The 144,179-nt window shown below is 43.2% G+C and overlaps 3 protein-coding genes and 1 long non-coding RNA gene across 8 annotated transcripts; 2 read left to right on the forward strand and 2 right to left on the reverse strand.

Annotated features, from left to right (window-relative positions):
* Positions 1-1,507: 1,507 nt before the first annotated feature.
* Positions 1,508-44,446, forward strand: SMAD9 (SMAD family member 9). 2 transcript variants are annotated; one of them, XM_083823821.1, is made up of 7 exons: positions 1,508-1,676; positions 15,902-16,510; positions 22,827-23,084; positions 25,909-26,019; positions 27,836-28,057; positions 32,482-32,738; positions 37,436-44,446. In XM_083823821.1, the coding sequence occupies exons 2-7, from the start codon at positions 16,099-16,101 to the stop codon at positions 37,577-37,579; spliced, it is 1,404 nt and encodes a 467-aa protein (XP_083679947.1). In that variant the 5' UTR covers positions 1,508-1,676; positions 15,902-16,098; the 3' UTR covers positions 37,580-44,446. The 2 variants fall into 2 exon arrangements, with proteins under 2 accessions (XP_083679947.1, XP_083679946.1); XM_083823820.1 differs by having other exon boundaries at positions 1,511-1,676; positions 25,909-26,046.
* Positions 44,447-48,376: 3,930 nt separating this feature from the next.
* RFXAP (regulatory factor X associated protein) lies at positions 48,377-56,911 on the reverse strand. 4 transcript variants are annotated; one of them, XM_083823835.1, is made up of 4 exons: positions 55,702-56,904; positions 53,115-53,222; positions 51,397-51,473; positions 48,377-50,080 (listed from the first exon to the last, which is right to left on the reverse strand). In XM_083823835.1, the coding sequence occupies exons 1-3, from the start codon at positions 56,410-56,412 to the stop codon at positions 51,414-51,416; spliced, it is 879 nt and encodes a 292-aa protein (XP_083679961.1). In that variant the 5' UTR covers positions 56,413-56,904; the 3' UTR covers positions 48,377-50,080; positions 51,397-51,413. The 4 variants fall into 4 exon arrangements, 3 of the variants coding, with proteins under 3 accessions (XP_083679961.1, XP_083679962.1, XP_083679960.1); XR_014579569.1 differs by having other exon boundaries at positions 50,018-50,080; positions 55,661-56,911; XM_083823836.1 differs by lacking the exon at positions 51,397-51,473 and having other exon boundaries at positions 55,661-56,890.
* A 121-nt stretch (positions 56,912-57,032) lies between these two features.
* Positions 57,033-60,462, forward strand: LOC310894127. Its single transcript, XR_014579589.1, has 3 exons — positions 57,033-58,686; positions 59,255-59,369; positions 59,466-60,462. It is a non-coding gene; the product is annotated as an uncharacterized lncRNA (long non-coding RNA).
* A 52,008-nt stretch (positions 60,463-112,470) lies between these two features.
* SERTM1 (serine rich and transmembrane domain containing 1) lies at positions 112,471-129,261 on the reverse strand. The gene is made up of 3 exons (XM_083828634.1): positions 129,164-129,261; positions 122,169-122,267; positions 112,471-114,865 (listed from the first exon to the last, which is right to left on the reverse strand). The coding sequence occupies exon 3, from the start codon at positions 114,678-114,680 to the stop codon at positions 114,357-114,359; it is 324 nt and encodes a 107-aa protein (XP_083684760.1). The 5' UTR covers positions 114,681-114,865; positions 122,169-122,267; positions 129,164-129,261; the 3' UTR covers positions 112,471-114,356.
* Positions 129,262-144,179: the final 14,918 nt, after the last annotated feature.

Consider the following 144,179-nt stretch of genomic DNA (forward strand, 5'->3'; position numbering starts at 1 on the left):
GGATGATATCTTTAATCATATTTATTGATTGACTTCAAAAGGCTCAGTGCAATTTAACTGGAACCCTCAATGCAATCAGAGGCAGGTTCAGCCAGAACCTATTCCTAGCATTGCCTAGAGCCTTAAATTCACAAGTACCTTTTGTCTCTGGTGTCCTCCTGTATAAGTGGCCGTAGTGACTGGACTTACCCGATATTTCTCTTTCAGCCTGTCCTTATTACAGCTAATCCAATATGCTGTCCAATACAGCTAATCTAGCATATGGTTAGAAATGGTTTGCTGTTCTCTGGCCAGTCCCATGAACCGACAGGACCATTCAAAGCCCCTGTGAAAGTATTACTAAATCCTATTTACAAAACGTTTTATTTCCTTGCATTGCTGTTAAAAGCTGAGTGGAAGTCCTATGTGACCGGCTCCCAAAACCACCGGTCGGATTTTCAGGACAGCAAATTCAAGGCACAGGCTGCTCGGCCAGCGGGACCCCAGCAGCTGTCTCCCATGGGTGAAAGCTGTGTGTGGGGAGATTTCTGCAGGACACAGCGCCTGGGTGACAGGAGAGGCTGAGGGGGGAGCCAGTGGCGTCCCCTGAGCCCAGGAGGGCCCGGACCCGGCCTCTGCCCCCAGCCCCACTCGGGACCCCCATGGCGGGGAGGTGAAATGGCGGCGCCTCAGGGCTGGGGCGGCTGCGGGTGCAGGACGGGCAGAGAAGGGATGGGTGGGGTGGGCTGGGCGAGGGGGCGAGCTGTGAGTGTGCGTGAGTGTGTGTGCATGTGTGAGCGTGCATATGATTGTGTGTGCGAGGCAGGGACAGGCTCATGTGTGCGTAAGGGGTGAGAGGTCTGTCGGGGCAGGGGACAGCAGCCCCATGGGGTGAGGGTTCAGTGTGGGCGGTGGGGGTGCGGAGGGCGAACTCTGTGCGTGTGCGTGAGGAGTGAGCGAGTGTGTGAGGAGTGGGGGGGGCGAGGAGTGGGTGCGTAAAGAGTGGGGGTGGGTGTGAGGAGTGAGTGAATGCGTGAGGAGTGTGTGTGTAAGGAGTGCATGTGTGCGAGGAGTGAATGTGTGAGGAGTGTGTGCGGGGGGGGAGTGTTTGAGGAGTGAGTGAGTGTGTGAGGAGTGTGTGTGAGGGGAGTGTTTGAGGAGTGAGTGAGCATGTGAGGAGTGTGTCTGAGGAGTGTGTGTGTGAGGAGCGTGTGTATGAGGAGTGAGTGTGTGAGGAGCGACTGAGTGAATGCATGAGGAGTGTGTGCGTGAGGAGAGTGGGTTTGAGGAGTGTGTGTGCGTGTCAGGAGTGAGCGTGTGAGGAGTTTGGGGGGCAGCACGTATGTGTGTGTGAGGAGCGGGTGAGTGAGCGCCTCAGCAGTTCGTGTACGCCTGTGTGTGCGCAGCCAATGTGTCTGTGAGCAGTGTATGTGTGTGTGTGCGCGCGGGGCGGGCGGCGGGGGGGGGGAGCGCAGGGGCGGGCCGGCGGCCGCGCTGCTGCTGGCGGCGCTCCAGCGCGGCGCACTAATACAGGCAGCCGGCTCCCGCCTGACTGACGCCGGCCGGGGCTGCTGCTGCCGCTGCCGCTGCGCCCTGGCCCCGCCACCGCCGCCGCCGCGCAGCTGCAGCCCCAGCCCCGCTCCCAGCCCCGCTCCCTCCCTGCGAGGCACCGAGACCCCAGCCCGAGCCGGCGGCAGGTAAGAGCCGGGGCTCCCCGCCGCGTCCCGGGGCGGGGGCCGCGCGGAGCCGTCCCCCCGAAGTTACCGGCGGCGGCGGCGGGGGGCAGCGGCCGGTGCCGGTGCCGGTGTCCCCGCGGCGCTGGGGGGCCGGGAGGGGGCCGGGGCGGCGGGGGCAGAGGCAGAGACAAGGCGACGCCAGGGCTGCGAGCGAAAAGGAGGAGGAAAAAAAAAAAAAAAAAGCGTTTTTATGGATGGCTGAGCGCTGACAAGCCTCCCCGCCGTTATGATTGCTTTCCTTCTGGTTTAAGAAGGTGGGGGGGGGGGGGGGGGGAGGGATGAAAAAAAAAAACAAAAACTAAAGCAAAGCAACAACACAAAAATCCCCACATGACACGTTTGGGAATAGTTTTCCTCTCAGAGGTTGCTCGCTGCTCAAGAAATGCCGCTCCTGGACACGCTCCCGAGCAGAATTTCGGGGATTTGGTTGTGTACCAAACGCCGTCCTGGGTTGCGGCTCCGCAGCCGACACGCTGGCTGGTGCTGGTTACCAAAACCCAGCAGCCCACCCCGTGGCAAAGCCAGCCCCATCCCAGCTGCATCCCCTTGCCCCCACAAAGCCAGCCCCATCCCAGCTCTATCTCCGTGCCCCCGCAGCTCTCAGCCTCCGGAGCTCAAAGTTTGGCTAATTTGCAACAATTCCGATATTGTGTGGCAACTGCGTTTTCCTCCTTTGATTTTATGGGTAAATTAATTTGATGCTAGCCAGGGCTGCTTTAAAGGACGGCTTAGTGGGAATAAAAATAAATGACACACGCTCGCATGCTCACAAACACACACACACACACACACACACACACACGCTGTTAATTACTCGCATTTTATAGATTAATGAGGAAAAAACTCAGCCCAGAACGGTCAACTTCTCAGTGAATGAACTCTCGCTGGGTAGCAGTAGGAAATGATGTGCACGTCTTTGGAATGTGTTCAAGTTTGGGGCTGTTTGGGAAGGACACTGCAGATAAGGCAAGTTTCGCTCCTTCGTACCTGCGACGTGTAGGAGCGAGGGGCTTTACCCGTGCGCCCGTCCCTGCGGTAGGAGCGACCTGCTCGTCTTCGGGAGCGTAAGCTCGAGAAAAGCGCCACAAAATTCTTCCCCTCAGCAACGGTAGGACAAATGTCATCACTCCAACAAGCCTCATCCGTTTTAATCCAGCCAGACAACTCCCTTCGTCCAGATTTGATAAGTACCGGTGTCTGGCTGGTGCGTGTTTGTTTCCTGCTAGGTTTTAAAACAGAGGCTGGGAGTGTATTTTTTTTTTCATATTTTAAATATTGAGTTAATTTGACATAGTGGCTAAGATAAACATGAATTTTATCAAGAAGTATACGTTGTGTTGCATTTACTGAGTTGTGCAGTAGTTTCCTTTCTTGTCTGTCCCTTGTGATGGAGTTAACAACCGTTTTCTACTTCACCATGTCACAGGCATATAAGCTGATAAACTGTAATTCTGCAGAAATGACTGAAATAGGGGTCGAGTGCATTTTACCACACATCCTGGGGGTAATCAGGATTCGTGTGTTGATAGGGGCTGGAGACAGACGCTTTTATCCACATGCAGCAACTGAAACGAACACGCACCGAGGTTTACTCTGAGCTGTCAGCCGCACAACTTTGCGAAGAAGTTGGGCACTAATATTTTATTAATGCACTTGTCCGAAGCTAAGAGGCACACGCGTGTATGCCAAACATCCACAGAAGGTGGAGAGGAGTGTAGAGGAATTGGGGAGCCGCTTGGGTCTGGAAGCTGCTTTCACACGAGCTGGTAGCAGTGCCCCGTGCTGCCTTCGGTGGGGATGGAACAAGGCCTAGCGCAGTAAAATAGGAGCAGAGAAGAGTCGGCGTAACGTATCACATAACATCTGGACAGTTAATCCTCCTTTCTCCCCTTTTATTCTTTTACAGACTTGGTGCATTTCACATTTGAATCCTTAGCTATCTGCTGTTATCAGCCCGGCAGATAGTGTGTCATCTAATCCTCTGCTGAATGCTAAAGTGCTGTAATTCTGATGGCCAGGCTAATCTGTCGCGATAAAGTTTTATTTTTCCATTGTTAAATTCAAAGGACAATGACTGCTAATTACAAGTGACCTCTAACCAAAACACTAGCTAGTGTTTTATCACCGGTGCTGATACTTGCTAGCAGTATTCCGGCATCAGCTGCACGAGGCACCCTGCTTCAAAGAAACCTAACAGAAGAATTCGGGGAGGCAAAAGGGGGGGAAATATATGTGCTCTAGGCAATTTGCTGCAAAAAAAACGTGGTGAAAGTGTACATAGATTCTATTTGCTGTGCAGCCTATCTGTTACAAATAATAATAATGACAGGGATGGGGAAGAAATAATTAAAAATTTCACTTAAAATATTTATGTTAGCAGCACAGCAAATACATACATACCGAAGGCTGTTATGGTAGACTGCGTGGTTTCCTGCTGCAGGCTGGTATAAAGAATCATTAGAGTTATTGTACATTAACAGCCGAAGACAGTAATAGCAATGACAATTTGAGAGAATCATTGCTTTCCTATTACTGTCTTTGAGGACGTTTGTTGTAAGAAACATTAGACTGAATACAGTGTAATAAAAGTAATTTTTCAAAAATATTCTTTATAACGTTGGAATGGTAATAGTGTGGGAATTTTGCAGCTAAAGAGGCGATTTGAAGAGTTTAGGGCTCCGTGTAGTCACTAGAGTAGCTGAAATCCTTGCTGAGCTTTTGCAGATGAGGGGATCTAATAGACTGCGGGATCGGAGCCCAGACCGAGATCCTGATGGGTACACGTACACGTTTACATCAGAGCAGGTGACACACTGTCTGCCCAAGGGTTTTTTTTGTGCAGATAGCTGTGATTTTTAAACGGATTTTTCTACAGGTCCACTTGCAGGTTTCTGCAAGAACTGTTGCAACATCCTAGACAGATGCACGGCAGAACAGTTTTCTGTGAGGTTCAGCTCCTCTGGACAAGGGCACAGCAAGGACACCGTGGAGGTGGACACAATTTCCTAGCTTACACGGTCGCCACTGTAAACACAGAAAGCAGAAAGGAAAAGAAAATCTGATAATTGACCCTGTGGTTTATCTTTATTTATTTATTTTTGAGGCAGCATGAAGCTCTAGGTGTGTTTCTCCCTGGGAGGAGAAATGCCGCGTCTTTCCGGCATCCTTCTCTCCAGAACTTGTTTCCTTCCCACTCTTCTTCATTGTCAGTCACACCACCATCCTTCCCTCTGCCAAACTCGGCATCATCCTTTGACTGCTGTGTTTCCTCACAAGTCTTGGTACTCCCAGATGTCTCCTGCCACTTTTTCTTCACGTTACTTCTTACATTCCCCCCTTCCTTTTGTTTGCAGCTGCCAAAGCATTAGTGCACACAGTGGCACCCTTCCAGCTCGATACTGCAACGTCCCGTTTCCCAACAAGCTCCCTTCTTCCACCTACGTTCTGTTCCCAGGCAGCACGACCCCTGCCAAAACCCCGTATCTTTTGTTTTCCTTTCCGAAACGTCTCCGCGCAGGCTCCCGTTCTGGAGTCTTTATATACTCCTGGTTTTTAGTTAGGCTTTGAAAAATCTCCCCGCTTGCAGGGTTCTCCAGGACTATTGGCCTCGGTCCTGCGGTCCACTGAAAGACGGGAAGGAGGAGGAAAGAAAATGAACAGATCCTTGGGTCATTACAGTTTGTTCTGCTTCAGGCTTCCTTTTGCCCTCATTACCTGGCTACAATAGGAGCAAGATTGGTCGCTGCTTGATAACTGTTACTCTGTTTGCTCTGCCCCGTATTGTACTCGGTCATGCAGCTGCGCTGTGAGGAGCGCGAGGCAGCGGGCTGGTGCTGGTGGTACCCTTTCCAGAAGGTGGTGTTTGCTCACAGCAAGGCTCCGTGTAATTAAGAACACTTTATAATGCAAATAACCGTGCTGCTGAGGTTGGTACACTTAAACAATGGTTAATCATTTTGCAGTTTCTTGCCATGCCTTCCCTTAGTGAAAAGTCTTTTTATTTATTTTTGGTAAAGCTTTCCTGTGGAGCGTTCCTCATCAGGAGAGGTCCGAGGGCTTTACAAGGCGGTCCCAGTCAGGATACCTACATGGCAGGTGCAGAAATCAGGGCACCCGAGGGAAAACCAGTTACAGGATGGGATCCCACATGCTGGGCTCAGAAGGGACCAAAGGCACCAGGAGCTCACGTGGCTTTTCAGGACTCCCTTCTGGTTACTTGCTGGCCTGGCCTATCCAAACCTACATGTCTCTGTCAAATGACTCCAGCTGCCAACGTGCAGTTTCTTAACCCACAGTGTGTGAGGTAGATAATTTATCTCTTTAATCGAGAGCTCCTGGATTGCTTCATGGAGGGTATGAAGCCTCCACAGGGACATCTAGAGTAGGGAAACTGAAATTCGTCCCTGCATGAAGCAGCACCCTGCTGCTTGTCCTGCAAGGCTTCTGCTGGGACCTGGGCTTCTTGGTGGGGACCTGCATGGGGTCTTGGGCAGAGCCGAGTGGTAGGAGGGGAGAGGAAGGGGAGAAACAGAGTTGGGATGTTCCCTGGGCTCCTGGGGTGAGTTTGCAGAAGAGATAGGTTTCTTCTGAAGGCTCGGGGCCCTCTTCCTGCCCTTTGCTTGGTACCCTGCGTTTTCTGGAGCTGGCCGTTACCACGGCATGTCATCTCGCGTCTTAAAGAGAATCCAGCCCTCATTTTGTGCTCCCAGGCCCTAACGCAGGCATGTGAAGGCTGTTTAATCTCATCAGCAAGCGTTCTGCTTTGCGGAGAAGCTGAGCACCCACATCTCCGGCTGAAGTCTCCGGGGCCGGCCAGCCGTCTCCTCCTTCTCCCCCCACAGGAGGGAACTAGGCAGACAAGCTCCTGCTCCTTTCGTTCCTGGTGCTGCCGTTGTGAAACAGCTCCCACGGAGAGTCCAAGCACATCCAGATACTCTTCATGGAAAACGCCCCGGTGCTGTCCCTTGCGAGCATCGGGCCCTTGTCCAAGGCAACCCCAGCCGGTGAATCAGATGAAATCCGCTAACGCCAGAGCCTACCTGTCCTCCACGCCTATTCTCAACAGTTTTAGGCCCGGTGGATGCTCCTCCCTTCCCCCCGCAGGGTTTCAGGAGCCGCCGAGGGCTCCATTAGCGCAGACGGCTGCGGATGTCGGTGCAGGAGGGCCCATACGTCAGTCTGAGCGCATTAGCAGCTTCCCACAGCGAGAGCCTTTTAGGAGAGACAGGTTTGCATGCGATACGGTTTGAAGGCAGTGAAATGCCTAGCGTGGTTCCCTGGAAAACTGCTAACGGGGGGAGTTTGCGTGCGTGACATTCCTCCCCCTACATGGAGGTGGCCGTGGGGAGGAAGGAGAGGTGGCCAGAGGTGCAGCTGCTCCCTCCTGGGCCCGCTGGAACTGCTTCCCTTTGAGCCGTTTATTGACCATCTGTGTGATCTATCGATCTGTATTTCACTCGCCAGGCTGAGCGGGGGATTCGGTGAAACCTGCAAGAGGTGCCCGCTGCGTTAGCACCGCGATGGAGTCAGTGACCCCCTGGGCAGCCCACCCGAGGTGTCGGGATGGAAGCTGCAGCCAGGGCTATGTCTGGGTCTGCTCTGTCAACGTGGGGCCGTAACAGGGCACAGATCACCCAGCCAGCTCGCAGTGTCACACGTTACCTTTGGCTCTGGGATGCTGGATACCTGGCGCAGCTAGGCAGCAGATCTCAAAAGCGCGAGATGCACTGGGAAGCAGGCACCGAAGTTTCATCGCCAGGATGAGACCTTGCAGATCTGCCGAAGGGAGCCAGCCTCCCTTCCTTTCCGTGTGTCCCAGCAGGAAATGAAGGTGTTAGGCACCTGAGCGCCACGGAGCTGGGCCTCAGATCTCCTGCTAGGCAGATGGCGAGTGCTACACAGAGAAAACAGTTGCCTTACCCATTTCCCGTGCACGTGCTGTAAATGTACAACTCGGGCTCAGAAAGCGCATTCCTCTCTAACAGCTCGAGACGCTAAACTTTCAGGATAGCCTCTCCATCAGACCTGAGTGCCAGATCCTAGGTGAAGCAGCTGTTCTTCAGAAGTATCCTTACTCACAGCATTCTTAACGTCTAACTCCAAGCAAACCCTTTCCCTAAAATGGGTGTTTGGGAATTTCTCCAAGAATGCCAGTGATTGATAACAAGGATTACAGGATCTGATTAGTGTGGATATAAACTTCAGGCCAGCAATGAAGCTGAAATTCTTTTCTAGTCCCCTTCTTCCTTTGTGAAGTGTTTGTTCTGGAGGCACTTGGCTGCGTGCTTTGTATTAGAGACGAGTCAGCGTTTATTTTAAAAGCAGGAACTCTATTTTTTGCGTATTTCCAACTGTTCCATTTTTAGAAACACCGATGGGTTTTGCTACAGTTTCACTGGGAATGGTGGGTATGTGAAGAATGCGGGACCGACTCTCTATAAAATGGGGATGACCAGAGCCACGAGGAGATGTGTTGGCTCCCCAAGGCAAGTTGATGCACCTCCCTGTCGTATCCCACTGCCTTCTCCCACTAATACGTCCTCAGAGCTTCCCCGCAGCATGTTTACTCCTTGGGGGTGTTAACTCAGGAGGGGAAGGCGGTTGGGAGATGGGCTCTTTGTCAGGGCTGCCGGTCTGTGCCCGAGCAAAGCAGCCCCAGGAAGGGATGAGGCAGGGGCTGGGTGATCAGTTCGTCTTCCTGCCCGCGGGGAGCAGGGCGTGGGGCAGAGCAGAGGATGTATCCCTCCGGGATTGCATCTCAGAGACTTCGGTGTGGCCCAGCCGGGGAACGCACTGTGGTTGGCTCCATATAAACATCACAGCCCCTGGTTTCCTTTAAAAATTAATGCCGAGGAAGGAAGCGCGGTCAAAGAGAGATCACAGTGATAAGTTGGTCCGGTTTCGTATTTTTGCACAGATTTTGGTTGTGGTAATTCTCTGTGGTGCCTCCAAATATTGTGGGAGATTTTCAAAGGTGCAAATTAGTGAGAATTTCCAGTCCTCTGCTTTCTCTGTTGTTTTTTTTTTCAGGTGAGCATGTTTATCCTGAGCAGCGGGATGCAGGTAGCACTGCCTGAGTTAGCCTAGGGCTCGAAACCAGCGTAACCGTGTTAGCGTAGTGCTGTGCCTGAACAGAGAGGCTCACGGGCTTGATCATTGTAGAGGGCTGCAGGGCTTCCCAGTCCCTTCTTCCTCCCCAAGGCCAGCACAGCTATTCCTGAAGAAAGTTGGGTAACTCAAAGAGGCTGTGGGGTCTCCTCCTTGGGGATCTCCAAAAGCCGCCTGGATGTGGCCCTGGGCAGCCTGCCCTGGGTGTCCCTGCTTGGGCAGGGGTGGCACCAGGGGCCTCCAGGGGGCCCTGCCAGCATCAGCCAGCCTGTGCTGCTGTGATCTGCTCGCACAGACGTCCAACAGCAGTAAGTATCCCAACACATAGCTCTCTACTGTTGCACATTCTCGTGTGGACATGAAATACGGATTGCTCCTATCCTACTTGCAGCAGCCTTTTGCACATTCGCGTGCTGTCACCACATCCATGTCCCTCCCTTCTTCCTCACTAGCGCAGCTTTGCTGACTCTGGTACCCAAAAGATGAACTCGTTCTGCATTCAGCCTGGGGCTGCACCATCTCAAAGATGCACTGGCTCAGAGTGGTCCCACTACGGAAATTAGTACATCCTTTCCCAGTTAGGCACCACGGACGTACCAAAAGCGAGCTGGGTACTTAGTTTTCTTTTGTGACTGAATTTATGCCTCAAACACAGCCACAAGTGTTTGCCCTATGGAAATTTATGTGGCTGTGTTAAGCTGTACAGCTCATGTGCCTTGAATCTGTCCTCCTTTATAGCAAACGAAGAGGTGTTACTCCTGTCGAGAGAAGCCGGACTGTGCTGAGGTAATATCTGAGTGGTTCCACAAGCTCAGAGAGATTATGTGGAAGTCACAGACATTTAGACACTGGCATCAGACGTTGTCCTCTTCTAATCCTGGAGGCACTGAATGCAGCGAGGGCTCCGCAGTGTGGAGGAGTAGCCAGAGAGGCTACGAAGCGCTGTGGGATTTGTCTTTGATATCGATGGCTTCGCTCAAAGTTCAGCGCAGAAAGGCTTTCAGACCAAAGTTGAAATAAACAAGAAAATGAGCTTCAGAAGTTTGCATTATTCATTTAAGCTTATAGGAATAAACAATGAGATGCTGCCAGGGCTGTGTGAAACATGGGTAAATTTGAGTCTCAAGTACTTTACCTCATATCATTGCAGCTGTTTTCAATTGGAGCACTTCAGGGTCAAACCAGGAAGAAATTTGGTTTCTTAATTAAAAGCAAAAAAAAAAAAAAAATTCCTTCTTTACATCCTATTTAATTAAAACCCTGGGTGTCAGGTTCTGTGGAAGAACTCGGTAACAATGTGATGAATAATTCATTCCCTGTGTTTTGTTGGGTGCAAAAGGCAGTGGTTTTGGATGGGTTCATAACAACACCCTCGTCTTTCTGGTCCCCATCCCAAGAAGGAGCCCGGGGGATCCCAAATTATGCCGTGGGTGCCACAAGTGGAACATGAGTCTTTTCAAGGTGATTTGCATCTGTCAGGAGTAACACGGGGCCGCTGTTCCTGAGCCGTGAGCTGCCTGCTGGAGCAGCAGCACGTGTGCGTGTGTGGCTCACGTATGCATTTCCGTGGCACTCTGCAGGGGTAAATGCATGCATAAAAACCTCCCCTGCCCTGCTCCGAGCAGCTGTGCCTGCGAAATCCTGTGCCAGTGCCAGGATTTCTGCCTCAGACTCAGGGTGTGTGAGCAGGCCCGGGGCAAGCTTGGTGAGGTTCCTCGCTCATTTGAGACCCAAAGTATTTGTAAACAGTCTTTTATTTCTTTATTTTAAAACCCTTTCCCCCCGCTGAGCTGTGGAAGATCCAGAGAGCAAACAGCAGTGACAACGTGAGCGAGGAAGATCTTTGCCAGCCTGCAGTCCTCCGTCCGCTGCAGTACGCTGGCTGCTCTCAGCTGGGCACTAAATTGATTTGAAACCAAATCAAGTCTCAATTACAGCAATATCAGCTCTGGGAGAACTCACGTCCTTTTCTCTTTCCTGGTAGGTAGAAGTAACTAGCTCAGTGCTAGGCAAAAATAACCGACCGCGTGCGTGTTCACAGCATTCCATCTTACATTGTTCGACTGAAATAATATTCTCCCGTCCAATTCTGTTGTGATTTAGTCACCGAGCTGCAGACTTCCAGCTATAATTGTCTCGCTGTTCCATTTTCCAGCCGCGTGCAATCTCCAAGAGCTGTGCAGCTTCTGTCTAGACGACCCTCTGAGAAATCTCCCTCTGTGGCCTGACTTAGCTGTTGCAGTGACACCGAGCCTGATGATGTCAGCCATTTTCGAGACTGATAGCCGTGCCTCTCGCGGCTCACTTAGCCGAGGCAGGGCAGAGCCTCGGAGTTTGATTCTGACACCAGATGCATGCCCACATCTGCACAGACGTGCACACAGATACGCTTTTGAGGATGGCTGGGCACCGTGCTGGTGTTGTGTTTTAAACCTGTTTTCACCAGCATCCCTGCAGCACTCCTCTTTGACTTCTTGCACAGAGCTTGAAGCGAAATTTAACGAGGACTGATCCAATTCCACCGCTACGCCCACTGAAATTAAATTAGCAGGGAACTTCAGCAGCACAGTGACCTGCGCAGATGTTCTGCCAGGGGATGATGCAAATCCTAGTGGCACAGTGGATCCTTTTTGCATGAAACCAAATCTAAATTTCCCCAAACCTTTCCAGAGTGGAGGTGTCGGCGTGCTGTCACATGAGATACAGAGGAGGTTCAATTTCCGTGAGCTCTGGAAGGAGCCCCTCTTACTGGCTTCAGCAGGACTCGGCTCGGGTCAGGGAACATCCAGTGATGTACAATGTGATGATCAAGTGTACACCACGGTGATGGTGCTTTGTCTGCTTCTCTCCGATCGTGGTGTGTCGGGCTCTTCAGCAGCACAGGGAAAGTTACTGTAGAGGAGTTCCTGGAGGAACACGTTTCTCCTGTTGACCTGAGGGCCTACAGGCTAGCTCTGCGCTGCCAGGTGAAAAATGTGCTTAGGAGCAGGAGGAAGTGTTCCAGTCCCCTCTGCTCCTGTCCATAGCAGTCATTCACATCTGAGGATGGACTCATCTCGCCCAGCGTTCGTTGTATGCAGTGCTGGGTTTTGCTGATCTTTTTCTGGGTGGAAATGGAGTGGAGAGCTCCGTGCCACGCACACACACGTATTTCTCACGTATGTATTCAGGGATTTCAGGGTGACTAGGTCAGATAGGAGTGTCAACAATTTGGACGTGTTTATGTGGCCATGTAAATTCTACCCCAAGGCTGTCTCCAAACCAGTAAATTAAACATGCCTGGTACTGTTCTTGGCCTTGAGGCCAACTGGGAGGGAGACACTTGCTTCCATGCACTAGGTGTCTCATCCTCCAAAACAGGGAGGCTCTATGCAGACTTCTTATTAGGAGTGAGCCCTGCTCCCTGCTAACTCCTGAATCGTGCACAAGAATTACGTGAGGGACTGCTACTCGGCACAGATCAAAGCCATTTCAGATACTGTGGTAACAATTTACACTGTACCTAATCAAATTCTCATGCTCAGAAACGTTCCCCAGCATTGTTTAATCTACTAGCTTAGATGTAGCTAAGGTGGGCACCCAGTATTTAGGGAGAACGGAACAGGTGAGCTGGGCTGAAACGTTTCCAGTCCCACCTTTTCCTCTTCCTGTAGACCACAAAAACAAAAAGGTTTGGTCCATGCTTACATGCTGTGTGTCTTCTGTCTCTCCCATAAAGCATGTTTTAAACCTTGGGCTAAACTCGGCAACGGAATAAAGACTTAGGGCATGGAAGACTGACCATGTTTGGTCTTGACTAGTCTCTTACCAGCCAGACAAAGCTTCCCATGTCTTCCAAGAAGAAGGAGTCGTGTTAGTTGTCCCCTGAATGATGTGTGACTCGTACGATAGTACATCATACTGCCGCTGAAGGAGATAGAGGCAACCAGACCAGAACTCCCATCGCGGTACGGCCAGGGCACGATACGTGTGGTGGGGGTGTGGGTCACAACTGTAACACTTCCCTACCCCTCTGTGTTCTCTAGTGGTGAGCATCAAGAAACAAGACGGGTCGTCAGCACGGCGAGTGTGTCCAACACAGCTTTAAAACCTTCCGGCATCGGAAGTTTCCAGTTGGGTGGGCAAGTTGCCTGTTAGAAAAGGCACGCAGTTTAAACAACTGCTGTCCTAAGAGATCATTAAAATGAAATTGCGAATTAACATCTCTATCTTTGCAGCCCTGGAGCGGAGTGGCTGCCTAGGTATTTCATAATGGGGCATCCAAGCCTAGCAACACATGGCTGCGTCGGCTGAATAATATGCAGTACTATGTAATTTAATAACATTAAACTAGGATGCTCTGATAATTCTATTATTTGAAAGCTGTTTAATGTGTTTAATGCCATTTATATTTTGTACGTCAGTTGGATTTGGGGCGAAAAAGATTTTAGAAGAAACTGGGGGGAAAACGATAGGAAATTGTGCAACGTACTTATCTGAGGCTGCATCACATGGACTGCAAAGCGCTGCTTTTGCTTTTATACACATACCCTTGGCGACTCTCCCACTAGCAACAATAGTGCTCAGACTCATACTGATGTCACTGTTGAGTTATTTAATTTGACCGAACGAGATTAATGTGTTTATTTAAAACCTTGGTCAAAATGGAAAAGAAAAGCTCGGGACAATACTTCTGCGTGAACACGTATGTTTTCCTCCCTGACGATTGCAGCGTTGCCTTAACGTTATCGGGGCAGCTGTTGACACACGCTAACGCCCGGGAGACCCCCGCAGATAAGAAGCGCCGGCCCTTTCCCCCTGCAGCAGAGCCTTCTGCACCAGCGCTGGTACCTCGGGCACTCATCCCAGCCTCTCCTCGCTTCCTCTTGCTGCTCTCAGGGCTGACCCGCAGCCATCCCAGCCCTGCTTTTATCTCCTCGTGTGAGGATGGGGTTTGGCAAAGGCAGCCACTGGCAGGCTCTCCGCAGGCTCCGGTGGGCAGCAAGGGACGAGCACCTGGGAGGAGCTGGGGCTCTGCAGGCTGAGCCTGATCTCACAAAAGCTGGGGCCTGCTGGCCCCAAAGTTCATCCGCAGTGTGTTTTACAAACAGCTTGAGGGTTTTTTCCTGGGATAAATCATTCTGAGCTCATTTCTTTCTCACTTGTTCCCTCTAAGTGTCTGGAATAAACTTCGGCTCTGATTCAGTGGCAATAGCAACGATCCAGTTAAACGCTTCACGTCGTAGGATTTTTACAAATACAGAGGGAGAAAGAAGTCGAGGATCTGAAATTTCTCTTTGCTGGGACAAGTTCGAGCAGTTCTGTGGGGTTGCTTATTGATTATTGAATGGTGCAAGTGACGTGCTAGTTGCCGTACTCTGGCAAGAGCCTCTCTCAGTGTCTAATGACAGTCAGACATATACACAGAATAAAAATAAGGAAATTGCATAACCCTGACCCTAATTCTGTGGTAGGCGCGTGAGGCAAGGTGGGTCTGCTCTCCCTTCCAGTTCTGTAGTCGTTCTGTCCATATTTTCACGCTACCTCCTGTCCCCTGCTGCTTGGGGTGTGAACCTCCTGGTGGAGCAGCAGCCACTGCTGGGGTTTGTGACATGCCAGGGAGGCACCTTCGTGTTTCCTCTCCCGTGGGCCAAGTGCTTCCATCTCCCCTGCTCTGTGGAAATCCACACAAGTTGGGAATTTGATCTCCTGCCCTCACCACTGCTGCTCTCACGGAATGCCCCCAGTTGGAAGGGACCCGCAAGGGCCATTGAGTCCAACTCCTGGCTCCACACAGGACCACCCCAAAATTAAACCACGTGTCTGAGAGCGTTGTCCACGTGCTCCTTGAACTCCAGAGCGTGCTGCGGGGTTGTGTGGTGCTGAGGGTGTCAGGAACCAGGCTTTGGGACTGGCCTCCTGACCAGTGTCCCCAGGCGCCCTTTGAACTCTTCCAACAGCTGTGAATTTAAGAACACCGCAGAATAACACGGTTTGGGAAGCCCTGCTGCTGCCACCACCAGGCAGCATCTCTCTGTCTCCTCGGTGGCTGCATGGGGGTGAGAAGGACCCGCTCTTCCCACGGAGCTGCTGCTCTGGGTGCATCCACTTAGCAGCTGCCTCCATCTCCCGTTTTAAGTGCTTTGTGCAGTCCTTTGGACTTGGTATGCACAGGGGGTCCGTGAACTATATTTAAGGCAGTAAATAGCTTGACATACAAGGACGTTTTCCCTCAGAGTTCCAGTCAGTGGAAATATGTCATTTTCAGCTAAAATTAGACTGGCTCCAGCTACATTAAGAAAAGGAGAAAAAAAAAAAGTAAAATAAAAACAAAGAAAAGCCCTCAAGAACTAAACTCTTTCTGTTGGACTTCGTCAGAGTAGCAGCTCCTAGCTGAAACAACCCAGGATCCATCCAGTACAGTCTGTGTCCAAAAGCCTGTGATTTTCATCCAAAAAACTTTGAATTATTGGAGACAGCCAAACAGACTGGCTGGGCAAACAAGGTTTTCTCTTGCAAAGTGAGACAATGTAAATAAGCTTAGAGAATAGTGATAGATCTTTCAAAGGCACTAAATGAAATCTGGGAGTAGCTGAATTTTAAAAGAATTTCACAGTTAATATTGTACAGCTCTTGACAAGCAGAGTGAGACTGGAGGGGCAGAGAAGGAGTTGAATACAGAAAAATATTCCACTCGTTGCTCCCATACAATCTGATATTACAGATTTAATTTTGTAGAAGATGCATGAGCTGAACCTACAGCTACCAGCATAGAAAAAAAAAAGCTACATTTTCTTTCACAATAAATACACCCCCAATGTGCAACAATTTGCCTATTGCATTAAAACTCTAACTACAAATGAAAGTGACTGGACACTTTCTGAGGCACAGCTCTAAAATGAGTGTGGAGGATAGTGGGGAGGAGGGACTTGGACCCAAAATAAGCAAAACCATACAAAAGCAAAGCAAACAAACAAAAAAGCAGAAAATGATTGAAAATTAAATGCACATTTTGAACCATTTCTCTTTCAAAATATTCTGTTGAAGGAACAATGAAAGGAGTGTGTGAAGCTTAACTCTGTGTTGTGTTGTTATTCCAGGCTTCATCAGCAGTTTCTTGATGTTTGGGAAGTTCTGAGACCCACCCTGTCGGACTACTTGTAACCAGCACCTGAGACTACAAAATCCTCTCTTGGAAGGAAGCGTCCATCTCAATATTGTAAGAACTCTGCAAGCCTTGCAAGGCAGGAGAGTGATTCGTGCTTCCGTTGACACTGGTGTGTGATCTCTGCTTCTTATGCACTCCAGCACCCCTATCAGTTCCTTGTTCTCCTTCACCAGCCCCGCAGTGAAAAGGCTGCTGGGCTGGAAACAAGGAGATGAAGAGGAAAAGTGGGCAGAAAAAGCTGTTGATTCCTTGGTGAAGAAATTAAAGAAGAAAAAGGGTGCCATGGAAGAACTGGAAAGGGCTCTAAGCTGCCCGGGTCAGCCCAGTAAATGTGTCACGATCCCACGTTCCTTGGATGGGCGGCTGCAGGTGTCTCACCGCAAGGGGCTGCCCCACGTCATATACTGCAGAGTGTGGCGCTGGCCTGATTTACAGTCTCACCATGAATTGAAACCACTGGAATGTTGCGAGTTCCCATTTGGCTCCAAACAGAAAGAAGTGTGCATTAACCCCTACCATTACCGGCGGGTGGAAACCCCAGGTAATTATATCACCTCCAAATGATTCACATCTCTCCATTAGCTCTTGTACTGGCAGGTCTGTACCCGGTGCATCCTAACGAGTCCTCCTTTGAGATCTGAAGAGGCAGACTCTGTTTGATGGTGAAGGACCCTGGCTCTTTCCCGGCCCGGGGGCATTGCAGTCATGCCCACCTGCGGTGAGGAGCTCCTGGCAGGGGTCTGCGTGTCCTTGGACCCCCGAAGGATCTTGTCCAGGGTGCTGAAAGTGAGGTTCCTTTTGTGGACGTGGGTGCTGGCCATCCTCTAATCCTCTCCCAATAGACCAGGGTCACTGCTGTGCCCATGGGCATGAAGGCTAGGCACCAGCCCGGTCTTACTACCTTGTATGAAAACCAAAAATTGTCTCATTGATCTGCAGGACAAATGTATAGCTCTCACTGGAAAGATTAGAGTTGCAGTAAGATGGCTTGTTTTGCCATGGATGTGAAACCAGCTCAGTTGACTCCTCTTAAAATGCCTGATGGTATGCCTTCAGTGGGATTTAATGACCTCAGTGGGTAGTTTATGTGGAATAAATCCCCCAAGTTCTCATAAAACTTTGATTTTTTTTTCCACCGATGATCCCGTTTACACTAGACTTGGTCAGCATTGAAAACTTCTGACCTCACTGAAGGGTCATTTAGTTGGGCTTTGTGTCAGTGAGACAGCTGTTACAAAATTGTAGTGTTCACTGCTGACTTCTGCAGGGATCTTAGAAAGCAGGGCTGGTAGAGATCTCGAGCGGTCAACCTTTTCCCCTCTCCCCCTACTCCCAAGACGAAGCTAATTGCCAGGTACATTCCTGACAGATGTTTTTCTAATTAGCTCTGAAAATCCCATGCGATAGAGGCTCCACAACCTCCCCAGGCAAAAGAATCTATTGCTTTGCTCTCCTTGCAGTTCAAAATGATTTCTAATGTCTAACCTAGCTCTCCCTTGCTGCCAAAAAATCGCAGTAATTCAATTTACTAATGGATACGGTTGGTAAGTGTATACTTATTATTCTGTGATTACTCTTTGTCTGGCATGAACTTTACTCTGAGGTGACATTAGGATCAGATAAGTGAACTGTGGGATGTTTCTTTTCACACAGATGAAATAAGGGAGAGACATTTGTTAACATTTGTTAAACAGGGGCTGTTCCCCTTCCTGATAGTCCACCCACTGCAGCAGAGCTGTCATTTTGAAGTTGTATCTGAGCTGCTGTAAACATTGTCACGACTAAAATTTTACAGCTGCAGGGAGTGGTGCACGTTGTCAACAGTTTTCAGTGGAAAGAGCTGATCTTCTGCCTTGCTAACGTAAACTCTTCAAGAAACTAAGAAAAGATGCTCATAAAATATCCCATGTTGTGTATCTTTCTCCTTGAAAGCTGCAGTCTCTAGTGCCTTCTCGTTTCTTCTGGTGTAACTCCAGCGTAGCTAATGGAGTCTCCTCAGCGCCGTGGCTGACAGCTCTGCACGGGGATGTTTTAAACCCCCGTCTTCTGATCTGGTCAGTGCTCACCGACAAGAAACAGTGCTGGGATGACCCAGCAGCTGCTAAAGGGCTTCCAAGGCTGAAACTCAGACGGTTTCAGCTGTGAATATGTCCCTACCATTTAGCCAGTGGAACAGACTGGCTGTGTCTGTACTAGTAAATGGAACACGGCCGGGCTGCAGGCCTGAGTGTTGCTGAAATGCCAGCACGCTCCCTGGCACAGCCTGACCCACACGAGACACTTTTGGGCACCTTTGATGTGACCACCTTGTTTAGGAGGGGAAAGAGAAACAGCTTATAGCACTGCCAGTGGCAGTAACGCAGCTCCGGGCCACTCAGAAAGCAGTGCTGCAAATGGGGGGATGAGGGAAGAGAAGAAATGAGCTTGGTGGGGAAGTCGAAGCAGTGAGATTACCACAAAAAAAGGCTGGCAGCGATCGATCTGTTTAAACAACAGTCCTATTTTTTCCTACAGGAAATCTTCTACATGTAGGCTGTTGGTGATCTTAGGCTTATGTGGGATTCTCTGAACCTCATCCCAGTGAGTTAAGGGACCTACCCATGAAACTATTCAGCAGCACATTTATTTACAACCCAGTAGCCAACGTTATTTCCATACCAGTGTCTGTCCTTTTGGTGCTCACTTTGATCACTGTAGTCTGCCTTGCCGAGTCAGCCCCTCTGTGGCCAGGTCCGTTACCTTTTATCCAGAATGAGTGAGTCGTGTCCAAGATGGGAGGGCCTCGTCCCTTTTCTAATGCCCTGGCAGATCCCTACACCGCTATTACCAGAGCATGTGTCCTCAGGCTGCCCAGCCACGTCACGGTCTGTGCTGACCGATGCTGCACAGGCTGTGTGACTTTTGTTGCTGCTGCAGGTGTTCTCAAGTGGATCTCCTCCTTGCAGGTCTGCTGACCACAGGTGCCGTCTAGAAAAGAAACAAAAAAGATTTCCTCCATTTGTGCAACAGCACAGTGCAGGTTGGGGTTAGGCCACCTAGCCTAAAGGAGATAGACGTGATGGTTAGACTCTGATTCCCCCTTGAAGAGCTTGTCAGGAGTCTGAATGTTTCATTTTCAGAAAATGTTTTCATTTTCTGCAGTTCTGGAAAAACATAAAGCCATCTAAACATTCACCTTATTTTTATATGAGATCATTCATGTGCATTGTGGCAGTAGGCAGCAGGAGCCTAAGTGAACTTAGACCAACTCCTTGCTTTCATCAGCCCCCTGTAGGTCTGCGGTCTGGTATCTTCCCAGTTAGAAGACCACCTGATGATCTTACTATGGGCCATGTGTCTGACATTTGTGAATGGTCCTGGGCATAGCAAACAGGTGGAACAAGTGGTTCTCACCAGAGGATGGGCCTCCAAAGGTAGTGGACTCTGCAGAGATGGGCTGACGTGTCAGAAAAAGCGCAGATGTGGTACCTGGAATTAAATAGTGAGGCAGACACTTTGCTTGCTAGCACCTGAGGTCACAGGCTCAATAACCACAGTCACAGCCAGGTTTCTAGCAAGAATTGTTGCAGCTGAGGAGAACAGGAGAGAAACTAGAGCAGGAAAGGCAGTGGTGGCAGGACTTGGGACATGTCTGTGTTTGCCTTCAGTTGAACAAAGGTTGTCAAAAGATTCTCTTTGGCCAGAGAAGCTGTGGATGCCCCATCCCTGGAGGTGTTCAAGGCCAGGCTGGATGGGGCTTTGGGCAACCTGGTCTGGTGGGACGTGCCCCTGCCCATGGCAGGGGTTTGGAACGGGGTGGTCTTTAATGTCAACTCCAACCCAAACCATTCTAAGGTGATTCTATGGTCTATGAACACTTAGGGATGCACAGAAGGAAGGATCCTAGCTCTTAATAGCAGGCAGAAGAAAAAGACCCTGCTGAGTGGCAAAATGCAGGTAACTTAGGAGGACAGGCTGGCCCTGCTGCACTCAGTCACTCAGTCTCGCGCCTCTGGTCACAGTTCCTTCAGAATGGCTGAGCCCTGGAGAGCGACCTCCGTTCCCAAAAGAACAAGGAGAACAAGGCCCTCAGGGGATTTTTTTTTAAGCCACAAACAAACAAAAAAGTCTCTGAATTCCTCACCACCACAGAGGCTTCAGCCCTCTGGGCAGCCACAGAGCAGTCAGTGGAAAGATTGAGTGAGGTGGCAAAAACTGTACAGCGGAGCAGAAATGAAGAGTGCCCTGGTCAGAGCTGGGAATGAGTTCAAGGGCTGAAAATTCCTCTTGCTGACTCACTCAGGGCGAGTCAATGGCTTTCCCTGGCAAGTGCTGTTCACACATCTCGATTCTCAGCCCTCATTTAGAAAAGGAGCTGCTCTGAGTTCTCACAGGGCTGGGGAAAGCTGCTCCCCCAGCAGCGGTACCCGCGTGGAGGTGCCAGCACTGCTCAGCACCTCTGCTGGCTGCGAAGGCATCACCGGAGTTCCCTGTTTGCCAGGGCTGCTGGTCCGAGCTGGCCAGGCAGCGGGGAACCTGGCAGGCATCGCACCAGTGTCGTGGAGCAGCAAGGGGAAGCTCCAGAAGCCGCAGCTCACAGCCCGGAGCTGCTCACAGCAGCAAGGGATGGCAGGGACTTCGCTGACCAAAACCACACCTGCAGTGGTGGCACTGCCCTTGTCCCCGTATAGAGCAGAGGAACCGAGTGCTAAAGGAGTTTATTTCTCTCTGAACACGTTCATGGGGGACTGGGTAACACATCTCAGATGTGAACTCCTGTTTGAATCCCACCTGGGAAGTCTGAGGAAATCCAAAAAGCTACAGAAGAGGTGAAGAAACAGAAATAGGACTTCAGAGGGTGGCAACAAAATATTCGTCCCACAGGTAGGGGCATGCCAGAGGCTGAAGGGAAGAAAGCAGGCTCCAGAAAACCATCCTTGTGCTGGCCAGAAGCTAATTAGAAAAGTTTGGGGCCAGAGAAGGGGCTACACATAGTCTCTGAACAGGAATCCCAGTGCCTGTGTTGCCAGGCAAGTAAGAAGTTATCTTTTATAGTGAACCTCTGTCATTGCTCCAGTTTTGTATACGTTTTTAGTGCTTCACTTCACAGGTGACAGGCAAATTCTCAAATGGCACATGCCCGTGGCTGGGCAGGAGCGTGGCTGAACCCTGGCCCAGCATCAGTGTGGTGCCCTGAGCAGGGATCTGAGCTGCTGCTGGGACCAGGCACGGCTCCTCCTGCCGAAACAGCCCCAGCTCATCTCCCAAGGAGGGTGTTCCTGCAGCCTCTTCTCATGCACATGTTTTGCATTATCTCTGTTTGCTTTATAGCAATTATTCCGCTCTGTCATTACACTGGATAAACGAGAGTTCGCTGTAATTAAAGGTGCTAGCTAACCTACCTAAAAAGAATCAGCCTTACCTAGACGGAGCTCTTGGGCCCAAACAATATGTTTAAACACGTTCAAACAATATATTTGTGTCAGCATTTATAACCAAGGGTGCCCGTTGCTGTTTGTTTCCGTAAGCTGGTAAGGATGGACGGAAAGATTACGTGATGCTGGGTTTTAGGCCAGAGGAACTCGACACCAGGTCAATCAATAGAAGCCTGCAGGATTGTTCCTGTTGTTGGGACAATTCATCCTTGTCACAATAACCCAAATTGCCTCCTTATCTTCTTTTCTTGCTTTTAGATCTTGGGGATTCATTCCCCCTGCCTGTGTTTAAGACCTTAACAAAGGCAATTAGGTGCTGAATGAGCGAGTGACTAAAAGAGAAGTCTCGTGGTACATGAAGTGCATGTTATAGGTTATAGGTGCTATTACCCCCTCCTGCAAGGACTACAGAAGGACCCAGTTAAAGCCCAAAGCTGAACTCCCATGTGCAGAAATATTTAGCAAGCTTCTTTGTGTTCCAGCCTCAGGGCTACATCTTGTAGGTAGGTCACCTAGTAGGGTTTGCAAAAGTGTTTTGGCTCCCGTTCTGCTCTTGCTCCTGATCTGTCAGAATCCAAAATCCGAAATCATTCAGGTGAACTTTGGCTTTCACAATGCAGCAATAATGTTACAGCACAAACAGTGTAAGATCCAAGTGAAGAGACTTAGTGAGGAGAGATGGTTTCTTCTATTAGACCAATTTTTACACAGATGAATTTGGCTTTCAGTTTTCTGACATGCATTTTTCACGTCCCAATTATCAATCACTGACATTTGTCTCCTCATGCTAGATCTTTTCTAACGATATTGCAAGAGGTAGATTAATATTACTGCGATATTTCAATTGCCATTTACATTTCGTTTTAAAGATCCCACTGTCTGGCTGGCAGCATTTTCAAGTACCTGAAAACCTTTTAAATCTAGTCTCCAGATTCTGGTCTGTGCTTTTTTTTTTTTTTTTTTTTTTTTTTTTTTTTGCCAATCTGGTGGTAAAATAATGCTGTGTATTGCAGAGCACTATTAATTGATACTAAACTTGGCTCTGATTTTGGCAAAATCTGATTATAATATTTAGCAACCCCCTGATACTGTCATCCCTTCAGGAAGGAAAATAATTTTGAGAGGGAGAAATGTGCTTGTTGCATTTCTGTAAGAAGGTTGTGTGCACATGCTATACATATGAAATTTATGGTACCTTGCTTAAGTCAGGAATGAGTCCATATTTTTCACATGGAAGTGTGGAAACTGGCTACAGATCTGGAATAAAAAGTCCAAAATAATGTTTTGATTCTTGTTTTTGGACAGGTTTGTTGCTGTTCAATGACTTGTATATAGACAGCAATATTTGGGTAGCATGGAATATGGCTCTTTTTGACTTACAAAGAGATACTCTCAAGAGTGCAGTTTAAATTGATTTTTTTCCGTTCTTGTTTTTATTTTCAGTCCTACCTCCTGTACTCGTTCCAAGACACAGCGAGTTTAACCCTCACCTCAGCCTCCTTGCCAAGTTTCGAAATACTTCTCTGCACAGCGAGCCTCTGATGCCACACAATGCCACCTACCCCGATTCTTTCCAGCATCCCCCGTGCACCCCTTTTCCATCGTCACCCAGCCACATGTTCTCCCAGTCGCCCAACAGCATCAGCTACCCCAACTCACCAGGAAGCTCTTCTGGACCAGGAAGTCCCTATCAGCTCACAGGTAAGAATGAGCTCGCAGACATCCCAATAGAGGCTGTTGAGGCTTTTGCCAGGGCCTGGGATCAGGAGCCAGTTCTTGGTGCTCTCTCCAGACTGTAGCTACAGATTGAAATGTTGGACAGGGTGGATTTGGAGTGGGATTTCTTGGGACTGTCTCTTAGTATTGTCTCCCTCCTTCTGTTGGAGGCTCAAGGAACTAAGAGCTGTAGTCATTCCACTCCTAGAAGTGCCTGAATGAACTTTCATGTTTACTGTAAGGGAAAAGTTCAAGAGAGGAGCGGGTGTGCCAGGCCATCCTTCTGTCCAGAGCTGCCCATCCAAGCTTCAATCCATGGAAGAGAGCGTTTGCAACACCTGAGTCAGGCACCTTTAATGGAGGAGGTCAGGATAGGGACCTTTAGAAACTCCAACAAGAGAGACAGAATAAAACGGGGAAATTGATACACAGCAATTATTTTTAATATATGATGATCCCACTGACTGCAAACTTCAGGAAGTTAAGGTGTTTAATAATCTGGTCCAACACTTGGTGAAGCTACCAGGCAAATACCCATGACTTTGAAACGTGTTTCATCAGCTCCACAGTTCCGAATTCAGCAGGGTTAAGTCACTCAGGTTGTGTTGTGAACTCCTTACTTGGTACTGCTCTAATCACCAAAAATCTAACAATTCTTTTACTGTTAAATATACAAAGGTGTCACACAACACAGCTGAGAGCTAGCTTTAATATCAAAGCATGGTTGAAATTCACTTTTGCACTTTGTTGTAACTCTGAAATAGTTTCAGCGATCTCAGCTTTTTCACAAGGATGAATTCAGGTCAGAACCTTGTAGATTAATGTTTTAAAGCGTCAACTACAAAGCATTTAAATTCATGTCCTTAATGATATGTCTGTTTTTATTTTAAGTGCAAGAAAGATGTTTATTTTCACAAGGTATTTGTAGTATTTTAACTTCCTTTTAAGCCGGACACTTTCAACATTTTTCCCTTCCCGGTACACTCAATGGATTTCTGTTCATTTCTTCTCTAGATCTGTAGTTTAGATTAACTCATACTTAGCAACATCCAAACACTTTAGCGAGTAGTAGGACTTGTTTGACTTCTCCCATCTTTTTCTTTCACCTCTCTGTAACCGAGCTGGATTTAATGGAGCTGGTTCTGACAGGTAAATCAGGACCATTGCAAAGTACATAATGACTGTGACTCGTGTGATTTAACTGAACTTGGGACCTGGCAAAGCTACTTAAAAATGTAAGTGGCTCAACCTGAGCTTCAGTATGTCACAGCACAGTGAATGCTGATAAACATAATTTGCCTGTGTAACGATCAGGGATGAGCTATGTAAGGCAAACTAGGACTAGATCAAGAACCTTGAGTGGGATGGATGACACCAAATATAGATGTCAACAATGCAAATTTCTGCATCTGATGCAATTGTTTATATGCTCTCTGTAGTCAACAGAGAAAAATAGGCACTCCTAGAACAAGATTCATTTCATCTTAAGGCGCATGTCTAACACAGCTGAGATGCACCATGTCTGGAAGTACCCGTTTTTCTTTAGTGAGTAAAGTTCATAGTGACTATCTTAGGCGTAGACATCAAAATACGTGGATAACCACATTATTTCTTTCTGTAACTTGTATTATCTTCCACGGTTTCTTGATTTTGTTTTATTGTCCTAGCTTGCTGCATTTTCTGTGGGAGGGTTATGCCCTCTGTATGTTAGGAATGTCATATTGTGTATGAGATTCCTAAATCATGAACGCTGCTTGAATAGAATTAATAACATTCCCATGCAATGTGTATTTAGAAGTTTCAGTGGTTATCCTACGAGACAGTCCACATTCATCCACTCTGGGTGAAGTTGCTGTGTTTTGAGGGCCAGCCACTAGACGCCATACACAAGAGGAAATTTCAGCCTGGAACTGGGTTAAACTCTGGACTTCTTTTAAAGATACCCTTAGCCCTGCAGGCTCATGTATCACTGTAACGTGCGCATAGGCCCATTGAGTTTCTGTTCACTTCATACTTTCAGAGTTTATGTAGTGAACATTGGTGTTTTATGATATGAAAAATAAGTCACTTTTTCTTTGGCTTCCTAAAGCCTCCTGCCTTTCTTGAGAGTCTCCACTACAGAGATCCGCCTTCCATTTTCCAGCTTACTGTGCCATAAAGGAAACAAGGCAGGGTCTGGGCAGGTTGTGAGTTGGTACTTTTCCTCCACATTTTTTCTTCATTTCCATTGCGCTTTGATGGGAGACTGAACAAATCAGAAGAGGGCTGTACTTCCCTTCTAGGACAGAAGTGAAAAGGACAAATCTGGAGGGAGTTTTGCCAACTCTCACTTTAGAAGGCTTTCCATAGGCCTTCTTTATAGTCTGTGAAGAAAGCGAGCTTTCTCCCAGAGGAGCAATTACAGTTAGCTTCTGCTCTTAAATCATCCTCTGCAAGGGTTTTACATTTAGGAGAGAAGTCTGGAACTGAAGGATCAAACTGCTTTACTTTCTTAGTTTAACAACTTGCGTTACCAGAGGACTTGGCAGGACAGTGCTCTGGGCCTGAGGCACTTTTGTGACTGTGCCTCCTTCTTTCAAGTGTACCGAGTCCAACACGACTGCCCTCCCTCACCATTCTTCCTGAATATGTTTTGGTCTTAATTTGGATACTGAGATCAGGTTCAGATCAGGGCTTTGTTTTGAATCCTTTCTAGCTAAACAGTGCTGAAGAAGTGGTAAGTATCCACCAGGAAATACTGGGGAGAATTGACCAAGGTATTGATTTCGCTGTCTTTTCTTTCTTTTCTTTCTTTCCTTCTTTCTAACAGTGGAAACTCCGCCCCCACCTTACCATGCAAGAGAAACTGCAGGAAACTTAAATGGGCGGTCAATGGATGCAATATCTGAAAGCCAGCTAGTGCTGTCTTTGCCCAATGGAGGTAAATCTGCCGATGGAGAAACTGAAAGTAAATAACTATTTGTATTATTCTTCAAAGAAAAATTGTTAAGCAAAAAAAATATTATTTGAACTAGAAGGTTCAGTGATCTGTAATATTAGGTTTCAGACAGTTTTGAGGGTAAGGCTATGTACTAGACATGTCCATTAGCTAGCAGAATAGGATGATCTAAGAATTCAGTGACTTATGAGCAGAGTTATGGAGTTTAGACCTTGCTTGCGTCCATGGATTACTACAATCAGAAAGCTGTTAATGAAGGCAAACGCTGTTATCTACAGTGTAAAGACAAAGATATCAAATCAAGGATGGAGAGGCAATACAACACAAAAGAGCGCTATCAGTATCTAAACTTTCTTTATCACCTTTAGTTCTGGTTTTCATGTACTTTAGTCTTCCATTTGGGAGCTTTCTTACTACCATCTTTGTGTTAATGTAACGTTACTGACTGGCTAGAATGGAAAAGGAGATATTCTAGTGAAGTACAAAGAGATTTTTACAGAAGGCCAAGCTCAATGTCCTCATATAAAACATTCTGTAGTGGGGAAGTGCATGGCTGGTTAGAGTAGAAGGGACTGGGATATTCCTCCCCCCTCTCAAAGCAACTTAATGACCTCTCCAGTGTGGTCTCTGCTACCTCCAGACTAGTAAGGCAGGTGATGCTGCTCCTCCACACTTCAAAGGCCACTGGCGCAGAGCAGCATGGGGGAATTGAGTTCCTTTGCTGTGTTTTCCTCTGGCTTCCTCCTGCTGCAAAAGAAAAATCACCATTGTCCTTGTAGTCCAGTATATTGTAGTCCTAAACAAATGTCCTTTACAGCATATGGACTGAACTCTGTGCACACACAAGCACATTAAGCAAGTAATGCCAGACTTCTGAAACACGAAGTAACACGTATGTATCAGAGAACCAGAAGAGAAGCAAGTTGAGGATGGTAGTGTTAATAACAGATGAGTACACAGAACGGCTGGATAATTACTAGTTATCAGACACCAATATTTTAAAGTAAATTGTCGAGATTTTAATCTCCTTACCGTAATTTGCCATCTCTGATCACTGCCATAGTGAATCTTAGTTGGAATTTTATTAGGGGTTGAGCACAAAGGTGCTCTGGGGGCAAGAGGTCTCACATGCCTGTGGGAGGCAGGCAGGATAAAGTTTCCCACTAATTCCTGCAGGACGAATGAGGCTCAGAGATTGTGTTACGGTATTGAGTCTTCGTCTCTGAGTTAGAAAACCTGGGCAGGGTTTAGATCCGAAAGAAATGACCTTGATGACATTTCCACTTACAGTCCCACATGGAAGCAGAAAGCCTCAAAGCATGCAAAAAATTTGGGGGGGAGTGATTGATTACTTCTGAACTTCAGCGTTTGGTACTAGACTGAAGGCTTGGCTCAGTTTTGACTTGCTTTGAGCCCATCTGTCATCCCTAGCTGCTGCTGGTGTGCAGAGCAGATGTATCCCTTACTATTTTCAGTGTAGAGATTGGGTCCCAGTTCAGCAAGGAATGTCAGCATGTGCTTAATTTAATGCATTAGAGTTATCACTTTTAAGAACAAGTGGGACTTCTCAGAGGCTTAGGGTTAAGCCGGTATACCAGCCCTTTGCACATTTGGAGCTTCAATCATAAAATTAAGAAGAAACAGAAGCTGCTGTTGAGATAAAGCCTGACATAAGTGACTGTTTAGAGGAAGAGCTGGGAGGATGAAAGGGGGGGGGCGAGGGAAAAGAAACAGAGAATGATTGTTTAAAAAAAATATTATTGAGACCTGAGCGGCTGATTAATTTTGTTTCCTACAGATTTTCGGCCTGTTTGCTATGAGGAACCCCAACACTGGTGCTCAGTTGCATACTATGAACTCAACAACAGGGTAGGGGAGACTTTCCAGGCTTCCTCTCGAAGTATCCTTATAGATGGATTTACAGATCCTTCAAATAACAAAAACAGGTTCTGCCTGGGACTGCTCTCAAACGTAAACCGCAATTCTACTATAGAAAACACCAGGAGACACATAGGAAAAGGTAAGAGGAAATCCCTTCTCCTTGGGAGTATTCAGAGCTTGAAAGAGCTATACATTGCATTAACAATCTGGCTGTGTTTGTCTTAAAACCAAAGCTGAGATTACTTCTGAAATAGAAGAAAAGCAGCTGATTCTTTTCTGACTGGATAACAATCAGCAGAGTAGCTCCTTACAAAAGCTATTTACTTGGCCAGCAAAGAGAAAAATGTTGTTTATAGTTGTATGTTCTAATTTAGCAGTATGTATTTTCATTTTATTTATTAGAGCTTCTGGCAACTGGGAATATTGCCATTGAAATGCCACTAAAAGGATAATTGCTGGTGCCTCAGGGCTGGTTCTCCTACCACCAAATAACAAAGGGAGATGGATGAAACACTTAGCAGTTGAGCTATTTAGCTGAAGAACTCTACAAGAGTTGCATTTGTAGCTTTTTCCCCGTAGCAACTTAAGAAAATCAGTCCAATCTGATTCCTTTCCTCATCAACTTCTCACTAGAAAAACCAAGTCATGGATTCTGCCTCCAGCAGTTCTTGTGTGCTCCTCTTCTGGTGTGTGCACATCTGGTGCACACCGGCTCATAAGCTACTGGTGGCATGTAGGATGAGACCTCACCTGGATACACATGGATCCACACACTCCAGCCCAGCTCGCTAGGGCTGTGTAGGGCCTGATATTCTCCCAGAATTTATTGTTGTTCGCGGCGGTGAGTCAGAAGCCCTGTGCTGGCCACTTCTCTGTGCAGATGAAGCTTTGCCTGTTCTGGTATATCCAGTCTAGACTCATTATCTTGCCAGCCCAGCCTCTCACCAGTAGCTGCCTGGGAATGGATTCCCTACTGGGCTAATTAACTCTAATTGTTCCACTCCTATTATCTTGTCAACCTCACCTCATTTCCCAGGCCTAGAGCAGTATTTTAATTGGCTCTTGATAGTCTAGTGTTGAATGACTGTGTACGAGGAAGGTCTGAGACAAATGTGACATAGTTTTAACAGACACCAGCGAACCTGAAGGCTGGTGCAGGAGACATTGTGCTTAGCTCTTGCACTTTGCTCCAGAAGGAAAAGAAGGACCCGTGCTGGAAATGTGCTGTGTGAAGCTAGTGTGATGTGTCTAGGACAAGTGTCACGTAGTAGTTTGTTGTGATGTGAGCAGTGGAAATGAGTTGCACGTCTAGTTCTAACTTACTCGGAAAACAAGGCAAAGCTTCTCTATCAGCATAAGCTGTCAAAGGGGTGTAGATCAAAGCTGAGCCCGGCCCTAAAAGAAGAACGACAAAAGATCCCGGTCAAAGCTGTCATTTGAGGATGTTACATCCTGTGAATGTCTGCCCCAAAAGAGGAAGAGATAGAACAGGAAGAATATGAGGTAAATGCTAATGGTCCTCATCCTTTCAAATCTGAAGATGTGTCTTCATTGATTAAAAGTCCTTTTAAGTCTTACGCTAGGAATCTGCCCAAGGGAAGGGAGCAGGCTGCCCAGAGAGAAGCTTAGTATATCTGAGATCCTTAATTTTAATGCTCTTCCCTGTTTATGCAAATCCTAAAAAAAACATGTTCAAGTGGAACAGAAGTGGCACCAGTACAGGCCTGCAGAAGAGCGCAGAGCAGCTCCAAAAGCCTGGAGTTCAAAGGCATGCTGGACAGATGAAAGCTACTGAAATGGATACAATTGTCACATGTTAACAGGGGAGAAAAAAGAGTGAGTAAACAAGATTAGCTCAGTAGGATAAGGATATGCGATTGAATTGTCATCTAGTGTATCAGCGTGAAACGGTTTCCTGGAAATACCACATCAAAGCTAAAAACAATCCAGAACACAATGCAACATCTACTAGCAATTGGACCTGTTTCAGCAGTCAGACTTCAAGGACAAAAAGGGGACTTCTGATCAGAGTGGCAAAAAGATGTGGATGCTTGGAGACTGCCGAACCTCCACTTTCTGCAGAGAGCAATGAAATCCTGCTAAAACGTATGGACCCTTGATTTGGCCTTCTACAAATACGCATTCAGCTGGATGCCTTCCTTCAGGGTGCTTGTCTCTAGTGAATGAATATCAGAAGAATGGAAATGCACACTGACATTTCAGTGCTGCTGTATTTAATGCTTTTAAAAAGTCCACAAGGAAAAAGAAAATTATAGCCTCTGCTTTCAGAAGTTACTTTTGTGTTTTTGTTATTGCAGTTTGGGTGATGCCTTTGAAAACATTATTTTTTTCTTTTTTGGAAGTTGGGTACTCAATATATTCTGAAAATCCAGCCTTTAAAGCTTTGCACCTAGAAGTGCAATCACCCTAGATCAAGAGTCACACCTGAAGATTTGAGATGTGGTGAACGTTTATGTCCTTGTTCTTCTCTCCTTACCCTTTGCTCTTGCTGTTTATTTCAGGAAGTTACACAGACTCCATCAGGGTCAGCTAGAACCTTTGTGTTTTCAGTATCTAATGACCTTCCCTTTCATCCCCCGTCCACAGGAGGGAAAGGAGCCACAGGTCACATAATAGCAGCCGCAGAGTGCGCCTCCCCGTAATACCTGGCGCAGTTGGACTGGAGCTGGTGACTGGCCTAGTGGAGTTGTAGTCTCGCCTGTGTTCTCAGTGCAATAGGAGCTTGTGCTGCGAGCCACACCTCCCTGTCACTCACATCTAATTTGAGATCTCGTGGGTGCATAGAAGTAAAAGTCAAGTGATGGCTTGAAGACAGACTAGGGTTCTTGTCTGAGTCACTCTGGAAGTCTATGGGAGAGCGTATTTTTCCCAGATCCCTTTCCCACTCAACCTGCTTTTCCCCAAGCCTTTCCCACTTCTCTTCAGAGGCTGTTTTTGTTTTCAGGATGTGCTGCTGCCCCTTGCCGTCATGACCACAGAATCAGGAACAGAGGCTGGGAACAAGTAACCAGTCTTTTTGTATGAAAGACAACAGGAATGAAGAAAATTATGTCTGAATTATTAAAAAGCATAGTTATCACTAGCTTTGCAGACAGTCCACTGAGGCTCTGAATGTGTGCATTTATATGTTAGAGTTTGAATGCCATACCTGGGAGTAGGGAGGATTTTATTATTTTTAGTGGTGGTTTTTATGAGAAGAAAGGACTGTGTTCTTCTACCACTCTGGGACATGGGAGGCATTCATCTCGTTTTCACAGGATGACTCGGTCCCCTTCAGGGTGTGGTTTCATGCTCACATTTAAGCAGTCTGTCCCCATGGCCGTGCTGGCACTGAAGAAGATCTCACTGCAAATAAATCTTTGTTGTTTCCTTTTGTTTGTTTTTAAGTTAGTTTTCATTGGGTTCAGTTCCCTGACCTGGGTGGCTGCCCAGTCCCCAAGCTTTGCTGCCAGCATGAAAGCAGGTGTAGGAAGAAGCAACAGGAACAGAGGGAGGGGGAGCCTTTTCAGCACCAGCACAGACTTCCATCAGTCTGAGCTGGCTGTGAACCTGTTTTCTGTGGTGGATGGAGTGAATTGACAGGTTGTGGTTCCTCTTATCATCTATCAGCTAAGGAAGGCATCTACACAATTAGCTTACACCGGATCTCTAACTTCAAGGTTGTCAAATTGGGCTAAGAAGAGTTCTTCCCCTGTTTGATGTCTATTTTCATGCAAGCAGACATCCAAGGGGGGGGACCGGAGTCCTTGAATGGATAGAAGTGCTTCCATCTTCATTTCCCCAAGGCATGGTAAAAGTTTGGGAGTTCGTGCTGGTAAGGCACTCAGGCACTGCGAAGTCCACCAGGAAATCAGTCAGTTTCTTGCTAAAGGTTGCTTTGAACAGGAAAGATCTGGTGAGTAAGTCAGGGACATGCAAATGTAAATATGTGGTTCTGATGTGGTGGATAAAATACAGAAAAGCTGTTTTTAAGTGCACACCATGCTGTGTTTGAGCTGCATGAGATAGGATCCGGTAGTAGTAGTACATAGCGTGCAATGAAGTGGGTCTTGGTCAGCGTGGCTGTGCTCAAACCAAATAGATTTGGATGTGTAATGCGTAACAGACTTGTCAGTTCTCTGACAGATCTGATCCATGCTTTGTGTATGGCTGACATATGTTTGACATTTTGTGTGTGTATACATATGTGCGTGTGTGTATCATAAAATTCTGTGCTGTTGGGTTAAAGAAGTAAGCCAATATTAACTGAGAAACAAAGCAAAATATACTAAGATTTTTTTTTCCTATACCAATACCTTGAAATAATATTTTTGACAATTTCCTCTTAATGCTGATGGCTCCATTGCACAGATACGTGGATATACACAAAGTTTACTGTCTTTTAAAAGCCATGGTGTAGGCACTGAGTGTCTGGAATGATACTGGGCTTGTATGTCCACACCAGTGAAATAGTTAAAAAAATTCACAGAAACAAACTAAATTACTGATATAACGTATTGTGAACAATGGAGGAATAATACCTGTCTTGTTTTCTTTTTCGAGGTGTTCATCTTTACTATGTCGGCGGGGAAGTTTATGCTGAATGTGTCAGTGACAGCAGTATTTTTGTGCAGAGCCGCAATTGTAACTATCAGCATGGCTTCCACCCAGCCACTGTCTGCAAGATCCCCAGCGGCTGCAGCCTTAAGATCTTCAACAACCAACTCTTCGCCCAGCTGCTTGCCCAATCAGTCAACCATGGCTTTGAAGTGGTATATGAGCTGACCAAGATGTGTACGATTCGAATGAGCTTTGTTAAAGTAAGGCTTTTTTGTTTTCTCTTGCCTTTCTGAAAAGGACAATCCCATCACTTGCTAGCTGTGGTGCAAAACTAGACCCTATCAAATCCTTCCCAAATAGGAATATGCACCTAAGCTGCAAATTGCATTCCAGACTGCCTGTTTTCTAATTTTGCCTTAAACTTGTCTTGTAGGTGGTTAAAATCAATACCTTGAAATGTCCTAGACTCCAAAAATAAAATTTCCATAGGCTCATGTGGAAAACAAGCAGAGACTGAACGGTGGTGTTCCTCCACCGATTGCATAAGGAGCTCAGCTTAAGGACTGCATAAGAACTCAGCAGCATGTAAATGTAGTACGTGTCTTAGGCAGTTTTGATTTGTCCCATTGTTACTGCTTTGCAATGGAGCTTGGTAGAGCCACAGATCTGAAAAAATGTCCTTATGTCTCCAGACCAATTTGTAGTCTCACCGTTACTATAAAGTTGTATATATAGAACTGTATACCTACATATATGTACATATAACTGTGTGTGTGTATATATATATGTGTGTGTGCAGTCAAGAAACACTAGCTCTTCCTTCAGCTCCCACTGAGCTGTTGGGAATTGTCAATGTTTGCTGCCTCTCTGATCCCTGGCTACAGGTTGTCTTAATTCCAGATGGCCAGCCAGCAACACTACCAGAGAGACTTCTCGCAAGCAGAATACAAAACCCAAAAGAACAACTGACCTCCCCCTGTTATTTAGCAGGGAACCACCAAAGCCATTACTGTTTCCATAAGAGAAGACATCAGTGTCTTTGAAATCTGAATTTTGCAATCTAACTTCTCTGTGTGCAACATATCAGCCTCTGTGGGAGTTTCTTAAGTCTCTGAATGGTCCTCTAAGTAGAATGAGATCTCTTGAGCCCTTTTAGCACTTAAGATTTACTTGGGTGCCTGTTGTGGCATCTAAACCCCAGAGAATGGTGAGTATTTCAAGACTGTTTACAGATGTGCTGGACTCGGACTTCCCATAGTGGTGCTGGGAAGAGCTGGCAGCAATGTTCAGCCTGCAACCTAGGGCAGTTGCATCATTAGAAGCAAGTCGGTCCTGTTAGATACCATAAGAAGTGGCTTGAGTGTGTCCGTTCGTCTTGCAGGTTTGGTTTTATACAAATGACTGAATCGAGCTGATTGAATTCACATCTAAGACACTACAAAACTGCTTGAGGCTAAAGCCCAGTCCCCCTGTATTCTGCAAAGCAGATGAGTAGAGTCCCAGGGAGCTTTCTGGCCCTGACTCTTTCCAGCCATCGCTGGGGACCCATCTGCTTAACTCTCTGAGAGCATTAAGGTGCCCTGTAAGTTCTCCCAAGAGTCCAAGCCAAAATCTCCGTTCTTGTGACCACGCTCTTGCTTTGTTCTTGGGAAGGAACTGACATCTTGTTCACACGCAAGCATTAGGGGAAAAAAAAAAAAAAAGGAAAGCAAGAAACCCAACAAACAACATTTTCTTTAATGGAAGACGTGAATGGGCATGTTGTTTGTAAAGGCAGTGTAGCCAGTTATGCAATATCTTCATTATCTCAGCAACTCAGGGGCAGTCTCTTTGATGTGTTATCTGCCTCCAAGCCCAGCATGGCAGCAGAAGTGGTGGCACTGATGCACTAAATAACACTGCCGCTGTATTATCACCTTGCTTTGTTGAAACAATAGCAGCCACTATAGTGCCTCAGGCACCAGAAGACCAGTGCAAGGAGTTATTTTGAACCTTTTCCCATGACCTTTGGAAAATGGCTATGCAAATGTCACCCAGACTCTTCCTGGCCTGTAAAAAAACCTTTCCTGTACTCAGTTTTCTGAAATTATTTCTTTCCCAAGGTGTGAGCCCTGGTGTGTTTAGTTCAGGGACAGAAACACTCTTGGGCAATGGGTATGCAGTGGGCAGAGGAGCATATTGTATGTCAAATCCCCAGGAAATGCCACACACCACGAGACCGTAGGTGCAGGGCAGTTCTGTGGCTTCTCCCCAGATGTGTGTCGAGGTGCTGCTGGGCAAGCTGAGCCAAAGGGCTCAGCCCTACACCACCAGTGCCTGAGCTACCTGCTGGGAGGCAGGGCTGGGCAGGGACCAAGTCGTGAGAAACTTGCCAGGACTGTATCACTCTCTGGAGGCAGGACACGGGACAGGGAAGTGAGGCTCCTGTCCTCTCTGCTACCCCTGGTGTGCCCATGGAGCAGCTGGGAGGAGCTCAGCCCTCAGGCACTTGTGAATGTATCATCAGCGAGAGAGGTAACAATTTCCATCCACACAGCCCTCCTGATAAACCTAGCAAAACCAGGTCGGCTGTTGTCGCTTCTCCACAGGTAAGACAGCTGAAGCACAAACCAGAGAGACGGAGACCTTCACCAAGCGAAGGACTGAAGCCAGTGCCCTCCCTCCCACATTCCTCCAGGTTTTGGGGCCGAGGGGCTGACCCAGCAAGGCTTGGTCATGCTTCCCAGTGCAAGGCAGCTCAGTGCAGCCCAGTGCAAGGCAGCTTAGTGCTTTGGGACGTGGCTGGACTCTGGCTTTTGCCCACGCAAGGTGGGAAGGGCTGGCAGGAGCAGCAGGCTTCCTCAGCCGATTCCCCCACGGTGAAAAGCTCACTTCTAGACTCCCCCTGTGGGTATCGTCATCCTCTTCCCGTCCTCCGTGCAAAACAACAACACAGCTTTGCAGGTTGTTCTCATTTTATTCCCATCTTAGGAGAGCTCCACCTCTGGGTTCACGTCAGCCCTGGGGCTGAAGGAGGCTCCCTGCACCTGGGGAGCCTGTGTGATCTGCTGTGATCTGCTGTGATCTGGGGGAGCACAGGGAGCCCTGCCCCCGGGCATTTCACCCTCTGGCAGCACAGGCAGCAGGGCTGGGGAAGGGGGCTGGAAGTGTTTGGGAGCTGCCAGCAGAGGGAGATGCCCGGCCACCTACACGGACTGCCAGACTCCTCACAATCAGGCAGGTTGCATTTGCAACCTGTAATTCCTATCCCTACAGATTTTCCGTCCTGTTCGTCGAGGGAGATGCATAAACTCCTCTGACACTTGCCTTTCTGGCCATGTTTTTTCCCGGCAGCTGAGGATTTAAGACTCTTAACAAAGTCAGAAGCCTGACAACACTCAAAGAGTGGCATTTTTTGCAAACATTTTCAGAACATTAATCTGAGTTGCCTATGAACACAGGCACTTCTAGCCTGATAAATGTTCTGCAGGGCAGAAAAATGCTCCCTGATTAAAAGTACTCATTGGGCTTTGGTGGGTCCATATCTTCATTTTCTGCTCTCTGCCCCTTTTCTCCATTAAGCACAAATGAATTTTATCCAGACCACTTATTATGGCATCTTGTTTTGGTGTTGGTCCTAGTTTTGCACGTGGGTGTCTAGAGAACTGGCTCCTAGCATCCTCAGTAGTTTGAGTTGTTCAGCACTCTACAATTTAGGTACCTTTGGTAAACGTAGGTGTTAATGTACCTCCATGTCCCTTTCTTATGACAAAAATATCACCCCCCCCCCGACTAGCATAACTATAGGGTTTGGCTTCCCTGATCAGTGGCCCACAACTACAGAGCCTCATCCTGCAGTGGGACTGCATTTTGCAGATTGCCCTGCGGAGATCTGAGCTCTGTTTTGTAAGGGAGGCCAGCAGTTAGCTGTGAGACCTCGGGCTCTTCCTTGGATCGCTCAGGTTTGTGTGAAATCACTGTGCGCAAGCGTCGTGTCTCCAGAGCTTTGGTATTGGGCTGAAGAGAGGAGAGCAGGAACTGCTGGGTCAGATGCTGAGCGTTATGACGTCTTTTCTGTAGTTCTGTGCTGATAAAAACATCTGGCTGGTCAAGTCCTGCGGCACTTTGTTGACCCCCTCACACTGTTCAGGGAATTTACACAGGTGGCTAAAATCAATCTGTCTAGCCAAAACCCTGGCAGAGTGGCTGCCTGCTTACCAAGCAGACACTGTGCCCACTTGAGGTGGGGACTTCTGGTTCTTTTTGCTCCCTGCTAGCACCCCATGCCCACCTTCTGACAGGAGCTCCGTGTCCCTTATCTCCCAGAAGGAGCTGGAGAAATTTCTGCAGGATTTCCCACAGCAGACAGCCAGGAATTCCCGACATGTTCAAGGATAGAAAACCTATAGAAAATGCCTATAAATGAGTTAAGTTTAAGGTAAAGGAGATAGGGCCAACCTTTCTGGAAGCTTCCAAAGGCTCAGACAAATACCTAGAGCTTTGAGAGTCTCAGACTGGTGGGATGCATCTCTGCTGATAAATGAGGCAGTGCCCGGGATCGTTACCAGTTCCTGCTAAAGTGTTATGACAGGGCCTGGTCTGCGTTTTGTCTGTGCCAGACAGCAGCCTGGCAGACTGGCGTGGGCACGTCTCTGGAGTGCGAGCAGCAGGGGCCATTCCCTACAGGCTGTCTGCAGGCAGCCGAGCTCAGAACCAGGCCAGTTTGTTGGTCTCAGCACCTGCAAGTGTCGCGAAGCACTTCTAATTCAATAGTATAAAGTTCCTGAGAACTGATGGTAATAACCTTAAAAAGGCAAAATTTTTAGATAAAATTATCCCTAGGACAAAGCATTATATCCTGGTGACTTGGGTGATGGGCTACCTGCAGTTGTCGTAGACTGACAGCATTGGATTTGTGATTTAACATTGTATATTTTTTCTTGAAGTCTCACTTTTTGGCCCTTTGATGCTTTTGTAGGGCTGGGGAGCAGAGTATCACCGCCAAGATGTTACAAGCACGCCCTGCTGGATTGAGATCCACCTGCATGGACCATTGCAATGGCTGGATAAGGTGCTGACACAGATGGGCTCACCTCATAACCCCATCTCCTCAGTCTCTTAGGAATCATCTCTAGAAGTCCCTTAGGATGGATGCTATTGCAGGCAGTGGCTTATAGGATTTCCGGTGAACAGAAGCTTCTATATGTAGATGTATGTAGATGTAAATATTCCTATACATAGTCTACTCTCCTATTTTTTTTTTCATGATATGTTTTGTGGTTTCTAGTTACTCTGATGCCAGTACAATAAGTTTAGAAATTCAGGTATAGCATATCTGTTCTCTAGTACAAAATAAGCCAAATTCCTGCAAAAGTGTCGAGCAGTTTCTGTGAGCATCTTCATTCCCCAGCCAAGCCAGTAAACGGTGCGAATTCTCATCACTTCCACGTGGATTCAGAAACCTGGCTGTAGCTGTTCCTAGTAGGTGAAATTCACCCCTCTGCAGGCAACCAAAGTCAGATCTCGGCACCATTTATATCCCTTGTACATCCTAATTTCAGGTCTAAAAGAGGACCTTAAGTGGTGCACAGGACTTATGCGTAGAGATGACTTTTTTTCCAGTGAATTGAAGGACTAAACAGCAATTCCAGTCTGTCTCCCTATGGCAAAGCACGATGGGACAGCAGATCCTCTGAGGAGCTGAGACCCCTGTCTCCCCTAGGATTTGGCAGGAGGAGAGAGCCCTCGGGATGCCTTCAGCTCTGGAGCCTTATCAGAGCATTCTGGACACACCTGAGTAGTCTGATACTCTTAACACAGTAGTGTATGGTACTGCTGCACTGAAAAGCAACAAGCTCCTAAGAAAAAAGAAAGAGAATTTGAAATATATGCCTAGAAGTTTAAAATCTAATTAACTTCCAGTACTTTTTTTGCAAAGTACATACATACTTGCATATGTATCCGGCATGTAAACTGAATCCTATCCATTATACAGTATTGATGTAGTTTGTTTTAAAGTTAGGACTAACTGTAGTTAGACTACTGTGCTGATATCAAGGGTACGTCTAAAAGGGACTTGAACTGTGATTCAGAAAAAGGAAATGAAGTGTGCATTGAAGAACTGAGTAATTCATCTTGGGATGGTCTCTGCATTGGGAACAGGAAGCCCCACGCTCACAAGATGCACTGAGGAGGAGGCGTGAGCCAGTCACATCTATTGCCTGTACTGTGCCCGTCCTCGGGAGCTGACCGAAACACTTGGGTTTGACAGAGGGGGCTTCCTTGTCAGTCACTTCGTACATCCCCACGGATGGTTCCTCATCTTAGATACAGGCTTCATCATCTGCAGCGGTTTTGCCTCGCCTGCAGGGAGTGGCGAGGCAGTGCAAGCCACGAACAAGCAAAGAGTGAGTCTAGGTGCAACCCTTTTTTTTTAAAAACTCCTTGTCTGTGGTCCTTCCGTAAGCAAGAAAAATTACTGTCCGTACTGTCACTCACAGAGACAGTCTTTCAAAATGCTGTTCACCTGGTGGCCTTTTCTGAGGAGGCAGGTGAAACCCTACTGCCTTTTGGCGGTCCCTGTTACCTTGCTGAAAGGGTACAGGATTAGCTCCTTCCAGGCCACTGATTTTTTTTAATTTTTTTTTCTGTAAGGGTCAAAATGATAATTTCTCAAATCCCACTCTTCCTTAGAACGTACTAGAAGTATATTGAGAAAAATGTTTTACAGAAAGTTTCTTTTCCTCTCACACGATACCTGGTGCTACACGTTTTACTGCATGATTAGAAGAGGATGCCTGAAATCTTCAGGTCCATCTCATATGCACACCAAATAACATTCATTGGAAAGACTTTCTGTGTCTTTTAGATGCTATGTAATACCTGTTATGAGGTGGTAATCATGAACAGAGCAGAAGAATGAGTGAAATAGAGGGGTTACTTCCTTTGAATGCACCATCAGCTGCCTCCAGCACTGGTAGAGCACAGAAGGATAAGTGATCGTTAAGACTGAGCAGTATTTGCAGGTTTTATAGAAAATTTGTAAATGTGAAGAACCCTATTCTGGCACCATTTGCCATCAGTAGTGTCATTGTGGAACAGGAAAAGCTTTACAGTGTCCTGCAGCAATGAAGTCCAGTAATAACATTACACAGAAACTCCAGGCATGCCATTTACTGCTTAACAGACTAGAGAAAGGCTTGGAAACAGACATTTTCCTCAGCTCCCTCTGTCTTCAATCTCCCTGATCCTTTATCCTAAATTCATCCTTGCCTTTTAGGCTGAAACCTCCTTCCCTCTCAATATATAGGGAAGCCTACGGGTTGCTTTTAGACATCTCCAGCACTGTCATCTTCCTCCCAGAGAGCAAAGGTGGCCTTGCTAAGGTGCGCCTGCTCTTGAACATCTCCAAAATCCAGTTTCCTGTTGATTCTGCAGAAGAAAAATTACGGTTAGTCAGTGAAGAGAAGCAGGTTTTTCTGAGGCATCATTCGTCTCATCATAAGGTGTTTCAGGTAGGCCAAATACACCACACCCTGAGCATGGTTTTGTGTGCCCACTGCGTGTAAGGGGAATGTATGGTCACTAGCTCCGACGTGGGCTGCTGCATTGGACATACCCAAAAGCAGGAGAGGTTGGCCCTTGGGGAGGTGAAACAACTTTCACAGCCTGGCAGTGATGCTTGCTTAGTGAGTGTCTGTGTTTTTAAATGGAAGTTGGTAAATTCAGAGCAGCTTTTCCTTTCCTGTATTTCAACTCTTTTCTCTAATCCCCATGCAGATAGCCTTTCTGGCTTCACTGCAACCCACACGTGCATCTCATTAAAGGCAGTCACCGTAATATTTCCCTTGCTCATAAGTAGAGCAACAGGGACTTCTGGAGTGTGGTTCTTCTGACCTATTTGAAATGTCTACATTAGGATGAGATGAATCATGTAACTCTGCTGAAAGTTGGATCAAAGCACTGATTCTGGGCAATCAAAGCCAACATCCACCTTGGAGCTATTAGCCTTTGGGCAAACTGTTATCACTTTGTGAATGATTTCTGATTTTGGTGGCCTCTAGAGGCTTAGTCCCAACCAGGCTAGCCCCACTGTACGAGCTGCTGTGCAAACAGAGCAGCTGACAGCTCCGTCCCGGGAGAAGGGAAGAGCTCATCATGAGGGAGAAGTAGTAGCAGTGGATGAGGCAAACAAGTAAATAGAAAGATCACTGCCAAATGCAGTGCTAAAAAGTAAGGCTACGATACCATTTATTTCCTTTCTGATCAAAGTCCTCTTGGAGTCTTCTCTTGTGTACAAACTGAGATCAATTAAAAATTCGGTTTTCTCATAATTTACAGCAAGGCAACTTTGTATCTCACTGTAATAAGATCCAAATATCTCCTTTTGGAAGGAGGTATTTTCTGGTGAAAGATCTTCATGAACCTATCAACCTATATTCAATTTAAAGCCTTTAAATGCACTCATTAATAGTTTTGAGATGGACTTCCTGAGAGATTTAAAACCACTTACGGGGAGACTGCTTAGTTGAAGGCAGCTTTTTTCAAATGTTTTTGCGAGCCATCAACAATCCAAACCCTCGTGAAGGTTTCTGTGGATAAGTACCATGCATCATCAGGCAGTGATGGGAGTTTGATCAGGCGGTGGCATAAAGCACATCCATCATGGTACCAGGCCACTAGTTTTCCTACTGAGTAGTCGAGAGATGACTGCTTAATTGCTGCCAATTCTCCAGCAGCACCAGTATTAATGTGCCATTTGCATCCAGAGGTGACCAAAGCAGCTACAGCACGCTGCATGAAGCCATTCAGTGCCACTGTTGCTGACTGCTCAGGCCCCTAACCTTGCCCCATAACAGATGATCGGGTACATTGGAGCAATGGCTGCAGCATTCAGAAGTGCAGCACTTGCTTTTTCTCCCCGTCAAACCCTTCCTTACAGACAACCCAGCTGGCTATGCGTGATGGTGTTTTCACCCAGAGCACATCCAGGCAGCCCCCGTGCTTTGAAGGCTACACCGAGTTGACTTTTCGCAAGGGCTCTGCAGTGTGCTTGCCGTTATTCCTGTAAAGCCACAAGCATCTTTACTCCTCATCAGTATCTCGTGTTTTGCTATGCTCAGTCTGTGTTAGCAACAAGAAGGGGAACTGTGGCCCCGAGTAACATCAGCAGGAGTCAAAGAAATTCCTTCCATGTCTCCAGCAAGTGCTGTGCCAAGCCTTTCAACACCCTGAGCAGCCTCTAAGTGGTCCCTGCCTTGAGCAGGGCATCGGAGTAGATGCCCTGCAGAGATCCCTTCCCGTTTACATTGCTCTGTGGTGCTGTGCAGACACCCAGTGCTAACGGGCTGCCACAGGCAGGAACTCTCTGCTAGCAGAAACAGTGTCAGGATGAAGCATGTTTATTTACCCTCAGCTATTTTTTCACGAGTTCATTGCAGGACAGGGTTGCTAGGTATTAATGTTCCCTCAGTATAAAATCTGCGCTGGAAACACCGCTCACTGTAAACATCATCTCCACTGCACAACTCTTAAAATGGAGCAAATCAGGCATTCGTGTCTAACTTTATCTCATCTGCCCTTGTTCCTCCTCACTTCTGACATACTTCTTAGCCGATAAGCTCTGCAAATCAGAAAGTCTCGGCAGTGACCGAGGAGTTGCACAAGCCACAGGCTGTGTACAGGCAGCTGAAGCAGGGACCGTCAGCATCTTGGCTGGATGGAAACAATTCGTAAAGAAGCTTGACAGAATGTAGTAGTCTTTGAAGGGGTCTCAATTATACAGCCAGTTTTCTTGGCTCATTGGAGACTTCTCTGGTGCAGCTATAGTTTTTGTCAATACTTGAACACTGCATAGTGCTCAACACAGGAAAGGAACACTGCAATTAATGTAATATTCACCTCTCCTCCTGACTCCCCATAACCTAACTTAGTGAAACCAGAAGCAGACACAATAAAAATTAATGTCATAGGGTGAAGTCGTTAAATATCATTTTCAGAGCTGAGAAGTGCTGCCCAGAGTATACGTTCATATCATCACAAACCTACTGAACACAGCACGTCCCGTGTGCTCTCCAAGCCGAAGGTGAGCTCATTGCTCTGGAGAAGCCAGAAGTTACTTGATCATCCAAACCCAAGCCCTTCTAGGCCAGCGTGCTTCCCTGAGAGCATATAAGGGTCACCATCCGTTGAAAATGAGACTGATGGTAGAGTTGGTCCCATCTTGCAGTAGGGAGGGAGATCATGTGAGGCTTTAGATCTGTGAACAAAACACTTCTCAACCTTGAGACTTCACTGCAGCCACTGAAAGAGGGCTGCTTCTTCTTGGTGCAGCTCTGGGAGTACCTTTCTGCAAGGCACGGGAAGCCTGAGAGGGCATTTAGTCTTTGTTCAGCAGAGAGAAATCGCTTAGTGTCTCTAGTGCAGACTCTTCTGCATGTGCACCAGCACAGGACTTTAGTTTGTACTGATCACCAACTCTCAGGAGCTCCAGAGTGGCCAGGAGTGACCAAGATCCTGTTCCCTGTTCACCCCAGGGCTTTCCAAACAGCTTGCCTGGGGGCGCCTTATGTTACATTGCCATATTGATGCCACATTTATCTGCCAAGGAGGCGAGATGTCTGAGAGCCCTGTCAGGCGTATGCTTCCACTTGTACCCAAGCCATGCTTGCAAACTTGGTGCCTGTACAGCTAATGAATCTAAGCTGCAGGCCACGTCTCTTATGCAAGGTAGACATAACCACTAAGTCCTCCAGAGTCAGCTACTCTTCCATTATAGCCAATGTGAACATTTGCAGCTATTTGTGAACGGTTTTTAGATCTCCAGTCATAGTGTTTTTATTATCCATGGATGCTGCTATTTTATATTCCGTGTTAGTCTTCAAATAATATTGCATATGAATAGCATAGGAAGAAATAGACCAACCAGTTAATAATTTTAAATACAGACCTCATCAGCAAAGAAAAGCTAGAAAAAAAGTTGGTAAAGTCTGACCCCTTGCACTTTCACTGTAGTGAGCACATCATCTGTTTCAAACTGATTTTTTGATGCTAAAGTGTGTGTTACATCTTACTAATTCACAGTTATGTCCATGAGATGCTTTGCAAACAGGAGAGCAAGGGAACAAACGTAACGACGAGCAGAGATAATGCACCTCTAGATACATTTTTTTCACTTATTCAAGTAATTGGAGTTCATTTTAATTATTTATAATACTAAGTACAAGTTAAATGTACCACAGTGTATTTTCTACAAGCAATTCAGTGTTAGCAATTTAATCCCTCATTTCAGTATCGCCTCTGCCATTCAAATTGGGCTGAGAAGTGGGACAAAAAAAAGTGAAGAAACGGGCCTTTTTGGGTGGATCAATGAAGCCATAATCTTGCAAGGATGTATGTAACCAAGGGGCCATAATGGTGGATTTGAGCAAGGTCTGTGTTCTTTGTGTTAAGTACTAGCTATCAGTCTGGTACAAAAAAAGGGAAACGTGAAACACACCAGGATTTAATGGTACCACTTCTGTCTGCAAACAATTCTGCCCTCTCTCTTTTCCATCGCAGTCAAGGCAAAACTTCTTCACCACTTGGAAGAAGAAAGTAAGTAGTATTCACAGTTAGTGATATTCTGTACAACAGTGTGGATCACTGTGTAAATAATGCTAGTTGGACTCTTGCCTCTTGAGAACAAGAAATCTGAGACATACTTTCAGGAGTCTGCGAGATCAGGGCAGCTCAGAGTCCTCTGATCGGCCCCAGAGTACTCTAACCCGTGCCCTGGCATATCAAGAATACAACTGCTAATCAAGTGGATGATTTCACCAGTATTCCTACTGCTGCGTCTGCTTTGAGGCATCCTGAAGTCAACATATTTAGCCTGATGTTTGAACAGTACACTTTTTAACACACTCCATTTTCTTTGGCTGGAACTATTCTATTGTAAAAGGGATTATTCACGTCTTGTGTTTTACTGTTAATAAAGTATTTCTGATTTAAGAACTCCTTCTCTCATTCCCTTTTTTTCCCCCCCTCTTTGAAAGAGATTGGCCTCAGTGAGCTGTAGATCCCAGTTTGATTACCAGTAACTTTTGAAAACAGAACTTTTAGAAAGCCTTTATTCATACAAGTATGTCTTATGAAAGAGGATCAGAATAGGATGCTAAACACTACAAAATAGATTGAAAATTAATATGGCATAAAATCTGCCTGTTACAGTAATAACATGTATACCTCATTAACTTTCCTGTGGTAGATGTGAAGATGCAAGGGGTTGGTTCTGCTTACTTTCAGATGAAGCCAGCCAGACCCTGGCAGGCAATTAATGAGTAGTAGTGATGCTGCCATATGACAGAAGCTCTAGCTGTGGACCAGTAGATCTGCATTACTTGAAAGACAGATTTGCAGTACTGCAGGTCACAAATCACTCAAGGAAAAAGGTGGGTAGAATAAGAATGTACTGTTCTTTGTTATAAAAGTCAGGATTTAATCCTCCTTAAATTCAGAATTTGGGTTCTGCAACAGAAGCGTGGGAGTTGGACAGGTAATGGTCTTGGAGCCACGCAGACACTGTTGGGGTCACACACCCCCTGAGAACCCCATCTGACACTACCTGAACAGGACAGCCCTGTTATCAGCACATCTCCTGATGTCTACACCAGGCTGTGAGGCACTGGTATCACATCACTGGAAGCACAGGACAGCTGAGATGCACATCTCTACGCAGATCTTCAGCAAGTTTCATTTGTTTTGAGGTAACTCATTCAGCACTGTCTTAACACTCCCTGTGTCCCTTTTCTGCCTTGTGCTGCCCCAATGTCTCCACACCAGCTTCAAGTTTGCCTTGAAGCTAACTTCAGAGTTCTTCAGAGAAATTTAGGTTAGTGCTTGAGAAGCAATTGAAATAGAAGCTCTTCTTAAATGAGTCAAAGGAACCTGCCCAATGAAAACTTTTCAATAAAACGCATTTCCTAGAATTAGCAGCTCTAAAGAATTGTTTCTAAAACAATTACATCTTTTTGCAAATAACCATGGGTCCAGAGCAAGATCTAGGGGCTGCCTGGTGGATTCACTGCTGAGCTGCTGGAGAGACCCGTCGCGTCTGCCTGTACGTTCCAGCGACCCCGTTCATCTCAAGCTGCTGCGGAGGAGGATTGAGAGAACCCATTTGTGCTGCACGAGCCTGGGTGAGTGCTATGTGACTATTTGGGTGCTGGTACATGCATTGTCTTTTGAGCTGTCTGGCCAGCCCACCCTAGTTTTGTGTGCGTGCGTCCATCTGTCTGTTAGAAATATGTGCTACCTCTCAGCTAGGGCTGAACCTGAGAACACAGACCAGAGGCAGACCCACATCTACCAGGCTGCAATAGGAAGGTCCCCCTGGGTCTCAAGACCTGCTGAATTTGGCTATCTTCTGAGAAATATGTGGTCTACCACAAAACTAGGAAATGTAAATGTGAGTAGTATGCAGTGCCTCTACCATTGCCCACAGGAAAACCCTAGGGGGATAAAAAAATAAATAAATGTGAGCCTTTGGTTAAATCTCCTTTGGAACCAATCCAGGGAAAGAAAATCCATGGGGTATCATTGCACCAAATCAACTAACATATTTGGTTAGTTTCCAGAAAGACATCAAAGTTTGATGTACATGGAGAATCCAACAATTGAGTTGCTTGTTCCAGAGGTAAATGATTCTCAAGTTTGCCTAGATGTGGTTGTTTCCGTCAGATCTATTGCCATAGTGATTTATAACTTACTTTAGATCTGAGAGCTGATAAAATAAAACAAGAATTCTGACATGCACATGTGCGCTATAGCAGATAACAGGTAGTTGATCCATATGAAGTGCTTGCAAAATGCACCTACACAGTTTACTACTGAGAAGATATTCAGGCATTGCACTGAGCTCTGATTTGCAGATGCTCGTACATCTCATAGTTTAAGAAAGGCATATGTGAAAGTTTCCTTGAGATACTGTCAGAAGCAACTATGAAATCAACACCAGATATTATCTCTGTAAATTGTAACGGATACAAGAACAAAATAATCATCTGAATATAAATCTCACCCTATAAAGTTATTAGTGTCAACATGACTATAGATTCAACTTTCACCTTTTGCATTTTCTCTTCCACTTAGTATTTCCGTTCCCGGTGAAAACATGGGCCTGCTGCTCAGTGGGCAGGACACCTAGTGAAAGGACACAGAAGAGGCCAAAGTACCTAGTACTTCTTGTCTCGGGGTTTTCTCTGGTAAGACTTGTCCTCTCCACTCCCAATTCCTCAAGCCTGCTAGCAATGTCCAAGAGTGAAGCAGTAACCAAAGGAGAGGAAGACACAGTTAGGGACTGCTTACGCCACTGAGGACACACACAAGTCCTTGAGACCAGATGGGATGCAATCACGGGTGCTACAGGAGCTGGCCAGTATCACTGCATGGCCTTACTCAACCATTTCTGAAAGGTCATGGTGGCCAGGGGAAGTTCCTTATCTTTAGAAAAAAGAAAAGATTACACCTGTCCTCAACAAGGGAAGGAAGAGAAATCTAGGAGACTACATGCTGCTCAGTCTCATCTCAATTCCTGGAAAAGTTATGGGGCAAATCCTCCTCTAAGCCATTTCTGAGCCCATAAAGGATGACAAAGTGTTGCGAGCAACCAGCAACAATCTACCACAGGCAAGTGACAGCTAACCAGCCTGGCTGCCTTCCACAATGCAACGCCTTGTTCCATGGACAAAAGAGGAGCAAACAATGTTTACTTTGACTTTTGCAAGGTCTTTGACTTGACATCCTGGAATATCCTTATACCCAAACTGGTGATGCATGGACTGTATAAATGGGTGCTGATGTGAGTTAAATTCACACATGATTTTTTGTTTAAAAACCTCCAGGGTCATCAAACAGCACCCAGAGAGGCTACAAAATTTTGGCCCTTGGACATGTTCAAAACTCAGCTGGAGACCCATTTCCAGAGGGCAGTTGAATACAGTCCACTGGAGGTCCCTTCCAACCTATATAATTCTACAGTGAGACTACCAGAAACTATACATTTTACAGTGGCTCATACCTTGCTGGTGAATTTTACCTTTCATTCCAGGGACTCGTATGTTTTACAAACCTAAAAACCTTACACCTCAGATGTCACTTCAAATCAGGCCATGAATATTTAGATGCAGAACAATTATGCTCTCTTCAGCAAAAGCCTGACATCAGTACAGCACATCTTCCTGTCTGCTAAAGGGAGCACATTATATAAAAATGCAAAGGGTGTGTTCTACTATTCTGTTAGTTATCATTTTTCCAGGTAGTTGTTTGTAAGAAATGCATCAGAGAAAAGATGTAAAGAGTAGAAGAAACAATTTGAGTACAACTAGACGAGAAAAATCGCAGGTAAGGACTCCAAATATTAAAAAGACTACACACAGAAATGGTATTTATAAAGTTGACAGCACACTGTCCCTGAAAAAATGCAGTAAGAGCTGTATACATGAAATATACATGAAATATACAGATATATAATAAAATGTATTATATGTAATAAGGAAGAACTAAAAAATGTTGAACAGATATGCTGAAGGGACACCATCAACTGAAGTTTCTGGAAGCATTTCATTATAATCAAACTCGTTCGTTTGATAAGAGCAAATGTTCTCAGAGCATATTTTTACTCTGAAGCATGTTCTACATGTCGACATCTTCCTTACAAAAGAAGAACTGAAACAAACTTCTTGAGAATTTAATAATAACAAATGTTATGTTAAAATAAGAACAGAAATGGGAAAGCTACAGAAGAAAAATAACTACTGCTGAAACCAGTAAAGGCCAGACCGGGTACCTAGAATTACTTCATTCTTTTAAAAACGTTTAATCAGAGCTGTTTGCTTTCATGAGCTGACCATCTGAAATAAAAACAAAATACTTCCTCCTCCAAGTTCAGCCCATTATATTTTTGCATGTATTCTGACATACTGAAAAAAGTAATTCCATTTTGCTTAAAGCAAAAGTAACTTTTTCTATGTCATAAGAGTCTGGGAAAACAGAGGTTTTAATGTCACTTACCTAGAGCTAGACATTTTAATATAGAAATAAACAACAAAGCAACACACAAACGGAACAGAACAAAAAATAGTTTTCTTTAAAAAAAAGAAAAAAACATAGATTTACTCACACACTTATTGGTCCAGAACTGTTGGTACAAATTTTTTAGATCTCTTTTTAAAAGAACAGCTTGCACAATACTAAATACAAGAAATCCCTACTGAACAATTTCTATACATACACAAAGCACAGCTTATAAAATGTGTAACACTAACAAACACTCCTGAACAGATATTATTCAGCAGATCACACTGCTGCAATATCAAAGTAGTACTTTAATAAGCATCTCCACCATTCAGACAACCTCTGTTAGGAAATGTGGTTTAATACAAAACTCTGATTTAAAGACAAAATTTGGGATTCAACATTTACATAATACAGCATTTGGATTTTTAACCAAATCAATTTTAAGTTCATCTGAATTGGCTGAAAACCTGAGAAGTCCAGCACTTGAGCTGATTAGATATCTGTTGTCTTGATCAAATAATTTTAACTATACTTTTTTGGAAGAGAAAGAATACAAAAAGGAAACAAATGCGTAATTGCATTTTACCTTTTGGATGCATTTGCTCTTAAAAGCCTTAAGCATTTGAGTTAAAAGCTTTAATCTTATTCACTCACAGATAAGAATATCGCTCATTTTTAAATAAGCCGTGATACGTGATTTCATGCTTAACAGGTTGGTCCTTAGAAATAACTACACAAAACAAGGTCCAACTCTCCACTGCACACTTTTAAGAAGATTTAGAGGTGGAACGTACTTTGCTGTTTCTCCGTTTTGGAGATTTTTAACACAAATTCCTTTAAACCTATTCCTTCAAACCTATTCAACTTGCAAATAACGAATATATGGCAGGAGGATCACTCAGTTTGGACTTTTCTGAGCCACTGGTGGACTTCTTGATGGCACATTGTCGTTAGTGCAAGATTCTACTGGACATAAGCTTCTTGTATCCCTGAGGAATTACTGTTAGGTCATGCCACTGGACTGGCTCAAAGGGGGCTTTTATTTCACAACTTCCATAGAAAGTAACTGACTTCCTTCAATGATTGTCATCAAAGAGTGACTTGTTTAACAGTAAACCTTTACATAGAAAAATGTTAATTTAGTGGAAGACTTTGGTAGGAAAAGGGTGTACAGCTCAGAATTACTGATATAAACAAATTTTCACTTAAAAAAAATCAAAAATTACGATGAAGTTTTAAAAAGAATCAAAAAATAGACTCCTCAGATTTGCTCACAAGTTTGCAGACACCCAAGCAGCTCAAAACCTCAAAAGTGCAAACAAGAGACAAATACAACACGTAACAGCAGCAACTTCTCTTTTCCTTTTAACATTGAGATTCTCTATATTTAAATAAAATATACGTCCTAATCCTCCTTCAGCACCAGACTCATTTGCAGGTCACTGATCTGTTCTGATTACCCAGGTGCTCCTTGAAACTGCTGCTGCCGTTGCTCCAAAGCCTGTTGACTTAACAGCTGCTGTTGTTTCTGTAGGAACTGTACGACCTCTGGACTTCTCAGCAGGGACTGCAAGAAAGAGAAAGGGGACTTTAAATAACTCAGATATTTTAAATTATCTACCACAGTGATAAATTACAAAGCATGCTCACAAAAAAACATCTCAAAACCATCTCAGGACATCAGCAGGTAACCACAACCAACATTAACGCACATTCTAAAAGAAAATTCAGAACCTAAGGAACAAGTGATATTGCCCAAACCATACAAAAACGCAACAGTAGTAATCTACAGACATTGAAAACAACATCAGCCTCTCAACTATGCCTCACTTTTGAGCCAATTTCCAAATTCCCTACTACGGACAGTAGTTCTGAGCTATAATAAATATAAATTAAATATTGTAATTCTGTAGCAAAGCTAAACTCCACTGAGCATTCCATAATTTTCCAACATTTCTCAAAAAAAGTAGTCCAGCCACAAGGAATGTATTAAAAAAAAAAAGAACACCTGCCTTCAGTCAGAAGACAAACAGTTTTGGATGCTCTTACATCTCATCACCTATCCTAGAATAGGAAAGCTAATTAGGAACAGATTAAATAAATACATCTGAAAACTTCCACTGCTCAGACAATGGAACCGCTTATCACTGAACATGAGATTTTAAGAATAAACTCCTTTTAAGGCAGATTAAATGAATGCGATTGAGTAGAAATTTGCTAAAATAGAAAGTGAAATGACAAAAAAAAAAGCCCAAGGATACAGACAGACATTTGCCAGCAGTATCATTTAAACTGGCCCAAACAGCCGCAGTCTGCCATCCAATTTGAACTGTTCATTCTCATTCCTGCAAGGTGGCAGCACAAGCATTTGCAAGGTCAAACGGCAAATGAGGTGGAAAATGGATCAAAAGTCAATGCAGAAAAAGTGTGATTTTCAGCTGAATTAATTCCCTAGACTGGTTGTTCATTGTGCACAGTCACTTCACTAAGGCAACCGAAGAGGTACTGCAACTCTGCAATTCAGATTCACACTGAAAAGTACCAGCAGCTTCCAGGAAAGGGTCAGAACTTTATGCTGTTAGGAGGCAATTCTGCAGAGATTATAACTGAAAAAAAAAGCAATCTTGCATACAACTTCAACCTAGAGCAGCACTGAATAGGTCAGACTACAAACAACAAGTTGTCTCACTGAACAGACGTGCAGCCTGCTTTTCCATAGCTTACATTTGCTCCCTCAAGTCACTTCACTGCACAGGGTACTTCTCAGTAAGGATTTCTTTACTTACTGCTGTTTTATGACATTTCGTCCTCCCTGACTACTACAGCCTCTGAAGCAAGAGGCCAGCTCCTCTTTCAACACCTTGTTGCTTCTCAGCCCCTCACCTCTGCTTTCTACCTCTTCATCCAGGGCGAGCTGCACATCCAGGCACACAGGGGCCGCCACAAAAGCCTCTCCTCTCCTGACAGAGATGAACACAACATGCAAGAAACTTAGGAACAAGCACAAGGGACTTTGCTCTTCCAAGGGATAAACCTGCAGGCAGCTACCACTGACACGCAGTAACTTTCACGTGCCCGACATAAGGGCAACATGAGCAGCCTCAAATGTGAGAGGTCACGAGTGTTTTTTCCGGGTCACTGCATGTCCTTTAGGCCTGGTGTTGTGCAGATACACGTAAGCAAAGAATAAATTCTAGACGGAATAATGCTGACCATCTGAAGCTGACCATCTGAGTCAGAGCTGAGAGAGAGAAGCAAGAAACATATCAAAGAGAATCTCAATCTCAGTTCCCCAGAATAACGTAAGGAAACCTGATTCTCAAAGAGCCTTGACACAACTTTGAGCACAAGCTCTCAATATTTATTTATTCCATGAGCTTCTGGTTGATATACCAGAAAAAAAAAATGTTTCATTAATAAAAAAAACTTTTAAATTTAATTAAAAGCCACATGAATATGAACAGACAGGAAAGGAAACAACAATTCATTAGGCAGGGCATGAAGAACAACATATAATTGGAAAAATAAAAGTTCATAGTTCAACTGAAGAGCTACAGACACCCCCCTGAGTTTTAGAAATAACCATCAGATAGGTCCTAATATTGAGAATTCGTCCAAGAAAATAAGTCTGTACAGCTGTATACTTAACACTTCTATGATGCTTCCTTAAAGACTTCAAATTTGAACCTGCTGGAATTCAAGAAGCATTTGGACAAGGCTCTCAGAAACATGGTCTGATTTTGGGGTGGTCCTTTGGGGACCCAGGAGTTCGACTTGATTATCCTTGTAGGTTCTTTCCAACTCTGGATATTCTGTGATTCTCTGAAACATCTGAACAAGTACTACCACACTTTAATAGCAATTGTTAAATTGCTTTGCATAGGTAACAGGGAGCAGCCAAACAGTTCAACTAGTTTCTGAAGAAAGGAGATTGCAAAAAAAAAAAAACCACCAAAAAACAACAACGAAGTAGAAAGAATTGCAATGAAGCACCCCAAGCAATGGTAAGGACTACATTATTGCTGTTCATTAGGCTCAATTATTGCAATACACTTACAGGAGCAACAGAAGCAATAAAAAACTTACAACATATGCTATTCATGCAGTCTACAAATACCACACATGGTACTGTTTCCATACAGTTTGTTTTACCAGCAAATACATATGCAATTTTAAGTGTGGTATCATAATAAGCCTATAACTTTTAAAACACACTATAATAATTAAAGCTTACAGAAGACCTGAAGCCCATGCACTGTTCTGTCTGAAGCTTTACAGAAAAGTCAGGCTAATATGTTTAAAATATCTCAGTTACATTTTAAGTACTATTTACCCTAATGAAACGACCATACATATTTAGTACTACCAAAATACTCAGCTTCAGTTAACATGGCAACCATCGATAAACTCCATCCCTTTTGTATACTTCATGCAGAAGCAGAGACACACACCTGAACTGCAGCATACTTCAAATCCGAAAACATGCACGTGCAGTGTATGATCACTGAGCTGATATTCACCTTTTGTACAGGCGACAGTTAAACACTGCTAAGCTGCCTTTATTTTTTTGAGTTCAAGACCTCCAAGAAAACAAAACTTACCAGCCTCTTTTTATTCAAGACTTGTTCTAGAAGAGTAGGTCTCGCTGGGCGATCTCCAATGGAGCCTGTTCTCTGTTTTGTAACAGAAACTGAACCTTCAACACAATCCTGTACATTAAAGAAAAAAAATAATAGAAAAGTGAGACTATAAAACCTGATATCATACACACTTTTTACCACAGAAGAGTCCTAAAAGAATCTGTTTGCATTATTAATCTGCAGAGGAAAATAACAGCACTAGAATGGGTATGTATTTATTCAAGAACTGGCCTGTTTTCCTTCCCACATTATTTTCCTTACTCCATCACTCACAGTGAATGCAACTCCAGCAATGCAGTTGAGTTAGCCTTCTAAATTGCAAACCTATCCAAGTCACTGTGGCCAGCTAATGTCTTGAATTTATTTGATTGTATTTCTTAAGAGTGAACTCACTCAAAACACCTCAGTCTCTAGTTTGCATAAGTGAATTATATTTAGCATTTGCAATCAGGTGGGAATGACAATATTCTTCCCTGCAAAACAAAACAGACCAGAATACTAGTATGAACTTGTCAAAGCCACAGGCAAGAGACAATAAGATCCGCGTGCTTTTTGTTTGTGTGTTTGTTCTGTTCCCTGTACAGTCACCATTCACGAATTAGGCTGTCTTCTAAACAATGTAGCTCTACGATCTTCTGTAAAGAAAACATTCGTGTTTCGGAAAACTTCAGTCATCATGCTAATCCTATGTTTATAAAATTCACATCTTACTGACACTCTGACTCAATTGTTTGCCCATGAGTTTGCCACTCACTCTGACTATTTGCAAAGACCCCAAAACACACGATCAGCACTGCAAAAAGGCACACCCAGTTTATCACTAACCATCCTGCTTTCTTCTGTAAGTTCAGGCCTTAATTTCTACTATTGTGTGTTGGTTTCAACATTACGGAAGTGGGAAAAGCAACTCTCTTTTCCAACATGCAGTCATCACTACTTCATGTTATAGATCAAAAAAACGCATCACTACATGAAATACTGCAACTGTACCGTAATGTCCCCTTTTCTGAGCTATGGCAAGTATTTGTGTAGCCACATCATGAACTGACTACACTGAATTATTATGAAATGAAGAGTGAGCAGAGGAAAGCACACCGGTACGTAAATCTAGAGTTCACCCACATCTTGAATGCAGCGTGCAGTTCCTGTCCTCTCATCTGAGATAGAAGTAGCTACTACAAGCAGAGAAGGTTCACAGAATGGCAACAAGCAACAAGGACAATAAAAGCGCAGAAACAAGCCTTTTCACTGCAGGAAGGAAACAACTTCAAGGCAAGCCTACCAAGTAACTGTCATGGACAATTACATGGGAATTGGTCACTCACTGCACCTTCTAGTGCAGAAACTAAGGGGCAAGCTGAGCCAGCAGCAGTCAGGTTCAAAACAAACAAGAAGATCATTCAACAGGTAGCAGACCTGAGGACACTGTCAAAATGTAACAGTGCCAACAGTTTAGGTGGGTTCAAGAGAAATTGGAAACAGACATCACCCAGAGTTGCAAAAATCCCCAGAAAACCCACGCTTATCTCAGCAAGCCCACTCGGCTGAAAAAGAAAGCAGCTGGGAGAATATTATCTAGCTTTTTCTTATTTCTACGGCACGCTTAGTGGTTACTATTATATTTTATGTGAATAAAAACAGAATCAAAATATTTTTGTTAGTTGCCCTGCAGTTACATCAGCTCCCTGCTCACAGTCACACAACTCCACAGATAGCTGTGCTGACAAAAAAAAGGCCGCTTGTAGCAGGAGTGTCTGTCTGTGCCAGGTAAGCAGCTTTTTTTTCTTCTGACAACCACTATTCCACACTTGTCCCCTCAGGCACAAACTAGCCAGCACCTTCAAAAGTAAAAACATTTTGGTCTCTTTTTAGCTCTAAACACAAAATCATAAATGTCCTCTAACTCATCAGTGCAAACAATCATCAGAAACAGCGCTGCCTCGATTGAATTACAAACCAACAACTAAAACTATCTAAAAAGTTGAATGTTAACATCAGCTCTAACCCTGGCAATCTCTATTCCCCCATCTAAGCAATACACACAAGTTTTTAGGAGCAAGTATGAAATATTAGTGTTCTAAATAGTTAAGTAAACGTCATTTATATAAAATATAAAAAAATAAAACTTATTTAAAATATAAATATAAAATAGCCATCTCAAAGAACATGCATGACCCATTTCCGCACACCATGTATTTATTCCCCAGTGGCTGCTGTTCCTGGGGTCCCCCACACTTCAACCGACGGGGCAGGAAGGCTGACAGCTGTCTCAGCCCTACACCTTCGCCTTTCCTCCTATGAAATAAACACACACAGCACTGCGAAGCAACGCTTCTGGGACCTTCTGTCGTTGTATGCTGCTGCTGCTACCCACTAAGAGGAGAAGAAATGGGGTTGCTCTTGTGCCCGAAGCAGAGCGAGCTCTGTGGCTGCTCGCAGCACCCCCCCGCCCCCCACCTCCGTGCATTAAAGACCCCACAACACCCAGACCCCCCGGCTATACTGACCAGCAGACACCCCCCGGAGCTCGCACACCCCCGAGCCTCACCTCAGCCCGCGGGCCGCCCCCCGCCCCGGCCCCGCCGCCTCCTCCTCCTCCTCCTCCTCCTCCGCCGCCGCCGCCCCCCAGGGCCTGGTCGCTCTTCTTGCGCTTGTACTTGTCCTTGTACATCTTGTTGCGGTGCCGCTTGCACATCCAGGGCTTGCGCTGCTTCGCCACCTGCGTGGTGGTCTCGCTGCAGCCCTGGTAGGTGCAGCTCTTGCAGTCGCCGCCCGCCGCCGCCGCCGCCGCCTCGCCGCTGGAGGAGGAGGAGGAGGCGGCCGCCGCCGCCGCTGCAGCCGCCTCCTCGTCGTCCAGCTTCTCCGGGCTGGCCGTGCTCTCGCCGCCCGCCGCCTCCTCCCCCGCCTCGGCTTCGCCGGGACCCAGCTCGTAGAACAACATGAGGCCGCCCGCACCGGCGGGCTGCTGCGGCGGGGCGGCGGAGCCCTGCAGCGGCAGCACCCCCCCTCCAGCCGCCGCCGCCGCCGCCGCCTCCTCCTCGCCGCCGCACGGCTGCATCACGAGCAGCGCCAGCTGCGGCGGCGAGGAGGAGGAGGAGGCGGAGGAGGAAGGGGGAGCGACGGCGGGGCTGGCTCGCAGGGCGCCGGTCACCGGGGAGCGAGGCCGCCGCTCGCAGCAGCCGCCGCCGCCGCCCCGCGGTCGCCGCGCAGGCGTGGCGGGGCCGCGCAGGCGCCTCAGTGGGCAGGCGGTGGGCGCCATCTTGGCGCGGGGTGGGGAAGGCGGCCTCTTGGGCTTCTTCTCGTTTGTGAGGGGGGGGGAAGAGTTCCCTCCTAGGCTCCTTGAGCGGCAGCGGGCCTGTCGTGTGGCACGCGTGGTGGTAGATGTCTGGCCCCATCCTGTCCTTACACGTATACCGTCCCTCTGCCATCCATGTATCCCTGCCACCAGTGAGAGTGGGACCCAAGGGTGCTGTTCTGCTTCCCCTCCCGCTCAGCCTCCTTATGGCTACCGGTCGATCTCACTTGTATTTTTCAGCTCTCTTCGGCTTGCCCTTCTGTTCATTGCTTTAGGTATTCACTGTCACTTTGGCTCACTTCAGTAGGACTCCTTCGATGTGTTTTACCTATTAAAGGGTTCATCTGAGCAGCTGTGTTCACCCAATTTGTCCAGTTACAAACACGTTCTTCCTAAGTAAACACCTTTATTCTGCCATGTAAATAAATCCAGTGTCTGTAATCTCAGCCATCTTTTAATTCCTCAATCCATTTTTTTTTCCCCCTGAAAAGTTCTTACATTTTATTCCAACAAAAAAGGACTTGTAACTGTTGTGCCTACCTTCAATTTTCCTTCTGCTTCATCCTTCTGTGTCACAGGCACTGAACTTTCCCAACTGCCACAGAGAGGTTACACTAACCTTCTCCGTGATCATCTGCTGTTTGCTCCCCCTTCATTTTTCTTACCTCCTTTCCCCATGAGTTCAACCTCTCTTGTTGTACAGGTAGGTTCATCCCGTATTAAAGAAACAGTGCTGACCCCGTTTGTTCTCTGGTAATTACCACAGATCCCCTTTCCTGTCACTGAGGTAAATGATTGTGCTGTTTACAGTTGGCAGCCGTTCACTTTCACCCTTGACCATGTCTAGTACAGTTCTCCCTCATTTATCAAAATAGCTAATGGCATGGTATAGTCCTAGACAATGAACTGAGTACTTTATCCTTGTCACCTTTGACCCACCACTCACCTTTAAAATTAGCAAAATAATTCCCAGCCTTACTGCTGTTTAAACTAAAATTACACACTATTTCTTTTTCGGCAGTGGAGACGCTCCCCCACATCTGCCCCTGTTTCTATTTCATCCCTGCTGCAGACACTCAGATAACTCACCAGAGCCTGTCTTTAGGACTTGCATCTGTGCTGGTAGTGAAGCATGTAAAAATTACGTGTAGTATTGTTATCCTGCCTCTTACCTCTTTAGACAGTGAGCTCCTTGGAGCAGGGGGTGCCAGTAAATGTTTTGAATTTTTCTCATTACAGTTCCACTGAAGTAATTTTCGTTGATTTCTTTCAATTGGAACACATCTTGAAGGAACGCCTACTTAAAATTCTCAGTGCCCCTGACATTAATTAAAATAAAATCAAAAGTAATAATGAATCCAAAGTAAAATCAAAAGTAATAATGAATCCAAAATAAAAGCATTTCTCTCTACCCACACTACCTCTACACATCCACACTATAAGTAATTAAAATGCAAATAAGAAACTGGAAGCTGATACCTTTCAAATTCCGGGAGGAAGACTTGTACCTTCCTCACCACTTCTCTGAAACCCCACTGGGACAGCTAGGTGTTGGCACAGGCCAGTAAGACCAGCAGATTTAAGCAGTTTGAGGCTAAAGGAGAAAATTATTTCCAGAATGAAGGTTTCCATGAAAATGCTCTTCTGAAAACTGCCTCTTTTTTGTTTTGATTCAGTTGGGTTCTGCCTCAGACACCCTGATAACACTTGGGGACCTCATTGGGTGTCTGAAAGCATACTTCAGTTCCTTAGTTCTCTTTTTCCTCATCTGAGGAGAAAAGAACAACAACAACAACAACAACAACAAATCTGAAAGCTGATAATACCTTACAAAAATATTAAGGGGATAATTAATCAGCAAACTGATTTGATATTTAATGAAGCTGTTACTGGACCACAGTGTAAGGTATTAGCCAATTCTCTTCACCACAGAACCTTGTCATCTGTTTGCCTGAGGGCATAGAAACAGAAACAGGAATTAAATTAGCGGCAGCTAACAAATGAAGCCCTTCTTTAAAAAGCTGCCATTGATGCTTTTTTTTTTTTTTTTCTGCCTGGTTTGCTCAGAAAAGAGAAACATCATGATGGAAAGCAAATAAAGCAAAGTGTAAGCTTCTGTGGGCTGCACTTGTGGCATTCCAGCTCTTGGGGAAGGAAGGTCATGTTTTGAGCGTTGTTTAACTCTGTACATCATTGCTGGCCAGCCAGGAGTGGCTGCATCATGTTTTGCCTTCCCAGGTATAATTAAAAGGAGATGCCATATGTGATTATTGAAATCTAATAAGTTCATTTGTCCTTTGGCTGACAGCTTGTTGTTTAAATAGATTCTGTAATTTTCTGTTGTCACGTTTGTGCTTGGGAAATAGTTCATTTTAATGTTCTAGCTTTCTGTGCCAGTTCTTAGTATGCGGTTCTTAATTGTCTCAGGAAGAAACATGTATTAAAAAAAAAAACACCAAAACACACAAACATACAATAGTACTAATGAGTATAGCTGCAGTAATATTTTCAAATTCTGGAAGTTATTTCTGCATGTTTCTATGAGTGATGTTATGAATTCAGCTCACTCAATGGCGACTTATGTATCTATCTATATTTTACACAGAAATGCATTTGCCTTTATCTTTAAGAGCACAGGCCATATTAAGAACTTCTGTGAGAAGTGGAACCATGACATTCATGCATCCAGTGTTGAGATATCCTTACAAAGAAAACATAATCTAAATGCAAATCATCTTGTAACCTTATTGCTTGGTTATAAAATGAAAAGGTCAAGTCAAGGAGAGCATTTGAATTTTTAAAACAGCTTTGAAAGGTACTTGAAAGATACAAGGGAATGAGGAGTTCTGGAGGAAGCTGAGAACTAACCATTTTTGAAAACATCTCTTTGGGAACACTTCATTTGATGAGGAAATCAAAATGTGAGTATATAGGTAAGAGAGATTATTCTTCTTTATTGTATCTCTTACTGCTTAGCAACTTCTCCATTTATTCCTCCTACTTGCTCTTGGGTTCAGGTCAAATTGCACAGTCATGGAAAGGTACAGAAACTCAGCAACATCAAAACAGCTTTTCCCTTAAAGGAAGACAAAGTGTGGAGTGATCATTACGCTTGCTGATACTAACTTCCAGACAACAATGAATGCTGAGCTCTTTCCATCAATAACAAAGGAAGTGTTGCTACTGTTAGCAGTTTGTTAAAACTTGTTTTTTAGATAAGTTTAAAAAGCTTTGATTCCGATTTTATCGAAGATTGTAAATATCCCTTTTCACACTGTTCAAGTGTCTCTGTTTCCCAACAGTATTAGGAAGTCAGAAGCATATCAGCCTGTATGAACTACAGATGAATTTATTTTTGCAAATGACAAAAATAAAAATAAATATATAAACAAACATAAATTTGACTTGAATTATGGATATATATTCTGTTTGGAATGTATGCATATATGATATAAAATGGCCATCAGAAATGTGTTTCTACAAGTCCATCTCATTTTGTGTGGTTACCTTTGTCCCATGACAGCAGATAAATCAGTTTGCTGAAAGTAAGCCTGTCTTTTAATTTATTTATTTTTAATTCAATGTCAATTAACCAATTTACAAATCACAGAATCACAGCATGGCTGAAATTGGAAGACACCCCTGGAGGCCCGTGGTGCCACCCCTGCCCAAGCAGGGACACCCAGAGCAGGCTGCCCAGGACCACGTCCAGGCGGCTTCTGGAGATCCCCAAGGAGGAGACCCCACAGCCTCTCTGGGCAGCCTGTGCCAGGGCTCCGTCACCCGCCCAGCGCAGAAGTGCTGCCTGGGGCTCAGAGGGAGCCTCCTGGGTGCCCGGCTGTGCCCATGGCCTCCTGTCCTGGCACTGGGCACCGCTGAGCAGAGCCTGGCTCCGTCCTCTCTGCACCCTCCCTTCAGGGATTTCGGGACACAGATGGGATCCCCCTGAGCCTCCTCTTCTCCAGGCTGAGCAGTCCCAGCTCTCCCAGCCTTTCCTCACAGAAGAGGTGCTCCAGTCCTGTGACCATCTTGGTGGCCCTCTGCTGGACTCTCTCCAGTCCCCCCAGGTCTCTTTGTATTGGGGGGGTGGGAGGGTGGAGGGGGAGGGAGAGAGGGCGGACAGGTGGGCAGAACTGTATGCAGTGCTCTCCAGGTGTAGCCTCACCAGTGCTGAGTAGAGGGGAAGGATCACCCCTCTTGACTTGCTGATGACACTTTGCTTAATGGAGCCAAGAATACCATTAGCTTTCTTAGTAGCAAGGCTACATTGCTGACTTGTGTTCAACTTGGTGTCTATCTAGGTCCTTTTCTGCAGAGCTGCTTTCCAGCTGGGTGACCCCCGGCATAAAAATCACATCCACCATATAATAAAAAACAAAATACTGCTGAATAAAGATGTGCAAGACAGGATTTAGAATATGTCATGGATCGCTTATTGGACATTTATTAGCCCCTACGATCTCAATAGCTTTAATTACTAGAACATTTCTTAATTGCAGAACAGTGTTTCTTTGATGATGTTTTCAGTTGCTGAAGTAGACTTTATCTGGAGGTCATTTTATTAGTCTAAGCAATTTCCATTTGCAGTGAATGGATGGTTGATTATTACTTCTAGCGCATGAGCAAATCACTGTCATTCTGCATGTTCTCCCACCATGTGGAACCAGCATCTTTGAATGCATCCTGGAAAGTCTTCAGTTCCATGTGAGTTGTGATACACTCCTTTGTGGTATGGAGTAGGAATCACCTTGGCAAAGGTCAGTATCTGCTAATTCTAGTTAATATTGTTTCACAGATTGATTCCTTCTCGATCTAAATCATTTGATTCAAGCCTATTTTAAAATAACATGCCAGATCTCTCTCCTTATAGCCAAGGAAGAGTGAATAACAGAGAAGAAAATTACTTACAGTAGTAAAAGTAGGCATAGTCATTCTGCTTAATGAAGCAGCAAGCATAAATAATGGGATGCATTTAGAAAAAAAAAGTAATTAGCTCAATTTCACCCTATGAAACATTCTGTTCCCATACGAACAGGGAGAGCCTTGCTTATTGAGGAAGTTAAAACTAGATGGAAGCAAAGCTCTAGATAAGGGAAGCAATCCTCTGTTGGCAGGGAAATATGTCTAATCAGCTGCACTGTCCATTGCTAACATCTGTGACTGCCAAGCATAGGAAACACATACCTGTCTCTGAATTTCAGCATCTTTTCTTGCTAACTTCTTTTTTGCTTTAGCATTGACATTATTTCATGATCTAAAAGAGTCACACCTTGAGGTCACTCCTACCTTAGAGTTACTCACACAGGATTTGTTCTGAGGAGTCTTTTCTCACTTTAATCAACCAGTGGAGTATTTCCTGAATAGTTTTCATAGGGTTTTACATGTCATTCCATGCAAAAGTTGGAAGACACAGTTCTTCTGGCATAGTTATCTTGGCAGCAAAATTTATATTTTCTATTTTTGGCTTAATGCCACACACTTCTCACACACAAGTTTTTGAAAGTGTCTTGTTATTCTGAAAGATTTATTTCACACTTGAGAGTTCCCTTCATGGGTGGCTCTAACCCATTAACAGGAAGTTCTTTACATGAACTGGAGTTATTTTTACACACTTTTTTATCACTTTGTTGAAGCTGTGAAATAGCAACTTTGCAAATTCTTCTACACAGTCACAGAAGTTTTGCTGCTTTGTTTTTCAATAGGAAGTTGGGGATTTTTGTTTTTATTTGTTCTGTTTAGCCACCATTCTTTAAAAAGCAAAAGAATCGCAGTCCTTTTTATTTATTTATTTTCACTGCACTGTAGATGAGAGCACCCATTATTGGAGAAAGGGACAGACAGAGGTGTAGAATGTAGTTGACACAGGAAAGACAAAATGCCCTGGTTTATGAAGTTACATGTTAAGAACTGTCAGTGAACAAGATCTATAGGTTTCTCATTTACATGCTTTTTTAGCTCACTCTTCTCCTTTACAGAAAATCAGGGAAAAAGCAGCCAAACTCATGACTTTTAACGCTGTTGTATTCAGCTCAAGAACTTAGACCTCTGTGCTCTTTGAAATGCTTGGCAAATACATGTACAAAGGGCGTTCATGTATAGGGACTTCAGAATGATCATATTCAGGCTATGAGAGAGAGAAAAGAACTCATTTTGCAGGGGAGAAGGAAGGAATTAGCACTCTGCGGGACTGAAGCATGGCTTGATCCTTAAAACATAACGAATCTGTGCCTAAGAAGCTATTTCTTCTCTCCTTTCTCAGACTGATGTTACAAGATTTGTATATTTAGGAACAGGAATAACATTTTCTAGTCAAATATGCTCTCTTCGTACTCTGTGCATACAGCCTTTTCTGCCTTTCATCTTGACAATGAGGAGCGTGTCTAATTTGGACCTGAATGCCTGCCTGCAAACATCCAGGATTAACAGCCTGTTGGAAAGTCTATTGGGTCTCACCTGTTTTCAAAGCCATTATATTAAAGCTGGATGTTTAATCAGTTTAGTTCTGGAGGAATCAGGGCCCAGACTTCCAGCTGGATCAAGATGGCTTCAAATAAAAGAACCCAACTGAGACCAGCCCTTGGACAGCTCAAAATGGAGCCATTAATGGGCCATGAGAGCACTACATAGTCATTTGCTTATATATCACAATTTTAAATGCTTTTCTCTATCTTGTCTTTCAGGCATGTAGGACCAGCTCCCTGGTTAGTTACTAGATGCCCTCGGACTGACAGTTCACTTGAAACACTTTTCACAAACATTGAGTTTATTGGTCCTGTCATGCAACTACACCTCAAGCATTTGTATTGATTTGTAGTCTTTATATCGTGTTGACATTGCAGCTACACACACCTGTTGCAAATATTTCTGGAGACATATCACAGACTTCGTTGCACTTCAGCATCAACAGCCATTTCTAGGCAAAAGAGCTTCACGTATTTTTTCAGACCCTTTTTGCAAACCCAGAAGTCCCTGTAGCCTGCCAACCCGTTTGGCTGAGGCACATTTATTTCTGCATAATTCTTAGCCATTACAGCCGGAAAGATAACTGTTGTGATTCACTGGATGAGCTTTTCCCAGTTGGGCTCAATGGCTTGTACTATTCAGTAGACACTCAGACTCTGTCCTGATCCTGGTCATTATTTTAGAAGCAGCTATCGGCATACAGAAAGCTAGAAGTTAATTTGGTCACTAAAGACTTAATGTCTCTGCTGAATAATGCTACTGGCTTCATGTCCTAGTACAGGAAAATTAGTGAAGATTATACTGCTTTGTACATTTGGGATGGTCAGCTTCAGATGCATAGTTTTCCCAAGAAGCAGCAAATATTCATGGAACTTTGTGAGGAAGTTACTTCAAGTGATAGTCAGACAAGATCACCTTCTTGAAGAATCAGAGCACAATGTTCTCCTTTGACTAGTGCTGTCCCAACTGTGGCAGATTTTCAGAAACTGTTCAGAACAGGAAGCCAAGCTGTTTGGACTGCATCAATGGAGTGTTGTTTAATTTTTCTATGAGTTGACAATGGGTAGTAAACATTATGAATTATATTAAAACATTATGAATACTATACATAATAATAATAACATATAATGTTACATATTATATTTCAAACATTATGAATTATGCAGAATAAGTGACTTTCAGAAAGATAGGATTCCTGAGTTCCCACGGGCCATCGGTGCTGTCGTAGAGGAGAAAATGAGTAGATGAGTCTGCAAATTTAAGACGCCCTTACCAGGCAGAAGGATTCATGAATGTGTATGTGGGAAAAATGGGAAAAGTGCTGAGAGGTCTTGGCATATTAAATGCTGAGAGAACTAAGGACAACTCCTTCCTAAGGACCTTGTAATTATGATGTTTATTTCATTATTAAATCTATGGGATTGTGTAGGCTTAATGAATTGTTGGTATTCAACATCCTTTTTTATACTGTTCTGCAAGCAGTGTTATAACACTTCACCAGACAGTCAGAATCTCCTGATCATCCATGGGGTTGCGTTTGGAGAGGAAGGAAATAATGTGCAACATAGGCTTTTCTGCCCTCCACTCTCAATTTTCAATACTGTTGTGTCCATCCTATATAGAGTTGGGCATTTAAATTGCTCAAAACAGAGTAGGGAGCTCAAAATGGAATTTGAACATGCTCAAAACATTGAGGATTGTTTAGCTCCCCATATATTAACATAAAGACAAATATGACTTACCTCACTTCAACAGAGTAGTTTGTATAGAAAATTCTCACTACTTCTAAATGTAGAAGTACCTTATAATTCAGCTACTGTGCAATGATATGAAATAAAGCAAGTGGTTTCTGTGGGTGTTATTATAAATTACTTTTGACACAAGGGATTTAGTGAAGACAACTTTATTCCAAGTAAAGTATGGAAGTTGTCTAAGGACCAAGATGTTCTTGCTTGGCTGCTTTTTCTCAATAAGCCATTATAAGTTGTGTTCAGAAATGTGTGAAAGTCTGAAAACTGAAAATCTATCCCTCTTTGCTTCTGTGTGGCACTGCTAGTTCACTGAGAGGTTCCTCCAGTCTTCCTTACCCTGAAATAAGGAGGGTCAATATCTTTAGGCCAGTGCTTAGAGAAAAAGTTGGCTGACAGTTTGCATTGTAAGGAGAACATAGATGCAGATTTTGGACTTTGTTAGTGGTGATGAAAAATGCAAATGCTTTGTTTTGGCTTGTAAACACAAGCTGGAAGTTTAGATCAGTGAGCTCCTCTGAAACTGCCTGTATTAAGAAAGATTTTTAGATGCAGAGAATTGAGATGTTACAGTTTACCCTCTTATCTGTTAATCTATTTATCTGTTAATATGATATAATATTAATAATATATATTATTATCTATTAATTGGCCCTATTTTTTTTGGTAGTTTAAAAAACAGAATTAAAAATGTGAACCTATATCTATATATATTTGTCTAGTATCTAATATGAAAGACTGCTAATTGCCAAAATCAGCTCTGATTTAAAGCTTGAGCAGCCACAGTGAAATTGGTAAGAGCAAATTTCCACACATCTATGCAAATATCTCTCAAAGCAGAATTTGGACCTAGAAGCCATTTATTTATTGACAATGTCTTCTGCAGCTGAAGCCTTTATTTCAAAGGAAGCCTTTATTTCAATTCATTTACTTATTCGGGTGGGGTCTGGAAGATCCATCTTGCTTGCAGAAAAAAAAGGAGAATTAACAGGAAAATCAGTCACCACTACTGTCTGCAATGATATTCATAGAACAGTAGAATCATAGAATATCCCGAGTTGGAAGGGACCCACATGGATCATTGAGTCCAACTCCTGAAATCTGAAAAATCAGACCACGTGTATGAGAGCATTGCCCAGGTGCTTCTTGAACTCTGGCAGGCTCGGTGCCGTGACCACTGCCCTGGGAAGCCTGTCCCAGTGCCCGACCACCCTCTGGGTGAAGAACCTTTCCCTAACCCCCAGCCTGACCCTCCCCTGCCCCAGCTCCATGCCGTTCCCTCGGGTCCTGTCGCTGTCCCCAGAGAGCAGAGCTCAGCGCCTGCCCCTCCGCTCCCCTCGTGAGGGAGCTGCAGGCCGCCATGAGGCCTCCCCTCAGCCTGCTCTGCTCGGGGCTGAACAAACCAAGGGGCCTCAGCTGCTCCTCATCCATCATCCCTTCAAACCCTTCACCATCTTCATAGGTTAATTTCTTGCACTGTTTAGTCCTTCTAGTTTGCCCACGTCCTGAATCTGTTTCAAAGGTGTGTCAGATGCTAGCAATGACGTGACCAGTTGCAGCTGGGTTTGACCTATTTCCACTGGCATCAGACGTGAGCTTATATATAATATCCTTAATTTCTTGATAGCTTGCTGACAGGCAAGACAGCCAGCACTACTTAGTGTATTAATGTAATCCATGAGAGTTGCTCTTCAACCTGTCTCTAGCCTTATTAGTCTTATCTGCTTCTTTACTCCCATATAATAAACCAATTGTATTTAAACTAATGGTCTTTCAAGCATGTCCTAATCAAGCAAATCAACAAAATTTTCCATCCTTTAACAGTTTATTCTAAAAAAAATACATCGCATTCTAACTTAATATCCTATTAAGTTAGAAATGTAGAACACCAGGGAGGGAGGGCTCAGGTCAGCAGTGCTAAGACATTGTTAAACTTCCTAAAAAACTGAGACAATAATTTTCTTACATGAGAGATGGTGCAGTAAATATGAAGTGACTGTTTGTGCCAAATTATGATAAAGAAGAAGTATTACTGATTGGAAAATTGGTGATTATATGTAGACCAGTAACCAAGACTATTTGCTCTCACTATGGAAAAAAGATCTCTCTAAATAGTAATTAAAAAATACGTGCTACACATAAATATGCACATGTATTAGAGATAAGATTTAAAATAGAAAAAAAATTGAACAAAAGAAAGAAAAAAAGTGAAAACAGTTGTTTTAAAAGAAGAATTTATTGGACAGTTAAAAAAGATAGTTCCAATCTACTGAAAGGGACAACTTTGGCATAGAGCCAGTCTTGGCACACTAATGAAGGCAAGACAAGATTTATGAATAAAAAAATATCTAATGAAAAATATGTAAGGAGCTATCTCTGACAATGAATACATAATCACGAAATGTAGAAAAATTGCTAAAGAATGCTAGCATCACATACTTCAAAAAAAAAAAAAAAAAAGAAAGAGAAGCTGAAGAGTATTAGAAAAGAAATCCTGCTTAGGCCCACTACTAAATGGAGATGGTAAGGTTAGTAAGGAAGAAAAGAGGTTTAAATATTTCTTGTAATTCATTCTAAAATATATGATGCTTTTGTGCCATCAGAAGAGGAAATGAGAAGTATTTTACAGTTCAATAGCGACTAAGGAGGCTATTAAACATCTGCTAAAGAAAAATTTTCTCAGGTCTACAGGCAAATATAATTTGTAACTAGAGATCTAAGGAGTTGGCTAGGTAGACCTCTTGTCTGCTGAAATGTAGTTTTAATAAATCTTGGGACACCACAGTTATTCCAAGTAACAGGAAGGCTGTTAGTGCTGTAGCAATATTCCCAAGACAGGGAGGATAGCTCAAAGTAGTATAGACAGGATATAATAGTATAAGTCACAGATATATAAATCTTTAACAGTGAGAACTAGACATAAGTTATATCTGTTAAGGAATTGGATAACAAATAGAATAAGTGCCAATGAACATGCCTTTCAATAGGAAATAGTCCTTTTAAAGTAAGTCTGATTTTTTTTTTAATTGTACTTTTAAGATAGCATGTGTTTGATAAAAATACAAAATTTATTTAATTTATTTAGATTTTGGTAAAAAACTTGGCAGTTCATTCTGATAGAGATCAGTATTGTATATGAATTGGAACTGAACAGTAAAGAAAATAGTCTGGAAACTGATTTTTTAAACAGTTATCAGTGATGACTTGTCCACATAGAATCATAGCTGAAAATGAATATCTGTGGTGGGGTTGTACTAATTCTTATACTTTTCAACATTTGAATTAATGATCTGGAAGTAAATACAAACTTGCAGCTGATGAAATTTAAAGACCATTTCAAGATGCATAGTATGGCAAATTACAGTGAGGCCTTGATTGTGTCCCTAGCACCCTCAACTGATACAGGCTTTACTACAGCCGAATGCAAAACTAAGAACATGAAATTCAAGCCCTGCTTACAGAATGGTGAACCTTTACTTCAAGAATGGGGTTCTGAAAATGGCTTAAAGGTCACAATGTGCAAGCATTTCACCAAAGGCTCCCAGTGCTGCTCTGGTAAAAATACCGCTTTCAATACTTATAGTAAACTTGATTCTGAAAGACAATTAACAAATCTAGATAATCTATTTTAAAACAAACATATAGAAAACAGAATAAATGTGAAAAACCTTCACAAAATAGATTTCAGACCTAGAGGAAAATGCAGGGATAGCTTTGGAGTAAGACACATAACATGTTCTCTCAAAAAGAAGACTTGAGACATGACATAATTATGAGTACCTTTATGAAGAGAAAATAATAGTAAAAAAAATAAATTAAAAAGAGAAAACATTAGCAAAAAGAACAGTTCCTGGAAACTTAAGACATACATTTTCAGATGGGACATTAGGCACAAACTTTTAATGGTGAAGCTGCTTAACCACTGGATTAAGCTAATAAAGCAGTGGTGGACTCTCAAGCTTTCAATTTCTTGGATTCACACCTAGCTAAATTGCTGGAAAATGTGTTTAGCCAAACACAAGATACCACAATAAAAGGGGAACTGGGCCATACATCTGTGAAATGGTCTGTGAAATACTGGAGATTCAGATTGGATGATCTAATACCCCCTTCTCATTTTAAACTCTGCAAAGCACCTTCAGCTCAACTCTAGGTACCACTAATCTTACTTTTGATGGTACTCAGGTTATTCATATCAATGATCACAGAAGTCTAGTCATACTAGCTCAGATAGTTTGCAAAGCTGTTTAATGTTTAAACATAATGGGTGAGCCAAATCTAGTGGAAATGTTCTGCAGATGTTTCTTTCCCTTCCACTGTGTTCCAGGGAAAGATCAAATGATGAACCCTCCATTATATAGGGTTGTGGCTTCCTTACTGTGGCAAATACAAAAAACTTGTCCTCTTCTTTTCCACCTCGTCCTTTATACCTCTGAGCTGTTCCCTATTGTCCCTCATGTGAGTTTCCTTAGGCTAGATAATGGTCAGCACTACTACGGGTGGTATCCTTTCTCTAAAGCATTCAGAGAAGCAGAGCTGGGATATGGACAAATGGGTATCTCCTTGTTTGTGGAGACAGGCTCAATGCTGTTGTAGCCGTAATACACTTTTGTGCAACTAATGGGGCTTTCCACAGGGTTTTCAGTTTTCTTCATATTGGACAGCAATTTGGGAGTTTGTATCTGTTCTTGTGTCAGCGAGGTAGAGTAAAGCATACCTCCTGCAAAGCTGCTCTTCAGATAATGCTGCTACTTCGTGCTTCAAAAGGGAGCCAGCAAAGACAGTCCTGGTATTATCACACACAACCAATTATATATTTGAAACAGAGAATGATCTTACAAAGAGGAGGGTTTTCTTACAGACAGGTTGCCACTGCAGTGGCTGTGGCTGGGACCACAAGTGAACAATCCGGGTGAGGGAAGTTTTGCAGATCATATAGGGAGATTAGAAGAAATAGGCAAAATGTCTGGCTCCACTGTCTGTAAGTATTTCAGCACTGCAAGGAGGGCAAGCCCGTGATACTGCTAGTTCTGGCAGCCTTCTCCATGGAGGGACAAAGAAACTTCAGAGCAGAGATCACTTTCTAAAGCTTTTTATACCTCGAGTACAATCCCCTACTAAAGGCAGCATTTCATCTTGTTCTTTCTGTGCATATGCTTCCCAATAAAAAGGCTTGGCTGAGGAATTCATGGAGAAGCTGGCAGGAACCAGGAAGCGTAACATACAGTAGCACAGTTCTCGGTCCCCTGCAGCCTGTCATTTCTAGCTTTCAAAGCCACCCCCTGACTTATGGTCCAGAGGAAAGAAATTGGACAAAATGGACTTCAGAAAATCCTTGACCTGAGCTTTCTCATTAAAGATTCTCTATAAAAACTAGTTATTTTCTGGTTCCACTGTCTGGTAAGATACCATGCTGCTAGCTATTCGTATAAAGAACTGATTATATTCCAGAATTAACGACTAAAAGTTTCTAGCATGATGAAAACTGTTACTCTGTTTCTACAGTTTCTCTAGCTGTGAATATATATATATATATTTTTTTTTTTTCCTTTTGGTATAAAACACGTGTACTTTACAGGAGAGATGATAAACCACAGTCTTCTTTCCTGAATTTGTCTCGCCAAGGATCATCTGATTGTTGCTTTCATGGTTCCTTTTGCAGCCATCTGAACTTTTCTCTAACTTGACATCATTCTTTTTGCATGTCGTTCTCACCTGCTATCCTTAATTTTCTATCAGTGAGCTCATGATCTAAGCAGACCAGGAGAATTCCCTGCTTTAGCTATAGTTAAACCCACTGTGTCTCTGGATAATTACTAATATACAGTGAATATTTCTTTTTCCATAAAATTATAAGGACCCGGGGGCAATACCTCATTTTGCACAGGTCTGTCTTTGCTGGGCTTTGTTGTGTAGGCAGCCATTCCGACCTAATGTCTTTCTGATCTGTATGGCACCAATTCTACGCTGTACTGTCCCTGGGCAATCTCTGGACCATGTAACAGCCATCTCCCAAGTTCTGACATACCACATAGAGCTTTATTTCTGAACTATTGTGAACTCATTTTTCAGACTAGTTCATAAGTCCCCAAGAATTCTTCTGCTCTGACAAAACTCACAATCAAACCTACATAGCTCGTGCCTCCAGCATAGTAGATTCACTTCAGGAAGCAGATCCTCTTCGTGCAAAACTCTCTTTCATTGCAAAACCAGTATAATGTGCCTTTTTGCACAAGGTGCACATTTACTACAGGCAACAGTATTTAGCAAATATTGTATGATACCACAGGAAGAATTTTCAGAGACTGTTTTTTTTTTTCCTCTATAGGACATAAATATTGAATCAAAGAAAAGTGGCATTAAATTCTTAAGCTTTTAGTACCGCAGTAAAAATGATTTTCCTGTTGCCTTTAAAATGTTTTTATAAAATACATGTTTGGAATTAATTTAAGCTTGGAGTATGGCTATCTCACAAAGTAAATTTAATTACAGCTAATGTGCAAAGTTAATGATTAAAGCAAAATGCAGTGTGTATAGTCTTTCTCCTGTAGCAGCAGTTGTGCTTAATAGCACTACTACTGGAAAATAAATTAGGGTGAAAGTGGTTTGACCTGGTGCCATATTCCCTGTGCCATGTTCCCACGAAAAGCCATTTTCTCTTGATTCTTTCTTATCTTTTACTGTTTATGCCCTTATACAAGGTTCTAGCCAAGGGAGGCTGTGTATGAATCTGCAAGTCATCTCTAAGGGATATCCAATGAAAACATCATTGAAGACAACTTTGAATTTTTTGGGTCAGTCCTGTCAATGCCTTTCACATTCTCTTTATCAAAATGTTCCTCTCATTCATGGCTGAGATGCGCAGCCGCTCTCTTCACCTTTCCTAGTGAGAGGCTTGAGAAAAGAAGAAATCCTAACTTTCCAGAGGGAAAACTGGACTTTCAAATGAGATTTCAACTGGAGAATGTTATGAAGTGAGTTTTGGGAGGAACCAGGAGAAAAGAGAGGGCATAATTTGACGATGTGGAGGGAAGTCAAGGCAAGCCAGAGAAAGGGAAGGGAAGAAACAGGGAATGGGAGGGGAGAGGAGGAGAGAGACGAAGAGGGAGAGGGAGAAGATGGAAGGAGAGGGAAGGGAAGAGGTGAGGTGTGAGCCATCAAGAAAAAATCCTTGAAGAGAAAATGTGCTAAATTCTCACTTCCTGTTCTCGTGTGGGTGAAGTATGTCTTACTCACCAGATCATGTTCTGTCTGGTGCTTACCCAGATTTGTTTATTTATTTATTTATTGTGGCACATAGACTCTTTCTGTCATTTGCTGTGCTGCACCTACCAAGAGTCCCAGAATCATCAAGTGGCATTGCCAAGAATCATCGTAAGAAAAAGACATAAGCTAAAATTATCTAAATAATTTAAAAGCTGTTAAAGAGGCCAAAAAAGCTGAAGTTAGACATACAGCTGAAGAACCATTTGTTAAATGCCTGAAGGAAAAAAAAAAAAGGAAAGAAAAAAAGTCCAGTAATTCAACTGCTCTTACTCCACTCAAAACACATAACTGATAAAACACTTGATACAGAAATGGACATGTGAGAATAGCCATTGACCATTGCTCTCCTGCTAAATGCATGATAAAGTATGATTTTCTTAGAGATTGTGGGTTCAGAAATTACACTATAGTGCTGTAGGTAAGGAATGGCATTCACAATCCCCATTATTACCAGAAACTCCATTAATGCTGCTTTCATTTATTAGGAATAGTTTCGTTTCTTTCCCACCTTATTCTTGCAAAATCTAGAGTACTGTTACCGAAACAGCAAATTCTAGCCTTGATCTGAAATAACATATCTTCTTAATCTGAAGATATGGGAATTAGATTTGCTTTCATACTTTTCCATGTGATTCTCCCGCATTTACATGGAAATGTTTTCAGTTTTCTTCGAAATGAATACCTGAAATAGTGAGTACTGTAGGATTCTGATGAGGCTGTGACAGGTTAAAACTTCAGTGAGTCTAAGTGCAGAAATACATGTGAATATGTGAACATTCTGCTAATTTTTTTTTGTCCTCAACAGCTCTGTTCTGTAGATGAGGTCTAACAGTTTTAAATGCTCATCTCAGCATCAATGTTTCTGAATAGCTTTAATAAATCAAGCTGAACCTGGTACTGAAAATGTTGTGGATCACCCACGCCTAGTTCTAAATTAGTTCTATCCCCTTTGGCTTCTTTTTCCTTCATTGGTCATTCTCAAAAGACAAATTTCTCTCAAACGTCTCTTTTCCCAGTTTCCTCATGCATCTCTTAAAAATTCTCAGCGTTTCTCACCGAAGTGCCGATATCACAATCATTGAAGTTCTCTTTTTGCTCTCACTCATTTGATGCTAATCTGTCTGTGTTCTGTTCTTTACATATTCATTTTCTTCTTTTCCTGTCATGCCTCAAAATTCAAACCCTAATTACTTGTCAAAGCCATGAAATCTCAGAGGAGAATCCTCACAATGCCTGTCCTCCAAATGCTACCATGTGTTTGTGTTGACTCCAACCAAATCTGTATGGGAAACACTGAGCTAACAAAATTATTTTAGTATTCAAAGGCCTTTTGCTGAATCAAAATGAAATCAGTCTTGATCTTTGTAATTATACCAAATGGAAGTAGTCCCTCCCGAATGAAGATCCCGTAATTGCTGGAAGAGCCTTCTTCTGGGCTGGTAGCTAACAATGTCAGGAAGCAGTCCCCTCACGTGTCCCAACTTCCATGCCACGTAATTAAAGCTCCTTAGGAGGCTGTCCCCAGCTGAGAATCATAAAGTCTTAATCTAGATCTCCTTCTGGCCCAGTAAGTTATGAAATACTTCTCAAATGCCATCCCCTCTGAAATGTCACAGTCCTTTCTTAGAGCATTAAATGCTGGCAAGAAAAACACAAGGTTAATAAAAGCATTATTTTTAATAAAAGCTCTCATTTAAGATGGCTCCTCAGAGTTCAGGAGGAGGCAGAAGTCTTTCCAAGTTTCTCAGCCTCTGAATTATGAGGATATATGACTCTTTTACTCCTTAAATGCTTTTCTGCTTCTGCACTTCTGTCAAGATCAGTTCATAACTGGTTCATGCTAAGTGATAATCTAAGATAATTCCTTGCTATTTCTCTTACTTTTTTTCATTTTTTTTTTTTTTTAACATTTCACCATCAAAGCAACTTTCTGTCTTGCATTAAGCTTGCTACCCTTGCATCACAAATGTCTTGCACAATCAGAAAGAAGAAAACTAATGACAGCATATGAACCTTGGAACAGGCTTAATGAGGTCTCTTTAAACTCTTGTTTTTGTTACTAATGGAAATAATTTAAAAACCCTTAAGAGTCAACTAGTTCATCCTGTAGTCCAAGACATAATTTACAATATAGTAGGCAATATGGATTGCCTAACCTGGTCTAAAATAACTCTTAAAAGGCAGATCTGGACCCTCTCTAGGCAATCTATGACCATGATTTACTTACCACTGGAAAGTGCTTTGTAGTGTTTTAAATTGAATCTTCTTTGTTGGAATTGTCATCCCCCTTACTTCATGTCTCGCTTCTCATGAGGAACCAGGAGAAATTCAATGTAAGTAAAAGAAAAGGTGTGCAACTGGGGAAAAAAAAAAAAAAAGCAAACAAACATAAAAATATAAGCTCCCTGACTCAACTGCAGGAGAAAAGCTGCAAGGCATAATCAGTGAGAATGACAGCTCAAAAGTCACAGTGCAAAAAGCAACTAGTATGTTAAAAAAATACTAAGCACTAGCAAACTGAACAGAAAATAATATTCACAGTGTGCCTCTAGGAAGAGCTCACAGTTCTGGTTCTATCTCAAGGCAGACAGCAAAACTGGAAGTACAGAGATGAATGATAAGGATAATCAAAAGTATGGAACTGCTAAATAATAAATAGAGTTGTGAATAGACTAGGAGGGAGATAACTGAGAGGGTAGAAAGGTCTATGGAAATGATTGGTAAGAAAAGACAATTATAAATAGTTATTAGATGCCTCACCCAACACAAAAGCAAGAGAATGATGAATGAGAGTAGCAGATGATTAGATAAAAACAAACAAAGGGTGTGAATTTTCATATAGTATTCAGTCAAGCTGTGGAAGTCTTAACTGCAGAAATGTATGGAGGCTACAAGTTTATATAGTTCAAAAAGCGAGTGGACAAATTCTCGAAAGAAAACTGCATCCAAAGTAAAATGTGAATTCATTGTGTTATATGCGATAGTGCATATATAACTGTTTGTGATGTACATTTTAAATATCCATCGTGTATAACATAATTGTATTACACTAGTATACAGTACAGTTGTAATAAACATAGTGGCAAAATCTCTGACTCAGAAAGTCCTCAAATCATTATTTGCAGAATGGCTGCCATGAGAGCATTTGGAAGAAGTACTACTGTGAGCATATTCTTCTTATTGCCTTTATCAAGCACACTGACCTCTGTTTTCCTGGGGATGTTTTTCTTTTTCCTCAAGAAATAGTGGTCCTATTGCACTGGGTGCTGGAAACTGCTCTATAGAGTGTTTTAGCAAATATCCCTTGACTAGGGTGGCTTCGTCATCCATTCCAGCCACATTTGAAGTCGGTCTGCTGCCATGAGCACAGGTTTGGCCATAGCCTTGCTCTACTCCACGGAATGGTGCTCTTGTCAATGGGTGGAAGAAAAGGAAATCAAAAAGTGAGATGTGCTTGTATTTCATAGAGTCCCTGCATCTACACCACAGTTGGAAAAGTGCAAGAGACAGCCCTAATACATATAGACGATGCAGTGAAAAATACTGATGTATGTGGTGTGGTGAAGTCTCCTGTGCACAATGAGGCTTGGAGAAATGCAGCTAGGCAAAGGTACTTGTACTGAGGTAGTCCCTTGGCCATGAGACTTGACTCACCTCCATTAGTATCTCATCCAGCAACTTTTGGTCTTGTCCTGTCGCACAGAATCACAGAATGGCTGAGGTTGGAAGGGACCTCTGGAGATCATCTGGTCCAACCCCCCAGCCAAGCAGGGTCACCTAGAGCACGTTGCACAGGATGGCATCCAGGTGGGTTTTGAATATCTCCAGAGAAGGAGACTCCACAGCCTCTCTGGGCAACCTGCTCCAGTGCTCCATCACCCTTACGGCAAAGAAATGTTTCTCACATTCAGCCAGAATTTCCTGTATTTCAATTTGTGCCAGTTGCCTCTTGTTCTGCCGCTGGGCACCACTGAAAAGAGTCTGGTCCCATCCTCTTGACACCCTTCCTTCAGATATTTGTCCGGAGTGATTCATTCCAGGGATGTATGTCCTCCACATTCACAGCACATAGAACTTCTGCACATCAGAGTGGTTGTCCTCAAAGTCCAGAACAAAACCCATGGCAGTGGGTACACTGAGTTCTCATGATCTTGGAGCATGCTGAAGAGTTATTACATATATAATACTGTTGATGCAAGTCATAGCCCAACATGCTTTTCCCGCAATTGAGGAGCAAGATGCAGTCCCCCAGGTGCTTCTTCTGCCTCCACCTGTTTGCGTAAACTCCATAGCTACTCATCTGTCACTGCCCTCATATTCTGATTCTGTGATTTCCAGAAGCATCAGTCCTAGTACCAGATGTTTGAGTCTGGCAATTACTCATGTCCATGCTCCTGAGAAATGTAAGGCCATTGCCAAGAGGAGCATAGCTAAACTGAGACATCTGAGGAAAAATGTGCCACATCTCATGAGCTCCATCTGACAAAGTACAGTAATCCCTTTTGAAGGCTGAATCCTGCTCTAGAGGAATAATTTATTTGACCCTGTCCAGCCAATTTCGTGTCCTTACAAGCATCACAAAAAGATTATTCCTGATTATACCACAGTTTCTTCTAAAGCTAACTCTCTCATAGTAGCAATTGTAGCAGACTTCACTGAAACTAATAGCTAATATCCTAGTGAATATGAGTTTTATATGGCAAATATCCTTATAAAGCCAGTTATATTGATCAAGATCAACAATATAATTAACCTACTGAATTGGTTTTTTAAGGGCATTGTCATACTTGTAGACAGCAGCTCACAGCATGTCTGGCATTGAGTCCATATGCCTTTACATCTGGATTAACAAAGGAATAGCTTCCAGACCTGTGTCTGTAAAGTAAGCTTGAGTTCACAGCTTCAAGTTCACATCAGGAGATTTTAATGAATCTCAGTGGTCCTACCTAAGTCACGATCACACTAACTCTGGGTTTTGCTGTAGTTATAACAAAAATACGACAGAATATCAGAAAGTATATATATATATTCAGAAGCTGGAAAAGAGGAAGAACAACAAAACAGTTAATGAGAAACAGTTAATAGCTATTCTGAAAGTGTTATTGGGAAATTGTGCTGTGGCAGCTTCCATAGCTGAATGTAAACTAAAATGGGTGCTTCTGGTCTTCTGATATCCACATTTGATATATAAAATGATAGGAAGAAAGCACCTTCTTGCAATGGTTTATGTTTTGCTGAAGCATACAACTAGAAAAAAAATTGTCACAAGAATTTCTTCCATCTGCTCCCTTTGGCTACAGGTACAAGGCTGTCAATTATCATACCCAAAAAGAAACCTGGGGGCAAGTTCTCTGTTGGCATAACTCCACAAAAGCCTTGGACTTGGCCTTCCCACTAAAGAACTGATTCTGAAAGATTCAGTGGAAAAACAGGAGAAAAATGAAGATAGCAGTACATGACCAACTTTTTCTCATGATTCATTTAGCATAGCTTCCTGTCCTGTCTGTCATTCAGTGTGTTTTTAAACAATTCAAGGAAATGGATATTTATCTATGGGCAATCTTATAAAAGACCCCCCTGGAACAGTTTACCGAGGCAAATACCTTTAAGAACCAAATACACCAGCAAAAGATTGAGCTTCGCTAGGTCATGCTTGTTTCTATATGCAATAGGGAATGAATGGCATCATATCTGTAGCAGATGTTGTCATCGCATTTTAAAAGCTGGCCATCTCTTTTTGCAGATTGGTGCTGTCTCCATTACAAACAGCTTTGATCTCTATCAGTTTGTGAAATGCCTTGGAATAGCAGATGGACGAGTATCTACCTCATGCAGTCCCTAGTGTTTGATGCCATACCTAATATAAAAAATGTAGAAGAGGAAAATGCGCCTTCCGTTGTCTTTTAGGCTTGAAGTTTGTTGTGTTTGTCAGCTCTAGTGTGTGAAGACTTCCCTTTATGAACACAATCTGCAGAAGGGGTTCTTGTTGTTACAGGAAAGTCTACTGCACAGCCAAGGCATAAGCAGTACTTGGGGGAAAAAACAAACATCAAATGCCACATGGGGTGCCATAAGACTTCAGGGTTTTGTGTGGAGTGAGGTCCAAAAGATTGTCCATTATAATTGTCACTGTCTCAACTGAACAACATGAAGCAAACTCTATAGCAAAACAATATAAGCATCCAAAAGAGTTTTCTGTTCAAAGACTGCCCTGTATCATCGACCTAGTATTATCAGATATGGTAAATAGTAGCAGTGTGTAAAGCGTAGGTAAGCCTTGAGTGTGTAAGGTCCATTTGTGAGAAAGAACAGAGCCTATGAAAACTCCAGAAAAACATAACAAAACAAAACAAAACATTCTGTGTTCAATACTGAAATTGGGACTACAAGTGTGTATTATGAACTGCAGATTTACATTTGGCTCCTAGAACAAGATCTTCCTGCACAAGAATGTCCTTTTCCTTTTTTTTTTCTTCGTGAATGGTCTGTGCTGAGAAAACAATGCCATCTGACTGTGTCAATCCATTACTCAACCAGGAAGAATGAAACCTATCCCAGGAATCCTAATTACTCATAAGTCACTGCAACCCTAATGTGATCAGTGTGTCTTTAAAACTGTAAATAGGCAGCTAATTGTGTACAGCATTTGGCTTGTCATGACTCATGATTGACTCATAATTCTCTTGCAGATGCAGCTAGCACCAGCCCCGGGAGAGGTGATGGGGGTGAGAAATTAAGAATCTTGGCATCAGATCATAGGATTAGCAATGAATTTAAAAGCTGGGGAACAGAGTTTTTTAAGGGCTTATGGAATAGGTCCCATTAGGAGTCCAGCTGTGACTGGGAATTTGAGCTGAAGTTGATTAGTATCATCACAAAGCTAATGAGACTTCTCTTTTTACATTACTTCAAAAAAATCATAGAATCATAGAATATCCTGAGTTGGAAGGGACCCACAAGGATCATTGAATCCAACTTCTGGTTCCCTAAAGGACGACCCAAAAAATCAGAGCACGTGTCCAAGAGCATTCTCCAAACAGTTCTTGAACTCCAGCAGGCTCGGTGCCGTGACCACTGCCCCAGGGAACCTATCCCAGTGCCCAACCACTCTCTCGGTGAAGAACCTTTTCCTGATAACCAGCCTGAACTGTCCTTGTCACAGCTTCAAGCTGTTTAAGTGCCTCCAAATTGAATGCTACATCCAGACAAAAGTGCTTCACAGATCAGAATTCACATCTTCCAACAATTTAAGTGATCCAAGAAGTGTGAAGATTGGACTCAGCATCCTCATCAACCTCAGAGTGTGCAAAATGTCTTTCAACAGTATGTCAACCTCCAGGCTGTACATGTGAGAGGGCCAGGGTACCCACAGCACCTCCCTCAAAATAAAGTCTGTAAGCAGCACAGAAGGCAATCACAGTGAGGTCAGATGAGTCCCCAGTGAGAAGTTTATAAAGTGAAAACCTGGATACCCTTCTCTGAAGTGATCTCACAGTTTACAGAATCCTTGAATAAAACCAAAAGTTACCCCATGAGCAGGAACCACAATGCACAGCTCCTCACACCCAGTATCATGCTCTGTCTACAGCATGTCTTGTCCAAAAGTGATCCTTGCCAGTCACTGCCAAATTTTAATATGGTAGCTTTCACTGTCTGTGGATGTTTGTAAAAGTTGAGCATTTAGGGAGGAGAGCATATAGAGGGGGAAAAAAAAGTGCTTAATTGTGGTGTCCTGAGGAAATGTCGTGACAACAAGCTGTAGGGACCTCCAGGATAAGGCTATCATGGGAGCTGGGGCTTTGGGATCACCCTTTGAGATACTTTTCAAGCCCATTCAGCTTTAAATTCAACAGTAAGCGAGCATATGTTCCAAGGTATTCTTAAAAAAATGTTTATTCTCAGTCATCTGTCCCAGATCATTAGCAATCGGCAATTTAAGGGACTTTGGTAGTCCATGGGGAGAGAGAATTGTTACACTCCTAGGCCTTTTGTCTTGCTGTGTGTGTTAGCTAGTTCAATACATTAAAAAAAAAGAAAAAGTGGATTTACAGGGGGTCTGTGGTTCCCTCTGGCAACTATAGATAATTCTTCCAAATTAGGAAGAAAGTAGCTCAAAAAAGAAGTCTGAGGAAACTTGCAATAATTTTACTGTACCATTAATGCCCGTTAATCTAGCTGCTTACGTAAGACCACATTTCCTTATTAAGGGGCAGCAATGATCACTCAGGGAGATGGCCAAGGTCATGATAAGGATCGAACAACAGCAAGGCAACAACAAGAGTCCATTTCAGAGGAAGATGATGATGAGGAGGAGGAAGCAATAGTTATTAGTTTGCCGTTCTACACTAACTGCAAGGATGCTGACAGTTTGTGCCCTTGCCACGCCACCTTGTGCTATCATAAGTCACCCCATGCTGGTCCAAGAATGGAGGCATCATGACTGCTTCTGTAACAGAGCTGCTGGTGTGCTCCCTGCCAGCTTGCACGCTCATACAGCAGCACGTAGCTGGTCTGCGTCAGACAGGAATCATGATGGTGGTGTCAGGCATCGGTGGGGAGAGCGCCAAATATCCTTCAGGAAGTTCCTCGTCAACCGGGCGCAACCTTCAAGGCTTTGATTCATGGGTTTGATTCAGGGGTTCTGCCTGTGCAGCAGTTTTTTGTGCTGCTTGATAATGCGTGTCAGAAGCATTTTGCTGGAGCTCTCTAAGGGCATGCCAGCTGCGTGATCGAGTGCTCTGGGAGGTTGGGTGATTGCACCGCTGCAGGCTTTCAAGGAACCAAACCGTCAGGGACGATTTACAGCCCTGCTCCCTCTTCACTGCCAAGTTTTGCCCCTGATGAGATCCAGAATCTCTGAGGGCCTGGTCTTATACCATGTTAGTAGGTAAAGCTTTGAAGAATGGATGTTTTATAAAATCTGTTTAACTGATAACACTGCCCAGTCACCTTCCAAGCTTCCTTGACTGTCCCACATCTCTCATTCTGATTGAAAATGGATTTTGTTCTTCTGGAGTACATAGTAATTCCCAGTGGTGATTGTTACTGATAGCATATAATGGAGCTCAGCTGTGTTGCTCCTGGATTTCTAATCAGCTTAGTAATGACAGGACTCCTGTTGGAGAATTGCACTAAGCCTATTTCATATTCAAAACTAGACAAGCAAAAACATAAATAAAATAAAAAATCCACAAAAAAACAGCACCACCACCAAAAAAAACAACACCATAAAATATTTTAATATAACTAATCGCAAAAAGTAGGGTAAAATAAAAGGAGGTGGCCGATTTCACCTCTGGGACATGTATTCTGCTAATCCTTGAAGCTAGCAGAAGTGACTGCGTGAACAAGTTACCGCAAGGCAAGTTTACACCACAGCAGCTACTCTGATGGGAGAGCCTGTAAGAACATTTTCATTCTACAGCACACGTGATTTAGCTTAGCCTATTTTTGCCACTTGATTCTTAACCATAATATAAAGAAGAGTAGCTGCGGGGTGACAAATACTTTGCAAAGCTACAGCTTCTCTTGCCCATTAGTAACTGGTTTGCGTTGCTACATTCAACATCGGGGAGGTTGTCATCAAAGTAGGCTCCTCGGGGCTCCTAAGTGACTCCAAGTGGAAGGCAGAAACATTTTCATTATAGTTTTTGGATTCTTATTCACCAGATTCAAGTTCCTTTTCTGAAATGGTCACAGGCTTCCTGGTGACCTTTAGTAAATCACTTTGGCTCTGATCCTCAGAGATAATTAGTCCCACTGAATTCATGATTAATCATCTTGGAGGATCTAGGATTAATCCTTCATTTCCTCAATTGAGGAACAAAAGCAGGAGGCAATAATAGTCCGTTTTACCCTTTTTGTCTATATAGCTTGTAGTCTTTTTAAGTATAATTACTGCTGTGGCTGCAATGTACTGTAGATATATTAATTGGCTTTAAAATAGGAGGGTCTTTTTCTTTTCTTTTCTTTTCTTTTCTTTTCTTTTCTTTTCTTTTCTTTTCTTTTCTTTTCTTTTCTTTTCTTTTCTTTTCTTTTCTTTTCTTTTCTTTTCTTTTCTTTTCTTTTCTTTTCTTTTCTTTTCTTTTCTTTTCTTTTCTTTTCTTTTCTTTTCTTTTCTTTTCTTTTCTTTTCTTTTCTTTTCTTTTCTTTTCTTTTCTTTTCTTTTCTTCTCTTTTCTTCTCTTTTCTTCCCTTCCCTTCCCTTCCCTTCCCTTCCCTTCCCTTCCCTTCCCTTCCCTTCCCTTCCCTTCCCTTCCCTTCCCTTCCCTTCCCTTCCCTTCCCTTCCCTTCCCTTCCCTTCCCTTCCCTTCCCTTCCCTTCCCTTCCCTTCCCTTCCCTTCCCTTCCCTTCCCTTCCCTTCCCTTCCCTTCCCTTCCCTTCCCTTCCCTTCCCTTCCCTTCCCTTCCCTTCCCTTCCCTTCCCTTCCCTTCCCTTCCCTTCCCTTCCCTTCCCTTCCCTTCCCTTCCCTTCCCTTCCCTTCCCTTCCCTCTGTTCTGTTCTTCTTTTTCCTTAACTGATAGCTAAAGTGCTTTTCCCCTCTGCTGGCTGTCATTTTGAAACAAAATCAACTCATTTTGAATTGTAAAAAAAATGCCAGCTACTGATTATCACACTTTATTCACATTTTTATTCATCTGTTTGACCCAGATGGGCTCTACCACATTTGGTCAGCACTCAATAGAGAGTGAAGCTCTCTATGACACTGATTTTGGATGACCATGAATAAAATAATGAACTTACATCTCCTGAACTGAATATGTAGCTACTCTGAAAGAATCCAACCTTATTTTCATTCTAGTCACAGTATGGATATCTCAGACCACTTAACATTTGTAAATCAGTGAGAAGATCCATTTAAAAACTGAACTGGATGCACGTTTTTGGCTGCAATCTCTGTAATGAGACACCAAGCTGCATTTCAATGTGACAAATTGGTTTCATTCAAGATAATTATCTACATAGGGCTGAGACAACTCTCTGAAAAGGCACTAACCTTTTTTAAAAGAAAAGTTCTGAATGTGACGTGAAAACACTCCTAAAGAAAGGGATGGTTTCTTTACATCCCCTTTCTTGTACTCTGCTCCTATGCTTTGAGTGAAACTCCTTTTCTCCCTCTCTCTTAGTTTTTGCAGTGAGAAGTATTCTGTGTTGAGAGGTGTTTGAAGGGTGTCTGTGAGACAAGAGATAATGTTGGGATGTTTATATCTGCCATTTTAGGCTTTCCTTTTGGTCAGCAAAGGGAGTAAGTGAATTCAGCGTAAAGTAGATAGCTAAAAGCTTCTGATTGTTGTGCATGCCCTCAAAGTGCCTGTGGTTCATCGCTGGTAGAAAAGGCAGCCCAGGGTTCTCTGAAGTAGGCACTCAGTGTACAAGGTAAATGAGAAAAGACCTACACTACAACTTTGCATGATAGAAACTAGTATTTTTTTTTATCACCCAACACTATTTTTTGTGTTTCTAAGCCCTCTTACGACCTCTGGCATTGCAGCTTCAGTAAGCATTCAGCTATTCTTTTCTCCTGCTATGCTGGAAAAAATTTTATGCTGCTCTCAACATCACCACTTCCCAGGCAGGTCCCGGTTAGCACTTGAACTGATGAAGGGGGGAGCACATCATTAGTAACTTAGTAAAGGTTACTTATTATTTATTATTATTACTTTTTAGTTTCTTATTAAAGGTTACTGCTTTTTTGAGCCCCTTTGCTGTGGAGAGATAAGCATGCTTCTATGGATTCCTCTCTTTTTCCTTTCTAAGCTAAGAAAGCAAGATGACCAACCACAGCAGAGAAAACGGTAAGTCTTTTTTCCCTTCATAAGAGGAGAAGGGAGAGGGAAGGTTCTTGCTACAGTTTCATTCTTTTCACTGAGCTGCGTTCCTGACAAGGGGTATTTTGGAAAGGTTAATTTTCTAGGAACGTGTAAGCAAAATGAATACAATTTTTAATTGTCATAAAGATGAAGATAGCTTGAAGATAGTAGAAATACATAATCAAAACCTCCTAATTTTTACTGTAATACAGCCCAGTTACTGAAAGCAGAGCTTAAGATGTTATCAAGGTGACGAATGATGTAACTTATTTCAGCCAGTTAGTAGGGTGAAAAACAGAGGTATGTTATGGCCCACTGTGGCATACCTGTGCTATCTTTCAGATGTTCCTGGGTGTTAGCAGACTTGGCTTACCTTATCTGTTCCTTCTTTTCAAGTAGCCTGCTGGTTACACTGGGCTGCTGGCTTGGCTGCAGCATCCTTCCTAGAAGGGTCCCAATGCCAGCTACCTCAGGAGCAGCTGAAACCTGTGAGCTGTCCTGACACCAGCTGGACATCTAATGCCACCACAGACACCATCCTACACCTAGCAGCATTGGAGGAGAGTCTTTATCACTTAGTTGTTTAAGGCCAGGCGGCTGCCCCATTTAAAAGCTGGCCATGAGCAGAGGCAGCCATACCCCTGGAAGTGGGATGAAGGCGTTGATGCACTCAGGGCCTTCATGTGAATGCTGCATAGGGAAGAGGGAGAAGCCAAAACTCTCCCTTTCAGCAGCAAACTGCTAGGTAGCCTCAGCCATGGTATTTAATTTTGCCTCCAAATTTTGATGCTGAAATTTATGTGATTCTGATGCTAGAACTATTCTCCAAATTCTGTTGCTAATTCTATCTACCAGAATTAAATGGAATTACCAAGTCTTGGTTCTCTGCAATGTGCAATACAAATTTAAAGTTACTTTATTCAATATTAAAGCACCCCTTGGACAGAGGAGACTATCTTTGTCAGGGAAGCGCTGGATAAACCTCCTTTCCAGGGAGGCTGATGGACTGTAGAATACTTACAGGACTTTGTAGCCGGATTTCAGTCTTAGACCAGCTTACTCTTACATGACCTGGCAATCAATTCACTGATGTGTTTGCATATGTCATTACAATATGCAGAAACAGTAGTACAAGCTACGTATGAATTTAAGACCTCTCTAGTCAAAGTGCATGCATCCAAAGCTGTGGTTCAACTACACCCTAAGGCACTGCCATCTTCCTCACCCCTTGCCTCTGCCCCACCAGGCAGTTTTCTGCAGTACAGCTTTGCTGACAGGGCTGTTTGTGAAGGTATGCTGTGAAGGTATGTTTGTGAAGGTATGGTAAGGACCTAGGTCAATCTTAAAGCAAGTTTAAAAGATAAATCTTTGTGCAGTTGCCTGTCCAGTCCACTAGCATAAGCTCAATGGAGAGGGTGAGCCTCCAGCTGCGGGGAAGGGAACACCTTAGGCTGAACAAGTCTGACTTGTGAAGTTCTTTGGTCAGTAACCCTACTTGATGTTCTGAGGCAAAACCACCATTGCCTTGTTTGTAGAAACACTGAGTGAGGCACCAGGGTTTAAGTCATAAAACCTGTGAAAGGGATACTAAAAGCCCACAGAAGCAGAGATGCTTTCAGGAAATGAATTCCCATGACGGATTTGTGTTGCTTTGATCACTTGGTTCATGCAGTCTCCTTTGTAAATTATTAATACATTTCAATGCTAATTTATTCTGATGTAAGAAGATAGAATGACTTTGGACTTCATTTTGATAGATGATATCCTAAGAATATTTGGATGACAAATGAAGAACTTCAGTATCTTGGTCTGTAATATGAAAGTTGTGTAAATACTAAACTGCCTGTTTTGAATGGTCTTTTAAAATGAAAATAAGAGGCTGTCACAACTATTAGTGACCACAGTGTACTAAATATTTCATAACTCAGCTTCTTTTCTGAAGTCAGTTTAACAAAATAGGTCTTTTCTGCTCTTCTATAACCACTCTGCTACTGAAGGACAAGATATTCTTTGTCAGGGTCTTGTTTTTTTTTCTTACCTGTGGCAAATCAGCATGAAATCCGTGACAGGGAGATGATTTGGGCCAAATAATTTAAAGGTATACGTAGTGACATATTTGACATATCTAATTTTGTTGCACAAAGAGATTTTACAAAACAGTGAAAATTGAAAGGAGCAGGATTTCAGGTGCCTGCCCGACAAATGGCAATCCCAAAGTGGTTTGAAACTTTAAGACATGGCACAGTATTCCAGATTGGCATTTTGTTAAATTCTATATCACCATACCCCCATCAAAAGATACTGACACATATTCAGAAGACATTTCTTGATGTAAATCTGTTTAGGATCCCTTTATATTGCACTTAGTATCCTATTAAAAATATACTTTGACAGTCTTTAACATGCCTCTTTCTCCTTATATATCTGAGCAAAAAGAAGCTCTGTTTCATGCCCTGAAGATACAAAATTGATTTTAAAAGATCATCATGGATATTCGAGGCCTCAGCTTCAAAGATCTGTCCTGGTTTCCATTAGCTATGTGTCTGGATTTTATGTCATCCCCACACTGAAAAGATCAGAAGATATCTGAGGCAGCCTGTGAATTTGAAGTGTTTCTCACACTGAACTACCTCTCCAGTAGTTTTAACAGAAAGTTAAAAACTGGGCAACAAAGTGTTACTGAGAATGTGTCCAGGATCGCATTTTGAGTAGTCATGGTACTGTAATTTCCCTAACAGAAGCTGGCAACTTCCCACCCAGGGGAAGTGTTGACAACCTTCATCCGTGGTGAGCCCATTTCTTCCTCACTAGCCTATAACTAACTTCACTTCTCTTCAGTGACAGGTTTCTCATCTCTATTAGAAACACAGTTGATGAGAGCAGTTATACTGAAGATTAAAATGTTCTACATTTCTACAAGGTAGAAGAGCCTTATTTTTTCTCACCTGACATTATAGACATCAAAAAGAAATGTAGAAAGAGAAATCAGTTGGTGTGCTCTTTATTTTTTTATCACTAGATTCCTGTGGCTCATTTGTGTTGCCAGCAGGTAAAAAATAACAAGATGGAGGTATTGTAGTCTTGCCAAAGGTTTCTTATCTGCTCAGCTGGAGGATTTGTTAAATGATAAGACTGAAGGGAATTTATTAATTTATTCATACACTGTATGAATATGATTAACTGATTTTTCCATCTCACCAGCTGTTTCTCATAACCTTGAAAAAACCTTTTGAAAATGCAGCTTTGAGTGCCAAAGTGTTGGGGAATATCAGTTTAATTAAACATCTTTAAAATTCTTAGGATTCTGTTTCCACTTACTGTGATTTCCCTACCATGGCTTATCAACCTAAATGCAAAGATCTTTCTTTACTTAGCAGTGAGCAATACAACCATCACTTTCCTGCTTTCTCTTGTAGAGAGCGCTACACAAGGTTACCAGTATGCACTGTAAGCTTTCCTTGTGAAGTCAATGCAGTAATGGGGTTAGAGAATACCTGGAAGAACATTCAGTCCTGGCAAAGTCAATGGGCGAGTTTAAAGCGCAGCATGTATGTAGGACTGATTCAGCCTTTTCGCATAAAGTGACAGAATTATGCATGGTTGTAGACAACAGCACTCTGCAAGTCTGGCTCCCAGGCCTATCCTGAAGATATTGGAGTGACTTCTGAACAATGTTTATAAATATATAAACCACGGGAGGTAAATGGATGGGGCCAGGCTCTTTTCAGTGGTGTGCAGTGGCCAAAAACTGGAACACGGGTAGTTCCAAACAAATATGAGTAAGAACTTCTTTACAGTGAGGGTCATAGAGGGAACAGGCTGCCCAGAGAGGTTGTGGAGTCTCCTTCTCTGGAGATGTTCAAGAACCTGCCTGGACGCTTTCCTGCTCAACCAACTGTAGGGAACCTGCTTTTAGAAGGGGGGTTGGACCCAGTGATCTCCAGAGGTCCCTTCCAAGCCCTACGATTCTGTGATTCTGTGATTTATCTTCTTTTAGTTTCAATTATCAAACCCAAAGTGACTGTAATTCCTCCTGCTAGAATACACTGACGATACGTCAACATTTCCTTTCTATTTGTTGCATTTTGTTATGAACTGCCATAAGGTTTAAAGACTTAGGAAGGTAGACTGACAGAGTATGAATCAGCCATCTGCTTAGTGTTTCAACCACCCCGTGCTCCAGAAAGATCTCAGATTTGGTTCTTAGTGAGCCTATATAGGATTTACTTTCACTGTCCATGTAGTTTCAGAAATTATCACCCCTTAATAAAGCCCTCAGGGACTTTGATAACAAAATTAGATGATTCTCAATTTAGAAATGAGTTTATTGATTCAGGAAGATGAAATCAACATTGTTTCCTGGATTGAAGACATCCAACAAAATAGGAATGTGCATTTTGGTTTATTCCCACACTTAAAAAGAGTAAAACTGCATCCCAAAGTGAGCAAGACATGCTTTCTCAGCAGACGAACATTCTTGAGTTAAAAGAAACAGCTACAATAAATGCACTTTAGGGTCCATGAAAGAGATTGGAATGACTTCACCCTTTGTGACTGGCATCACACAGAACAAGGTAGGTGGCATTTAAAGAAGCAGGTCACAGCGAACAACTCAGTTTTGCAGGTGTACTGATCAATTTTTTGAACATAATCACTTGGTTTCTTTCTGTAAAAGATCCACCATCCTCCATCAGAGGAACCTTATTGGTTTATTATATTCTTTTTGTTAATTTATATTTCATTAACCTACAAATCATCTTTTTTCCAAAGCATTTAAGACTCTACTTCTGCTAGCAGGTAAATGGACAAATACTTGCTATATAGACCTGATTCTATAATTAACCACTCCCTGGGGATATAACAGCAAAGTGCTGCTGCTCTACCTGGCATTACTATGGCTTCATTAATTTTACAGAATACATCAGTGTACTTTACTCTAATGTATTGTCAAAAATAATTATAGTGTAGTCATACTCTAGAAAGCAGATATGTAAAAATGCCATCTTCTTACTCAACAAATCACTTCCGTGGTGCTTGCACTCAGGTCTTTTGTGGCAGAAATACTCTATTTTGGTGTTTCAGTTCTGCAAGTATCTCATATGCATAATATGGTTAAAATTGATTGTAGAGAATCCCTTAGGGGCAATCTCAACAAGGTAATCACCAAACCTGGGGTCTTAGAGTTGTGTAAAAATTAAAATAAATAAATAAGTAAATAAATAAAATATATAAAATAAAGCACAGTTGAAAGATCTTAGGGCTGACAAATCTTAAATGAATTCACAGCTTGACATCTTCTAGGCATTGAAGCAGACATAAAGAGAAGAGAAGCTAGGCTGGGTTTTAGAAGGCAGGCGGGGCTGGCAGAGCACATCACTGCCTTGATAAAGGCAGTGTGTTCAGTCTGGAAGTAACCAAGAAACAACACACATGGAACTCCAGAATGTCATTTTACATCACTTTTCATTTTGAAAAAGACGCTGTGAAATTAAGGCATAGTTGTTCAGTGTTACATTTTGTGGTGCAAGAGCCTCGTTTTGGCAAGGCTACTCTCTTAATTACGTTGCTTCATTTCTTTATTAGTTCACATAACCTTATAATTTTCAGTGTGTCATCTAGTTAAGCACGGATATAATTCAGTTATCCTTATTAGGTTTACAAGCCAATTGCAACTTAATATTAAAAGATATGAAAGTTCAGGTTTATAACAAAAAGTGACTATGCAATAATTTATAAATCAGTTTCCCCCTTCTAAAAAGTCTTGTGCTGGACAATTTCTCATGAGCCAATAAACATCATCACCTCAGGTCACATTTCTACTCAGTGTATGTTCTCCAGACCTGTCACAAAGAGGCATTACTGAGTCTTTCTGTGCCTGTTAACTGCAGAAATCTTATACAGGAGAGGAAGCAGAAACTCTTCTCACTTGTGTCTTTCAAGATGAGTATTTCCCTAAATTGCAATGGCAGGACAACACTACTGTGCTAGACCCAGTGGTCTACCAAGACATGAGACAGGTGAAGAAGACCCGTTCACCAGGTAAAAAAAAGCCTTTACCACCTCTTCTTGCTTGCACTGGTTCAGAGCTCACCTGTAGCTGCTGCTAAAGTCCAGGTTGAATTCTGTTGCTACTCAGCAGCCATTGAGAAAGTGGCATCTGTGCTTTGTAGCACACATGGTTTTCCATACATCGGTCTCAATATACCTAAAATAATGTTTCTGTGCAAATCCCAAAACACCTCGGTTTTGAGGTGCTTATCTACTACATGCCTAACTGACCCCTGAGCCCAATTGGGAACTATAAATCAAGTAATTTCTCACATCCTTACCACATAAAACCCTACACGAAATGAAGTGTGAGCAAAAGCCTTCTTTTTAAAAATGAGGAAAAAACAGGTTTATCTTTTTATGTACGACCCTAACCCTCTTCACATTTACCCAGCAAACGACATGCTTCAGTTCAGTTCCCTACTACATCTCATGCAGGATTGCAAAACAAGACTGACTCTACCTTGGACAGATGAATTGCCTGTTGATCAGTTGCCATTGTTCTACATTACTCAGGAGGTAGCTGGGAAGGATCTGGTTTTCCAGAAGACTAAAGTCAATGTAGATTTCCTATAGAGCCATCAGAGACCAGTAAAGAACCAAAACACTCTTTTTGGGGCAGCAACAGGAGATGTGAATGTAGCTTCTGGACTATTCCTCCTTTGTAAGCATGCTACAGAAAGGGTCCTGCTTTAACATAGCTCTTGGGCTCTTCCTGTACAACACCCCTGCAGAAGTCATCCTGCAGGGATGCCTTTGTGTTGGGAACAGCAGTTAGTGTCATTTATTTAGGGTTCTTTTCCTCAGTAGTGGGTGTTGCTTGATGAAATGTTCCTAGAGACAGAAAGGAAAAAATGCATCTGTATTTGCACTTCAAAAAGAGTTTTAGTGAACACTTTGTAGTGATAGTTCCATAAAATAAGACCATGAAAATATTATTTTCAGACTTTAGCATTTTTATTAAATAATCCTTATTTTTCCCTAAATGTTATAGCAAGCTCAAAAACATGCTGCAAATATTGAAAATCATCTCTATCAGCTAAAATCATTGATGTTTCTGTGCTTGTCCACAAAGTCCAAGAATGTGAGTAGTTTCTGCCTCATCTTTTGCAATATATTCCAATATGGGCCCCAGGGAGTATTCTGTGATGTGTAAGGTCCTACTTGAAGCACATACATCTCTGGGATATCTGCCCTCAATGTTGAAAATATACTTTGGAGAAAATTTCTGCTGTAGCGAAGCAATGTTTTAACTGCAGGAGGATGTAGCTGACTGCATAAACAAGAGTGCCTAATTTGCAAAGTTGAGCATATCGCAGTTCTGCGTGAAATAACCTCCTTGTGTAGTGAAGTCCTTAGACTAACCCAATGCTGCCATCTTTATAGCAGTCACAGAAAATGATTACTGCACTGCTTGCTATAAATTTTTAAATTATTATTGCCTATTATTTTCTTGTAATAGATGTATATTTAATGCTTCAAAATGCATCCAGAAGAGCAGTCCTTCTTTCTTACTCTCTATATTTTTTGGTATCAGGTTTCATTGCCAGAGCTTAAGGGGTACCAAAAATGTCATTATACTTTTACTTCTGGTTAGTTTTAGAAAGGTGAACCTGCTTTCATTGTATGTTTCCAGTAAAGAGAGCTGTGCTATGCTACATCTTGGGGAAGAGAAGTGGGAGGACACACTCAGACTCTTTGTAGACATATCTTTTAAATGACAGATATACTTTGATTGCGTGCCTCTCAGCAGCCCATTTCTATCTGGGTTATCATGCTGAAACATCCACTATTCCATGATCCTATTTATCTTCATCCACCCAAAGGAACCTCCATAGGATTTACATGAGAGAAAGTGAAAGAAGAACTGGGTCACACCAGTAGTCCATTGAGTCTAGTATCTCATCTCCAGCAGTGACAGTTGGTAGCTGCTTAGGGAAGAATATAAAATCAGAACAAGTAGAAATAATTTCCTCTAACAGTCTCCCAGCCTCCAACCATTTTCAGGTCCCAGACCTCCTGAGCCAGATCTTGTTTGAATTTATTTAGAAACTTTTAATATGTAAACTTTTAACATCTAATTTCTTTGTCAACTACCCTTTGCATGAAGAACCAACTTCTCCACTTTTTTTTTTTTTAATCTGGATTCTACTAACTACATTTGCTGCTTCCTCATCCTTGCATTGCGAAACAGGATTAGCAATTGATCCCCATCCATTCTCTCCATGCACAAGTAATTTTATACACCTCTATTGTATCTCCTAGCTTTTTTTTTTAGCCTTGAGAGTCTTAGCTGCTCTATAAATGCCATTCCATACCTTTGAATATCCTACTGTCTTCTTTCTGTCCTACTACAACCTTTTGGGGATGATGGAACAGAACTGCACACAGATTTCATGATACAGATAAACCATGGATTTCACAGTAGCTTGAGGATGTCCACCATTTCTTTGTGATTTCCTTGTTTACTTGACCACAGCTGAGAACTAAGCCATCATTTTCATGGGTCTGTCCACTATAACCCCATGAGCTCACTCCTGAGTAGGGATGATCATCTCAGAACCCATTAATTCCAGTGTCAATTTAGGATTATTTATTTATTTATTTATTTATTTTATTTTGAAGTACATCCCTTTATATTTACCTACAGTGAATTTCATCTGCTATTTTATTGTCTAGTCACTCACTCTTTTCAGATGTCCATCTTTCTTCATTGTTAACTTCATCCTTACATGCCTGAGTAACTTACTTTCAACAGTAAATATCACAGTAGCCTGCTACCAAACCCCTCTTTTAGCTCATTCACAAATATGTCAAAAAAAACAAGAAGATTCCATGCTTCTCCCTCCCTCCAGTCTGAAAAACTCCCCAGTTTTGTTTCCTATCCTCCTTACCGTTTACTTATCCATGAAAACAGTTTTCCTTCCTCCATGGCCGCTTGGTGTCCTATATGACCTTTGGCAGTGGGTTTAGTCAAAAGGTTTTTGGAAATCCAAGTAGATAGGATCACCTCTGTTTGCATTCCTGTTCACCCCCTCAAATAACTTGTTCATAATAAGTTATTTTCTCTTCACAAAAGCCACACTGGTTCTCAAAAAGACCAGTTTTATCCAGATGTCTACTAATTCTAATCTTTGTTATAACTTCAGTTAATTTCCTTAGTATAGACATGGATATTAGGGACCTCGAGTTCCTCAGTGCTCCCATGGAGTCCTTTTTAAAATTAGCATCACACCAATTTGCCACCCTTCATTCTTCTGGTATCAGAACAACACAGCACAGCTGCTTCCCAGACTACTCTGATTTATTTATTCATAGAAATGTAATAAGCAGAGAGAATAAGATTAAAACAAGCAGAGCCTTTATCCAGCCGTTTCTTGCTAATTCAGTTGATTTTTTCTAAAATTGAGGTTTCTCTAAGACCTGCCCAAGAAAAGCATCATGTCATTTCACCTTTGTTTGTGTCTCTGTTGGTTATCCTGCAAGCAATTGCTGAATGTTGCTAAAGTTACCTTTTCTTTCCCTTTCTTTCCCTTTCTTTCCCTTTCTTTCCCTTTCTTTCCCTTTCTTTCCCTTTCTTTCCCTTTCCCTTTCCCTTTCCCTTTCCCTTTCCCTTTCCCTTTCCCTTTCCCTTTCCCTTTCCCTTTCCCTTTCCCTTTCCCTTTCCCTTTCCCTTTCCCTTTCCCTTTCCCTTTCCCTTTCCCTTTCCCTTTCCCTTTCCCTTCCCCTTCCCCTTCCCCTTCCCCTTCCCCTTCCCCTTCCCCTTCCCCTTCCCCTTCCCCTTCCCCTTCCCCTTCCCTTTCCCTTTCTTTCTCCCTTCCCCCCCCCCCCCCGCCTTTTTTTTTTTCAGGAAAATCTGTTTAATTCTTTAGTACTCTTGGTTAATAGGTTTTCAGTCTTGGTAACACCACTGTATAACTTGTGTTGGAGCCTTGTTGTTTCTATTTCACAGATTCCAGCTGGCTGTTTTCTCAAAGTTTCTTTTTATTTTCCCTTGGGATGTTCCTCATTCAGACTGTTGCTCTTCCTACCTACAACAGCCAATTACCAAACCAATCCAGTATTTTGATGCTCTGTGTTATAGCTGTACTTGCACTCTATACATAGCTTGGCAACATATCCATAATATCATGTTTATTCTCCATGAACTCAATCTTGTCCTGAGATAAAAGTCTGCAAAGCAACTTCAGGTAGTTTGAGGAGACAGGGCTGGTTTCCCCAGCACGGGCCATAACGCCAGTGGGACAGGACCAGGAGATGCAGTCTGAGCACCTGGCATGGGTGAGAAGCCCACCAACATACAAAAGCATCCATGAGATTCTGCTGGTTTCTGTAGAGGTACAAAGGAGCCCCAAAACAAGCTTAGGACAGCAGAGGATCAAAAGGTAGCAGAGTGCAATATTCCCATGATACTGGCTAGTTCTGTTGTCCTGGGTTCTTAATAGGATGAAAGAGATGCAGTGGGTTTATTAAGGCCAAGAGCAGCTCCTGTTTGCCTTGAAGATGGAGTAGATCCCTCCACTACTGTAAATGTCTATTCAATTTGATAGAGATCTTTCAGTAGATGTTGAGAACCCGTACTTGCTCAGGCCCTTCCCATCTCCCACACGTTGCTTTCAGTGTAACATGGCACATTAACAGCAAGTGCAGGTCTGGAAGCAAAGGTTTTCTCAGCTTCCCACTTTTTGCTCAGTCCATTTGGCAGTAACAAAGCTGACGATAATTTGTCTTCAGTTATGTCTTACCAGTAGTTTAGTAACTCAGTGCACTGGGCATGATCATAGTTGTTTTTCCCTGTGTAATTATCAGAAGCTTCAATATGCAACCTTTAATTCACTGGCAGTGCTGCTGATTGCATTTTAATGAATAACAGGCTTGCAGGTGAGCGCACAGCTTCAAGCATCCACAAAGATATTAAACTAAACCACAGTCTACATTAAACAACAAAAAATTACCAGGGAAGACATTAACATTCAAAACATTTAAAAAAATAAGTTTGTGAGGGTGCTCATAGAGCCACCCTTGGCAAGTGGCCTGAATAACAACACCTGGTAAGACAAGAGCGTGAGCATAATTTGTGTGCGTGTGTGTATTGAATACCTGAAACTGTCTGAAGGTCGTCTTCCGTGTATGGGGGGGCTTGTGGAGGGACGTTTATTCTCCTGCAGGAGGTGTGGTTTATCTGATCCATTACTGATATTGATCTGGAAGGTATTGTGGTAAAGTATCAGTAAACTGCTTCAATCCTTATCTGGTTTAAATTAGGAAAACTAAACAGTTTTTCCCTGCTATGTGCGTAGGTACTTGGATGGTGACACAAAAGGAGTCCTTCCTTTGGAAATCACTGCTTTGTTGATAAGGCTAGTTATTTTCAACTGTCTAATGGCTAATTTCCAGTTTAGAAAAGAATTAAACTTGCTCCAGCAAGCAGGCATTGATAAAAAGAGCTGTAGAATTAATAGGTTTATAAAGAGCAAACCTCAAGCTTTGTCTGCACTAGTATTTTCAGCTGTCATGTAAAAAAGATAAATCTCTGATCCCTGTTTGGTTGGTCTTGGTATGTCCAGAAAAGGGAGATGAAAAAGCAGTGAGTTACAGCTCGTCTGTGATAGTTTAGCATCAGGGCCTTCAGAGAGCAGATGTGTGGGGAAGTTTCCTGTCCCGGGGTGAGCCTCCGCAGCACCAACACCTGACCTGCTCACTCTGGACTCCTTTGACTGTCAAAAATCAGTTCTAAGTCATGAAATGCCTCATCAGAAAAATAGTTACCCGAAGCAGGTCAGATGCTTTGGATCTTGGAAAGTTTTGTTCCATTAATCGTTTCTCTCTATTAATTGTCATGGGAGTCTGGAGTAGCTGCTTCAGGAGTGGATGCCTACCTTGTAGGTAAATAAAGCAGGATTCTGCTTGCAGATAGCAGATTTACATGTAGGCATTTACAAACAATTTCAGTGTCTTTCCACCCATTCCAGCTGCTCAAAATCTGTTCAACGCCATTGATGAAGCCAGGAGAGTTACTCAGCTGACCTTCTGCAGAAGCGTTTATGTTTAGATGGGTAGATCCATAGCATGTATTTACACGTGTGTATCCCTTTCAGTAGGAGATGCTTATTCTCTCTGGACTAACTAGCAGTTAGTAGCAAAACCAACAAAAATCAGCATAACAAAAAGATAATGAAAAGTGAAATATTTCAAAGTCTTAATGATAGTGGATGTCCATATCTTGAGCATCTTTTTATATTGTAAAGTTTTGTGATATTTTATCAGCTGATATGTAAAAGAGATGGGAACGCAGCACTGAGTGTATGCCTAACACAGCTTTTGTTTGCTGTGTTAGACAGAGGCTTAGAGACACAAAGCATATCTAACTGAATATTCAAAGAGCCAGAGATCGTTGTAGGTGGGACCCTGGCCAAGTATTCAAGATACTGAAGTCCAATTCACATATTTGCTGTATGCTTTTAATATGACTTGGGCAAAGTCATTTAACTTCCTGCTTGAAAGACCTAATCAGTCATCTGCAAAAGAGAAAAATAGCTCTGTTTTTCTTCCTTTTCTTTCTATGTTTGCACTGAGCATTCTCTGGGACAGGGATTGCCTGGTACACCTGCATTCCAATTTCTTTCAGGCTGCAAGTACAATAAAACAAATAAATAGCAAAACTAAAAGAATGTTTCATGGATGGGACTGGCAAACTAGAAACAGAGGCAAGGATAGCTCCCTTGAAATGCTTCGCAAAGATATCTGGCACATATTATGGCAGGTCTGACCATTGTTCCTGAAAGCCAGCTATTTCCATTGCCAAGCACGGTGGCTCAGCAGTGTATGTGATGCCTGCACAGCCTGATTGCAGCAGGAGGGATCTCAAACACTATGAAAATTCTGCCTTCTGAAATGTGTGAGCAGGGAAATAGATACTGTGAAAACAATGCTTTGGTGAAGGCTTTCAGTTCATGCAGTAAGTTTCAAATTCAGTGACCGACCCACATTTCTCTTCCATTTATGTAAATATATTCATGTCTAAGATCCACTCTGATGTGACTACACTGATATGACACACTGATATATCCAAAATATATTGTGAAATATTCCAAAAATCCTTTCAAGAAGATCTTTTATTACTATTTCAAATAATATTCATGAATTTAAAATTATCTATTTCTTTTAAGAAGTAGATTTGCAAATCATTGCAAAGGATACTGTAGTTGACTACTGAGAAAGAAAAGTGGCCAACCACATCCACATATTTGAAAACACAATTTTGAGTCCTCTAAAAAGAAATTAACCTTCCCCCCCCCCTTTTTTTTTTTTCCAGAGTAATGCAGTCAGGCTTGAGATAGAGTATTTCATGCCCTATTAACTTTTCCTTTATGGACACTCAAACATTCCCTATTTTAGGTAGACTTCTGTTAAAATCTTTGTGCTTAAAACTAAGGAAAGCAAAAGACTGATTCTGCGTTCAGCTCTTTCACTGAGCACGGCATCTTGTGGTAAGGCAAATGCCTCTGAGTTGACAAAATGCCTTGAAGTATTTATTTTTCAGTCGCTCTGGTTGAGTAAAATTTTCTCCGTTGGACCAAGACCAGAAAGTAGGACCAGAATTTACTGCGGCAAATAAACCTAACACCAGCTAAAGTGATGGGATGAAGACCTGAGTTTGTGATTCTACAGGACACTGGGCCCTTCTATGATTTTCATACTTTTTTTCAGTCATTTAATAGCAATTTCAGCAAATATTCTTCCTGAATAAAAGCTAAGGTGCGTACTATGCTCTGGCACTACCATGCTTAGAGGTTGCATGCCACTGGCTGGGGGTCTAAGTGTTTTCAGTGGCCAGGAGTGAGGTTACGTGTAGGACTGTTAAGCCTTCATAGCAGAAGGCACTGTTCTTTTTGCATTAAATTTCTTAAAGATCTCAGGAATGCTTTTTTTTTTTTTTTTTTTTGCTTTCAACTCACCATTCTCATCTTCAAGTCTAGACTAAGGAGCTGCACAGAAAGAAATGAGATTAAAAATATTTAAAAACAATAAAGCAAAACAAAAAGAGAGTCAGCTAAGACTTTCAAGGAAAAGATGTATGTAAAAAAAGCCAATAGAAATGCAGTTGGAAGCGATCAAAGGACAAATGAAAAATATAATGCATTTTAATGAAGGCCACTTCCTGCCTGAAAAAGGCTGCCATAAAGGAAAACATCCAGAAGTCAGTGAGGAGACTGAATTTGCACAAGAGGAGTTTTATCTCTGATTCTAAAAAGGCTATATCTGTAACAAGAAAGAAAAAGAACATTTAGGAAGTAAAGGAGACTTAATAAAAGACCTGTTAATTGCAAACCAGCCATGGACTCCTGGAAAATATAAACATAAAATAGTCAGTGGATTCAGGTCATGTGGTGACTGTGATATTTATGCAGAAACATAGGGTTTAATTGGGAGTAGCCACATTGCCAGTTCCTGCAGAGCCCATGAGAGTTGAGGTGGTACCTGGGAGAAGCCATCAATACCGAGTAACTTCAGTGATGTCCCAGAGCTGGAGGAATACCGGGATGGGTCTGTGCAAGGAAAGCAGAAGACACAGTGGACCATACTGTAGATATTACCCATCCAGACAGCAGTCTGTCTCTCCCAGCTGTGTTTTCTCCACAGTATCGCATGGCTCAATGCACTGCCCAGGCCCCTCCACTGCTCTTAGGCCTCAGCTCTGTCTCAGACAAACAATGACAGACAAACAAACAAAGACTACTACCAATGTCACCCACTAAACCATGTCCCCAAGCACCACGTCCAACCTTTCCTTGAACACCCCCAGGGACGGTGACTCCACCACCTCCCTGGGCAACTCGTCCCAGTGCCTGACTGCTCTTTCTGAGAAGAAATGTCTCCTCATTTCCAACCTGAACCTCCCCTGGCACAACTTGAGGCCATTCCCTCTAGTCCTATCTCTAGTCACCTGTGAGAAGAGGCCGACCCCCAGCCCCCCACACCTTCCTTTCAGGTAGGTGCAGAGAGCAATAAGGTCTCCCCTGAGCCTCCTCTTCTCCAGACCAAACAACCCCAGTTCCCTCAGCCGCTCCTCACAGGACTTGTGCTCCAGGCCCTTCACCAGCTTCGTAGCCCTTCTCTGGACATACTTCAGGGCCTTGATATCCTTCTTGTAGTGAGGGGCCCAAAGCTGAACGCAGCACTCGAGGTGCGGCCTCACCAGGGCTGAGTACAGGGGTACAATCACCTCCCTGCTCCTGCTGGCTACACTATTCCTGATACAAGCCAAATGAGGGAGAAGAAAAGCAGATGAGGTAACAGCAGCAGATCTACAGATGTAGCATACAGCTCTGACAATTTGCACCAATATAATTACATTTTAACAATGCACTTCACTGAGTCACTTATGAAATATTATTCTCATAATTGTCTGAATAGCTACTTTGATTTGGATGAAAACTCCCTGAATTGTAAACAAAGGGTAATGATAAACATTAATGTATCAAGTTGGTGCTTGGTGGCTTACTGCTGAGATTGGTATTACATCCAAGCTTATTTAACATTTTACTTAATGATCTGGAAGAGGGAGTAAACAGAGTATTAAAAGAAATCTCAAAGGCATGCTAAACTGGAACAAGTTGAGTACAGTGGAGGCAAGGAACTAGTGAAAAGGTGCTAAGGGAACAGATGGCTTGGGGTTAATGGGATGGACCAGGGTTCAGTTTTCTGACTATGCTATGCACATCTTGCCTCTGCCTAGGCTTTCAAAGTTTCTGATTGATTTCAGATTCTCAGAGATGCTTTGTAGTATAGGGGTAACAGTTTCTCTGTACCTTGTATATCCACAAGTTAAACCCCTGATAACTGTGTTTACTTCCTCCAGTCTTGTTTAGATTTGACTCAAATATTGAGTCTAACTTGGAGAGGGCCCCAGGCAACCTCTTTTGTGACCTTCCAGCACCGCTGGCAAACAGATAACAATGATTTGTGAAAAATATGTGAAGAACAACAACAAAAAAAAGAATTTCAAACTGGAAAAAGGTGAGACACTGCATGTAGGCAAGCTCAGTTGAGACAGAGATTCCCAGCAGTACTACAAAACCAGGGCAACAGCATAACAAGGTTTAGTGTGTTGAGGAACAAAAAATGATTAAATGTAAGGTTGCCTCAGGTTATATGGCCAATTTGGGGCTGTTTACGCGAAGATATCTCCTTGCAAAGCTGAAATCCAGCAAAGGTTCTTCATGCCCATGGGGTGACTGGGGCTGCAACATTGTGTGGGATGCTAAGTATCTTCCCAGAAACTATTGACGAATTCAGTGAAGAAAGACAGAAGTGATTTAGCGAATGGAGGAGTTTTGTGGCATACATACAAGCATGCAAATATATAGATGTGTGCATGAGAGTGTGGGAAAACAAAATGAACTCCTTTGGCATTATCAACAAAGATCTGCAGGATGTCAGACAAATCTGTATTTCACACATATATTCTTTAGGCAGTCCACACTCTCCACATATTTGTTTTGATGATGATTCAGGAGCTTGGTGGTAAATTTGAGGCTATGCCTACACAGGAGAACGGGGGAAGGATAGAAACCTTCCCACCTCTCATATTACCTGTTTTAACCCGATGTGTCTGTGCACAGATCAGTGCCCATATTCCTCCCAGGACCATGTTTCCTCTGCATGATGAAGAAGGTGAAGCTGCTCAAGGCAGCACAAGGTCACCTTCTCTTTTTTCCACTGGAACACTACAGCGTGGTCTGGGCAAGTCTCTGGGGTGACATAGTTTCTGAGTTTCTTCTCATTGCAGAAAGCTGTGCTTTAGTACACATTTACCTGTGGGGTTTTATCATCTGGCTCCTCCGTGGATGAGGTGTCTTTGCTGAAATCAGTCCTTGTAGCACTGAGCTATACTGGCTCTGGGTTGGCAGCTCTGGGGACCCTGCAGAAACTGTGGACCTGGGACTCAGCACCCTCACACCAGCAAGAGAGATGATGGGCTCAGGGGAAGAGCAACTGTCATTTACCTGGATTTGTGCAAAGCATTTTACATTGTCCCACACAACATTCTTGTCTCTAAAATGGAGAGACATGGATTTGACAGATGCACTACTAGGTGGGTAGAGGAATTGACTGGGTGGTCACATACAAAGAGTTGCAGTCAGAGTTGTAATGCCCAGATGGAGACCAGCAATTAATAGTGTCTCTCAGGAGTCTACTGGGACAGGTATTATTTAACATCTTTGTTGGTTACATGGACAGTGGGATTGAGTGCACCCTCAGCAAGTTTTCGGATGACACCAAGCTGTGTTGTGCAGTCGACACACTGGAGGGAAGGGATGTCATCCAGAGGGACCCAGGCAGGCTTGAGAGGTGGGCCTGTGTGAACATCATGCAGTTCAACAAGGCCAAGTGCAAGGTCCTGCTTCTGGGCCAGAGCAATCCCAAACATGAATACAGCGTGGGCAATAACTGGGTTGAGAACAGACCTGCAGAGAAGGACTTGCGGGTGTTGGTGGACAAAAAAAATCAACATGAGCCAGCAATGTGCACTTGCAGCCCAGAAAGCCAACCGTGTCCTAGGCTGCATCAAAAGCAGCATGGCCACCAGGCGAGGGAGGTGATTGTCCCCTTCTGCTCTGCTCTTGTGAGGCCCCATCTGGAGCCCTGCATTCAGCTCTGGGCCAGGCTGGATGGGCCTTTGGGCAACCTGGTCTGGTGGGAGGTGTCCCTGCCCATGGCAGGGGGGTTGGAACTACACGATCCCTAAGGTCCCTTTCAACCCAAACCATTCTGTGTTTTTGTGATTCAGTGGAGACTTGTGGAAATTCAGTTCCTTGCTCTGATCCTGCTGTCTTCCCTTTTGCTGTGTTTCTTTCAGTTTCTCAAGAAGCACCACAGTGCTGCCATTGCTCAGGTTTGCTCTTCCTTACTGATGTTCATAGGGGCTGTGTAGTCTGTGCTATCTGGAGGCAAGGGAGGTTCTTACTGATGTTCTGAAAACTGTCATAAAAAGGCTTCTTTTGGTCCATAGCTTTTGCAAAATGATAGCCTTGACTAGTCCAAAAGCATGTTTCTTGAATATTTTTCTAATGACATGACTTTGCTACTGGATTTTGCAGGGGAGCAAAATAATCCCTAAATAATAAGGATATTTATTAAAGTATTGAGATTCCATTCTGCAAAACCCCAAATCTTTGGGGACCTCCAGAAAACCAGAATGCGGTGGTGAAGAAGTCTAACTGTTCACATGCGGGAGTGGGGTGGGGTGCTATGAAAACAAAATAGAAATTATCTTAAATAAGTTAGAAAATAATGTTCTCAGAATTCATATTTCAGAATAATAACAGTACTATTGTAAGAGAAAGAAAAAATAATCTCTGAGGTGATCCCACCACATAAAGCCTGGCTTCTAGGAATTTATTTAAATCAAAAAGTGTATTAATGTGTATTCAAGAGCATTTGGCAATGATTTAATTTCAGAGGAGGAAAACCATACCACGAAACAAAATGTTTGCTACTTATGACCTATTAAAATTCATAGACGTTTGTCTGCACTAAAGGAAATTGCTTTTGAAGTGATTACTTAACAATTCCTCTACTGGACTTTAGCCCAGAGATACAAATTATTCAGAATTTGACTATCAGATTATGGATACAGATGTTTCATAGAAATCACTGCAACTTTTCTTTAGCTCTTGTATTACAGCTGTGGACAGTAGAAGAGTCTCAAAAAGCCTGATGCCCTCAAGGATCCAAGACTACTGCTTTCACAAGTGTTAATTTATGGTAAGCATATGCTAATACTTTAACTATGAGATGTTAATCATTTTATGATACTGAACTTTGTTAGGATTGTGTTGTGAAATTTTAATGAAGATGCATCTGATATAGCACCCCATTATTATTAATACAAGTAACAAAGTTTTCGGTTGCCACATCCTGTTTGTTTACTTCTCTATTGCCATGCTGTATTCCTTCTGGCTGAAAGTTCCCTGCCAGTTGGCTGACTGAGAAGACTTTTTTTTCAGAGTTTTAAGGGAAAGAAAAATCATTTCCAGAAATGAAAAGAGGAAAGCCTCCTTCCAGAAGTCGTATGAAAATAGTGCCTTCCCTACATGCTAGCTCAGGTTGTCCAACTCTTAGGAAAGGAGAAAAAATGATTATGCTACATTCCTCATCCCCATTTCTCCCAGTCTGAGCAGTAATCTGCCCCCTTTTGAATCCCATATTTGATCACATATCCTTCCTGGTGCCTGTGTATGGGGAAAGAGACACCTAATTCAAGGCTGAGGTTTTTGTTTTGTTTTGTTTTGTTTGTTTGTTTTCTGGGCAGGATCCACTCCAGGAGATCTAGCTTTCTTTAATAACGACTAACATAGAAATGAAGAAATTAAGTGGTTCCAGTGAATGGTGATAGCACGTGCAGTAGTGATAAGAGCATTTCATAAAACGGCTTTGTAAAGAATTGCTGCAACACCACCTCTAAGCACTGAAAGTAATTGATCTTTATCTTACCTAGTAAGCATATTGCCTAGAATTGTATTTACAGCTCATCCTTATTTAACAGCAGGGACTTTTCAGATTGCATGCTCATCAGATAGGCACAGTGAATTTACTAGGACTCAGAAGATGCTTGGAGATGCAAGGATTTCATTACTGTTACAAAACCCAAACCCAAATGAGGTGCTGCATATTGATGTCAAGATGAGAGGTATGTGTCTGAAAATACATCTTGTCAGCTATGATTTTTGTTATACACCCATTCCATTTAAAATTTTCTACAGACACCCAGGATGCATGGAGTCTGCCTGCAAGACGTACTTGTTCCCTACCCTTTTGATCTCAAGCAGATGTTACCTATTATCAGCAGAAGGCCTGTGTTGCATACTAAACAAAGTTGATAGCATTCAGTAAAAGGTACACTTATTATTTACTGCTGTCACATTACCCTACTGTTTCATTGTGGTTTTTACTCTGTAGGTTTTTCTAGGCTCAGTAAATCAGCAGGAGGTGAAGTCACACCTAGTTACTGCACCAGAGGGTTTCAGATTGCTTAGCATAAAGTGCCATGTACGCAGGGCAAAGAGTAATTTCTGGAACTAAGGAAAATAGGGGAAAAGAGGGCTTCCTGAAGTACTTGCCTTCTTGGAGAGCATTTTAAAGTCATTGTCATGTTTCATCTGAAAAACCAGCGTACTTCCATCATCATCAACTATTCCCCCCTCTCTGTCCTGCTGAATTAATGAATAATGTGATTAGATCCATCCTGTGGGCAACTCACAAATCACTGTCCTTAATGTAGACAATCTTTATAGCTCAGGAGCTCTATGTATGGTGAAGCACACGCATTAGTTATTAACACTCGGTTTCTCAAAACAGATGTTTTACACATTTTCAGGGATGTGGTTTCCTGAATACAAATTAGTTGAAGTGGCAACGGAAATGGAAATTGTTGGTATTTGTAACTCAAATGAAAACATTCACATTTACCAATTGCTCTGTTTCTGGAGCTCTAATATAATGTTATCCATTCTTCTTATCTGATTACATTCTCATTCCAGCATAGATTTCTTTTTCCCATTAAAAGTAACTTGGGCTCTAAACAGCGGAAAAATTAAACACCAGTTAAAGCAATTAGAAAAACACTAATTTTGTCTGCTGAGTCTGGCTTTGCATTCCATTTAGATGCATAACTTCCATGGAGGTCAACAGGAGGTCTATGTGCAAGCGTGCATTAGGATTGAGTCATGAAAGAAAATTAGATTAAGGTTTTATAAATAACTGACTTTTTGTTTTTCCGGATGAGTTAAATAATTGAAAAAAAATAATCACAGGTCAATCTGAAGTAAATTTTCTTCACAAAAACATGGCCACGTTTTTTTTTAAAAAGTCCAATTTTAGGTTAAATAAAATTGTTTCATGTAATGCATACAGACATGCATTGGATGCTTCTTTTTAGATCAGAAGTATTTAAATCATATTAAAATATATTTCAAAACAATCTTTCAGAATAGCACTTGCTCCAAAAATGTCATTATAAAACATTTCAGTTTATACTATGTTTTATTCAAGCCAACATTAAACTGTAACCTGTATTTTTCAGGGAATAATAATAATAAATAAAAAAAAAGATAAGAAAGATAAGAAATATCTGCATAGGACTCTCCCACAGGTGTGAATGTTTGCAGCAGGTTAATTCTGGTTCATCATTGCTCACTGCCTGTACATCATTTGTTTCAAAAACACAATAAACATATATATAAATATATATATATATATTTTTTCTGCTGAAACTAGTGACTTCTGCCTTGCTACCCAAGCAGGTGCATTGTTTTAAGCATAACCATTTTCATTTGTCTTTAGCTGTAAGGGTTTTGTAGAATATAATAAGGTGAATGGTACTGAATAATAAGAGGATCTTCAGATGGAAACAATGACCAATAAGCACAGTGGCTGATTTTAAATGGACTTGAGACATGAACATGACTGAAGCGAAAATCATTTAGACTGAAGTGATGTGGAGGTGAGCAGAGCCCCATCATTGTGTTTCAGGATGTCCACTGTAATGAGGCATCAGTCACCCTGAGTACTATTTTAATACAGCTTATGAGGGATAACAAGGCTAGTGAAAGCTAATCATGTAACCAGAAAAAAAAAAAAAAAAAGGTAATGCAAAGTCATACTTGTAGTATTATTGTTTTCCCACCTCTCTCAATTGCAATGTGCAGAAACACAAACTGGTGTATTAAAACTTATGCAAAACATATCTTTTGGAAAAGAGAACAAGCAAAGTGGCAGCATATGGCAGACTGGGTTGATGTCCCACCTGAGAAACTGGATAGGGTTGGCACACCAAAAATCAATTCTGCACTGAAAGCATGGTGTTATTGTAGGGCTAGTGATCTTCAGGGCTCCAAACAGTGGTGGTCTCCTTCGCAGACTTGAACAGTCATCTTCCTTGCTTTGCAATAGGAGAATGTGTATGAGTTGGCACAGCTTCTGCTTTCAATAGGATTCTTAAAACATTTTGAAATGAGAATATCAAGAATAAACATAGAAAATGCTCAAATCATAATAGGGTACATATTATGTTTTATTCAGAACTAGACATTACAAAGTTAAAAGCTGGTGTTACAACCAATATCAAAGGACAATTTTTGTATTTCTGCATTATTTTCTTCCCTTAGTAGGGACCTACCTTCGAGTAGGTCCCCTCTATAAGTTATATAGTCTTAGACGCTCAGGGCAGCAGTACACTGATACAGCTGTATGGCCCCTATACCAGGACTGACCCAGGTCCAGGGAGCAGGTACAGCCTTGTGTCATCCCATTTGTGCAAACACAACCATATGGGTAATACAGCTCTGGTGAGGGATAGAGAACACAACTGGGTTCCTTCTAGCATCATTTCCTTAGAATTTTAATTCTGAAAAAGAATAGATTAAACCAACTGGAGAAGAGGAGGCTCAGGGGAGACCTCATTGCTCTCTACAACTACCTGAAAGGAAGGTGTGGGGAGCTGGAGGTTGGCCTCTTCTCACAGGTAACTAGTGACAGGACTAGAGGGAATGGCCTCAAGTTGTGCCAGGGGAGGTTCAGGTTGGAAATGAGGAGACATTTCTTCTCAGAAAGAGCAGTCAGGCACTGGGACGGGTTGCCCAGGGAGGTGGTGGAGTCACCGTCCCTGGGGGTGTTCAAGGGAAGGTTGGATGTGGTGCTTAGGGACATGGTTTAGTGGGTAAACACACTTATCTATTTTGCATGATGGCCTGCTAGTTGTAAATAGGAAGCTGATGGTGGAAGGTTTGCCACAAAGAAGTATTTTTTTTTCTTTATTTCTTCCTCTTGTTTTTCTTCATCCATTTTTTTTTTAAATGGAAAAAAAATATTTTTCAAATGCCAGATGGCATTTGAACTGAATCTGCACCTCTCTATCTACATATCTTTTCCAACTCCTTTTTATTTCTCTTATCCTCTATGTATTTGTTTGCCTACCTATTTATGTATCTCATTTTATTCTGATTAAAACTTCTTTGGTTTTGCTTTTTGCTTTTTGCTTTTCCCTCTACTGGGAGCTGCCCCTGGGGAAACAAACCAAAAGAGAAGAGTCCAGTCCTGAAAGCCTTTGCCATTAGAGTTCTTTTAAGAGGACAACTGATCAGACTAGGGCATGGCAGAGGGCAATGGCAGGGCTCTGCCTTTTTCACAACCATTTTGAACAAGTCAGGATGCAGAAGATAGGAGGACCCAAGCTGAGCAAAGACATTTATCAGGAGATCTGGCTGACTGTTGTAGTTGTTATTTTTTCCACCTTCCCCTTCTCTCTGTAACCACCCTTGTATCATGAAATTACAATCATTTTTGTAATGCAAAATCTTGCAAAGCTATGTTTTTTTTTTCATTTTCTTCCCTTTCACTTTGAATGAAGCACTCTGACTCTAGTACCTAACTAATTGCTTTTGATGTTGCTGAAGTTCAAGTTACTGTATCTGGTATTCTTCATCACAGCAGCCTACGTTTCCACGTAATGAATACTGATGAGACTGATGCTAGAAAGTGCCTTTGGTCAAAAGGCTTGCCTTGTTCTGAATTCTCAGTAGATCCAAGCAATTATAAATCTGTCAGTCCAATCTTCTTTAACTTCAACATGAGTTACAATGTTTTCTAATACAATGGAGAGTTTACCAATACATTTTCCTGGAGGTTATTCTGGGGGGTGGGATTGGTGATATGACAAGCAGCTGCCAGGTCCCTTGTGAACACATACATGTAGCTTGATATACAGAGACCAGCTGAAGTGTGCATCAGTGGATTAATATTCTTATTTACCTTTAACAGTCTTTATGATATGGAAAACAAAATAAAGTTCTGCCTCCTAGGTGGAAAAACAAACAAACAGACAAAACCCGACAAAATCCTACAAAACCAGAGATTCAAGAGGGGATGGGATGCCAGTAACATCTTAGTCTGTAACATTTGACCCCACATGCCAGCAGTGGCAGAAAACCACCTGAAGACAGCAGCTGGGCTGATAGATGTGTGTTGCAGGTGCAGTTATAAGAAACATCAGAGGATGAGGTGTTTCTCTTGTCAGTGGTTGTGTGTCTCCAGAACAACGCCATGAGGTCAGACTTTGGTCTTACCCGTTTTCCCCGCAGGGCTCTTATTTTTATACTCAGGGCTGAAATTGTGCATCTGGCCATTTCTTCATGAATATAACATGTGGATATAATCTGGAAAAGTGCATTTGCAAATTTTTCAAATATAGAAGAGTTAATGAAGGAAAATTATCCCTGCAGAGATATGAGATGCTTACTGAAGAGTTATTTTCCAAATAAAACCTCTCAAAATGTGAACGAAAATTGAAAGCAATGAAGAAGCTTTTATTTTACAGAAATTACTGAAACTTTATATGTTACTCATTCTCCAGTCTTTTTACCATAGAGACCAGGTACAGTCCATTGGGTTTTCCAACAATGTCACAATGACATGAAAAATTACTGTGAGGATAAAGATATTTCTTACAGAAAAAGCCCTCTGTGGGCATGCAAACAACTGTTCCTGAAGAGCTGCTAGTTCCACACATGCAGAAGCACACAGCTATGCAATACAAGATCTGGGGAATTAGCAGGTGGTAGGGCTGGGAACACCAAATCGGTGTCTGCACTGTGCGTATCCTCGGATGTTGAGGTACCTGCTGGTGACACTGCCAGCCCCAGCCAACTTTTGTGAAGCCACGCTCCCCAGGGTGTTGGGTGTTGGGAGTTTGGCACACATGCAAGCCGCAGCTGTCCTTCCGTCTCCTCGGTGTCTCAGTGTGAGCATGGGCTGCAGTCTCATGGGCTGTGTTACAGGGGTGACCTGAGGCGCTCCTGCCAGGCAACTCCTGTGGTCCATGACTGGTGCCTGCCCAGCAGCCCAGGGTGTGTGGAGAGGCAGTGTTATGGCATGAGAAAGCCCTCTGGGGGCATCCCAGAAATCAGAGAATCACAGAATGGTTGAGGTTGGCAGGGACCTCTGGAGCTTCTCTGGTCCAACCCCTGTCCTAGCTGGGACATCTAGAGCAGGTTGCCCAAGGAGCACGTCTAGATGGCCTTTGAAGATCTCCAAGGAGGGAGACTCAATCTCTTGGGCAACCTGTGCCAGTGCTCCCTCACCCATCCAATAAAGAAGTCCTTCCTGATGTTCAGACGGAACCTCGTGTTCCAGTTTGTGCCCATTGCTTCCTGACCTGGCACTGGGCACCACTGAGAACAGTCTGATTCCATTGTCTTCTTTCCTTCACTTCAGGTATTTATAAACACCAATCGCCCTGAGCCTCCTCTTCTCCAGACTGAGCAGTCCCAGCTCTCCCAGCCTCTGCTCACAGGAGAGGTGCTTCAGTCCCTCCATCATCTTCATGGCCCTTTGAAGAGCTTTTGATTCTTTGGAGCTTTTAAACACAAAAAATCTTTAATGTATGGGAAGAAGTAGGACACTTACATGCCCTTGTGCATAAAATAATTTGCCAGAGGTGAAAGACTGAAGGCAGCAGAAAAGCTGGCGCCCAAGGAGGTGCTGTGAGGTGCGTGACCATGGGCCAGTGAAGCAACCTGCCCAGGTACTGAACTTGGTGCCCCACCACTCATTGCCTGTCCCCATGTCCCCCTGTGGCACCCACACTGAGCATGGGAGGACAAGGGACCTTGTGCCTCCTGGGGGATGGTAATCCTACTTAACTTTTTGCTGCAGTATCACCCATTTGTGCCCAATTCACTGCCCTCTCTCATCAGAAGATGCTTTTCTGTCACTGCTGCCCATATCTTTCCCACCCCCTGAGTGGTTCTTTTCCACTTTATTTCTCCCTCAAACATTAGTTTGCATGTTTTTCAGACTGCATCTCGTTCTGCTTCCTGCCATGCTACTGTTCTCACTAGGTGCCTTGGTGTTATTCCTCTGTCCTGGCAGGTATTTGAAGCTTGTCCTGGTTTAATATTATCTGCAAGTCTCAGTGTTTGCTTCCATCCTCTGAATCCTGATAAAGCTGTTTTGGAAAAGAGGACCAGTAAGGATTTAATCCATTTCATCAGCCTGGCATAGAAAAGACTTTTCTGGGAAACAAACAAACCAAAAAAAAGTCTGAAGTCCGCCAATACAGTAAAGATGCTTTGCACTTATTTCTCACTCATCAGTAACTGCTGAGCCTGGACTCAAGACAGAAAACAAAAACAACAACAAAATAAACATCTTCAGGCTACTGTTAAACCCTGAATTTGGGGCATGTAATCCTCTGCTGTAGCCACAGCGTGGGGCCGTTGTCTTTGGGAGCTTGCGAGGGGCTGCAGACATGAAAAGGCCATTCAGCTTGGGAAGCAGCTGGGCTGCAGTTCGCACTGTTTCCTTAGACAACTGTGACAGATGCAGCAAAAACAGTTCCATCAAGGAGAATGGGAGGTGTATGGGACCTTCCCATGCAGATATCTTTCCCAGGAATCTCACTGAAAAGAAAGACTAAAGGAAAAGAGCTCAAGTACGGCAGAACACAATGATGCTCCACGGGGATTCAGCCTCACCAGAGCCCCACAGGGCCAGATAGCAAAAGAGAGCAAACAAACTGCATGTAAGGAGAGTAAGAGTCATTCCCAAGTTAAAGGGTATTTGTAGGAAAACCAGTCAAGAGTTTAAGCTTAGAGAGAAAAGCCTTTCGGGTGAGCTGGTAGACACAGAAGGGCTGAAATGAGAAAATTTATTCAATGGAATAAACTTTACACAGCTGCAGAGTAGCTAAGTGAAGAGCATGACACTATATCAAGAAGGGGATCAGAAAAATCTGTTAAAGGTGAGGAAAGGTAAATGTCATGGGTTAACCTGGCTGTGGGATCAGGGTGGCCAGCAGTGTAAGAAAGTCTAATCTTAGAAACAGAGGCTACCATGGGTTTCAACAGGTACTTTTTGATTAAATATACCTAAACAGAACATCTATGTCAAAGTACAGTAAAATATTTTTTTTTTATGTGTGATTGAGAAACTCCTTTATCCATGTTTTATTGTTATTTTTATTTCTATAGATTTTCAGGTATGCTTTGCAACTATCTGAAGCCATGCAGTCTTGGAGTCCTGTAGTACTGAGAGCTAATAGCACAATCCCAATCAGAGAGCTTAGTAAAAACCAAACCAAACCAAACCAAAAAAAAAAACCAAAAAACACACCATAACAACAACAACAACAACAAAAGGCCCAGGGCAAAAACTGCTTGTGAAATGTGAGCCCTCGCCACAAAAAGGCAGTGGAAAAGTTGGAAATGTGTGTGACTGCAGGCAGGAGAAAGAGTAGAGCAACTCTTTAATTACAATATATTGAACAAATCATCCCCAGTAAAGATGTTGTTCACTCAGCTCCAGAGATGGGAAAATACACCAGAGGAGGCAGTGAGTTAGAAGCCACTGAGGTTTTGCACTGACACTGACAGAATCACAGCTTGGGTGGGGGACTTCTAGGGACCACCTGGCCAACCCCCCTGCTCAAAGCAGGGTCGGCTGCAGTAGGCTACCCAGGCCCATATTTAAACATGTGGATAAGAGCCATCTGGGGCCATCTCTTCTCCAGGTGAACAGTCCTGGCTCTCTCAGCCTCCTGAGGTGAGAGGTGCTCCAACTCTTTAATCAACCTCATGGCCCTTCATTGGATTTTCACCAGTATGTCCCCATCCCTTTTATACTGGGAAGCACAAAACTGGATCCAGCACTCCAGGTGTATCTGAGTGCTCCTCCTAATGCAGCCTCTTTTGCAGCAACATTGTATTGATGGCCCATGGCCAATTTGGGCCAGAACCATCAGATCTTTCTCTGAAGAGCTGTTTTGCAGCTGGTCAGCCCCCAGCATGTACTGGTGCATGGGGTTGTTCTTCCCTGGGGCAAAACTTCACATTTTCTGTTGCTGAACTTCGAGATTCCTCTCTGCCCACTCCTCCAAGTGTGCTGGTGTGTTAGTGACAGAAAGAAGGAGACAGAGAAAACACAGAATTTTGATGAAAATAAATAATCTAATCTATTTTTCAGTTTACCATCATGGAAAATCCCTGCAGCTAGCTCAAGTGAACTCAAGGTCAGGTTCTCTTTTCTTTTTACCTTTCTTTTTTTTTTTTTTTTTTTTTTTTTCCTGAAGGCTGAGTGCTTAGCAGTCCTCAAAATGGCATGGTGCTTTTTGCCTGTGGCTTCTCCTGATGCTGTTCTGTTGGATCCAACTTGTTTTTACTCAAATCTGTTCTGAGAAGAACAGGTGCAACTCAGCTGAAAACATGATGACTCTATGTAGTCCCATATGTCACTGCAGAGTGGAAAAAAATAAAGCTAATAGCATCTAATAAACTATGCAATAAACTATGCTAATAGCATCTATAAACTATGAAGCAAAATCAAATGTGTGTTTTCAGTCACCTTTTCTACTTTGTGCAAACTGAAAAAAAAAATTTTTGCTCTTGTGGAGTTTGATAATAGCTCATTGAACAAAGCCAATGGATGTTCAACAGTCTGTATTTAATATGAAATGTCTGTACATCCATAAACATAAACTAGTAAAAAGAAACATATCACTGGTAATAAATAACTCTCTCAGACTGCGGTCTCATCTCTGGTTTTGATTAAATTCCTGCATTTGCAGCAAAGGAAGCAACAAGTTTACAACTTTGTAGGTAAGAGAATATAGTTGAATGGCTGCTCTGTCTTGATTTAAAGTTCATTTATTTTTATCTACAAGTCAACACAAAAATACATTCTGTTACAGATTTGGGATTTTAAACAGCTTTCAGAATGGAAATAATTTTTCTCAATGACTTTCCAATAGTAAACTCCTTTCCCCATCAATTACAGTGAAAAGCGACTTACAAGGAATTTTTGGCCAGATGAATAAAATATTCAAGAGGCTAAATATATTCATAAGAACAGTTTGGCTCAGAGATTCTTTGGGCTTAATTCCTCTACTAGTCAGCAAGTTCTTTGACCTTTGTAAGGAGCTAATCAACACCATAATTGATTACCACTTACCATGCTGTAGATTCACTTTGAAAAATTGAAAACAGCATCTCCAACATCATCTGTATGTTGTTTGGCATGGAGCAGCTGTGTTTTTAACGATTATATTCACACTGGAGTTTCCAATTTCCTCTTTCAAAGACTGCATAGTTAATGACAGAATGTGCCTCTGCGATGACCCAGACCTACATGTGCTCTTGCACCAGTAACAGATACAGCAGGGACATTTCCACACCCTTCCTCTGGTCTCGCCACTGACTTGGACACTGCCATTATAGGTGAATATGCATGGACTTGAGGCAGGACTGGGCTTTGCTCCTGTATTGCAACAAGGACTGCAAGAAGTAACACAGCACACTATAGAGCTGCAATCCTCGTAGATCACTTTGGGCATTTCAAGTCTTTCTTTTTTTTTTTGATCATTTGGTTTGATTTAATTCACAGCTGACCACAGGACCCTGTGCACAATACTGCTAGTTATCCATTACACACCTCCTTAGTGTCAAAGCACAGGTCTGGCCGGCAACTACGCACATCCCTGTGTCCACCCCAGCGTGCGTTCGTCAAATTACAAGGCAAAATCTGCCCCAGTAAGCCTTCGCCAGCACAAGTAATATCTGTCCCTGCTGGCTCTGCATAAATGAGTACGAACATCTTGTGCCTAAAGAAAGGACAGTCACAGGTGCTATTCAGCTAGCAGCGATGGTCACAGTAAGCGGATCTAAAAGAAACCATCAGTTTGTACTGGTATCAGTCACGAACAGGCTGCATGATCAGCAAAGGATGGAAAGGAGTTGTGTGATATTTGTGATTCAGCAGCAAAAGCTGCCCCCCAGAGGAACAAGTCATTAGGCAAATTATATGCAGTGTGGTCCAAAAATATCTTTACACATTCAGCAGTGAGCACAGTTATTGTAGTCGCTTTACTAAATTAACAAAAGATTTCAGCGATTCAAAAACTGAAATACAGACACTTTATACAGAAAGATTTAAGTACAAATAAACCAATGTAACGTTCTTCAGGGAAAGGATTTTAGTTGTGTTTCATAAACACCAATAAATACTGAAAAAGACAAGGAAATTACAAAAGAAACAATAGCAACAACTTTAAATTGTCCCAAGGACTATATTTATAATTTAAGCTAATTTTTGATACTTTTGCAATGGGGATTTAATCCATTTTTTAATCTAATTAAAAATGAAAAAAAAAACCAAAAAAACAGTCAGAGTATTACTGATATAAAACCAAGAAAGGGGTCACAACTAGAGCAGAAAAATGACACATCTGGTTAGAACCATGTTACAATTTGGCAAGAATACTAATGAACACCATGTATGTGTGAGAAAAAGACAGCATCACAGTTACAGGCATGAAACAATGATTAAGAGTCATTATCCAAAATGAAAAGCAACATTACTAAAAGGGAAAATGAAGACTAGAAAAGGAAAGAAAGAAAAATAAGGAAACTTTAAAAGCCACCTCTTCATCATAGTCTTCTAAGGCAAATGTTGCATGCACTACCTCCCCGAGAAACAAGACAAAGCTTTTCCGTTCCCCACATATTCCCCTTCATTTAGTTTCATGAAGAAAGGTTTGAAAGAGCAGACCGCTGGGAAGAAATACTACAGACTTCTAAATTAGTGAAAGAACTTCCAGCTTCACTGTTATATTCTGGGTAAGAGGAACTGGAAGAAATTATATTTTTCAGCCTCTGAAGTGCAATGATCAATAGCAAAAGGAGAAAAGCTAAGAGACTAAGGAATATAGAAACATAGACATAGACGTTAGATAAACGGCCAGGTGATGAATCCACGGAAGTTGAAAGGGATGTGGGATATAACTCCAGGAAAGTCCCATTTTCCATGTTTCCTACAAATCCAGATGAGGGGTCGGGTTCCGACATCTTGGGGTTTGCGTTTTAAAAATCACCACAGATCTTGGATTAGAAGGCTGTTTTAGCAGCATAACAGAGGGCTTATTTTAGATGAGCATTTTGCCGTCACAACAAAAAGATAACGAGTCAGCCAGTGATCAGATTTATCCTTTACTGATCAAACCCAAGAAAATGGAAGATTGTATCCTTCAGAACTGTGAGGAAAAAGAAAAAAGAAAAAAAAAGTAAGATTAATTTACTAACAGATAACATGATTTTATGTGTACCTGAGACAATCCAGTTCTTAAGAGTTATTCGTCCTTAGCACTGAGGTGCAATTCTTAAGGCATTAGCTAACTCCTATCTTTACATCTCTATATGCTAAAATGCAGCAATAAGAGAATCCCACCCATCAACAAATTAAAATTGATCCATTCCAGGAACTGATCCCACGAGGAATTCTTTAACTGAGGAACAGCCCAATCAAAATAGCTTTGTATTTTATGTGGGAAAGACGTATTAGAACCCAAATTTGTTTTGTGGATAAAAACTAATAAAGGAATGAAAAATCCCTCTCAAGTCATCAGCTTTTCAACCTAGAGGAAGGCTGTTCAATGCCATGATGGATTCCACAGCAGAATCCACTACCATTACCCACTTATTCCCTACTGTCTTGCCTGGGGTGACCAGAGTGAGAAAATCTGCCAGACCTGGCCTCTTACTATAGATTTATGAAGTGGATCAAATGGTTTCAAAGATCAAAATGCATCTTGCTCTCATGCTGCCAGGGTGATCTCAATGGCAGACACGTTTCAGTGAAGTGCTGCAGCTTTTGACACCTACGAGCAAATTCCCGAGAAAAGAAGCAGCCCTGGCAGCCCAGCAAACACGAGGGGTCTGCCTAAGGGCACCAAAGGTTTGCCTTCAGCCTCTTTGTGTTGAAACCTGGAAGCTCTGGTGCTGGCAAAGGTCAGACTAGAACAGGAGGAGCAGATCAGGGCATGCTGAGCTGCTTTTTTTTTCTTCTTTTTAAACTAATGTTGTCAATCCCCAGGTGCTGTCTGGAAGACTAAGAGGAAGCTTGGTGGTAAAGAATTGCTTGTAAAAAGTCTACATGCTGTAGCTGAATTGTACACAGAAACCCATTGCCTTTATTTCAACACAAAATATATAAGGTGTAATACAAGGTGTGAATGGGGAACAAATGAAGCTCATTTTCTGTATGTAATTATCCACATGCAACCTTTCTATCCATCCATGGTCAACCTCTCACCGGAGATACTTGGCATGGCAAGGAAAGGTGCCCAGCTTTCCTCCGCACAAGGAAGACAATATCCCTACAGACCTAAGTTCCCAACATCTTGACCTTGCTTTAGGGCTGGCTCTACACAGTTACCTCTAACTCCCAGCTAGAGGTTTTGAGGAAAATCCCACTGCTTTTCATGGCAACATAGATAGCAAACTGTCAGCAACAGTAAGAAAGACAGAATCAGGCCCTTAAAGTCAAGTCTGTGGTCTCTTTCTGTGTGTCACACAGCTGCTGAAGTCTTTCCATGGAAGCGTCCCAGCATTGTTCCAGGCAATGTTCTGTCTTCTAATTTTTCCTGTAACCATATTACATATATGTCCCATTACATATTCTGCTAACTTGATAAAGTTCCTCCTTCTTCAAGAGGGTGACAATTTTTAATGCTTGCTTTGAGCACAAAGCCCCCAGTCTGAACTAAAAATCCCCAGGAAGGATTAGATACTTTTCTGCTGGTGCTGTTTCTTCTCAGGAAGCCTTGGTGATACCTGCTGAAAATGCTTTGCAGCCACTTAAGTTATTTGCCCAGGTGCTCACTGTACTTCCATGCTGTAAATTAAATTTAGGAGGTTATGCTATAGGCCATAAAAAGCCCTAAGAGCCCTGAGTGAACAAAGACTACGTAAAGGAGTAGGTAGAATCTAATCCTATATTTTAAAATTCTAATTTATTTTCTATACCTCAGAATGACATCTAAACTGCATAAAACAGGTCAAGACTATTCTTTGGTGTCACAGACAAGTTGCATGGCATACTGCATGAAGATATCTGAACTCCTTTTTATGCCTGTGGACAGGATGGCCAAGTCACAGCTGCCTTTGGGAAAGAATGATGGCCATCCTAACCATACATATGGCATGGCTTGGAGGGTGGTAGCTGGCCAAAACCATGCCAGGAAGTATGCTACTAATTCAACAGGAGAGATGATGACAGGCCTATGGCCCAGATTAATTTACTGGTATATTCACATCCATAATACTCTGATGGATAAAAGGTTACATTCCAGATGTTGTTTTATTGCAGAGCTTCTGGTAGTCTTAATCAAGCATCCCAACAGCCTACAAGATATGCAGGAGTGCAAAAGTGCATCTGCAAATGCCAGATAAAATATTCTTAGCCTTGTGGTATACAACTTATACAGATGTATAAAATATATTTAAGGAAACCGATTTTATAATGCTAATAGTATTTACCCCAACAAGAAGCAGTACTTATTGTACCTTGTGAAATGAATCACAATACACTGAACAGAGAGATCCTTATGAGATTATACTCCTTTTGAACTATCTTTAATTCAGTGATCCAAAATTAACTAATGGTACAATACATGTTCATTTCATGTTCTGGAAGTAGTTAAGTGTCTTAAAGCTAATTTATCCTTTTTAAGAGATAAGCTTTGATATAGAAGATGTTTATCCTTGATTACTCATTGTAATGAAAAGCAGATCCATTAATAATTGAATTTCTCTATAATAACTTAAGGAATTAATTCACATAAATTCTTTAATATGGCAGAAGTTAAAAGCCTTTAAATTCTTCACAAATTTGAAATCTGCTCTGTTCTACTTTTACCAGTAATGGTTTTGGCCCTGGTACAAGGAAGAGCTCCAGCATAGGACTTCCTTTGAAGTGAGCAGAAAATTTATGGTCTTTAATAGGACTAATCAGAATCTTACAGTTAAGCAGAGATGTGAGTGCTTTGCTAGATCAGAGCCTTTATAGGTCTTACAATGTCAATTGGGCTATTTTTAACTGAGTATTTTGTGGTGAGATCAGAGGCTCTGTAAACTCTGATTCCAAATGACTATGGTCCAGATCCTCACTGCCTCACTTACACTGCATAGGGATGTGATATGCAACTGGATCTCATCTAAAATAAAGCTTCAGCTAAAGTGACTCTTCAGGTGATGTTTTAGGAAGAAAAAAGAAAAAAAAGGGTTGTTTTAATTACACATTTCAAATACAAGAAACGTAAAGTCCTGCTCATCCTAAAAGGATTTTTACAAACCATCTGTACCCTGCTGAAGTAAATTAACAGCAACGTCCTATGGAAGTGTGAACATATGAGCTCATAACATCTGCATAGCATTCATAGGAAAGGTACAAATGTGTACAGAAATAAAACAGGTCCAATCCTTATCCCTGAAGTTCCCTGGTGCTATCCCAGCACGGCAAAAAAGGCTGGAGATCAGCCAGGGTGGCTCAGCTGCCAACTGCTGGGCCGTGAGGGACAGGGGCGCAAGAGTAGTTTGGACTGAGACGTGCACAAACCTCTGCCACAAGGCACATCAGACCTCCCAGCCTTGAAGAGCAGCTTTATTCAATGCACTACAGCTACCAGGTCCCTGCTTCTTCCAAGACAAGAAGATAAGTTGTACAACCATTTCTCTCTCTCCTGGGGCCTAATCCTCCCAAAGGAAGAGTCCCCAGAGAAGCCAGATGTTGGCTTAATCTTCTTCCTTGGTAAATGGTTTCGTGCATTTCTGAAAACTAAACAGAACAACATCAAGGCCAAACCTGGTCCCAGAAAAATGATTAGGAAGTTTGTCACTGACTTCAGAGTATAATGAGAAAATTGACTCAATATCTGTGATGTAGCTGGATCCAGATGACCTTCTCAGAGGCAACTATGTCGTTCCAGGACAGGGACGTGCAGCTTGAGGAGGCTTCATGAGTCACCAAGCCCAACCTGACTGCTGTCCCAGGCCATACTCCGTCTTTCCAACCCTGGCTGAGTTCTTGCCCTGCTATTACTCCACTGTTACACGGCCTGCTGCTCTGATGGACAAGCTGCTGATACAGATTCACTCATTTTAGCAAAACTACTCCCTGTATCAAGAAGGCACAGACTCCACCTCCACTCTCTGCTAGTTTTAGGTATAAAAGAGAAGAAAACCTTATTCTGTTACTTCAGTCCCCAAATAGGCGTGCCAGCACACAAGGAAAGGCTTTGCTAGATACATGGTGTCATTTGTAAATGCTCACTTTTCAAACAGAACCATTATGCAAGTATTATCCCACAGTTTCACGTTGTTCATCCATTCATGTCCTCTGTATAAATCACTTTCCACAGGTGATACCCACTCTTATTCCAAGGGCAGGGATACCTGATGGATACTGCAGGCAGCCTCAGTTGCAGCTTTTCATCTTCTCTTCTATCCACGGTAAGGGGGAGACAGACAAAATGACCTTCACCAAACGTAAGGCAAACGGGGGAGGCGAGGATTAAGTAAATTGTCAACACGTAAGAGCTAAATCCCAGCTGATGTGAAGTATCATGTCCTGGTAGCTGCGCCAAAGCTATCAACTCTTTGCACCTTTGATGGCGCCTGTCATAAAACTTATTTCTTCAGAACACTGCAGAGTGGTCAAGGGGAGAGGCCTCGCTAATTAGCATATGCCCTGAGTGCCAAATTATATGTAACACATGCAATTTAATCTTGAGCATCATTGAGACATCAGTCATCTCCCTCTTCAGTCTAAGGTGAATTTCAAACAGGGCTGCAGTACTCTCCCAAGATGGCATGGAGTAAACAGAGAGCTTTTGCATAGCCCCAGGATCATAAATCCTTTACCATCCAGTTGTCTGTATTATATTTCTCTGCATATCGTGATGCAACAACTCTTTCTTCAGACACACTGAAATATAATTTAATGGTGCATGCTCATAAACACCAAGGCCCTAAAACATGAGGAACATGAGGTCTTTTCCGACCTAAATGATTCTACGATTCTATGATTTTATTTGGAGTTTATCAGCCATAGGTAAACGCTTTGTTTTCTTGGTTCTTCCTGGTTTTCTGTGACTACAGGCTGTGAAATACCTTGGCTATTTCAGAGGCTTCAAAGTGTTTAAGCAGAGAGACAAACAGACATCAAAGAAAATCAGCGTTTTTATGCTTGATAAACTAAGATTTTTGTCCTGATCTTCCATCAGCTCTTCCTCTGCAGGTAGAAGGTATCCTAAAAAGTCCTTTTCTTATTGTAAACAACTCCTAACAGCGGAGGGCTTAATTTACCTTTACAACAGTTACAACAGTGAGCTCCCTTTTCCCTTCAGACATCAATATGGGACACATCAGCTTTCCTTCCCTAAAAGCTTGAAACCCTTTTGGCTGATTTCAGCCCAATGTATACAGACAGGCAGAGGATGAAAGCAACGTAAAAATTAGATTTCTAGATTAGATTTCAGATGGTTCTGGGGAGAGCAGGGAGTCGCTCAATGACCCGACAAGGGACTGGTGAAGCTCACCCATGGGCATCTGCCCAAGGAGCCTTGGGACACCAGGCTTCATTCCCCCTGCATGCACTGTTCTCCCGAGGATCCAGTTCCCCAGCTTGCACACACGTGTGTCCCGAGGGACACAGAGGTGTGGGTGGAAGAAGCACAGCCCCACCACTGATCACACGTGGGAGGCAGGGGGAAGCACAGAGGTAGTCAGGGATGCGGCTGCTCCTTCCACTGCTCACAAGTCCTCCAAGGAGCCTCATACAGATGCTGGGTAACACAAGGGACAGAAACAAATCCTCCTGTTTGCATTCATTTCTGCTTTCTTTTAGAAACCAAATACCAGCACTGGACATCTTGTACAAATAGCACAGTAAGGACCCATGGGGACACACTTTGGGTGGTCTCTGTGGAACAATATGCCCACGAAGGATGACCTGGGACCATCCCCTTGATGATGATCTGGTGGCTAGCAAAAGGCACTGAAATTACTGACTGTTAGTCTGGCTAGGAAATGGCTAGGAAAGGGAGATCAGTTGCAAGATGATACTGTGGCTCTGAGCAGCAATTACACGCTCTGTATTAGGCAGACAGTTCTTTGTTTTGAATAGGAGAGGGGAGGCAGAGGACTTTCATTAAAGATGACACTGATTATCTCTATTAAAGGACTCATGAGTGTGTTCTCTGCTCTCTTTTGCCCTTTTGGAAAGTTGGAGCAAGGAGTGAACAGATAATGATATCATCCCCTTGTGACCTGAAAAAAACACCCTCTCGTTTGTTCAGCGGTAGAGCAGATAGAACAGGATAGTAATTGTGCAGACTCCCAGGAGAGAGCCCAGACGATGACACTTAAAACTTCCTGATGTTTAAAGGTGTCCCCATTCCCAGTCCTGTTATCATGTTGTTATCACTACTTCCAAAAGCTGGCAGCCAGTTTTCACTAGATCTGTTAAAAAGATTACGATTTCTCATGACCTTTGCAAATTTGATCTATGTATGAAGGCCAGCAAGCTTCTGGTTTAACTTTTCCATCTTCCTCCCCAACACCTTTGTTTTATGCATTTATTTCCTTAGTATATAGGACTGAACCACCACATATAGTCCTTCCAACTAACACGCAACACAAAACACTTATTGCCATTAGAATACTTTTACATGCTCATACCAAAGGACTGAATGAACTTTTCATACAGGGAACCCTCCAGCCATGAAAGTCAGTTTGCTCTAGACTGGGAAAATGTAGCAGTTTAGCATCTTGCAGCTGAATCAGACAATAGTGCTAGACAGAAGAGAAGTTAGCAATATTTTACTCATTTGAAAATGTAGAATGATTAGGTAAGAAAGGCAAACAATGACTGCTCACTTGGAGTTTTGCAAGAATATGATCCTTAATGCTTCTTATTCTTGCATAAATGCCTTTGGCAACTGAAAGACCACAAGTAAATAGGGTGCTGTTTCTTCATGGCCCCAGACCCCTCCAGGAGCATTGAATTCCTTTGCCACTCTGCCTGGGAAACAGGATCGGTCACCTACTGACTCAATAAAATGTGCACACAAGGAAAAGGAAAAACTATTTCCTGCCACAAGCAAGGTCTTCCCTTTAATTTATGATCTAATTTCATCTTTTATTATGATCTAATATGATTTAAATGTATGATTTTTAAAATCTAAGAAGACAAGAGCCCAGATGGCTTGGTTGCAGGTTAAAATCAAGTTATATTTTGTTTGGGGTTTTGTGTGGGGCTGGGAAAAGGAAACTCTTGGAGACATAAGGATATTTAATTCATTCAAATAGGCTTAAATGCCTTTATCATTTACATTTGCCATGGATCTGCACACTACACAGTTATTTATATCAATGTAAAGCAAAGACATCATGACCTGGGACCAAACCCAGAGCTTCTACCCCTTCAGTCACTGCCAGATGAATCTGCTTCTATAAAGTACGAGAAAAACAAGCAATGAGAAGGAATAAAATACTTACAAGCAGGATGGTATAGGGATGTAGGACAAATGTCCAACGCGCAGGATGTGGATGGTTATCACGCCCAAATCTAAAGGGACTGCATGCTGAGAAGAGTGCCTATAAAAAAGCAAATCAAAGCCGAAGAGTTTAGTAATAAATACGTTAATTAACCGCCCCCCCGCCCCCCCCCCCCCAAAAAAAACAACCAAACAAAAAACAAACAGGGATGAAAAGTGGCAGAAATTGCAGGGTAAAACAAAGAGAATGGAGTCCTGGCATGTTTTTCATTTCTGCTAGCCACATCCTTCTGCTGTCCAGCTACAGCACTGCATGTATAATAAAAAAAAAACATGCTTCTCTCTTGATCTCCTCTTTACAGACATGTCTTGATAACACCCTGCCCCTCTTCTTTTGCAAAGTGCTCCAGCACCAAGACAGCCTGCTGTCACCTGGTGCTGCTTTAAGCACTGGAGCTGCGCATCTACATTCGAGTTCATTTCACGTCATCACCTAAAGGCTTCTGCCAGGAATCAGGTCTTTCTGGATTACACACCATTATTTATTTATACTCTTTATTTCAGACAAACTGCAGTTTAAATTCACTTACCTGAAACCCGCCATCTGAATATTGTATGTGCACAAATACAGCTAGCAGATTTTTGCATGCTAAACTCACTCAATACTTAAAACCTGGCCCCTGAACTGTCTTTAATAAAACAAACTAAATTGATTTTATGTTTGAAGAAACAATCCCAGACAATATAGATTAAGGCAAAAGTATGGCCACTTTCAAGACAATCTTCTCCTCCAGGAAAGAAAAGACACTCGCACAGTCATTATCCGTCTCAAAGCGCTACCCTTTCAGCACATTTGGTTTGAACTGCATTAGAGAAGCGGATCTCTGGGGATGAATGTTAATGCATTGTTATGTTGCTTTCATCCCTTCCATCACTGAATCACTTATGGTTTAAGCCAGTCCAAGTTCAATAAAGAAAATTATCTAGTGCAGCTGTTAAAAGTCAGCATCGTTGAAATGCAAATGTTTTGATAACATTGCACTTGAGAACATTGACTGTGTTATGATGTTCCACCCAAGGAGAGGCAGAGGGCTTCCTGACCACCTCCCAGCCTGGGAGGAGAGGTGTGTGGCTGCAGGTAAACACTCAGGTCGGCTTCCCCAGGGATGGACCAAGCTGGTGCCTGAACGTGAGGGCTGTGCACCCCAGCACCTGCCCAGGAGCACGTCGGCTGAGGCAGGTGCTGCTACTGCCACGGAGAGGGGATGCAACAGCCCCCGCAAACCTTTTCTCTTGTAAATCTGCCTCCTGTAATAAAGAGCTCAATCCCATGCCCCACAGTTTCATCTGCTCATAGCAGAGACCCTTTCCCTTCCCTTTGTTTCTTTCAGAATGGATGTCTTGGGGAAGGAGGCACAAACCTCTGCAGCAGAGACTTTATCTTCAGACATGACAAATATAAATGGTTTTGCTTCTTTTCCAGCTCTCCTTTGTCTCTGCAGGACCTTCTTTAGCACATCTCTCCCGACATGCACCGAGCACTGCTCTTGCCCATCCAGCCCTTCATGCAACACAATGCCCCAGTCCCCAGCAAGGCAAAGGGAACAGAGCCTGCGAAATCTTGAGCTGATTAAACACGCCAGAGATGCAGCGTGAAACACAATGCATCCTCAAGGCTCTTTAAATGTCTGTATTCATATTCAAATGGAAAGCGTGCACAGGGAGACAGAGAGGTCTGAGCTTTTAATTACCTCCGAAGAATACAGAAATATTTGGACCAGAAGACCAAGAACCCCTTTGGCTTATGTAGTCCTTCATCCTTCTTGCACCAGTCTAATGCCCTTCACAGCTACTTTGAGGGTCTCAGTTACAGCAGTAGCCCCCAGCTGAGGCTCATGCTGACCATGTTCTGACAGCAGGACTTGGCCTGACCACATCTGTCTCTCCCATTGTCAACGAGACACATGGGGAGGGGGGACCTAGCTGTTCCCATGTTGCTCAGGATGTGAATGGGGCAAGGAGTCTCATCACTGTACTTTTGGGAGATGGGGCCCTCCGTGTTTCTGCTTCCCATGGGAGCGTGAGTCTGAATCTCACCCAGTGGACACACAGTCACTGGGGAAATCAGTCTGCTACCTGTGTTAGTTTGCTAAAGATATTTATTTCCCACTTCCGTTGAAAATTTCCTGTGGAAAAAAAAAAAGAGATAACTGGAAAAAAATAAAAAAGAAATTCAAAATCCCATTCTCAGTCTGGTTTACCACAGCGAGTAGTCATATTTCATGTCTCAGTTCCCAGTCCCAGCTTATTCCCTTCCATCCCACTCCGAGCAGCTTTTGTTCCTGTTGGTCATCTTCAGCCAAATTCAACCCCAAGCAGAAACCCCAAAGGCATTTGAGCTCCTAAGGTTTAGTGACAACAGATGATCAGGAAGAGGAAACACTAAGGTTCAAACAGCCATTTGGTTCCCCCTGATGGCTTTAGATCTCTGTAATTGACTTCTGCAGCCAAACACAGCGACCCAGATGTCACTGCCAAAGCAACACACCCCTCCATGGGTACCCATGGAGGCAGCAGGCTGGCAAGGAGGCCCAGTGCAAGGGGAGACCATGCAGAGAGAGAAAATGATGGGATTGGGATTCGTTAATTTCTGCATTTATGGAGTGACTTCTTGTCCAATCTCTTGCGAACACAAATTCAAAATTTTTGTTTGAAATTTTAGTGTGGGGTGGGATGACTGCACGTTTTCACAAGGCAAAACGAAAGGAACGCAAACCCATAATTTTCATTTAAAGCCCACTTCCCTCGGTGGAAGGAGCATATGAAAACATTGCAGCTGCTCCTGCCTTTTCTTCCCTTTCTCTGCTGTGTCACCCCGCTCCCTTTGCCCCTTCTTGCAGGGGCTGCAAGTGGCTCTGTGGAGGATGAGCCTCTCTGGACAAGAAGCCACCCAGCATGCGTGTGTGGATGCAATTACTTCAGAGCAAACAGAAATTAATTAAGCTTTGCTAGCTTGTGTCTGATTCTTAACAGCAGCTCCCGATCACCACCTTCTGTATCCGATGCAAGGGAACTGGCGCTGGGCTCCATGCCTCTGGCCAAAGGGCCGGAGGGCAGCTGGCTCTCCCTGAAGCTGTGTGGACTTCTCACGGGGCAGTGTTCCAGCTCCTACGCATCGCTTACTCAGAGTAAAACCTGCCAGATAAAATATCAAGCCCCGGGGCAAGCAGTCATGATTATCAGGGCTTGCTTTCATTCTCCATTGCGCTCACCTGTGAAGCTGACAACTTGCAGGGCTCAGATCCGCTGGTTTGCATTCCTCCAGGGAAAACGGAGGAAAAAAAAACTCAGAAAGATCAAGCACCATCCCCTTCACCTACCAGGAATACAGTCTAAGGGCTAAACGTGGGTAAATCTGGAAATAAATGGACCTCAGGTCTCTATTAACCCCTGCGGTGCCGCAGCACAGCATCCTGCCTGATGCTGGAGGAGGTGCTGGGAGCCCCCATCCCTGGTGCTCCGCAGGGGCCACGTCCACCCCTGTGGTCACATCGTCCCAGCAGGTCTCGGGAGCCCTCCCTGAAGGCTTCTCCAGGGGGCTCTGCTGAACACGAAGGGGCTCTCAGCCTGGCTAGTCAATGGGATTATTAGCCCATAACTAACGACGTTGTGACGCAGGAAGCGGAATCCAGAGTAAAAAGAGAACACTTTTTTTACAGTAATATTCAGGTTACACCCTGGTTTCCATACATTTTGTAAAAATAGAGTACGTGCTCCACCTCAAGACCTAAAATGTCAAGCAGACTTTGTTCAAATCTCCTTAGGAATCCTGGCACAATATAAAGCTAGGACAGGCATTGTACAATGTATTCACCAGAAACCTTTGTTAATGCACCATTTTATTTCAGAAATTTTTCTCCTCCCAAAAACAGATAAAATACCAACAATGTACTGAGGCTGAGAACTCAAATGCCAGGTGAATTTCAGGCACAGATGTACTATCACAGTACCTCTGCTCGCTGTAACTCTGCTTCCCAACTCAGGTACCTGCTTTACCAAGAGGCGTAAGGGGAGAACCTTTCCTTTTGATTCTCTGCATCCTCTTGACTGTATAACCAAAAATATTTCCATTCTTATTCTACCAACGCAGGCTGCATTGCCTCCCTCGATAAGGAGACTGGCATTACCATATCTACAGGTGTGTGCCTCACATGTACCTATTTTCACTGCTTGCACAGGGGTGTACAGTAACTTACACAAACACACACCGCTGCTGTGAACCATGCTGTGATGTGTAAGCATAAGGGGGCAGGGTTGCACCTGAAATGTCAAAAAGAGCAAGTGAAGATAACCAGCACTAATCACAGACCACAGAAGGGCAGCTTCTGCTGGTGGTAGATAGAGCTATTTGTGCAACACTGCCTCTCAGGTGTCCTGGCCTTAGAGGACACTGTTGTGCTCACATCCAGCCCCAGACTAATCCCAGTGACTGGGATGTGTGGCAGTGCAGGTGAGGGCTTGTCTCAGCATCTCACCAGGCAGCTACTGAAGGCATCCCAGCAAAAGCAAACGTGTTGGGACATACCAAGGAAATTAATGAAATGATGGACGAGGCACCCATAGGAAGCTACAGACAAGCGCAAGGCAAAGCTTGGGGAAATACAAAGATGATAGCCTGAGGGAGATGGATGCTGAGAGCACGGGCTGACCAAATCCCAGGGGGGTTGTCCTGAAAAAGCAGGAGAGGTGGGAGAGGTGGGATGCCACGTACAGGGGGGCTAGCCAGGATGCTTGAAAGTGAAGCCTGCGGCTGGCGTGTCTGATGTGGTGGAGATGGGGCAAAAACAGGACTGGCCACGAGGGGAGATGCAGCCGAAGCAGCAGGCACGGAGGTGGCTTTTTGCAGCAGCGCTGTGGATCTACCGAGTCGTAACAGGATTTCCTCCGTGCCAACCAGGAAAAGGAGGCAACTGCAGTCGTGAAGACACAAGGGGAGGAGTGCTGGCAAGAGGGTGTTACGGGGAGAGATGAAAATGTCATGACTTTTTAATTTTTAAATTCCAAGTCTCGAAACCTATCAGAAACATCGTATTTTTCAGTAACTTCTTGATGTGCTCTGTGCTTGAGCTAATTCTTCTTCTGCTTCTACGTAGACGGGGCGCCAGGAGGAAAACTGTGCTGCTTCCTGCCTTTGATGGGGAATTCGCAGAATACAATTTATAACTTGCACTGCACCACTAAGACCCAATTACGAACCAAGACATTTGGCAGACACAAGCTACCCCGGTCATCCTTTTACGTCTGAAAAGGTTAACAAAATGCAAAAGGCAATAACTTCCTAAGCCAAATACATCCACACACATGCACTCACCAACTTGGTGATGGCACTGGAGCAGACTTGGGTGCTGAAATAGCCCCGGACCCCTTCCCCACCAGCTCGAGGTCCTACAGCATCTCTGCGGCTGCCAGCGATGCTCAGCGAGCAGCAGGCTGCAGGCAGGCAAGCCTGAACGCCAGAGCTGGCAGAGGAAAGCCTGGGAAACATGAAGGAGGCGGGCGTGACATGCTGCTTCTTCCCTCACCTTGGGTGATGTGCATGGCCCAAGTCTGAGGGGAAGGTGGGGAAGGAAGGCAGCCGGTACCCAGCTACAAGCAGCAGTGCCCATCCCTGACGGGGACAAGCCTTTGTAGGCATTACGGCAGACAGAAGGACACCGGGGCTTTCAGGTCGTCCTTTGTTTCAGTCTGTTCAGGCTCAGAAAACTCAGAGAGGGGTCAAAATGACTGCAAAAGGCAAGATTGTAAGGGAACAGACATCCACCCTCCAGCCAGATCCCTTCTTAGAATAAAGCTGCCAGCACTATGTACCTCCTATATCTCCAGTTGTTACACATTTCTTCTATTCAGCTTTGTACCATTCTGCTACAATTACCTCCAAATTAAATTTAATAGTACTTACTATGCATTCCTAATTTTCTTTGCTTATATACATGTCAAGAATTTTGGCAAATGCTCAGCCTTTTACCACTGTTTTCATAATCTCCCACGGACTCCTGTTTAGCATACGTGAGGTAGGAAGAGTTTGCTTCGCTTGCTTTCTGTCCCAAACTTCCTTACCCCTACTGAGATGGTACTGCAACAGCCTGGAGCTCTTAGCTAGGCACAAAGTGGTTGGAAAGGACACATTTCTGTGCATCCATCCTGCTTTGTTTTAACACGTTGTGCTGTCTAAGCTCCACTCCTCTCCCGGCACGCAGGACAGGCGTTTTAGAATTTATTTGCAGAGGGAGCAATTCCTTTGCCATCATCTTCCCGCAAACAATGTGAAAGAGCACACGCGTGGCAATCTTTGCTTTTGCCCAGAGAGCCGAAAACGTGCTTGCACAGCGATGACCCCACACTCTGCACCATCAAAGCCTGCAGCATCTCGCCGAAAGAGAAACCGACCTGTGCCTCCCTGCCCTCGGCATCCCTCCCGCCAGGAGCAGCGCAGCCACGGCCCCACGCTCCTCCAGGGAGCCTCCTGCCCTCTCTGCCCCCGGCAAAAGCAATTTCTCCCAAACCAGAAAGTCTTCCACGCGAGCACTCTGACAGCCCATGGGGTCAATGAGGGCAAAACCAGGTTCTTGCCAAAACGCCTTGGGGAACGACCAAAGGCAGGCCCAACGCGTTTCCTAGGACAAACGGGTGTGCGAACCCAATGCCCTGATTGTGGCACACGAGGGGCCAAGCACCCCGGTGCCCCCGCGACCACCGACACCGGGTACAAGGCACTTTGTGGTGGACCGGCTCCTGTCAGACCCAATAAATCACAGCGGGCTTTAGGAAGGATGGGAGATAAAATTATAATAATATAATGGTAAAAAGTACCGACCTCCCTTAAAATAATAATTAAAGGGGAAAAAAAAAAAAAGAAACCCCACAACACGAGCTCAGGGAGAGGGCCAGCCCCAACGCCGCGGCTCCGAGCCCCCCCAGCCCGCGCCCCCCGCTCACCGCTCCCGGCTCCGGCTCCGCTCCCCCGTGCCCGGCTCCCGGCTCCCGGCTCCCGGCTCCCGGCTCCCGCCGCCGTCCCGCACGGCCGCCGCCGCAGCGCCGCCCCCGGCCCGCCCCTCGCCCGTCCCCTGCCCGCGGGCGGCCGCCGGACCCCAGCCCCCGGGCGGGGAGAGGGCTGGGGGGGGGGGCTGGGTGCGGTGCTCGGGATTGTGGAGAGGGTGAAAGCCCTGCGAGGTGCTGGGGTGGATGTCGTAGAATCACAGGGTCATTGGGGTTGGAATAGACCTCCGAGATCATCTGGTCCAACCATCCCCCTACCACCAATGTCACCCACTAGACCATGTCCCCAAGCACCACATCCAACCTTTCCTTGAACACCCCCAGGGACGGTGACTCCACCACCTCCCTGGGCAACCCGTCCCAGTGCCTGACTGCTCTTTCTGAGAAGAAATGTCTCCTCATTTCCAACCTGAACCTCCCCTGGCACAACTTGAGGCCATTCCCTCTAGTCCTATCACTAGTTACCTGTGAGAAGAGGCCAACCCCCAGCTCCCCACACCTTCCTTTCAGGTAGATGTAGAGAGCAATGAGGTCTCCCCTGAGCCCCCACTTCAGACTGCTACTTGCATTGTGCAAGCCCCCACCACCTCTCGCCAGACCCGTAACAAAGCCTGCTGATGTACTGCATGCATCGCCCCCCAGCTTGCAGGGCTGGCCCTTTCCCGAAGCAGCCACCCCACCAGGATGCCACAGGGACAGGTCACAGCACCACAGCCGGGAGCTGGGCCCCGCAAAGGGCTGGGTTAGGGCAGCGGTATTTTTTTGCCCCAGGAGATGAAAAGTTGCAGGTGTCTGTCCAAAAACTCTTCCGAGTTCTCAGGCCAGCTGCTGAGGCCCTCAAGGATACTTAGGCATCATTTACACAAGGGTAAACGAATAGTTGTGCCAAGACCAACTGCTATAATGCCTATAAAGTAACGTAAATGAGAACAAAATCCGCCTTTCCTAGTTTGTTTGGAGAATGACTTACCTGCAGATATCACATACTCTGGAATCAAATATTGAGAAAATGCTACCTGGCTGGGACCCGTTCCTTGCAGGGGACGCCGTGGGAGAGGAGGCTCAGCTGGCTTCTGGTGCACTTGTCTGAGCCACTCTGATTTTTTTATTTTTTATTTTTTTGGCCAAATGACTTTACCGTGGGTTATAAATCAGTGGCAAGCAGTGTGAAGAGCAGATGGGGAGTTTAATGCACCCTCCGCAGCTCAGTCTTGTGTCTGGCTAATGTCCACGTGCAGCTCTGAAAAGGATGTTGGAAAAGGTTGTTCTTCATTTTAAATTGCTCTTTGGGAGCTGCGCAGTTTGTGATGTGCTGCGGAGGCACTTCTGCGAGATGTGCTTTCTTTCACACAGTCTACGTGGTTCCAGGGGAAGAGCAACTTGGGATGCCTCGAAACAAAGCCAGTGTGGGGGGAACAATGCACATGAATAAGTAAATAAAATACAAATCTGAAAGGGAAAATTATTCCCAAAGAACGAACCAAATTTCTCTCTGAGTTCAGTGGCATACAAAAAAAAAGATGGGTTTGGCTTTCAGAAGGCAAAAATCCCCTTTCAATATTTCGGCTATGAAAAGGGAAGTCGGGGGTTTTGTTTGTTGGGTTGGTTGGTTTGATTTTAGGTTTGGTGTATGAGCACAGACAGGAAGGAGTATCAGAGGGACCCGATATCCCTAATCCGAAAGCAGAGCACTGGCTCAGCTCAGCTGGAAACCTCTGCAGAAAGGGGTGTGTGTGGCAGTGGCTTACTGACTGCATGAGCTATTGGAGCAATAACACACGAAACCTGTTGAAACTGTAAGGAAAGAAGTATTGCAGACACCTACCACACTACTAGCAATGATTAGATTATAGAGGTGAAGAATCCTGCTGAAATCATTTTAACAAAATACTGAGAGTTTGCCATATCCTTTCTTATTTGTATACTCTGACTAGAGGGCTCTTTGGTGCGAGTCCTGTGTCTGGGATGTCACCAGCTATAAACAGACACAGACGGTGGATTAAACTTCTCAGTATCTATTTGTCATACAGACAGGGGCCCAGGCACAAAAGTCTGAGGAGACGGGAGAAGCAAAAGCAGTAAAGCAAAATGTTTGCAACCCAAAATGAGAAAAAAGGCGAGAGAAATGCTTCTTTTCATTACCGCTCAATTATTCCAGCAGTGTAATTGCAAGCTGGGACAAACAGCAAGAATTTTCCCCTGAGGTCAAGCAGGAAGAAGAGAAGAGAAGACAAACGCAACAGAACCAAAGTGGCTGCTAAGCCAGGCATGCAGTCACTAGCAGCAGCCAAAAAACCAGTGCTTTCTAAAGAAAACAAACTGTGATCCCTTGGACTTGTCTCACTCTGGTGATTACAGTTCAAACCCTAATCCACTGAGGAATGAGGAGATTCCTGAGTGCTTCCTGCTGGTGAATGTGCTTACCCCAGTGCATCCAGCATGGCCACTGGTAATCCTCGATGCTGGGAGAAAATCAGAATCCAGATGCAGGTGTGCTCAGTATTTATCACAGTGTAGTTTAGGACACATCATCCTAGCCTGTGAAGCCACAAAAAGATGCCAGCACTTAGGCAATGAGCAAGAATTCCTTTTTGCTCTGTTTTTCTCACTCTTTTCCCAAACAAAGTGCCTCTCACGGGGAGGTGAACAGTGCAACGAGGAGCGGGCACACATTTGTTCAGCAGAGGAGAATAGGACAGGAAGGCTTTTGTGCTTCTCAGGGGTCACTGATACTTCTTGCTGTCTTTTAGCATGGGTTACATCACCGGTGTCCCGCCGCTCTTTGTGGGTTGTTCATTTGCTGCGAGCTGCTCAGTGGCGTTGCTCACAGCAGCACCAGGGGACTTGTCAGCAAGATCTTGCCTCTCGCAGGCTGCTTTGGCGGCTGCGTCAGGACCTCATGCAGGGGCCGTGGTAGTGGGAAGCGCGGCTGCCCCAGCGTAATTAACTTGCTCTTCCTCCTCGCTTTCTGTGCAAACAGCACAGTGTGAGCTGGCCCTTGCTTCGGACAGTCTTTTATGAAAAATATGTCTGAAAATGTATTGCAAGGCTAAATGCTCAGATGTAGCATTAGACAGGAACAGGAGGACAGAAAAGATCTTTACGGAGAACGTTTGAAAAAAAAGGATGAAGGAGCAGCAAAGCAGAAAAATGCATGGCTGTTCTTCAAGTGGCAAGAGCACAAAAAAAGAAAGAAAAGTCCTTACAAAGCCACTATAAATATTTTTTGAATGCAGCGACAGTCAGCAACATAATGACTCTGCCTTAAAAGCACAGAGCAGCAGGCTGAAGGTCTGGAGAGTATTCTGGGTGGGTATGGTGGTCTCTGCAGTTCTGGAAAAGACATGCTAACGAGACATGGCCTGATCAATGCTTAGTCCAGTTGGGCTTCCAGGGCTCTGTGTCATCCTGACCACCCCTAGGTTTCCCATGAGACAATGTGTCTGTAGTGGATTTTTAACACAAAACACAGAAAAATATGTGAAAGTTACTATTACTATTACTATTACTATTACTATTACTATTACTATTACTATTACTATTACTATTATTACTGTTACTATTACTATTATTACTGTTACTATTACTATTACTATTACTGTTACTATTACTATTACTATTACTGTTATTGCTTTGATGGTTCTTGATATGTTTCCCTGCACCTGCTTAGAGCCTGCTTAGAGCAAGTGGTGAAGGTTAGCAAGCAGCTTCATGATTTCCCTGCTCTGCTGGGAAGTTTGCCATCAGAGTTGCCCTATCTCCTTCCAGTGTGTTTAGGGGATGCAGTCTGCTTGCTTCACCATGACTTTTCTGCTTTATTACGGCTTGCAGGTGTACCACAGCTTGGGGAGCTTTGACAGAAGCTGATACAGTCCCAATCTTCTCTGGGCTTCTACAGGGTGAAATTCTGACCTTTTTTAGTTGTTATGAAATCAATCAGCAAAGAAAGTTTTTATCTAAATTTCTCCATTTATCTTCTTGGTTAGGATCTCTAGCTGGTTCTTTTTATCTCCACCTAGGCACTGTAATGTATATATTTAGGTACTTGGTTGGGTGCAGCTCACCCAAATTATGCATCAAACAAAGCTGTATTTTAAAGCTCTGAGGATTAGGCTTTCTGAAGTGCTTAAACTCACTTTGTTGTCAGCAGAAAGTGGTAGGTGACTGTGAAGACCTCCAGAGGGAGTTCTTACTCATCTAAGACTATGCATGAATTAGGTGTACACAACCTTTTGTGACGGTCTTAAATCCATTTAATTTTCTTCATTTGAATATCTAGGGAACGTAGGGACATGCACAGAAAGGGCTGCTTTGTTACACTCGTAAGGTACAGGCATGCAGAGGCTGCATGAACTATATTGGGTTCTTATCTGTCCAGCTTGCATCAGGACTTTAAACATTTACATATAGAGAACGCATGTCTAGTAGGAATGAGGATAAAAATAAGCCCCTTTGCTATTTGGACAGGTAATTCTTTCCTCAGAAACACTGACTCTCCCCTCATTCTTCACCAGTAAGTTGGAGGCTCCTTCCCGAACCTGACCATGTAGTCCTAGCCCCTGGATTTGCCCTCAGATGGTAGCACTGCATTTGGCATATTTCTTGTCTTGTACTTTTTGCTCAACACAGTGACTGAAAGCTAATGAGCTCACAGGGTAACATTTTTGGATGCTGATAAGGCTTCTGCATTACAATTTGCATAAACATTACTGTTTAATAATGACCAATTTTGCAAGTAGGAAAACTCTTTAAAGACCTATTGAGCCAACGTTTAACTTCTGATTCCCCCAGCACATAGCAGCTACTTGTTAAAAAAATAAAGCCAATATCCTAAACGGTTTTTAAAGTTCAAGTTGACTTAATTATTAGATATTTTTAAAATACTGTTAGACCACTATTAGAATACCCCCAATACCTCTAGTCTTTTTAATTACCTGCAGTCACTATTAGAAGTAGTCATTGCAAAGTTCATCTGCTCTCTCCATGCTTCCTATTGATCCACGTAGGAACTTTGCCATCAAGTAACCACAAGAGAGGTTATCTTTAATGAGAGCCCTGTGGAATAATGGTCAATTCATTTCCCTAAATGCCATTTGTATAATATGAATAAATTCACATGCTAATAAAAGGACAAGCACCTCACGCACTGCTTAACCATGGTATGAAGCACTGGCATGGATCAGCTTTGCCTGTTAATAGTTAACATTTATCTTGGAATTTTTTTAATGTTTCTCAGTTAGCTCTTTGTTTGGGATGTATCTGCAGCGAGGTACGTTAAGTACACAGATAATGTCCAAGGTCAGCCAGTGCTGTCTTTTCGTGTCCAGGGATTGCTGCTTCTGGGAACCAGGGCACATGAACAGCCAACAGCAGCTCCTGTAATACAGAGCCAGATGGGAAAGTTGCAGTTGATGTTAAAGGCAATGAACTTTGTACATACCTTATGATGAATGAATAGTTCTGCATGAGCTGGAACTGCAGAAACTGGTTTTCTTGCAGATTTGTGTCTTGAGGCTAATGAGTTCTGGTTGTTACAAAGACGCAAGCTCCACTTGTAGCTACTCCACAAGGCAGGCGGTGTGTGTGTTCTCTAATGCTTAATAGCACTGCTCTTTTTGTGAACAAGACCATACTTTCTTGCCCTGAATTTCCATTGTCTAGTTCCCCGATTTCAGTGAAGTGATTTCTGTTTTGTGTAAGGATTGGTAAAATCAAATTAAACACATAAACTGTGGCATCTTGGGTTTAATTCAGATGCCCATAGAGGGTCCATGACATCTGAAATGTCAGAGGGTACCGAAGACATCGTGCAGTGCTGGTAGATATGAAAACCTGCAATTTTCTCACTTGATAACTGGGAAGCAGGCAGGATGCATAAGGGCATCTCAAATGGCATTAGACACAACTGAGCTGAGCCCATGTTCTCCACTGTCTATAATGGGATCTTGGGCACTCAGGTCGCGTAAGACACCTGCAAATACCTGTCTACAAATAAGTATTTAAGGACAAACTAAATCCCACCCCTTTTTATTATTTTTATTATTATTTTATTATTACCCCAGCCTCTCCCAAATGTACACCACTGCATGGGCCACACCTATACTCTTTACAATCAAATGGGTTGTTGTGTCTAGATTATACGTACGTGCATTTTTCTGTGTACAGCTGACAGCCTGAATATGGCATCCAAATCATGCAGCCTGGTCTCACCTGTGTAGTGCATTTCCTCAGTGTCATTGCTGTGTTCACATAATAATAGACCCAACACTATTTTCTATAACAGTTTCTGAAAAATTTTGAGATCAGAGCTTCTTTCCTTACAATATACATTCAAAGTGTCCTTCTAGGCATAATTTTATATTAGTTCTTTCCACGGACACACTCTTGGTTGCTATTACACCTATATCAGATGATCTTCTTCGTATCTGATACGAATACTGTATGTACCCTGGGCAGAGATACCCTGCTATCTTTACCTGTGATGTCTTCATGTTGATGCCATTTCAAAAGATAGCTCTGTAGCTGTTAGTTAATCAAAACATAGCAAGTCTGATCCCCGTGTATTCTACAACCATTTTATACCATTCTGTCAGAGCAGAAGTGCTTTAAAGTGACTACAAATGCGATCTGAGCTGATTTTAAAGCCCAATTACAGTGCCAGAGCACTCCAAAGTGGCCAAAGTATAAATGAAATTCAGGACCTCTATCACAAAGAGAAATGATCCAGTAAAAAGATGAATCTTCTGCCTACAATATAGTAAAAGCAATGACCACAGAGACAAATCTCGTCGGGGGCCTCCTGTCTGAAGCCTATGGAGCTGGCTGAGGAGCAGACAGAAGAAGGGAAAATAAAACCAAAGCACAAGACGTATCTCACACAGAGCTGCCTTTTACCCAGGGAATGTAGGCACAGCTACTGCAGCCCATCTCTTTATGTGTGTCAGATGAAATATTCCCAAAGGGGTCTATAACTCTTTAAAAGGTAATTTTTTTTCTCTTTTTTATTTTTTTTTTTAAACAGTAATAGATTCTGAGCTGAGGAAAACCTAAACCAGTCTAAGGAAAGTGTTCATTATAATTCAGAGAAGTGAGAGATTTTTTTTTTTGATAATTTTAGCATCTCAAAGGTCAATGGCTGCTGCTTCTTCTTGTCCCTGAGGGGTAATGTTGTCTTATCCAGCAGTGCCCTGGATTCATCAGAATCAGAAGGAAAATGTGAACTGTGTGATGACCCTAGCTAATTATTCAGTGGTAGCATAAAATGCTATGACATCAGCACTGAGGTAGAATAACGTACCAACTCCTCAGAAAGCATCCATACAAGCCAGACTATATTCCAAGGAAAGGAGCTTTTCATCTCAACCTTATAATGAAATGCAGCTTCTGTCACCAACCAAGAGTGAAGAAATAACAGCTGTTTCTCCTTCTTTCTGTGATTTATTCACATTCAAAGGTTTAGAAAAAAAGAAAAAGTGGGCTTCTTACCAGTTCAGAGTCTGGTAGTACCAAAGGTAAATAATGCAAGGTTAACTTGGGTCAGAGACAACAATGATATGCAAAAGGGCCAAAAGCTATCTTTCTTCCCAAGACTCAGGTATGCGAATGAAAAGTGCAATTTTCACAGCATTTTGTTGTTATTTGTTTGAGACAGTGTTTAGATAGGTTGGGTCAGATTCTGAGAAGTCCTAAACTTGCACTTTATAATACGTGAGGAGAGTCCTCCATCAACCATAACTTTAGGTCCTTTGCCTTTGGCATCACTTCATGGCAGCCAAGGATGCTAAAGCATAACTGGCAGACAGAGAGGCAAATGACTCTTCACTGGAAGGGCTTATCTCCTTGTAAACAGTGGAGCTCTGCAGTTTTCTACTCTCTTACCCTAAAGCAAGCATAAATACATGTGATACTATGCTTCAGACCACCTACAAACTACAGTTCCCTTATTCCTAACTCCTTAGGTTCTTCTTTGTGGTGTCTCCTCAGGTTTTAAACAGAGAACTTAGGACAGTGATAGTTATGCTTTCTCATCCAATTTTATGTGTATCTATCCAAAGGCAATTCTTTCTTGCTACTGATTTATTTGATATTATTTCAGATCAGAGGTAGGCTAACAGATAAGTTCTTCCTACCTTGCACGTTTGAGGTTTGGAAGTTCAAAACTCTGCTGAAGTTTGAACTGGAGCAGTAAGAGAAGATGCCTGCTCTAGCCACATGGAGGGAAAGGTTTGTGAAAGGAAGGATCATCTAGGTCACATCAGTTATGCTCTTCATCCCAGGCTCATGCTGACTAAAAGCAAGACTATTATCCAGGGTTAGGAGAGAGCAATGCAACACTTAAAATAGTCATATGTAAGTTGTGTCGTGAGTACAATGTCTGGTATTTTGTCAGTCTGATTAATCCAAATCTTGGATTTTCCCCTTTCTTGGTTTTCAATATTTGCTAGTCTGGAAAACCTTACTCATTTTCAAAAATCACCCAACGTGTATGGAAGGCCAGCTCTGTGCTGAGCGAGACAGGCAGAGCTTGGAGGACAGGTCCTATCTCAGTGTCACTGATGAGATCTCTCTCATATTCCCCAACATCCTTTCTCATGTGCTGAGTTATTTGATAGCTTTTCCAATGAAAGATGCTATAAAAATATTTTATTTCCTTAACATTTTCTGTTAATCAATAAAATAGAGCAAAACTAAACACGCCATTGCAGTAAAGACAAGAATACTCAAGGGAAAACTGAGATAGCTGGTTGTAGCAGTTCCAGGATGCTGGGCTGTTAGCTGCATGCTAGGGATGATTCACTTCTCATATAATATCGTGTACGTGCAGTTCCATGCACATCAGTGATTCCTGACAGTGGCATGAAAAGGAAAGCCAGTCACGTGCAAGGAACCCCGTAAGGAACCTGGTCCCATGTAAGGAGCAGTCATCCACAAACTGACTGATTTATTCCCATTGCTCAGTCTGGAAGGCAGTTTTCCTGAGGCAGGCTTCCAATATTAAAATCTGTAAAATGATTCTGTTTGGCGGCTATTTCTCATAGTTAGCAGAAGAGCTACAGAAAATAAATTTGTGATTTGGTTTATAATCTCTGTTCCAAGTTGTCGTTTGTAGCTAATTGAAGAAGTTCAGCTGGTGCCAGTTTTTCACCCTCTGCAACAACAGCAAACCCATCACTGCTTAGAGTCTGATTTTCCATGGATTTACTCTTTCACTATTTTTTTATGATGCAACTATTTCTGTTTGTTGCCTTCTCATAATATACAAGTGTACATGCATACGTACATATTAGTAAAAAGCTGGTTTTACTGGCCTGTAATCCTAACTATCAGTACAAGATAAATTCATGTGCCTGGTTACAGTCACATGAACTGTGAAGGACCCAACATTTGGAAACAAGAAAACATTAACGAGAGCTATTCAGTCAACCTTTTAAGTTTTAGACACACTGGAGAGTAACAGATGCAAAGTCCCCAGCAAATAGCACCACAGATGAAGGAAGGATTTGATTTAGTAATTTTCTTTTGCCCTTAAGCTGAAAAAACTGCTTTTAAACTGTATAAATTGGTTAACAATAACAAATGAGTTATTATTATTATGCATCAGTACTGAATTCTAAGAAGTCAAATATATGATTTTTTTATTAATTTTTCCCAGTTAATAGAAAAGCACAGGAAAGCAGTTTTAAAAATTTGCAAGCTGTCAATAGAAGGCATTCACTGGACCCTTTCCCCAGGGTCTCTTATTCACATTTTGCCCAGCTCAGTAATGACCAAAGTCTTCAGTTTTACCAGTTTCTAGTTATTTGCTATTGCATCTGAAAGAAGATTGATTTTCTCAATCTATCAACCATTCTGTTAAGTGGATTAACACAACACTTTCCATGTGAACTCATGTCACAAAAGTCACAGTGTTAAATGCATGTGATAACTCTAACCTGTACCAGTGTGTTTTGGTGGGCTGCTAGCCTACGTGTTGGGCTGACACCTTTGCTTTGACACCTTGTTTGCACGACTGCCAGAGACACAGCCTTACTAAAACATATATCAAAACTCAAAGTTATCACTTGTATTAAAGCAAAGGCATCACACATTCCCTCAAATAAATCCTTATCAAACTCTTGCTGGTGTTTTCTTTCATGCAAGTTGTGATATTGTAGCTCCTGGCTTCCTCTTCATTAAAGTGTACAATGTTACCTAGCTGATACCAGAGGCAGCAGCAGAATGTTTTCTTATTTTTCTTCAATTTGTTAATATTGCTCTCAATAATGTATGGTGATATATATATGAAACATCACTTTTGTGGTCAGGGACAGGTCTAAAACCAGAGTAAGTAATATAGGATCCAGGTACAAAACATTAACCATGCTAGTGATATTGGCATTTCAATCTAATTCTAGCATTGCCTTATGGCAAAATCTTTGTTCTCCTTTGTTTCTTAACCTGAGCTATAGGTATAAAAATTTCCTCTTATCCAGACAGATGAAAGTACTGCCCAGCAACTTGTGAGTGGGTTGAGTGAGGTTTGGATCCTTGTGCCAAGCAAGGAAGATTCCTGTCCACCTCACCCACAACAAAGCATAATATCCTCTTGACCTAGATGATGATGATGATGATGATGATTATTATTATTTTCCTGAAGCCCTCTTACTATGATCTGACTGCTCAAGTTAATGCAGTACTGGCAATACAATAATTATTTTTGCATTTCTCTTGCACCTGGCTGTCTGGACAGTCCCATGTCCAGGGCTTGGACCTGAGCACCTTGTTCAGCAAGGGACTGCTTATCTATGCTGCTGTGTGAGCAGTATATAGACGGTTTTCAGCTCCCTAAGAGGAAAGAGAAGAGGGCAGAGTATCCATCCGCAGCTACTTTGCTCCTCTTCCTGGTGTCCCCCTGGCTATAACCACCAGACCTCCAGTTTTGTCTTTCAGCCATGGTCTTTTTGTCTTTCCCTGCCCCACCGCTTTACCTGCTGGCTGCCATCAGGTGCCCAAACTTCTAAGTTTTAAATAACTTGTAAAAGCAGCTCCTGTAACAGTCCCCTGCTGCGCAGACTGATGTTCTTTCTACTGAACAAGCCTGTCTGAGGCTTTAATTATTTCCCCTTCAGGAACGTGCCAGCCACAGTGCAGCTCCTGAAGCCAAACAAGCAATTTTGCCAGCCCAGACTGCGACTTGGTCACATATCAGTGGAGCTGATTCCAACTGCATGGGAAGGGGACCAAGACTTTAAACCTCACTGCGTGCTGCTGTGAGTTCAGTTTTCATGGGGGAACCTGGAGGGACAGTGCCCACAACTACCAGTTCCTTTCCAGGGCTGGGCGGTGGAGAAAGACAGTGGCCTCGTGGGGTCCATGGGGTCCTGGGCTCGGGAGCTGGCAGTGCAGGGCAGTGCCATCTTTGTACCATTCTAAATGGTCTCGGACAGATAACCCACAGCTGCTTTCAGACAAGTTTTTATGGTGCTTCTGTGCACCTGGACTCTAAGCTCAAGAGAGAAATTAGTGCACCAGAACCGCAGGTGTCTCTATTTACCAGACCTTGATAGGGACAGTAGAGAGAAGTAGGAAGGATGCTTGAGCACCTACCATGGGTTCATCTCATCAGGCTTTGCTTAATTAAATGTTGGACACCTACTCTCATTATGCAGTGATGGGACCATGGGATTGTATTCTGAAAGTACCTCTCGTTGCTGATCTGGATCCTCCAGGTCCCTTGAGCAAGGGGAAGGATGTAGCTGGGGGGGGGGTGTGATGCCTTCTGCCCACGCTCCACTACCCACGGCAGCTCCGGCTGGGGCCAGAGCCCTGACCCTATAGTGTGCTGTATGGTTTCAGCCTGCACCTCTCCCAACAGAGTGTACAGTTCCCAGTGGTCTGACAGCTCTGGGGACCAGGGCTGGAAAGCAGACCATTTTTCCTGAAGTCTGACATTGCAGGCGGTGCCCAAGTCTATATTTTACACCAGGGTGAGTGTAGGACCACAGCCATTAAAGTCAATGTTTTTTTAGTTCATTAAAATGGGGAGAAACGTTTTCTTTCAGTAAATAAAATGTTCTAGGTGTTAGTATAGCAACCGTCTATACAATACCCTAATCCTAGACATAGTTTCAAGGTGCTGTTGCAAAACCACTAATGAGATAAGCAAGTGCCAGGCAGAAATCACTCCTTAGGCTGCTCATCTGGAGAGACACCAATGCTGCTGTCAGCTTTGTGTGGGCTGTGCAGTTACAGGTGGGCATTTAGTGACTACCGCAGAGAAAGCCTGCGTGTTGAGGAGGTCTGCAAGGTCTCAACAGGCAATAAGTTCTGCTTCCTTTACCTCATGTTCTATATCCCACATCAGGATTCTAAGGCCAGAGTTTATCACCATAAACCATGCCAGGGTATTTGAGGTTCTGTAGATATCTCTGGTCATAGCTTGGGAAATAATTACAGCATTTCAAACTGCCATGTGTGGCTAAGACTGTCACCAACCTGGAGCCCAAACATGTTTGATTCTATGTGAAGTCAACAGTGATGTACAAGTACACCTCTTCTCTTCATTTATCTATCCCAGTGGTGCTATTTTGTACGTTAAAAATCTTCTTCCATTCATTTAATCTTATTCTGGGAGACACTGAAGCATTTCCAAGAGGGCACTTAATTTCATTAGCTTTTCTGGAAACAAAAGCACAGCAAGAACGCCTAAGCAGAAAAATTAAATTACTAGATGCGAGTCAAAGGAGGGAAATGCCCTGATACAAGCTTTACAGACTGCAGGCTCTTTAAAAATTCACCACCCTGGGAACTGAAATTATAGCCACAATCCCAGCAACCCAAACTTTGTACATGGAGGAGCGAGACAGAGTGACTTACTGCTGTGGTGGTTTATGCGTGTCAGGAGAACAGGGATATGGCTGAAATTAAAAGAGCTATCAAAGTGGTCTCATATGGTCCTCTTCTATTAATCAAGTAGTTCTACTGTAATATTGAACATTGTTCCTCTCTGAGGTATAATTTTGTCTCCTTTCATCTAGAATGTTCTCTGAAAGCTGTGGCTATGCTGGTGGTTTCTTCTCAAGTAGCTGAAAACCCCGAGATTGATTTATTTGTTTCTGAATATAACTGAAAAAATTGAATGCTATTACTCCACTGAATAATGTTAATAATCAGCTAGATATGTGCAAATTTCAAGATACTTTACATGATGTATACAAATTTAGATTTAATAGAAATTTTAAAGGTGTATTATTTTGCTTTTCATGATGGAAGTTCATCATCAAGGTCTTGTAATTTAAAGAAAATAAGTTCTCTCTGAATCTGCTCAGCAGTAGTATACATCCTCAACAACTCAGGTGAAATCAAATGAACTACTCTGATATTGCATCAGTTACAACAAACAAAAAACTGACTCAATACATTTTACAATAAAAAATTAAAAGCTCTCATAGATATTTCTCTGCTTTCAACTTTACTTAAATTTTACCCACAGAGCACTGATATTTGTCAATTGCTCAAGCAAAATATGTTTACACAAACAGAGTAGATTCTTGGAGGAGTAACCTAAGATTTGCATGTAAGTAGAAAATATCACGTGTGAAGTGTCTTGTTGCTACTGCAGGAGATGAGAGGAAAATAACCTGGTTTGTAGTTTTGCTTCTTATCATTGCCAGTTCTCAGGTGACACTCTCTCAGGTGACACTCTCAGCAAAAAGGGATGTAAGATACAGAAAAATAATAAACATCATATTGGCTTTAAGCTTTTTGACAATTTCCAAGTTTGTAGCCAATATAAAGCCTAATTGTAGGACCATTCAGTGTTATCTTACACAAAAGCTAGGCAGGATGGTGGCTGATGATAAAATTACTAGTCATGTTGTGAGCATGCACTCAGCGATGAATTTAAAGGGAGTTGAAAGGATAAGTTCCCATCCATTCAAAGAGAATCAAAGTCAGGATATTTGACTCTCCTTCAGTGGACTGAGTTCTGTATTTTGGTCAAAAAAAAAAAAAAAAAAAAACGCCACATATTTGACTTTCGGCCTTCTTTGGGTCTTCTTGGCTGGAGGTATCATCGCTTTTGATGATCAAAAATGCTAATAATGGGAGAATCGTCAGAAATGACAATGGGACGGCAACAGTTAAATGCAGACTGATGACGGAACGTCATCTTTTACAATATAAAGTCTAATTAGCATTAATATATTCTTCAAACTAAATTGCACCCAGCACTTCATATACAGAAGTACATGAAAATACTGAACTAACCATGAAATGGTTTCATATATCAAAGTGTTCTGTGTAGTGTCAAGGTACCTGCCACATGCAGAAGTGGCTGCTCAGGATGGAGCTTGTGGCTCCTCTTCTGGGGCTCCACACCACCACCGAGAAGGCACGAGGTTGGCAAACGGGGCTGGGAGGAGCGGGAGGGCAGTGGGAGGCGGGACCTGAGGATGTGGAGGTGAGCCTTATGGTTTTATTGATCTGTGCATTTTAAAGAGCAGAGATGTCTGACCACGGCCATCTCGCACAATTTCTGCCTTTCACAGAAACAAGTGAGCCAAACAGGCTGCTTCAGGTTGGCTTTAGAGCCAGTTTGCTCAGAGTATGAAATAAAAATAAAGGATGTGCTGTGATAGTCTTCATATTGCCCCTATTCTGCATGCATTCTGGATATCTGAAAAATAATCTTGTCTGTTTGTTGCAATGAGTTTAATGTACACCACATAATTAACATCATGTAATGCTTTTAAAGGCATAAGTGCAAGAGCTAAGGGCTATTATTGTAACAAATGTCTTTTTTTTTTTTTCTGTAAAAAACATATAGCAGACAGTTATAAAGCAATATCCTGAAAGACAAACAGCAGTTATTAACTTGATGGCATCAAATAAATAATGGATAGCCACTGCTGGAAGCTTTTCCTTCTTTGGGTAGTATTATTCATTCCTTAATTTGTTAATTCTTTATCCCAAGACA

This window comes from Anser anser, assembly GCF_964211835.1.
Source record: "Anser anser genome assembly, chromosome: 1".
Lineage (NCBI taxonomy): Eukaryota > Metazoa > Chordata > Aves > Anseriformes > Anatidae > Anser > Anser anser.

What these genes read in the sequence shown, in the direction of transcription:
- SMAD9 (XM_083823820.1), top strand. Translation starts at nt 16,099, where the DNA reads ATGCACTCCAGCACCCCTATCAGTTCCTTGTTCTCCTTCACCAGCCCC. An exon ending in CCGGCGGGTGGAAACCCCAG is followed by an intron (nt 16,511 to 22,826) that starts GTAATTATATCA and finishes TTTTATTTTCAG; the next exon opens with TCCTACCTCCTGTACTCGTT. An exon ending in AAGTCCCTATCAGCTCACAG is followed by an intron (nt 23,085 to 25,908) that starts GTAAGAATGAGC and finishes TCTTTCTAACAG; the next exon opens with TGGAAACTCCGCCCCCACCT.
- RFXAP (XM_083823834.1), bottom strand. Translation starts at nt 56,412, where the DNA reads ATGGCGCCCACCGCCTGCCCACTGAGGCGCCTGCGCGGCCCCGCCACG. An exon ending in GGGGCGGCCCGCGGGCTGAG is followed by an intron (nt 53,223 to 55,701) that starts GTGAGGCTCGGG and finishes TTTAATGTACAG; the next exon opens with GATTGTGTTGAAGGTTCAGT. An exon ending in TCTTGAATAAAAAGAGGCTG is followed by an intron (nt 50,081 to 53,114) that starts GTAAGTTTTGTT and finishes TCTTTCTTGCAG; the next exon opens with TCCCTGCTGAGAAGTCCAGA.
- SERTM1 (XM_083828634.1), bottom strand. Translation starts at nt 114,680, where the DNA reads ATGTCGGAACCCGACCCCTCATCTGGATTTGTAGGAAACATGGAAAAT.